This window comes from Schistocerca serialis, chromosome 4 (assembly GCF_023864345.2).
Source record: "Schistocerca serialis cubense isolate TAMUIC-IGC-003099 chromosome 4, iqSchSeri2.2, whole genome shotgun sequence".
NCBI classification, from domain to species: domain Eukaryota; kingdom Metazoa; phylum Arthropoda; class Insecta; order Orthoptera; family Acrididae; genus Schistocerca; species Schistocerca serialis.
This window is the reverse complement of record NC_064641.1, coordinates 658,470,951-658,615,129: the sequence shown is the minus strand read 5'-3', so window position 1 is coordinate 658,615,129 and position 144,179 is coordinate 658,470,951. Positions and strand designations below refer to the sequence as shown.

The window sequence follows — 144,179 nt, the reverse complement described above, 5'->3', positions numbered from 1 at the left end:
GCCATATGTTCTAGATCATTGCATGCAATAAAGGTCATTGATAACATCATATGTGTGTGTGTGTGTGTGTGTGTGTGTGATGGATACTTGTATGACCTTCTTGATCACATGACAAATTGGAAATCTGATTGAGGTCAAATTGGGCCAGGCTTCTAGTAGCATTCCCATTCACTATATGATCAAAAGAATCTGGGAACATATTAGCGGGTATAAATATGGAGCCATCCACCCTTTGCTTTATGCTGGTTTGAAATCTGCTCGGGACATTGTCAATGATGAATCTGAATGTCTGTGGAGGAATGGCAAGCCATCCTTCCTCAAGAGCCATAACCAGAGAAGGTATTAATGGTGTGTGCTTGCGTTCTGAGTGAAGTTGACATTCGAATTTATCACAAAGGTGCTTCACTGATTTCAAGTCAGGTCAGTCCATTTCAGAAATGTTATTGTTCGCAAACCATTGCCTCACAGATGCCGCTTTATGACAGGGTGCATTGCCATGGTGATACGATGAATCATCAGTAGGTATGCTGGGCCTTGTCTGGCATGAAGTGTTTCGATGACGATGTATAAAATGGCGAGAAATACAAATTGGTGGGAAATTCAAAAAATAGCCCAGTTGCGCTATCATGGAAGTAGGGCTTTTGTGCTAAACATAAACTGGCAGGAAGCTCAGAAATGCATGATGGTACATTGTTGTTCTGGTTGACCTGAAATAATGGCTCAGGCTTTACATCAGAATCCAAGACTTGAGATACTGCCACTGGCTCTATGATGTCAGAATTTTTGAGGCAAAGGAAGTTTGTGCAGGTCCAGGCCTCTCTGCTAGACAAAGAATATCTTACTTGACATGTTTACCCATGACATTATTCACTCAAAGGTGAATGGTTATTGATTCTGCTTCTCCTAACTCTAACTTCGGGTCTATCCCCTTTATATCTTTAACGTCATAATGGGAGGGAAAGGCCTTACTGCCCCCACACCACATCCACACCTCAGTCACTGCTACAGCTACTGTCACTGTTATCACCACCATTACCATCAGTGTGCATCATGCCAGCCAGATGCCCTGAGTCCAAGTGCTGCACCGGTTGCCATGGTTGCAATGCCCCAGGCCAGGGAGCAGCTGCCAGCCACCACCACGCTAACCTGCAGCTCATAGGTGAATGAGTAGTTTCCACTGATTTAATGGCACTGCACTAGCTGTCACTCAGCTGCTGTAACAGTTACAGTGTCTTGGGCAACTCCACACAGGGGCAACTCCACACAGAATGCTACAGCCTGGCAGACGCACATAACCACAATGCTCTGGCCTGCATATGCGAACTGTTAGGGCAGCTTGTGATGTTACTGTACACACAGTGGTGGACGACCTTCACTGTTACGAATTGTAGCTGTTGATACCATGCTGCGTTGGTCACAGTGCATGATTAACCTGACAGTTATCCATGTGATACGAAACTCAGACATGACATAGCTTGCCTTCTTGAATTTCACGCTATTTATAGCTAGCCTACCTGAAAATACTCTTTCAAAGATGTTGAGAGAAAGGATTTTTGCCTACACTTGCTAGGTACTGCCACATATTTTTCATACTACAGTCTTCTATTCATCCATATGTGCTACTTAGGCAGTAAGCAGCCTGCTACATTGATAGCTTACATGCTTTTCCATTCTCTATTACTCACACAACAGGAATTTCAGCGTTATTTTTAACAGACCCAGAAAAATTACATTTCTAAGGAATCCAAACAAATATTCCACATAACTGACAAATTCAGGCAGCATCAGAGCAACACAATTCGTCCTGAACATTCAGCTGTGGTAATCTGAGAATACAAAGAATTCACAGAGAATTCAAAGCTGGTAGAACTCGATCAGTGAATATAGAAGCTTAAAGATGATAAAAATACATTAATAGCGTTTCTGTTGGACCATCATCCATCTAAAAAGTAATTTCAGGCATATTATCAGTGTAGCGCAACTGGTTTAGTCGTAGATTCCACATAGACATGTGGCAACATGTTCATTGAACATACAGAATCTTCTATCCTAGCAAAGATCCTAACATTAGGTTCCTCCCTCATCTACATCTGCAATACATAGATGATACACTTTTTTTCACGAAGCTACCAACACTGAATTGCGAAATAAATATATATACAATCGAAACGTAATTATTTCAGTTCTCAGCATGCGATTGATGAGGTAACATCACCACCATAAAACGTCAGTCTTCTCCTAAACAGGCAACATCATGTAAGCATCATCCGTGTTCTTGCGCGTATGTGTGTATGTAGTGTACTGCGGTCTGCGTTTATCTCGTTTTCTTTTGCTATTTCCAAATGATGTTGTGGAGTACCCCATGATGAAAACATCTCAGCAGAGTACATGTCCATTTTCATTGCGTCTCACCACAAATTCAAGTGGATGTAAACCTTTTAGCGTTGGAATGTTCTCTGACGGTGAATTCGAACTATTGGCGATTTTTGAAAACCCACATTATTGTCATATGAAAATAATAGGAGTGGTGCAGACTGCCTGACAACTCAATAGCGATTGCAGACATGTGTACTCGAAAAACTCAAACAACGCTTTCAGTGATACTATGTGATTATCATGAGCAATGAAAATTTTTAAAGAAATAGAACTGACTCACATACAGTAACAGATCTTCAAGAATTTAACATACAGCGGGTTTCCCACACAGCACACACTTGACCGGATATTGAGCTGGTAGCCATACAGTTACAGCTTCTACGAAACATTGTGGACCAGTTAACACGAACTTTTGCGGCAAACTCCAAATCGTATGGAAGAAAATGTGGTACAAATTTCGATGCGTGTCGCACGTCAGTAAACGTAACTATGTATCAGTTTGCAACACTTGATGAAGACACAGAGTTGCCGTCTTATTTGAGTATGTACAGTGGAACCACGCTTAATGAATGTCTCCCATAACGTGCAATTGGCATAACGAGTGAAACAAATTGTAAAAAAAAAAAATAGACTACGATTTAGTGTGCCGTCACCAGCCGCCGTTCGCGCACGGCGGGGGAAACGTTCAACAATATCAACACCTTTCATTGTCGGCAGCGGCATATGAACAATGTCTTTACTGCATAACTGCAGTCTGGGTTTAGCACTGTTTCTGCTACCGTCTATAAAGGCACATTTGCATGCCGAGCGTGAGTTTCCTCGGAAACGTGAGATATTAATTAAATAAATAATCAGTGACAAATAAATAAAGCCTATGGCACACAACTGCAGCACTGTGTCGCTGATAAAACAAAAGCACAATTACGTTACTCGTATGTTTGATTAAGAAAGGAGAGCTCTGGTTGAAGTGGTGCGAGAAGCACGTATTTTAGTTTATTGTCTGGCACACCGCCATATTTCATGTTATAGAAAATTACTGCGAGTTGCAACCATACTAGGCACTCGATTCTGTAAAGAATTTATATTTATAAAAGTAAGTAGGATTATGAACTGTAGGCTTATTCATTGAATATATCTGATTTAACTAACTGTGTGACTTTTTTATGTTTAGTAGACAATCACCTCTGTACGACGTATTGGCATGGCTGGCAAATTATTGTAATATTGAGATTTAGTTTATGAGTCCGCACCTACCGCAGCAGTCTTTGGAAACGATTTAATTACGAAGTCCGATTATTTCAGTTTTATTTCACGGTCAACTACGAGTAACATTGCCTTTACGAAAAAGCCATTGTCAAGCGTCTGATACCGAATAATTAAAACCTGACGACTCATAGGAGAGACAATCATACAGATAAAAAAAATTAATATTTTATTTTATTTAATTTATTTTATTAATTTTATATTGGCGACTGCGTGTCGGACTTGTTATTTTGTGATTTGTTACGTTGTTCTCTTTGTTTCATGTGAAAAATCAACTTTCTGGACCTGGACTTGACTATATGAGAAATAACAAAAATCAGAAGATATTTGCCAATTATAAAATTTTGCGGGAAGACGCAAAGAAGCTTCCAGCAAAATAAGGTAAGACGCAGCATCTTTGCATTAGCAGGCTTGACCAGACGTATAATTCAGTGTATTAGCTTTTCAGTAGATTCTGTAGTGTTTCTTTTCCGCATAACAGTTTCAGTGATAAATTCCATTCTCAGTATTTTTCCTTAAACAATAACGTATACAACAATACCAATACACGAGTGTACAATATGGCCGACTTCTGTACGATATCATGTAACATGGCCAGCAGCCATTACCAATAATCTCAAATTCAGTTTATATTTTTAAATTAACAGATAGCCATTGTTGCTACGACCGATTCATGCTCAACTGCATTTTATTTTAAAATCAGTGTCAAATATTTTCTTGAAACATATATCACGTGTGGCATGGTAATAACTAGAAAACAATACGCAAAAATGGAACAGCAAAGACGTACTATTCAGACGCAATCCGACTCGGACGAGAGACAAATGTTAGAAAATGACTTTACGACAGCAACCGGTAGTGACGATTCATCAAACATTGACGCAAGTGTTGATGAAAATTTTGACAATAGGCCTTCCACCACAAAAATTTCAAAGTCTCAATCAGAGCCCATGTTAATGCATGACGTCACGTCTAATGACGCGGCGGGGGCAGAGACCTTGCAAACGGTAAACATTGCCGACATGTTACAAATGCTAATGAAGCAAAACGCCGAAAACATGGCAACCTTACAGACGCAAAATGAACAGTTAAAGACACAAAATGACGGAATCAAATCTGATCTCATAGCACTCAAGACAGGTAATGACACTTTATGTAAGCGTGTGGAACTTATAGACGCCACACTGACCAAACAGATGACTGAACTCAGTGCTAAATTTTCCCAGGTTAATACGAGACAAGAAAAGACTACAACTGACGTAGCACTTTTACAGACACAAGTAAAAAACCTTAATGTCACGTGTGAAGTTCTTACTGAACAAATTCAAACATATCCTTCAGTACATGACAACCTTGAAAAACGAATTACTGACGTACAGAATAAATTTGACAATGTTGAACAACACCTGACTGACATCTTACAATCTGATGCCACAGCTCATTTTCAAAATATTAATAAAGAATTTCATGATTGGGTAGTCAACAAAGACAAACATTTTGATAGATGCTTACGTGAAAATTTACCAACAATTGTGCACGACTCCGTAGCGCAATACATTACTAATAACAAACAGCTGATCAGTGACGCAGTACAATCCGTCACTGCACCCATGAGACAATTCACCGATCGACCACAGTCTGAATGTAACGAAAATATCAGTCAAAATGCACAGTTCAGGAACCAATATACATTCGAGTATGACACACACATACCGCACACGACAAATACACAAGAACAAAACACACCACGACTACAACACATACCACGATGTGGAAACACAAACACAAGCTATTATAATGGTAAACCACAGCAACATTATCGTAATTACTCGCCAGCTGGACATAGCAGTAATTACAGTGGGACAAATCCATATCATAATGCAAAGGAAGACGAAAGCTTAATGAAACACAGGCAATTTCAGATTTTTATCCCAGAAAAACGAACCATTCATCCGGTGATTTTTCTCAAATCTTTTAGTAACGCATTTCCACGCACTTGGAGTGACCGGAAAAAGATTTCATATATTGTCGGTTACATCCAAGGCGATGCAGCTGTCTGGGCATACAGTCAAGCTGACGTATGTACCACGTACAGTGAGTTTGAGCGTGCTTTTCTGAACAAATTCTGGTCGCAATCCGTTCAGGAGCGACTCAGAAGACAAATTTTAGAACCTGAAACTTTTAACAGTAAAAATGGTAACTTACGCAGATATTTTGAAAAATACTTGAACATGGGACACTTTTTAGACGAACCAGTCGCAACGCGAGATATACTCCGTGCGTTGAAGGCCAAATTGCCTTTCAACATTAAAGAAAAACTCCTACATATCCCGGATGACGATTCAGATTATTTTTTAACAGCTTTAGATTCGGTTGACATGTTACTTGAAGATCAGCGCTTCGCGCGGCAAAACAGCAGCCACAATGTTTACACTAGTGGTATGCAAAACATGCAGGCTTGCCAACACAATTCTGGCGCGCCCACAGTTGGATACGCGGTACAACAAGAACAGCAAACTCACATGCCGTCTCAGTACGGAAATCAAAATCAACACGCGTATTCCAATACAAACAATAGTTACAACAGTAATAACATTTCATGCGGCAATCCATACAAAAGGCACCGCGGTAATAACTACAACGGTAACAACGGATACAAAGGTAACAACAAAAACAGAAATAGAAATAATAATAACTACGAGCCAAGACAGCATCAAGGTTGGACTCGTAACGATCAGTACTTTCATTCAAACTCTGCTTTACCACAGCAGCCACCAGGTCAAAATTGGAGCATACCTTACGACCGACCGGTAAGTTATAATGCGCAACAGCAACAACAACTGCAAAAGTTTGGAGATCATAATAGGCAATATCCGAATGTGAATATAATAGAAATGACACCTGATGCACAACCTCAATCTGTGTCAGTACCTAGTACAAATGCTAATCCAACAAACTAGAAACAGTCACTACTTTGCCCCAGGTCGTGGCTGAAGAATCCTTGGGGGGCGGCTTCAATGTTAATCAGTTATTTGACATCACACTTGAACAACGGAATAATGATATGCCGAGTAATTCTAAACAAAAACTACCTGTTTTATTTATAAGATATAACCACAATAACAATATATCAGATGAACTTTTACAAGACAGTACACAATGTCGTTTAAACACAAATGAAATTGTTTTAGCATCCACTACTGGTGTAGTAGGTGGGATTACAACTACTATTATCCTAGATACAGGTGCAGCTGTGAGCGTTTTATCTTTTAATTTTTATAGAAAGATGTGTGAATTGGAACCTGTGCCTGAGTTTCCTGCCCAAAACTGTAAAATAACTACTGCACTAGGTAATAAGTCATGTAGGGTTACGAAACAAGTTTTTGTAAACGTTAAAATAGGTAATGGAACCGTACAATGGCCATTCCTGGTTGTACAAAACCTTGTGACAAATTGCATATTAGGAATAGATATTATGAGCGAGAAGGACTGCATTATAGACTTCTCCAAAGGTAAATGTATTTTAAATGATAAAAACAGGGTAATTATTATTGATTTGGACAGGAGAACTCTAAAGCATGACAAACACTGTACAGGGTACAAGGTTCAGTTAGTACTTGACAAAGACATTCAAGACATGCAAACACACTCATCTGACGCAGAGCTAATGGACTTGAAAACATTGCTTGATCATAAGATAAGTGAAGCTACAGCTCTCAGTGTACATGAACGTATAAAACTACAGGAAGTGTTATCCAAATATTTACAAGTTTTTACCAAACGATTAGGTGTTATCAACACGTATGTGTACAAGATTGAAGTTAAGCCTCACAAGATCTTCTACCATAAGACATATAACGTACCGTTATCTCAACGACCTGCTGTGTGGCAAGAATTAAAACAAATGTTAGACTGGAAGGTCATTGAACCATCCATCTCACCTTACTGTAGTCCTCTACTTGTTGTCAAAAAATCAAATGGAAGCATTAGGTTAGTGTTAGACGCACGAGCTATTAATGAAATAATTTTACCGGTTCACACAAAACCTGAAAATTTAGAAGAGCAATTACAGAAATTTCTAGATGCAAAATATTTTTCCACAATAGATCTCGCTAATTCGTTTTGGCAGGTGGGTATCACTCCTGATTCTCGGAAATATACTGCATTTATGTTCGGGGGGCGAACCTATCAGTTTTGTGTTCTACCCTTCGGACTGAATGTCAGCTCTGGGGTATTCATTACAGCCCTGGATACCGTGCTTGGCGACGATTTAGTTGAGACAGTCACACACTATGTAGATGATATACTGATAGCTACACAATCCTGGAATGAACACGTTGACACACTTCAAAGAATTTTAGAAAAATTTGCACAAGCTGGAGTCACAGCCAATCTTAGAAAATCAAAGTTTGGTTGCAGTGAGATAAAGTATTTAGGACATATCATTAATTCACAGGGCATACGTCCGGATCCCAGTAAATTAGATGCTATCAGAAACTTTCCTAGCCCTCGAACTAAAAAGCAGTTAAAATCATTCCTTGGGCTATGTTCATTTTTCAGACTTTTTTGCCACAACCACTTTTGAACAGTAAACATCTGCTAAATCTACTCAGAAAGAATCAAGTTTGGATCTGGTTGGAACAGTGCCAGAATGACTTTAATACAATTAAACATGCTTTAGTGAATGCTAACATATTGAGCCATCCAGATTTCAATTTAGATTTTTGTATGACTTGTGACGCTTCACGTACTGGCTTGGGCTGTTGCTTATTTCAAGTTGTAAAGAATAAAGAGGAGGAACAGATAAGAATTATTGGGTTTGCGAGTCGCACTCTAACTGAATGTGAGCGTACATACTCCACTACTGAGTTAGAAACACTTTCCATAGTATGGGCGTTCAAGAAATTCAATTATTATTTATTTGGAAAACATACAGTAATTTACACCGATCACCAGGCCCTGACATTTTTGTTAACTTGTAAACTTGTACATCCTAGACTATCACGATGGGCAGTTACACTTCAGAACTACTCTTTTGAAATTAAGTACATAAGAGGTAAGGACAACACCATTGCGGACACTTTGTCTAGACTTCCACAAGGTATGAAGATACCAACAGTGACTTAGAAAATATAAATGACTACAGGATTCTCTTAATGCAAGACAAGCAGTATCACCAATATTATATTGATATGTGCAGAAACATGGCTGAATTACAAAAATCTGATCCTCACTGGTATAAAATAATAACATTACTGGTAGAAAAACACAATCATTCTTTGACTAAGTATTACAAGTTACACAATGATGTGCTATTTTACCGCCGACATCCAAATGCTACTAACTGGTGTGTATGCATTCCCAAAGAGTCTGAACGTAATTTAATTTGGCACACACACTTAGTATGGGGTCATTATGGGACAAAAAAGTGTCTAGCGAAGCTCAGTACATACTGTTATTTTAGCAATATGAGAAGAAAAATTTACAGGGAACTGAAAACATGTGTCATATGTCAAAAATCAAAACCCCAGAATTTATCCACAAAAACAGATTTACATTCTATTTTACCTAGTAAACCCCTGGAGATTCTGTGTACTGACATCAGTGGACCGCATCCAGCAAGCTCTGGAGGCGTCAAATATATCTTAGCTTTTTACGATATATTTTCTAAACATGTTAAACTTTATGCTTTAAAATCCGCCACTGCAAGTGCTATAATACGAAGAGTCTCAAGTGATTACCTGACGCACGTGGGAAAACCTAAAGCAATTCTATCAGATAATGCAGCATACTACTCTGGGTACAAATGGAGAAATTTCTTGAAGGACAATAACATTAAAAGTATATTTATTTCGAGGTTTAGTCCACAATGTAACGCGACTGAGAGACTTATCCGAGAATTAAATCGTTTCATGAGGACCTATATTTCATCAAAACATACTAATTGGGTGTCCTACCTAAGTCTTTTCGAAGACGTACACAATAACTTAAATATTTACGATACAAATTACACACCTAACGAGATCATGTTCAATTGCAAACAGAACGATCAGTGGATAGAACCATAACCTAAGTTGTCAGACAAGGAAATCACACCTGAACAGAAAATAAAAGAAGTATTGACTACGTTGACACATCACGCACAAATACGAAACAAACATCACAGAAACATAATAAAAAGAAAACAAAAATTCGAGGTAGGAATGCTTGTACTACTTCGTACTCATCATAAATCTGTTGCACTCAAACGACGCAACGCTAAGTGGCGTCTGCTATATGAAGGACCTTATATAATTGTTAACATACCGCACCCTGGTGCGTATCTGTTACAACATCGTAGAACTAACAAAATTATTGGGCTATACGCACACCGAGATCTTAGAGCATTTCATGCTGAATAATGTCAAAGTCATACCCATCAAAATATTGCTAAGGAACTCGAAAAACTCTGTTGCTACAACACAGATAATAAGTAGTATAGAAATTTTCATTTCAGCGTTCCAGAGTCGCAGTTGAAGACAGAAGAACTTTTCTTTCAACGCCGCGGCTCCACCGAGAAGACTGAATATTAAAGTAAAATTTATGATTACGTAGCAGTGAATGATATATTAATTTTTCACGGAACATTTGTTATTGTAGGTACCACTGACTTGGTATGACACCTGACGAACTGACAGACGTCATCTGTGAAGCGATCTTTTACTTTGAGAAATAGATTAGACGCACATCTCTCAACACGAAAAGCATCTATCAGTAGTCAAGGCCACACAGACACTCTACACACACGCACAAAACGCGAGGAATCGAACATTTTCTCTCTCTTACTATTTTGAATATTTATTGAGTAGTGAAAACGCCTGGTCTTGCCTACTGATGTAATGAATGTTGTGTCTAACCTATCTTAATTTCAGATGACATCACAAAAAACATCGATAATATCCCAGCAAAACCGCTAAAGAGGATGTAAATATCTGCAATTCATGTAATCAAATGTGACACAATGTAATAACTTATAGCGATGTAATGATGATGTAAACATGTTTATGTGCAACTGTATTATGTTTATACTAAGAAAATATGTGACATGTGTATGTATAATTACTTTTTTTTTTTTAACTGATGTATCATGTAAAAATTTGAACAAAACGAGTGCCAAAAAGACATTGCATAGTGAACCTCTGTTCACGGACATTAACGAACATTACTAACTCTGCAACTACGCAGAAACCTATGTGAAGGAAACGGTTAATGCCATTCATTATGCATCGTACCTATGTAAACGCGATGAACGATTTCCTCGATTAATAACTACGAACATTTAGGTGAGCTATATTCAGCAAAAAACTGAAAATGTGAAGTCCATAATTTGTGCATCGTCTAGTGACATTACTACAGTACCTAACTTCAAGATGTTAACTGGATTAAATGGACACAAAGTGCCTGACCAGAAAACAACACGACGGGTGGAAGAATTTTGGTTGGAACTTCAGGGAATGAAATGTTCTCGAAATGTGACGGACACTCTTACCTGGACTGTCCAAGGATCGACGCCAGCTATGTGCCGTCCGAGGTTCTGCAACCAAGCTTCCACGGAATGTAAAAAACGAACTGCACGTGGACCAATTACTCGACGGGTCACGTCTGATCTGTAATAAGCAATGCTTTTACTTACAACGAACTGCATCACAACGACTATAATGGAAATGGGAAATGGACACGCTTATGTATTAATCACGTTGTTATACAACGATGTTACTGTGATCAAAAAACTTTACCACAACGATACTAACCTGTAAAAAATAATTGTGCAGCAGATGAATATGAACTGTAATAACGACACGATGTGTATAGGTCAATGCACCTGAAAAATACGGACATTTTTCTTTGAAGTATTTCAAAACAATACTATGTAACTAAGAACATTCAACAATCTAAGTTGCATTGTGTTATAACGAATATTGTAAATTTAAAACTAAGTTACCTGTCATAGAATGTAGTCTTCATATGTAATCTTGGTTGAAAATTTTCTTTGTGCAACGACTGAGAAACGCGCGCACACGAACAATATGAACTGCAATACTGTGCCGCGTGATCTAACTGTACGACATAACGGCAGTCACACAGACGCTTCTGCGCATGCGCGCACTCTATCTGCCAACATAAGAACTTTTACGGCGCACCCGTGTCATTCAAAGTTGTATATAATGTGTATAATGTGTATAATGTAGGTCATGTAAATAGTTGTAGATAACTTAGATTCTCTTGTGCCTTTAGGTGAATTGCTCGCCTGCAGGTGTGTCCTTTCGCCTCGCAATTCAGGGGGCAATATAAAGGCACATTTGCATGCCGAGCGTGAGTTTCCTCGGAAACGCGAGATATTAATTAAATAAATAATCAGTGACAAATAAATAAAGCCTATGGCACACAACTGCAGCGCTGTGTCGCTGATAAAACAAAAGCACAATTACGTTACTCGTATGTTTGATTAAGAGAGGAGAGCTCTGGTTGAAGTGGTGCGAGAAGCACGTATTTTAGTTTATTGTCTGGCACACCGCCATATTTCATGTTATAGAAAATTACTGCGAGTTGCAACCATACTAGGCACTCGATTCTGTAAAGAATTTATATTTATAAAAGTAAGTAGGATTATGAACTGTAGGCTTATTCATTGAATATATCTGATTTAACTAACTGTGTAACTTTTTTATGTTTAGTAGACAATCACCTCTGTACGACGTATTGGCATGGCTGGCAAATTATTGTAATATTGAGATTTAGTTTATGAGTCCGCACCTACCGCAGCAGTCTTTGGAAACGATTTAATTACGAAGTCCGATTATTTCAGTTTTATTTCACGGTCAACTACGAGTAACATTGCCTTTACGAAAAAGCCATTGTCAAGCGTCTGATACCGAATAATTAAAACCTGACGACTCATAGGAGAGACAATCATACAGATAAAATAATTAATATTTTATTTTATTTTATTTATTTTATTAATTTTATATGTCGTAGTGCAGCTTGTGATTTTTCTAAACTTGTGTTCACACAGTGTTTTTTTGTGTGCAAATTTTAATAACCTTCGTAGAAATGTCCCCGAAGATAAAGCCACAAGAAGACGACCATGAAAGAAAGAAAACTGTCTTAGAGATAAAACGTAAAATCATTGAAAAATGGGATCGTGGTGTGAGTGTTGCTGGTTTAGCACGCACATATAATCGATCCACATCAACTATTTGCACTATCCTCAAGAACAAGGACAAGAGTAAGGAGATAGATGCTTCAAAGGGAGTAACAAGGATATCTAAACAGCGGTTTCGTATTCTGCACGATGTCCAAAGTTTGCTCTTTTGAGGGATAAATGAACGGCAATTGCAAGGTTACACTATTAACGAGAACATCATTTGTGAGAAGGCGAGAATGATTTTCGCTGACCTTGTTAAGAAGACGCCAGGATCATCACCAGCTGAACAAGCCTTTAAAGGAAGCCGTGAGCGGTTTGAGAAGTTTAAGAGAAGAACCAGTGTTCACAGCTTTCTGAGGCATGGCGAAGCAGCCAGTTTCGACACAAAGCCAGCAGAGAACTTAACAACTTCAAGATACTCGTAGATTCTAAGGGTTATCTGCCGCAACAGGTTTTTAATTGTGATGAGACTGGTCTATTCTGAAAAAAGATGCCGAAGTGTAGCTCTGTAACAGCAGAGTCACAAGCCAATGAAAGATCATCTTGCAGTGCTATTCTGTGCCAATGCAAGTGGCGATTTGAAAATAACTGCTGCTTGTTTACATTTCAGAAACTCCACAAGCCTTCAAGAAGTATAAAGTTCAGAAGAGCAGGTTAAAAGTGATGTGGAGGTCCAGCAACATGCATGGGTGACAAGTGATCATTGTGACTAGATCAGGGAAGAGTTTTGTCCTGCGGTGAAAAAATATTTGCTTGAGATGAATCTGCCACTCCATGTTTTGTTTGTTATGGACAATGCTCCTACCCATTCTCCATTCCTACAAGACCACCTGCTTGAAGAATTTAAATTCATCAAGATCCAATTCATGCCTCCAAACACAACTCTATTACTCCAGCCCATGGACCATCAAGTTATTTCTAACTTTAAGAAGCTCCACTCTAGAGCACCTTTCAAGCATTAGTTTGAGTTGACTGAAGCTTCCAATCTCACTCTCAGATAGTTTTGGAAATATCACTTCCTCATGGTTGCCTGCGTCAAGATAATTGAAAAAGCCTGGGAAGGGGTTATCAAGTGAACTCTCACTTCTACTTGCAAGACGTTTTGAGTGGGCTGCGTTCTCAAATGTGACTCTGAGGCATTTGAGTCAGTACCTGTGGAGCCTGTAGTCAACAAAATTGTGTCTTTGGTCAAGAGCATGGAACTAGAAGTGGATACCAATGATATCGATGAGCTTATGGAAGATCTTGCACGGAACCTGCAAAGATGGTTTGTCAAGGAGACGTGAGAACTTAGCTATTTGACGTCCCGTTGCCTCCTTATGGGTTGCAGCTGATTCCGCCCATAAGAAGGCAACGGGACGTCAAACAGCCACGTTCTCAAGTTTCCTTGACAAACCATCTCTGCAGGTTCCGTGCAAGACTGTCATCAATTTGAGTGGCATGGTGCTGAGTGATGATGCGGTCTCGGTTTTGCAGAAAGGTCTCAACTTCGCTCCCACCCCCAAGGTCACTCCGGTCGCATAAATTGTTAGTGCTGTTGAACAGGTTGCAGCTCGACTTCCGCTGAATGAGCTGAGGAAATACGTCGTGAAACTTGTCGTACGTTGACGAAATCCAAGCCGATGAAGTCAAATATCACCATTAAAGAGAGGGCGGCCATTTGTGATCTGAGGGAGCACTCTGAAATTGTTGTCTTACTGGCTGACAAAGGCAATGCTACAGTTGTTGTCTCCCAAAAGGACTACACTGATAAGATGCAGAGCCTGCTAAATGACGATTCATACCGGAAGATCAGCGTTGACCCTACAAAGAAGGTGGAGAACAAGACGAGGTCGCTTCTCAAGGACGCAGATTTACCGGAGGGTGACGCTAAGAAATTGTTACCCCAAGGTCCGGTACCGCCTAGACTATATGGACTCCTGAAGGTTCACAAAGAGGGGGTACCATTACGCCCCATTGTCAGCAACATCAGGGCACCTACATATTTGTTGGCCAAATACCTGACGGGAATATTGCGTCCTTATGTGGGTAAATGCCCTCATCACATCCGTAATTCTGTGGATTTTATTAAACGCCTTGATAGCTTCAGGTTGGATGAGTCAGATATCATGGTGAGTTTTGAGGTCGTTTCCTTGTTTACGAGGGTACCCCTGCGAGAGTCACTAGAATTGATTAGTCAGAAGTTTAGTGAGAAGACCACTGAAATTTTTAGGCATGTCTTGACTTCCACGTATTTTCTTTTTAATGGAGAATACTACGAACAAATGGAGGGAGTCGCCATGGGTAGCCCACTGTCACCGGTGGTAGCGAATTTGTACATGGAGAACTTCGAGGAGGAAGCCCTGTCGTCATCCGAACAGAAATATACTTGCTTTTTCCGTTACGTGGACGACACGTTCGTCACCTGGCCACATGGTATGGATAAACTCCTTGACTTCCTTACACATCTAACCTCCATACACCCCAACATCAAATTCACTACGGAGACTGAAACGGAGGGTAAATTACCTTTCCTTGACGTCTTGGTCAAGAGAAGGGCTGATGGCACCCTAGGTCATGGGGTGTATCGGGCGACAACGCACACTGATCTGTATTTGCACGCAGACAGCTGCCACCACCCTTCACAGAGGAATGGGGTACTTAAAACTCTAGTACATAGGGCGCGCACTATCTCTGACGCAGAGAGTCTACCCCAGGAATTGGAACATCTGAGAACTGTATTTCGAAAAAATGGGTACTCAGAGTGGCAGATTCAACGTGCTCTCCGCCCAACCACTACAGCACAACCTGTGGAGATGGATGAAATCACGAGGGAGGAGGTAGGCACTGCGTTTATTCCATATACAGGCGCTCTCTCGAGGAAGATCGTCTGCATTTTGAAGAAACACCGGGTCGGAACTGCGTTTGTCCTCCGAATAAAACTCGTGCACTGGTGGGGAGCGCCAAAGATGACCTCGGTTTGAGGAAGGCCGGCGTGTACCAGATTCCGTGTCAATGTGGCAAGTCGTATATTGGTCAGACGATGCGTACCGTCGAGGATCGATGCCGTGAACACCAGAGGCACTCTCGACTGATGTATCCGAGCAAGTCAGCGGTCGCTGAACATTGTTTGTCGGAAAATCACGCTATGGACTATGAACGCACGAGGATTCTGGTACAGACGTCGAGATACTGGGACAGCGTTGTTAGAGAGGCCATCGAAATTCGCACCAATGACGACCTCATAAACCGTGACTGTGTCTATAATTTTAGCAAGGCTTGGGAACCAGCGATTGGGTTAATCAAGAGTAAGTCGAGCAAACGTATAGTTGTGACGACCACGGCGGACAGAGCCATCACACCGACGTTATCTCAGACGCCGTCGCAATCTGTTCCACCGCGCGACCGTGGCGCGCCGCGGGCGGAGGGTATTTAAATCGTCCGCCGCCGCGACCGAACCCAGTTCCCTCTGAGCAGCCATGGCGTACGGGTCTCCGTGCCGGCACGTTCACAGGAGCTCAGTCCCTCAGTTCACCTGATGATGGCGACATGTATGATCGCCGAAATATTGTGCCCGTTGGACACTGTAGACCGGCAGTACACCCATGGATATTTTGATTATCAAATATGCCGGGAGAAACTCAAGAATCACAGTATAAATGTTGATCATTTGCTAAATACTTTAAGATCCCCTAACTTCTGTTGCATAAATGACAAACCAGCAAGCCAGGAAATATGTCTAGATAATGTAATATGTAATTTTCATCTAAAGAAAACAGAATTTGGCACAGTCAAAATATGCGTTTCTGATTGTGAGTGACTATGGCTCAAATAAACTCTTAACGGTAAAATAATTGGAACTTCCACCAGACATAGAAAAATTATAAGACCAAATAATAAATTAAGCTAAACAAACTGTTAAGTAAATTGACTTTAATACAGTGGGATAAAATAATAATCACTGCAAATGCAAATGAATCTTCCAACAAAGGTTTGGAACTTTTAACTGAACAATTTGAAGCATGTTGTCCTAAATGCTACAAGAAAATATCGAAGCAGAATCGCTGCATCAAATCACAAAATCTATAAAACTGTTTGAAACACGTATGTAACATAGCAGCGATGGCGAGGCATTGTAGCATCTGTGACCAGAGAGTATGCGCTTGACCGCGCGAGTGTTGCGAGCGGTTCTCAGTCTGTCAGTCAGTCGTTGCGAGTCTGTAGCTCTGTCTAGTTGTCGCTATGCAGAGCAGTACTCTGTCTGTAGTCGTGGCAGTCGGTAGCTCGGTTTAGTTGCGAGCGGTCGGTCAGTAGTAGTCGTGCAGTGCAGTACGCTAATAGTCGTCATGCAGAGCGGTCGGTCAGTAGTAGCAGCCCAGTGCGGTTGTGTGATGTAGGCGGTCGGCAACACTGGTCAAGATGCTGAATGAGGTATACTGTTAATTAATATAATCATTAGACAATGTAAAACTTATTTATTGTAATCAATCTCCAACAAGTCCCCCAATAATAATTTTGATTTCAAAGGCATTTTTCAAAAAAATTTTATTTTTTATTGAACTAAAGATTTCGTTGCACTTCCCATTTCATTCCACTTCTTTTGAAGAAAAATTTCAGTAAATTCACAGAAAAAAGGAATATTATTATTTGCAATGCAGTTCCTCCAAGCCGTGCGCAGAAATAAGAGCAGAAATTTGACATCCAGTTATTCTGTGGTAAGACTTTAATTCTGATTGTTTTACACAGGGCCAAAGACCGATATTTCGGTTTAATTGAATTTTCTTATCACTGAATGGACTTTAATTTTTTGGTGAAGAATTTATATTTGAGTCAGATTGCGAATTTCACATTTTTGTTGCCATTGTCAGTACATTTCATTGTGGCAGGTTACGGATAGAGCAATGACCATTTGCATTCTTAAATAATATTTCTGTCATTCTTTTAAAATTTTGTGGGGAGGTTACACTTGGCGACACCCAGTCCAGGATCGTATTTCGTTGAGAGTCTTTTGAGCAACAGTCAGATATCTGCTCTTATTTGCTTAGATATAATTAGGATTTGGCGCAACGCTTTTAATAATATTGTGACTTTCTTTCTACAGGTCAACGGCAATTTGTTGCTCTGTTGTATTTGTGTGTTGTTTTTGCATTGTGCTTATTTATTTTGTGAATAATTTTGACTATTATTAAAATGCCGCGAAAGACTGTGAATAGTGTATCGCGAGGTATTTTGAATAAAATTACCGACTTAAACAGCGTGACCGATAGTAATTATGACACGCAGTGTGATGATGACAATCCTGCGTTCACTAACAATCAGTGCATTACAACCATTAATGATGACTTTTGTCTTAATGATGAACAAACGAACTCGGTTATGTCCTCTGTTGATTTGACGACAATCGATGACGCGGGACGCTCTATTGTAATGAGCGCTGCCCAGCTTAATACACGCGATTTGGAAAATTCAAGTAACGTACAGACAAATTTGTCTAGTGAAAATGAACAATGTACCGAAAGTAGGACGGATTTATTTAATTCCGAAATAATGTCTGACAGTGTACATTCGACTGACAAACTTTTTTCTAAATCTCAGAATAACCAAATGGTTACAGTAAGCGAGAAAGTTCCAGATCCACTATTGAACAGCACAGAGAATAGAAATGCTAATTTTGAATCGGATCCAATTATGGCATTTTTGCGGCAAAATTTCAAACAGTTTAATGAAAAATTTGATAAAAATGACGAAAATCTCAAACAACTTAATAAAAAATTAGACGACAATTCCAGACAGGTAAATGATAAATTAGACGACAATTCCAGACAGCTTAGTGAACAAATTAGAGCCGTTGCCGCGCAGTGCCATGACACTAAGGAACAGTTGCGCGTGGAAATTGAGGCTTGTTCACGAAAAAATAGCGAAGAAATAAAGTCTGTTGCGCAAGAATTAAGGGAAATGCAAACAGCCGCAACAGAAACACTCAGAGACGAAATTAGCGGAGTCGCTAAACAATGCTCTGAAAAAGCTACACAATTACGGGACGAGTTTAAAGCTATGACGGTAGAACTTTCGCGCACTATGGACGCAAAGATAGACGCGAAATTCGAACAACAGAACACTCAGATGAACGAGCGCTTTAATCAGCACATACAGAACAGTGATACGCGTTTCCGCAGATTTATTCAAGATCAAAACAAAGTAAAACGACAAGTCATGGAAACAATCACTGCACAAAGACAAGAGGACAAACGTAAAATATTCGCGAAAGCGAAGACGTATGTAGATAATAATATTACTACAGTGTCCGACAAAATTAATACCATAGAACAGTGGAACGCGGAATTACGGGATGAAATTTCTGATCTTAAATCAAAAACAGATACACACACAGTAAATATTCAAACAGTGACAGACAGATTCGAACAATTAGATCTAACACAGGATTGCGATGTCATCAAAGCTGATGTTAAAAAACTGAGCGAAACTACGCGTAAGTTGCAAAAACAGATTAATGCGTCTGATTCTAAATCCGATGATCAGGTTAAGATACTGACTGAAAAATGTGATGAATTGGCCAGTCGTATTGATGTTATCGAAAATACTAATGACAATAAATCAGACGATACTGCACCGGTTTCATTTATCCAAACACCTGAATTTCAAAATTTACAGCAGACAATTAATGAGATCGATTCATCTAACAACACGTTACGTAGGAAGTTATCAAATTTACAACAAGAAGTAACAGAGATGAAAAACATTTCAGTTAATAACATACCACAACAGACGCCACTTTATGAACATGTGTCAGACTCACGCAGCGCGTATAATTTGGGTAATCTGCAGAGAGTACGGGACTTAGATTCCGAACAACCACAGTTCAATAGATACTCTTACGATCCTGAACCTGTTGCATCACACAGAGATGATAATTTCGATTACAAACATTTTCTGTCAGTAAGAAAGTTCAAAATATTTAAAAACGATAGAACGCAGATTCACCCACTGGATTGGATTCAACAGTTTAGCTTTGCTCTTCCACCGACTTGGCCTGTAACACATAAACTTGAATTTATTTGCAGTTTTTTGGAAGGCGAACCGGCAACTCGTATGAGACCGATCGCGAGACAGTGTTACTCGGTAGAGGAATTTCAGAATGCTTTTCTGTCAGCGTACTGGTCGAAGACGACACAGCGCGGAATTAAAGATCAACTAATTAGTTTGCCAAACTATGAAAACTCAAATTTTCCCAGTGTAACGCAATTTTTTGAGCACATGGTACAACAAAACCAGTACCTAAGTGAACCGTACAGTGAATCCGCACTTATACAACTATGCATCTCTAAATTACCACGGTCATTACGAGTGTCACTTCTAACGGGCCAGCAAAAAGAAAACATTTCAGCATTCAGAGATCTTTTACAGCTCTTGGAAGTACAGCAATCCGATTATTCTTTTGTAAACAAAAACTTTTCGTGTAACAACCAAGGTCAACAACAGTACTACAATTATGATCAGGGACGTAATTTCAATCGGAAAGATAACAGACGCTTTAGGAACGACAACTACCAAAACTTTAATAACAGGCAAAATTCTAATTATCAATACCGTCAAAATTTTCAGCAACAGGAACAACACTTTGGTAACAATAGAGGTGTTTCACAACAACAACATCAAAACTAGCCGGTTAGCATACCTAACCAACAATGGAATACACAAGGTCAACCAGGCTTTAATGTTTCGCCGCGTGGACGTATAGTCCCTGGTTCAACAAATAGTAACGCACGGGAGCAGAGAAACAACTATGTACAAAGAAGACAGTATTTCAATTCCTATCGCAATACACCGTATAGGAATGATTATTACGACAGACGTAAAAACGATGAGCACAATTACCAGCGTACATATAATAACAGTCGGTCTCACCAACAGCAAAATCATACGCAAGAACATATTCTCATGAATGAACCCGACAGTAGGTACCATCCAGAGCGTAACACGTCTGGAAGAAGTAATAGAACAGTTCAAATAGTAGAAATGCCACAGAATCCTCCTAGTAATAATAACACGTCGGATAGAATCTGACTAGATACTGCACAGGACGCATCTTCTAATAACACAAGCACTACCTTTGACACGCAAAATGTTGTTCACGAAAATGTAATTACTTTTGACAATATCAGAGACACTCTCTTGCAGGAAAGACCAGTTGTTCAGAAAACTATTTCACATCCTGTTATTGAAATTAAAATTGGTTCTTCGAAATTCTCAGCAGTAATTGATTCCGGATCACCAATATCAGTAATAAATGAAGAGACTTTTAATGAGTGCAACAAAGAGAATACTTATCCGACGTTACCTTTAGGCAAAACAAAAGTGAAAGGAGCAGTATCGAGTAAAGGTGTAGACGTTAAATTACAGACGCATTTATCATTTTGTATTGGAGGTCATACTTTTCACTCTAATTTTTGGATTGTGCCTTTATTGACAACAGACGTTATTTTAGGTACGAATTTTCTGGTACAACACGACGCAGTCTTTGATTTTCAGAATTCTTATTTAATGTTAAAGGATGAAAATGTACAACTTGCTTTAGAATTTCAGCACTCATTATCTGGGGAAGAACAAACAATTAACCGCACAGAGGTCATTTCCGCAACACGTAACATAGATTGTAATCGCACATTGTTCACAGATACGTACATACACAACTATAATACTCCAGACGAAGCTGACTACGACGTAATACAAATGATTTCCGATAAAGTTAGACAAAGCAGTGCAACTACAGACGACGAACGAACGCAATTACACAAAATTCTTTTACAGCAAGCTCCAGTTTTTGACAACATTCCTGGTACTATGTCCGGCTTTATGTATGAATTTCAAGTCAAACCGCACGACACATTTAAAGCAAAGCATTATCCTATTCCATACATTCACAGAGAACAGGTTAAAAAAGAATTGCAGGATATGCTCGACCAAGGAATTATTGAACCGGCAGTTAGTCCGTACATAAACCCGCTACATATTGTTAAGAAAAAAGATGGCTCACTTCGTCTTGTACTTGATTCACGTCACATTAATGACATTATTATTAATGAAACAGATCGACGACAGACACTAGAGGAACTTTTACAGAAATTTCATGGTACAGCTATTTATTCTACACTAGATTTGAAATCGGGATTTTGGCAAATTCAACTTCATCCGAACTGCAGAAAATATACAGCTTTTCTCTGTTTCGGCGACTGTTATCAATTTTGCAAACTACCGTTCGGCTTAACTATTTCTTCTGCAGCTTTTATTCGCGGTTTGAACACTATACTTCCGACAGAAATTAAAGACAGAATTACGACGTATGTAGACGACATTCTTATCGCAGAAGCTAACTGGTCTGAACACAATGTGATTTTAGAACGTCTGTTACAAACTTTCCATGCACAAGGACTTACAGTTAATCTTAGTAAATCGCACTTTGGCAAAACTTCTATAAAATTTCTTGGACACGTAATTTCAGCAGAAGGCATTGCACCTGATCCGGAAAAACTTCAAGCTCTACGTGACATTACTGTTCCTACGACGAAGAAGCAATTACGCAGTTTTTTGGGCTTAATTAACTTTTTTCGTAAATTTATTCACCATTCTGCTTTAGACACGCCTAGATTATGCCAATTAACAGGTAAAAACACAATTTGGTCTTGGGATAAGCAAGCACACTCTGAATTCATGAACCTGAAACATGCTTTGTTGAATGCTCCACTTTTATCGCACCCAGATCTTACCAGAAATTTTTCCATTGCCACCGACAGTTCCAACACCGCCTTAGGCGTACATATTTTCCAGGAAATTGAAGAAGATGGTTCAATAGTAATCAAAAACATCGCATTTGCAAGCCGCATTCTGTCACCTGCAGAGCGAAATTACTCCGTTACAGAACTTGAAACATTATGTGTTGTATGGGCTTTTACGAGATTTCGGCACTTTCTCTATGGCAGACATACCACCGTCTACACAGACCACAGAGCAATACAATTTTTGCTTTCAGCTAAATTCACTCACGACAGATTAAGCAGATGGAAACTTTATTTGCAAGAATTTAATTTTACAATAGTTCACATTCCTGGTACGCAAAATGTTATAGCAGACGCACTATCGCGTTCTCTCGGCAACAATCAGCAAGACGTAGCAACCAACTTCTGCAAAACAAATTTCAGTGTCATGTACATTCAGCAAGTTGCATTTGAAAACTTTATTTCATCGTCATTACAGGACATAGCAAAGGAGCAAAATAAGGACAATGTGTGGAAAGAAATTAAACACCTTTGGCAAGATAGGAAAAATGTTACGATTAGGAACCATTACACTGTGCGCAATGACATTCTGTTTCGCCGCTCTCATCCTGACAGCAACAATTGGTTATTATGCATTCCTGACGAACTGGTTAACAAATTAATTTGGTACACTCATTTAAGTTACGCACATTACGGAGCACGAAAATGTTTTCTTATACTGAGACAGAACTGTTATTTTACCAACATGGAGAAACGTATACGACGAGTTTTAGCGTCTTGTAAAATTTTGCCAGAAAGCTAAATCAGATACCACTTCACATATTCCTCCTTTATATCCCATTATACCTGTTAAATTAAGACATATGGCCGCAGTAGATATTTTTGGTCCGATTCCGAGAACTAACAGAGGTTTTTGCTACATCTTTGTCGCTGTTGAGCTCACTTCAAAATTTGTTACTTTCACTCCATTACGCAAAGCTACTGCTAAAACTGTTTCAAATGCATTTGTAAAACATTTTCTATCTCATGTAGGGCATGTAATGAAAGTAATTTCTGATAATGGATCACAATTTCGTAGTAGCGTATGGACACGCATGTTACGAGCCAGAAACATTTCTCCGATCTATATATCCAAGTACCACGCTTATTCGAACCCTTGTGAAAGATTAATGAAAGAAATTGGTAAACTGTGCCGAATATACTGCCACAAAAGACATATTGATTGGGACACACACATATTCTCATTCCAAGATGTAATTAATTCCATTCCAAATGAATCCACTATGCTATCTCCGTCTGTTATACTGAAAAATGCTGAACCACCTAACAAAATTAAAGAATTAATAACATTTCCTACATCTCGTCGATTACGACACCACGAAATAATTGACATTGCGCTGAACAACATCAAACGTGCCGCAGAGCGCCGGAGAAGACAGCAAAAACAGGTTTGTACACGCCGCGTCTTTCACGTTGGACAGAAGATACTAGTACGTACACACTATTTATCCAGCAAATTAAAAGGTAAGTGCAGTAAATTTGAACTTCTATACGCAGGTCCGTATCGGATTCGCAGCATCCCTCACCCCAATGTTGTACACGTCGAAACTTTGAGAACTAGAAAATCGAAAGGCAATCACCATATCTCAAACATTAAACCGTTTATTGAGTGAAACCACTGTATGATTCAACACACTATGATGCCATTTACTAATGCAATTATTTCACGTGACTAATTACTGATGATTATCGTATTTTTTCTTGGCAAGTGCCCGGCAAGGTAAGGTTAGCAGGTCGATTTTCTTGTCGTTACACATCAGACCGTGCACATTTTCCACTTTTTTGTGTATATGATTGTACTCCAGTTTTGTTTATATGCACTGTGAAATAGTTAAGATATAACACACACCAGTCGACTTTGACATTTTTTTGCCTTATGACATCTCAACATCGTGACTGTTTTACATTTTTTTTTTTTTTTTGCTGCTGCATTGTATTATTCTGTGTATATTTTTGCATTTGAACACTGTCAATGTTTTTGACATATTACGTTTTCTGTCATGTTATGCTGTATGCTTAAGTATGTTACCATAAACCAGTCCTTATTTAGTGGGTATATGATTTAAATGCAGGACATTAATCTCTGTCATCAATTTCAGAAAGAAATGATGCATGTAAGAAATAAATTCAACAGAAATGGGAATTTCACCTACGGGATAAACGAAAGGAGATGCAATAACTTTATGAGGAAGAGTAAATGGATCAGGATTAACAAGCATTAACAAGACTATACTATACTCATCACAGAATAGCAGTCTTAACTAATTTTTTCTTTCAGAATACAAGGTGATTGATGCAGGCTGTCAGACAGAACTACACATCTTAGTTTTAGTGATGAAATATGCTAGAGATAAGGAATAGTTATGTAATGAGTAATGAAGTGATTTTTTGCAGATGATAATGAATACTGATGAATAATGATGAAGGAAATGGTATTATGAATAATGAAGTTTTTCTTTACAGGTGATGATAATAGTGAAGTTATGATGATATGGATAATGAAGTTTTTTTCTTTACAGATGAGGATAATGTTGAAGTTATGTATTTATGCTACGTAGTTATTTAAGTATTTGTTGCAGTTTGCTTTGACAGCAGGTGTTACATTGCATAGTAGGATGACGGAAAGTTTTGGAAAGGACAGCTATGGAACAAATTTTATACACATTTCACTACTTGTTAATTCGAAGTTCACTACTTTTCAGCATAGTGTGCGTTTCTTCTTTCAGGTTAATAATCCATTTTGTAATTTTTCCAGGAGAAGTTTTTCATGATACTTACTAAACCTGTTACTTATTATACCTGTTCTAGTACTTGCATTTTTTTTGTATTTTACCCATTTGTGTTTATCATTTATAAATGTGATCACACATACTGCCTTGTTACATAATCTTGCTACAGCTGACTCATGACGAATGACGTTACCTATCCTCATTTGCAGCAATAGGTCAAAAGCAAATAGTGTTATGCCTCACCAATTAATTATCGATCCCAACGCAATGCATTGCTAAAAGAGGTATTACCAGTCCCACATAATGTCACTAGTTTATGATAATTCTGAATAATACTGATTAGCTCTGAATAGTATGTCGCTTCAGTAATGACTTCTTAATGAGACAAAAAAAAAGTATATATTTAAGATAATGCTTTGTCACTAGCTAATAACTGCCACTGTTTATTGTAATGAGACTACTTATAATGCCCATGATTATTAATGCTTTGATTGTAACTAGCTGATTTTTAATAATGACTTTGTAATGATCGGAATATTACTGAATGAGGAACACTGTTTATGGTAATGAGACTACTTATAATGCCTGTGATTATTAATGCTATGACTGTAATTAACTGATTTTTAATAATGACTTCATAATAATCTGAATAATACTGAATGATGATTCTATTCAATACTTGCTGGCCACTGAGTGCCAATAATTAATGTCACTTGAAGAATTGTTATTAATTATGCCATTAATTAGCCTTTTTTTCCCATGTTGAGTTTTCATGTTTTGGTTAATGGCCAATGAGTGCCAATAATTTGTATCACTCAATGTATTATGTTAATGCTAGGCCAATAATTGACTCTCCTTTTCAACTAAGACTTCTGATGAACATTATTCTGTCATACTAAATATACTTTGTAACTGGCCAAGGACCGCCACTGTTTATTGTAATACGATTACCCATGATGCCAGCTAGTGATTCTTAATAGATTGGAATGACACATAATTAATTAACTATGGTACTGTTTAATAATGCTTTGTAATTAGGAGAAGACTAATGATTCTTACTATATTAGAATGACAAATGATTAATTAACGACAAATGATTAATTAACTGTAATTAGACAAATGATTAATTAACGACAAATGATTAATTAACTGTAATTAGACAAATGATCAATTAACGACAAATGATTAATTAACTGTAATTAGGAAAAGGCTAATGATTATTATTGGAATGACAAATGATTAATTAACTGTAATTAGGAGAAGGTTAATGATTCTTAATTATACTCTGTAACTGAAAAGAATGCGATTATTTCATAATACTTTGTAACCAGGAAAAGAAGGCTACTGATTCTATGTAAAACAATTAATGAACATTTTTCTGTAATACTACATACTTGGTACAGAAATGTTCAATAACTGGGCTATGAATGCCACAAACTATCAATGAAGACTGTAATTGTCAATATTATGTGACTTAATGTCCTTCTCCTCATAAGCTAACTACCCTGAATTACTGCAATGTCCATTTGTCCTGTTTATCCTAGTGATCACGGAGCACTATCTTTGGTTTTGCACTAATTCTACGTTGGTGTGCCTTGTAAGAGCGTGGTGTTGACACGACATGCTGTCCACCACCGTGAGCGATGAAGACATTATTATGGTCCCACTGTTTGGTGTACCTAATGTACTGCCAAAATGAAAACATGGAACATTACCACGACAGTTCAGTGTCTTGGCTACACTGATAAATTCTGATGGGAAAAGAACTTCAAGTTGTGTCACTTGGTGTTGTACTTCTGTGGAAAGATATGGACTTTCAGAACAGCTGTGTGCAATCTAAAGTGCTACAACCATGATGCAATCCTTCCCTTTCCTATCCTAATTCTTGTCACATAATGAAAATCATTTTTTTGGTAACATCATTTCTGTTCGTAGGTTATACATTTTTTTTTCGATTCGCTGAACTCCAGTGCGAATACACTTATGTCACTTGTCAACATAATATTTTGCCAGTCTGTTTATTTGTTCTGAATATGCTAAAGAATTTTTTTTCAGTGCCTGTGCACTTTGTTATCTGTCAAATACTTTGTATATACATTTTTCTGATTTGCTGCTATGTTTTGTACTCACATTTTTGTCTTTGTCTGATATATTTTGTACTTAGTGCGTGTGCACAACATTTAAATATTCTGTAAGTTGTAGGATTTTGTTAATTAAAGAAAAATTTTGCCGCGCTTGGCAAGTCCAAATGACTCACCATCGCTGCCAAATTTTTGCCCCCCCAGTGGAGGGTTATGAAACACGTATGTAACATAGCAGCGATGGCGAGGCATTGTAGCATCTGTGACCAGAGAGTATGCGCTTGACCGCGCGAGTGTTGCGAGCGGTTCTCAGTCTGTCAGTCAGTCGTTGCGAGTCTGTAGCTCTGTCTAGTTGTCGCTATGCAGAGCAGTACTCTGTCTGTAGTCGTGGCAGTCGGTAGCTCGGTTTAGTTGCGAGCGGTCGGTCAGTAGTAGTCGTGCAGTGCAGTACGCTAATAGTCGTCATGCAGAGCGGTCGGTCAGTAGTAGCAGCCCAGTGCGGTTGTGTGATGTAGGCGGTCGGCAACACTGGTCAAGATGCTGAATGAGGTATACTGTTAATTAATATAATCATTAGACAATGTAAAACTTATTTATTGTAATCAATCTCCAACAAGTCCCCCAATAATAATTTTGATTTCAAAAGCATTTTTCAAAAAAATTTTATTTTTTATTGAACTAAAGATTTCGTTGCACTTCCCATTTCATTCCACTTCTTTTGAAGAAAAATTTCAGTAAATTCACAGAAAAAAGGAATATTATTATTTGCAATGCAGTTCCTCCAAGCCGTGCGCAGAAATAAGAGCAGAAATTTGACATCCAGTTATTCTGAGGTAAGACTTTAATTCTGATTGTTTTACGCAGGGCCAAAGACCGATATTTCGGTTTAATTGAATTTTCTTATCACTGAATGGACTTTAATTTTTTGGTGAAGAATTTATATTTGAGTCAGATTGCGAATTTCACATTTTTGTTGCCATTGTCAGTACATTTCATTGTGGCAGGTTACGGATAGAGCAATGACCATTAGCATTCTTAAATAATATTTCTGTCATTCTTTTAAAATTTTGTGGGGAGGTTACAGATAGGTCTAAGCATTACAATGCTGACAAGGACATGTATATGAAAGCGAAAAATATTTATGGTCTACAATCAAGGTAGAAAATTGTAAAACAAATGATACATATAAACTGAACTCAGTTCATAAAGGCAATGGTCCACGGAAGATTATTAAAACAAGAATCAACTATGATGATAAAGTATACCAGATACCAATCCCACCCAACATTATAAATGCACATTTTGTCAGACCTTAGTCAGATGACAGCATAATGTAGGATATGAGATAAGCAGGGGCGCTGCTCCCAGAAATGAACAGTAAGTAGACAAATAGCTTTTGCTGGACTCATGTAACTGAGAATATGGTTAATTAATCAGTACTTAAGCTCAGTAATTCTAGAGCAGAGGATTATTATAGCCTCTCAAATTATGTTATTAAATGTAGCAGAAATCAAATTGTAATGCCACTGAGTAAAACAATCAATAAAATTTTAAATGAAGGTATTTATTTGGAATGTTTGAAAATGTCTGTAGTTAAACCAGTACATAAGAAAAGAGATATAGTATCTCCAGATAAGTATCAAGCTATATCACTTATACTGATAATATAAAAAATAATAGAACACTTCATACATAAACAGACGAGTCACTATTACCTTCTCGCAGTATGGCTTCAGATCCATCCTTCCTGTCACCATATCAGCTGATGGTACAGCAGCAAAAACATACCATTGTTTTGAAAACAAAAATTTCCTCTGAGCGACACTGTTGGACCACAGGAAAGCTTTTGATACAGTCTCCCATAGTATCCTCATAAAATACCGTAATTCTACCACTACATAGTGAGGGAGCATGCTCTATGCCTAATGTAGTCTTACTTCGACAGTAGAAAACAGTTAGATAATGTAAATAATCAAATGTCAGAATGTCTTACAATTATAAAGGTTGCACCTCAAGAATCTGTTCTTGGACATTTCCTTTTCATTATTTACATAGCTGATTTTATCCACAGTTGTACCATGTGATGCAGTGCTATATGTAGATGACACTACACTCATCCTTGAAAATGTGCAACACAGCAGGGTGTGGTAATAGAGAGATGTACTGCTTGGTTTGAGACAAATGTACTGCAGAAGAATGATAGCCAAACTGAAGCCATTGTATTCAGTCTGAATGCTCCCTGCCATGGTAACAAAAACAATCAAATTATTAGGATCTCACATAGATTAAGAGCTCAACTGGTACACCCACACAGGGAAATTGTGTGGCAGACTAGCACGTCATCTGTCTGCTGAACAAGGTGAGGAACAGCGCCAGCAAAGACCTTCTATTATATACATATTTTGCATTCTTCCATTCCAACATAAGTTATGGGATACCATCATGAGCCAATTCTGTACGCTCAAAATTAGTGTTTAAATGGGAAACGAAAGCTGTGCATTGCAGGACTTAGCCAATATGAATCATGTCAAGATTATTTTAAGAATATAAATATAATGACAGTGCCTACACTGTATATTTACGACTGCCTTGTTAAAGAGAATCTAAGTAAATTTGACCTAAGAGGGACAGTTCTTGAACATAACACAAGAAGTGGACATAGAATTGATGTGCCACATACTAGGTTTGTGAAGACTCATAACAGTTACAAATATCCTGGTCCTGTGTACTGCTACAAATTACCTGAAAATGCCTACAAAGTGCCAGTAAATAAATGTAAAACTACTCTTTCGAGATGGGTGAAAAGTACAATAATTTACTCTTTTGAAGAGTTTCTTGTCTGTCTGTCAAATGACCCACATTTCTTATTAGAATGAACAATAAATTAACTACAAACTTTACAAATGCCCATCTGAGTAACTGATTTATTACTGTTTCATGTACATATTATTAATCATCAGTTTGATTACTTACTACCCATGACAGTCACTTAATTATGTAGTTCATTTATCTTGTAACTACTCTGTTATGAAACTTATTCTTGTTATTGGCATGTATTTAAATATATAGTGTATCTATTTTGAATTATTTTCTCTTAGTTAATGATATTGCCCAATTTTAAATTATTATTGTTGTTGTTACTACTGTACTAACTTTGTCAACACTGATTGCCTGTAAATATGCTCAAAGGTGAAAAAAAGATTTGTGTTTATTTGTATTAAATACTTATTCTCAAATCATTCTGAAGTTAATCAACAAATTAACAGCAAGTGTTGATGTGAATAAAAAGAAGACAAGTGAATTAACTTCACAGTTTGGTATAACTGAATAGAAGGCAAATGCGTTTGTATAAGTTGTATATTGTTCCAAAGTCTGCTTAGTATAGATCAACATGTCGACAAAATATAAAGTTGTGAAAGCACCTAATGCTATACAAGAGAAGCTGCAACTGATGAAGTTAGGGCGTTTAGAAAGACCATTCACTCAGAGACTCATTTAGGCCTGTCACAGAATCTCTTGAATGGCTCTTGAAGGCTGAAGAAGTGGATGAAGAATATGCTGTTTGTAACTTCATTAAACATTACAGCAGTAGTTGGATACATATAACTTGTGATGTAAGCAACCAAATACCATATACGCTGGGCACTCAACCTATAAGTTTAATCAAGAATGCAATACAGACCAGAGACACAGAATTCGAAAAAAAACACAGGTTTACTGAATGTAATATTCTTAAAAACTACAAAATTAGAACGCTCTTCACCAAAATATAGTTTAACAACGAAATTCTAAAAATGTTGGCAAGAACAGCCTGTTGCTTTCTCTGTTTAAAAGAGAATGTGCAAATGACGACAGGTAAAAATTAATAGAAATAAATGCATCTATAAAACGATCGATGTGCTAAGCTTAAAACAACTACCTTCACCATATCTTTACAAGAGATCTTGGCGAGAACTCGAGAAAATTCTGAACCTACGTAAAATCCCTAAGTGTGTCTAGGCTTTTTTCCAGTCACTCATTGACCAGTCTCTGGCACAGAGAGACAACTGATAGATTTTAAAGCAAATAAACATGGAGGTACAAGAAGAAGGGAGGTGGCACTACAGACTTGTGCTATACGTTGTTTTAAGTAGACCAGAACATTATCAGATTACTGTTTACAATTGCATATTGTTCATTACTTCTGTCATGTGCGCACAACAGCTGTTCTAAACACTAAAACTTGTAGAGCTTACATGAATAAATGATGTTTCAGGAAGGCAATTTCGAACGTTTTTCTGTTCTTCAATGTGTATTTGTTCTATTAATACAACACAGTCAGACCGATGTCATAGGGAAGTGTCACTGCAGTGAACTATTGAGCTATGAAGGGGATGAACCTACTGTTTTGGGCTAGTTAAGATGGCGGATATCGGCTCCAAGTTTGTGAAGTAATGACACCTCCCTTCTTTTCTTATCTCCATGAAAACAGATCATCAGGTCCGGATGTAATACCAATTCGGTTTTACACAGAGTACTCTATCTAGCCTGCATTTATCGTGAATATTTCCCCGACAAAATGTCTCAAGTGACTGGAAAAAAGAGCATGTGACTCCAGTATACAAGAAGGGTAAAGGAATGGACCCACAAAATTACTGACTAATTTCTGTAACATCGGTTTGCTGCAGAATCCTTGAACATATAATATAATACATTTTTTGAGGGGGAACAGCTTCTGTCCACAAATAGAATGAATTGCTCATGCGAAACTCAGCTTGCCTTTTCCCACATGACACTCTCTGAACCATGGATGAAGGGCAGATTCCTTATTCATAGATTTCCACAGCGCCACACTGTCGACTGTTAACGAAGGCACAAGCATACAGAATAGGTTCCTCGTTATGTGAGTGGCTCAAAGACTTCTTAACCCTAGTAGTGTACATCTCTGAAATTGTTGTACGAACTGTATACCATTGTCACAGTGACCCTCAATTATTTGCTGGTGAAACTACTTGAATACAGAATATTTTATAATGAAATTGGACTCTCATATACTAAACACATATTATTTTACCTCTGTCATGTACTTTTTCAATCAATATTAGTATTAATACATCAAAAATTCGAAATTAAGTAAAAACTGCCATGGAAGCTTTTTAGTGATGAAACCTGAAAGTGATTTGGGCCTAAAGACTTAATTTGCAGTTTAATTAGATGTTGATACAATTTGTTTAATAAAATGCATGTACTACAAAAATATTTTGGTTCTTAATTATTCACAAATGGATTCAATCATTATTTCCACACTCTTGGAATATTGACTACGGTGTTACACCCAACTGGCAGACCTCTTCGGTTAGGGACAGTTATGTTCCAACAATGACCACGCTTATGGAAGACGACTATATTTCCTTCATTGCTGTCTGAAATTCGTCAGACTGATCAGTTTAACCATTGCACAGAACTGCAGCCGAAGCATCAGCTTCAGAATCACTTTCTTCACGATAGTGACTCATGGCACTTTCACCATTGAATTCTTCTAACAATTCTTCCCATATAACATCTTCCCTCAGTAAAATGTCATTCCTACATGCAATTTCCACATATATGTGCTTCACACAACAGAATAATGACAGCGACGCTTCAAAAAATTTTTGTTTCAAATTATTTAAACAACAGTATCAGACAACATCGAATATCTGACCTCCACTAGATCTCAGTCAATGCTTAATTTACATTGCTGGCAGCGGGCTGTGTATGTGTAGTGGCGCCTGCACAGTAACAAGCAAAAATCACCAGGTTCAGAGTGAGGTTGGTTTATACTTCTAGGGCTAAGTAACAAAACCTAATAGATTGTCCTCGATGGCGAGTATTTATCAGAGGCAAGGGTGTCGTAAGGAGAGCTCCAGAGAAGTATTAGCACAGCTGTAATTTCCTATACACATAAATGATCTTGCGGTCAGGGCAAGTAGCAGCCTGTGGCTGTTTGTTGATGATGCTGTGGTGTGTGGGAAATTGTCGTAGTAGAGTGACTGTAGGAGAATACAGACGATTTAGGTAAAATTTCTAGTTGATTTGATGAATGGCAGCTAGCTCTAAATGTAGAAAACTGTAAGTTAATCCAGATGAGTAGGAAAAACAAATCCATAAAGTTCAATACACTATTAGTAGTGTCCTGCTTGACACATTCATGTTGATTAAATATCTAGGCGTAACACTGCAAAGTATTATGAAATGGAATGAGAATGTAAGGACTGTAATAGTGAAGGCGAATGGTCGACTTCGGTTTATTGGAATAATTTTAGGGAAGTGCGGCTCATCTGTAAAGCAGAGCGCATGTAGGACACTAGTGCGACCTATTCTTAAGTAATGCATGAGTGTTTGAGATCCCACCAGGTCGGATTAAAGGAAGACATCGAAGTAGTTTAGAGGTGTGCTACTACATTTGTTACCAGTAGGTTACATCAAATGCAAGTACTACAGCGATGCTTAATGAACTCAAATGGATATCCATGTAAGGAAGACGTTCTTTTCACGAAACACTATTGTGAAATAAAGAGCCAAAGAGCCCATGGGTGTACTGCTGGCTCATAGCGCCCAGCGAGCACAATATTTCGGCGATCAGATATGTCACCATCGTCAGGTGCTCTGACGAGCTGAGATCCTGAGGATGCGCGGCCGACTAATATAAACTGGCCCCACGAACCAGTACATCCCTGGTCTGCATCAGTGGCCGCACGTCGGTGGTGGTGGAGACTCTAGCGTCGGCGTCTGTGATAGCATTGATGTAAGTTCTCTGTCCATACCGTTTTTTTTGTGGCTCTGTGGCCACTGACTTGTTGGGATGCATCAGTCGGGTATGCCTGTGGTGTTCTTGGCAACGATCTTCGACGGTGTGCACTGTCTGTCCAATATATGTCTTCCCAATTTGTGATGGAATCCGCTATACGACGACCTCCCGCAAGCCGAGATCATCTTTGGCACTTCCCAGTAATGCTAGTCTTTTATTAGGTGGGCAAAAGACACTTTTACTCGGTGCTTCTTCAATATTCGTCCCATTTTTCCCGATAGTGCGCCAGTGTATGGTATAAAGGGAGCAGCTGCCTCTCTCTCCGTAACTTCTTCCGTCTCCACAGTTTGTACTGTTGTGATGGGGAAGACAGCGCGCCTAATCTGCCGCTCTGTGTAGACGTTCTTTCTTTAAAAAAAAAAAAAAAATACAATTCTGAGGCGTTCCAGGTCGAGGCAGACTTTCTGCATCTGAAATGGAGCACACCTTAAGTACTAGTGTTTTTTCGTATCTCATTCTTCCGTGAAGGGTGGAGGCAGCTATCTGCATGCAAATACAGGTCACTGCACGTTTTCTTCCGACACACACCGTGACCCAGGGTACCATCAGCTTTTCTCTTGATCATGACTTCCAGGAATGGTAATCTTCCTTGTACTTCAATGTCCATAGCGATTTTGATGCTAGGACGTATGGAGTTCAGATGTGTAAGCGTGTTAAAGGGTTTGTCCCTTCCATGGGGCCAGATGACGAACGTGTCACCTACATAACGAAAAAAACACTTGGGTTCCCACTTGGTTGATGCCAGGGTACCGTCCTTGGGATACTCTATACAAAAAAAACATGACCACAGGCGAGAGCAGACTGTCCATTCTGACTCCTTCCATTTGGTCATAGTATTCTCCATTAAATAGAAAATACATCGAAATTCTGGCCAATAAGCTCTAGTGACTGTCTTAGAGGTACTCTGACGAATAACGAAATGACGTCAAAACATACCAGGATACCTGTGTCTTTCACACTGGAATTATCGAGGCGTTTGGCAAAATCCACAGAACTGCTGATATGATGATTGCATCTATGCACATAATTGAGTAATATTTCTGACACATATTTTCCCAGCAAATATGTAGGTTCCCTAAAGTTGCTGACAATAGTGCACAACAACACCCCATCCTTGTGAACTTGAGTGAGTCTATAAGTCTTGGCTGTACAGGTCTTTGAGGTAAACGCTTCTTGGCGACGCCCTCTGGTAAAACCACGTCCTTGAGAGGAGCTCAGATCTTATTCTCCACCTTCTTTGTGGGGTCAACCTTGATCTTCATATAGGAGTCATCAACTAACAGGCTCTACACTTCTCAGTGTAATGCTTGTGGGAAAGAACAATAGTAGGGCTGCATTTGTCATTAGGTAAGACAAGTATCTTAGGGCACTTTCTCTGGTCCCGAATAGCAGTCCTCTCTCTGTTGATAATGTTCGACTTCATAGGCTTAGTTCTCGTCAGAGTATGGCAGGTTTCGCAAAGTACTTCTTCAGCTGCTTCAGGCAGTAGTCGCACTGCAACTGGAAAAGCGTCTACAAGCAATTAAATTCCAACTGATTACTGAGTTGTAATATAAACATTCCATAATTGCATGCACCACTCCTGCTCTCTCAGAATGATGACAAAGACTACAATCAGAGAGTTGCACATTCACACAAGCTTAGAACTTTTACCAAGCCAGTAAATCAGACTGCAAAAACCTTGCACTCAAAATGCCTTTAATGATAATCATCATGAACTGTTACTCAGACTGTAAATTTAAATGATAGAAAATATGAAATCAACTTCAGTTACAGTAACTGACTCTGAGAATAGTAAAGATTACATGTTCAAATGGAGTTTAATATACTAAGACAAGAAAATCTCATTTCAAGCAGTAGATAATAAAATATAAAACTGCTAATGTTCAATAAATCCTGTATTATCAACCAGTTTTAATTCCAAAATGATAAAATGTTATGCACAAATGGCGATAATAGTAAGACCAAGAAACCTTCATTTTAAACAGCAATAATTAATCACAACAAATGTTGGGTATTTATTCAAACAAACAGTTTAATCCTTGCCAATCAGCCATTTATACAATAGGGTATTACAATAAATAAGCTACTGAACAACCGACCACTCCTAACATGTGGCCAAACACTCAAAAAGCACAACAAGGCACCATCACTGCCTCCGTGGGTGGAAAGGCCAGACAGAGGGAGAGGTATATCTGCAAAACAATACATTGTTCATGAACAACTGGTGGACAGTGTACCATAGCAGATTACATAGCTACAATGTCACGTAAGAACACATTGTCACAAGAGCTGTTTCAAGATACAGAGCAGAAAACCACAAGCACGGGAGTGACTTATACAAAAGTGTCTGTGATGGCGGCCATGTTACAAGGAAGCAAAACACAGCTGCTGTGGCCCTTAAGACAGACACGTGAAAGCACAAAAAGGGAGAAAAAATCTATCAGAATGCACATGACAGATCAATCTTCGTTAATTGCCAACAGAGCAGTCAACCTAAATAATGAAATGGCCAGCCAACTAACAGTTGTATGCAACTAGTCTTGGTCGAAATAAACTTGGCGCCAAGTTCATGACACCTCATTTGAAGATATTACATAAGTTAATGTTGTGTACCCTTGCATGGTATGATTGAATTAATTACTGGTAAATGCTCCAAACCGACACAGTTCATGTAGATATTTACAACAATTAACTGACACTGGGCCTTTTAAAGGAACTGACTGACGTTTAAACATCGCTCTTGTGGTATCGTGTAATCTTAAGTTCAGTTTAGGTTCTGTGCAAGGCACAGTCAAGTAAACATATAATCAATTTAGGTCCAACAGGGATGGCTAACAAGGCACCAGATACCCATACCAATGGCCCACAATTCCATCACCAAAACACTTTCACCAACAGGCAAAAAAAAAAAAAAAAAAAAAAAAAAAAAAAAAAAAAAAAAAAAAAAGTCACTGCATTGCACTGAACAGAACTCAGTCGGTTGCAACCCTAAACATAGCATTCTCATCCATACTCAGTTGACAAAATCAGTGTCCAGCAATTCCGGTGGATCGAAAACTATCTATTTGCAGCATACCACTCTAACGACGCCGCTGAAAACACAGTGATGTGCTGCCACGCCTGTTCCTCATGTGGCTCAGCCGACTGAAGAAGTACCAAAGAGCTGCTCGCACTATAGCTTTCCTGTTGCAGAACAGCAGGGAAGGTGAACACAAAGCAACACTCAGGTATAGAACTGGTATATAAGTTACCAGTTGCCGTCTAACGAAATGTTATTTACAGCCTTATCGCTGCGGCTTCTCAAACAGACAATCTAAAATCTCACTGTGACTTCCTTCTGAAATTTGGAAACAAAATGTGGCCGTCACTTGTATCTCTCGTATCTCTGTTATTTAAATACTTCCTTGCCTACAGTCGCTTTTGCGTTTTCTGTTTATATCTTCTTTTCTTTGGAATAAATGCAGAAGCAGCTCCCAAGAGGGGATCCATAGCAGACTTATTGCACCATTGAGAAACGTGTGGACATGAGGGTGTCCATGCGTACGTGCTTTCTTCCCATAAATTTTGTGCATGCCCTTTTATTCCCGTGCGTCTCCGATAGCGCACGAGGAAAAAGGCAGCGTGGGGGCTAACTTTCAGACGCACACACACACACACACACACACATATATACACATGCAAACTCATACGTCGAAGTCAGAACTTTTTACTCAAGCGATTTTAACGTCCAATTTCGCTCCGTCGCTCTCAATTCCGTTGACGGTCTCGTTGAATGTTGCCATTTCAAATGCATTGTGGAATCTTTTGGGTTTCCATTCCAGTAATTGTGAATCGAACATTCGTATTTTGTGAGGCCTGTAATTATTGCAAATATATTTTGAAGACACTGATGCACTGTAAACTGTCTGCCGATGAACAAAGCAAACCTCGATCTTCTTGTTGGATTCGATATGGAACATTGTTGTCTCGAATTGCATGGCACCACTGACCAAAGTGTATCTTCGTGTGTGCACTCGGTGAGAGGTTAAATCCTCCGAGAGGAGTGTGATACCCGTAGTGAAATTAAGGATTGTAATAATATTAGTGTTGACACCATGGGAAATGCGTGGGCTTTGTATGTGTCAGATCCTCAGGGTACTCCTCAGCCAATGAAAGAGCCTTCATTTGATCCGTTGCTTGGTTTCCCTAATGGGAGAAAACAGAGAGGTAATAACGTATCGCCCAAGCTCCCATTGAATTGTAGTAATTTTAACAACAGTGGTGACAACTGATGATGGGTTGTTTCAAATAGAATAAAAAATAAATGGAGATTATTTTCGTTTGGCATTGAACGCTAGTTAATTGTGTAGCTGTCTAATCTCATTCTGCGATGGGTATATTAAGTTGCAGTTTAGTCGTATGTAGTGGGAAATCCAGGTACTCCTGTTTGTGGCTGTGCAAAGGGAGGTACGGGCTCTCTAATTTTGGTATAAAATTATATATGGTTTTAAGCCAAATATGTTGACCGTAAAACAATTACTTATTTCAATGTTACTCCAAAACACGAAGGCAAAGGTAGTCAAGGTTTTCACCCTAAAAGTGTAGCAATAAGCGCTATTTTCAGAAGTTCTAATTGTAACAAACAGAGTCCTGTGTGAGATTTCACATTATAAGCATTGTAATACTCTACTTGAGTCATATGAAACTTTTGCTCCTGGTTGAAATTTGTCACTGACCTTTCGCAGTTTTAACTATGACATTAACAAATTTAGTATTAGACAAGTGCACCCATCCGTTAGATTGTGTGGGAGGGGGCCAGGCCTGGGTGTATGTTTTATTTTTAATATTTTGGAAGATGAATGGTGACTTGTTAAGTCATAAAATGTTAAAAACCTATGTAATGTAGACTTTTAGATAGATTTGTTGAAACAAAAACACTTGTTTACACTTTTTTTTTCTTTTCTTTTCCCCATGAGCTGGGTGGCCCCCATACCTCATAGGTGTGAGTGCCCTTGGTGTTAGAAATAATTAGTCTTCAATAACTTCTAATGACTCTCCTTTGCTAAGAAAGAGGCACTGCTCTTATGTAACACAATCAAATTTCTAGAGTGATACTAAGTGCCACTTCTAGTGGTTGTGGGTTTCTCCTTAGTTAACTGTGTAGAAACCGTGTATTACGAGTGCTCAGCAGGCACAAATTAAGTTAAAAGGCAAATGCAAAACATAGTGGTTACCATTACAATGGTATATAGTTTATTTAGTTAATTTACACTGATTTAAGTGGATGTGGTTAAGTTCCCTCTAAAGTGTTTCAAGTACTGAACAGTTAAAATACCAGTTTTTATGTTGGGGTGCAAGACCTTTGGCTAATCAAGACCTGTAGGAAACTTTTAGTCACATATTGTAATTTTCTTTAGAGACCCTATGTGAAGAGACAGCTTAATGAAATACAGTGAGTTATATGGAAGCTACTATTTAACTAAAGCAGGTGTTACGGAAATATTGAATCTACGGGTAGCACTAGTTAGTTTTGGCCCTTGTCATGAAATTGGTAATAATTAACCGCTTTCCAAAGTACAGTACATGTAGAATATGCACTGTAACAAAAATTATGACATAGCCTACCATTCATTGACTTTGCCAACATGCAACAAAACTATCTTGAACTATGCTTCACATTTGGAAAAAAAATTTATAAAAGAATAATGTTGTCAGTGTCTTTTCATATCTCGTTGTGTGCATGTGACATCACACGCATCATTATTGCCACAAGTCAAAGCCAACAACCAGTAGCACTCTGTTTGATAGACCCAACATTGTCATATTTAATGTTGTTCCTCAATATTGTTTTAGTGATGCTCGCCACTGAAGAAGAGATGATATCGGCCAAGATTCCACCAGAAAATCGTGATTACTGTGCTCATCTATTAATCAAGTACCAGGCTTGCAGAGCAGATGTTTGGCCATGGGCTTACAAATGTGCACATGAAAAGCATGCGTACATGACCTGTGAGTTTGAGGAGTAAGTATTTAACAAGTCCAGAACATATTTACCGTTCTTAAGTTTCTTACCTTTGCCGCAAATAATTTATATCAATATTAACGGCAGTGCCTCTAGTCAACATGTTTTCTTTTAACACTTCATGTAAAAAGCAAAAATTTTTGATCTACTTTTCCCATTTGTGAATGCCTAAGTTGTCATATTAGCAATAGGTGATACTTAAAATACTGTTACAGTCATGCCATTGAAACAAATAATGTGCTCCTCACTGTTAAATTTATAAAAGGATTCTCCTGCCATCAAAAAGGCAAGTGTTTGTCATTCACCTTCCAATTAGGATAGTCATTAGAGAATTGTTAAGGTTTCATTCCAGTGTGTTTACAGTAATTTAAAACAAATGAATACTGTTAGTGCTTTGTTACTGTAATAGCCAGCCTCAGTTTCATCGTGTAACCTGTTAAGCACAGAAGAGATCTGTGCAGTCAGGATGTTACTTGTGACTATAACGTATTTGTTTCTTTGGTGGCAGTCGACAGGATTTTACTCGCCCAGTGCCAGATCACTGAACAAGCAGAAACTGTGACAGTTTCACAGCTCAGTAAAAGTTGTGCACTCTTGTGGGCATCTATTTCTGTTTTAGCTGAAATCATTCCTCACAACATCCCATGTCTTTAGTTTCCTTTCAAAGTCTTCTTTAATTTGTTCCTACCATCTCTTTCTTGGGCATCCGACTGGTGTTTGTGTGTGTTCTGGTAAATTCCTCTCAAAGTACTGTTGGGAAATTCAGTTAGGTTGCATTAATTTCACATGACATCGGTTCCATTTCTCCATGGGCAATTCAAGATATAGTTCTCTCCGTATGTGCTTTTATTATTTTGTTGTTGTCATTATACAAATTAGATTCTTTGGCACCTCTGTGGATGAAACAGCATTTTTCACTGCTATGGGAACAGCCAGGTTTTGTTTCTTGTAATGCCAATGATTTTACATTGATAGAGCTGTATTCCAAACAACTGCATGAAGGCAACAGAGAGACTATTGTACAGCTGTTACACTTCAACCAGTGGCGCTACCATCTGCTCTACATATGGAGATGGTGTCACCTTGCCTTCTTCGTCTGTTATTTGAACTAACATTGTCATTTTTCTTTCATGAAGTTGCCACAATGCCTGCTTGTTTTCTACAATGGAACAGTAATAGTTGGCCAGTTAGTTGATTCAGTGATTTCTGTTTAAAATTATTTCAGTCTTTGACCATTTGCGTGGCACAATTTAAGTAACATCTACACTTAGCTGATATAAAATATACTTAACATTTTCCAAAATACTCATCAGTTATGTCACATAAGCACTGCAACTGTTTGGAACTGGCAGTAGCAGTCTTATAACGAAAAATATGGAAAAAAGTAAACATCAGGTAATACTAGAGAGTACACTGTTTCAACAACTCCTTTTGAACTTAGTTGGATGTGTAGGCATAACTGTTACAGTGTTTCGCTTCTCATCATGTTTTAATATTTGGCTGGGTAAGGAGTGCTGAAGTGTGAGATTTTCCCACACTTTGTATTGGCTACTTTTGAAATTTAGTTCCCATATAAATTGGAAAGAAGGTTACCATGCTGCCAGTGAAAACTGATTCCTGGCGTGCTTTCTCATACTCATATATATGCCTGCACTAATTTTTGTCTTGATTCCTGTTCCTCTTTGGGTGCTGTTTCAACAAGGCAATGAATAATAGCCTACTTTAGCCATTATCATAGTACACAGCTAATGTAATAATTAAATTGGATAGATAAAAAGTCTACTCACCAAGCAGTGGCAGAACACACACATAAACGAAGGTTCTAAGTAGGCAAGCTTTTGAAGCCAGGTAGAAGGGTTGAAGTGGAAGGAAAAGGGGTGGAGGAAAAGGACTGGAGACATCTAGGAAAAGGGGTAGATTTCAGGAAAGTCACCCAGAACTGCAAGTCGGGAGACTTACTGCACTGGATTAGAAGGAAATTCATTCTTTCTCATCCAGTGCAGTAAGTCTCCCCTGACCTGCAGTTCCCCAAAATCTACCCCTTTTCCTAGACCTCTTCAGTCAATTTCCTTCACCCTCTTCTTCCCACTTCAACCCTACTGCCTGATGGAGGAGCCATGGCTCCATAAGCTTGCCTAATTTCAACCTTCTTTTATGTGTGTGTTCTGCCGCCACTTGGTGATTAGATTTTGTATCTATCCAATTAAACTGTTGTGTCAAAAATTGACAGCTGATATAATTACATAGATATTTTTAATTCAACTTTATACACAAACTCACACATTCAAAAACTCTGTAGGCTCTTGATTGCTATGCACACATGTGGATTATATAGTGACTGACAAACACATTCCAGTTGCTTTTTTATCTAGGCTTGAGGTCCTTCTAGGGAAGACATCCATATTAGTTTCCATAAATCAAAGAAAATTATAACTACAGAAATATGACAAAACTTTTGAAAAGTGTAGATAATTTAAGGTGGCATAGGTAGAATACGAATACACCATTACAAGCTAAAGTTTAATATAAGTACATGCTATGCTCATGTAATCTTACATGTCACATGCCTTTATGTCAGTGCCCCACATGGCACAACAATTAAACATTGACCAGTATTTCAGTTTGGCTGCCTCAGATAGCACAATAATTGAACTCTGACCAGCATTTTAGTTTGATCATAGTTATTAGGGTCTATTCATGTTGTTGCCGGCCGGTGTGGCCGTGCGGTTAAAGGCGCTTCAGTCTGGAACCGTGTGACCGCTACGGTCGCAGGTTCGAATCTTGCCTCGGGCATGGATGTGTGTGATGTCCTTAGGTTAATTAGGTTTAATTAGTTCTAAGTTCTAGGCGACTGATGACCTCAGAAGTTGAGTCGCATAGTGCTCAGAGCCAATAATATTCATGTTGTCAGCATTAATTCACAGTATAATATGCATGAATCAATGTTTGAGCTAAATAAACCAATGGCCACATAACCCTTTCAGGTACATAAGAAAATCAAAGGGCTAAATACTTAGTCATCCACCCCCATGTTAATTGGAAGGTTTATAAACAAAATGTTATTATTTCAAATATTTTTGTCTGTACTTCCAGAAAAAATCTGGGACATGTTTGTCACTGTGTACCTTAAAGGACAGTTATGGAAAACAAGACATATTATTCCTCAAAAAAGTACAAAGGCTATGTATCTGTTGCCTGTTTGATGTGAAATTCCACAAAACAGTTTCTGCTTTAATTAACGCATATATTAACACCACACTGCCACAGATATTCTAAGCGTGCTTTTTAATAAGCTTTGAAGCACAATGAACACATATTCTCACCTTCGATTTTATCGTTCAGTACTCTAAACTCTTTGAATTACAACACATTTCTAATCTTCTTTAGGTCTTTATGGCTAATGATAAATTCCTTTATTGACTTGAGTAGTTGCTGATTAGACCTCTTGGAATATATCATCTGAACTCTAGAGATGATGATGTTGGTTTGTCCTGCTTCTGCTGTCAATGTTGTATATATTGTATATGTATTGTTCACACCAATGTCAAGAAGGTCAAAGAAAAATCTCAGGTAATACTTAATTTTTGCCTTCCTGTCAATCTCATGAGTCACTTTCTTCTGATCCATGAGGTACACCCCTCCCATCAACTTGTTGTACTTCACCACAAAGGGACACTGAACACTGATCTTCTCAGAACCAAACTCACACCCCTTCACAGTTGTATTTGGTGTGGGGGTAATAAAATTAGTCAGTAGATAAATTGGTTTGGTATCCATCCAGTTGAGGATTGTCAGTGTGTTGCTAATAAGACTGTGTGCATCACTGATTTTTATTTCTTTGTCGGAGGGAAGGACATAAGGATGTTTTTGCAGTTGGTGTGTACTGTTCCTCATTATCTAATATCTTATAAAGGAAGGTAATGCTGCAGAACAGGAGAATTAAAAAATTATCTATGTAAATTCCACATCCTGGTCTGGATATAGATTTTTGCCAGTTGTAGAACTACTGACTCACCGAGACCTACTTCAGGACATGAGTTCTTTCTGCCAGTTTTTAAATCAAATAGATGACCTGTGTCTGGATGACACCTCTGCCACATTTTGAAACCCTGTTTGATATACTATCATATAATATGCCCTTTGAACCAGAACACATGCTAATCAACAGATTGAGCCCTAGTTGCTCTAAGAAATTCCTGAAAGGTTTTTTCAAATGATCAATTACAGCTTTTACTTTGTATGAAGGATCATCCTTTATTGATTGCTCTTCATTGTTGGAAAAATGTAAGTTCTTTTGAATGTCTTCATATCAGTGTTGTCATAATCTGAGTTAGATAAGGAACATCTAAATCAGGCTCAGTTGGCAGTGGGTTCTAACTGTATGTAAAATATAAGGTACCTCATTATTAGGTTCATGCCTAAAAATGCCTTCATTTCATCTTGATTTGTGCTGAAAGCATTGCCAGTTTGTTCTGCTTATTGAATACATTGAGGAATTAGCATATCTTGCAACATGGCTTTTAGGCCCATTATTGAAGAAAAAGGCCAAATTGGTTTGGTATCCCACAGTTCTCACTGATATTAAACAAAAGCACTTTCCCAAATTCATCATTCACATTGTCACTGAAATGTCTTTTTCAGCATAACATGTTCACTTCCATTTTCCATCTTTCTTAGAAAATTTTTATCCCCTTCATCTAGTAATATCTTCGTCATCACCACTGCAAATCTTCAAACTCTGCTCAACACATGGATCACATTATCTAAAAGATGATTTGAAATTGTACAAGTTTTTCACTGAAATACAAAGAAAAATAATACATTTACAACTGAAATTAAGATACCTTTCCACTACACGTAATATTAATGACTTCATATCACAAGTTATATTGTGGTACATTGGGACTATTGCCCATGGAAAGAAAATAAAATTTTTCACTTATTAAGTGCAGTTATTTTCCAAACATATGGTCCAAAGGAAAAGAGCATCTTACCCGCATATTGTTTCAAGCCTTGAAGGCAAGGCAGAGATCATAAAACACACATAATAAGTGAATGAATATGTACAAGGGTTGGAACTTAAATAGTGGCAACTATTTATTCACAACTGATACAACAGGGTTACATGTTTGTACCTGTTACTATCCTTCAAAGTTGTCACCAGCGTTGTGTAGAACCTGTTGCCAGCAATGTGGAAGGCGTTGTATACCATTAGCAGAGCTTGTTCTGATGATGGTGTGAATGGAGCGGTCTACCGCTTGTCGAATCTCTGGAACAGTTCTGAAGCGAATGCCACAAAGTGGTTTCTTCATCTTCGGAATCAAATCAAAGTCACAAGGACTTAACGTCCGGGGAGCATGGTAGATGGTACAGTACTTCCCAGTCCCATCGACTGAACAGAGCAGCCACAGTTTGCGCTATATGCGCACGCGCATTGTCATGCAAAGTGTTGCCACTTCTTTCGCAAAGCTGGTCACAGGTCATGTTCCAAAAACAAACAGTCCTTGTGATTTTGATTTGATTCCGAAGATGAAAGAACCACTTCGTGGCATTCGCTTCAGAACTGTTCCATAGATTCGACAGGCATTAGACCGCTCCATTCACACCATCATCAGAACAGGTTCTGCTAGCAGTATACTATGCCTTCCACATTGCTGGCAACGGGTTCTACACAACGCTGGTGACTACTTTGAAGGACAGTAACAGGTGCAAACATGTAACTCTTTTGTATCAGTTGTGAATAAATAGTTACCGGTATTTAAGTTCCAACCCTCGTATATACATTTGAAGCAGGTATCACCAACAGTATACAACAATTGGTGGCAGTTATAGTAAGTTTTGCCCAGAAAAAACTATGAAATTAAAGAAAACAATTATCTCTTCTTTAAGTAGAGCACCTGCAGCGCATCTACTGTCATTACAATCCAATTATTGAGGAGATTTATAAATAGGCCAAATGTGTCCAAAGTATGTGAAAGGGTTAATTCTGATATCTCGTAATTTTGCAAAAATAGTGATGTCCTACATCTTTCTTGAAACTGTGGTTGTGTTCTTGTATAAAAAATACATTGATTTTGGAATCTTTTAAAAACAAATTTGATAGACAGGACAATTCTGCCTGTAAGAGGAATATGCTTGCTGGGATGGCATTCAGAGAATGAATTGAATGGTGATGTAGTGTAAGATGCCAGATATCTCGTGCTAAAGTAGTTAACACTTTGGCACTTTCATAAAGGAGAGGATCCTCGGAAAGTGGACAACATCAAATCTATGTAATCCATTAAACTGTCAGTGCTAGCAGAGTGTATGTGGTGTCAAAAGGCATGCTTGAGATCTTTGGCCAGTGTTAGTTGTGTGATGATTTTCTTTTATTTATTTATTTTTCCAGCAAGAAATGCATCAGTATATATGACTAAAATTATAGACGAAAGACTGCTGACTTCGTTCCACATTAAATTTATTGAAAATTAAATGCTACTTTAGCAAAGCGTGTATATAGTGTTCATTGTACACGAATAAGAAATTATGTATGTATGCAGAATGAAGCAACAAACAAAATTTGTACTAAGGCTGGATTCAAACCCGGGTCCCCTGCTCACTAGACGGATGTGCTAATCACTACACCACCCTGATGCAGTGGCTTTGCACAAGTGTGCAGATCACCCTTGCATGCCTCTCTCCTCAATCCAAATTTTCCTTCATGCTTCAGTCCACTTGGTATTCCCCTGAATTCAACCAGAATTGCATAGGCTTTCTAACTACATTGGAATAGCATTTCAGCATTGAATGAAATGGGGGGAATCCTGCCTGAAACCCAGGCTTAGGTGCTTAATAAGTTGAAACTATGCGATTAGAGATTTTTCAAGTGAGGCGAGGTGTGAATGGAAATTTGGATTGAGGAGAGAGGCATGCTAGGGTAAGTCCGTGTAGTTGCGTTAAATCACCGTGCCCAGGTGGCATACTGGTTAGCGCATCCGCCTTGTGAACAGGACACATGGGTTCAAATCCTGGCCTGGATACAAATTTCCATTTGTTGCGTCAGTCTGCAGATTGTACATCATAGATGTTTGAGATGAGCAGTGTTCATTTCACAAATGGTAAGTAAATTCATCTCATCCACAATCTCTTACACGAAAGCCTAGCAGGATGAATGGCTTTAGGATGAGCCACCTTGAACCAATTACCATTCAGCCGATTCTTGTCCCCTTCCGTGACCCCCCCCCCCCCCCCCCCCAGCTTTGATTGTCCACTTCTGAGTAAACATAATCTGTGAAGTTTTCCCAAAGTTGGTATTTCCTTGTCTTGTTCATTATACAGCAGCAGCTTTTGTGTGATAACATGTTTATGCATCTGGTCAGCATCATGTTTATTTTGTACCTCATGGTGCTTTTTCTTTGGGAGTTCTACCCACACAATGAAGATACATAACCTGCCCCCGGATTAACTCTCCCTGAGTTCAGTATCTCTATCTTGCCCACAGCACTGGAGCAAGTTGACAATTTTTCATATCTTGGAAGCTTCCTGTCTAAATGGTGTACTTGCGAACAGGGTGTTGCTAAGTGAATTTGGGCTGCCAATGCAGAATTCAGATGGTTAATGCACAGTATTCAGAACAAACAGCTAAAACTGCATACCAAATTCGGATCCCGTATGGCTGTAAAACATGGTCATTATGGCCATGATATCCAAACACTTCAGTGCTTCCACCAGCAAAAAAATTACACACATCTGGAATATTAAGTGGGAAGACCATGTGACCAACACTGTGGTTCTCGAGAAAGTGTATCTAAACAGCATTGGGGAACCATCATTGCTGATGAGATGGTTGGGCGAAATTCATCACATGAATGATACAAGGCTTCCGTGCCAAATCCTTTATTGGGAATCCATCTGTGGCAGTAGACCTCATGGAGCACCTCTTAAGTGCCTGAAAGACCAGCTAAAATACACCATGAAGATGACTTTTATAAAAATACAAATGTGGGAAGAATGTGCTGTCTGTCAACTTGTTTGAAGAAGACTGCCACAGACATCAAGAGGCCAAGTGACAGGCAAGAAAGCTCCATCAATTACAACCCGTCCACCTCCAAACATTCATCAGAAATACATTCATAAGTTGGGTTGAAATGCTCATTCTGTGCAGGAAGAAGTTTAGCATACTCTAAATTGAGTTGCAGCCAATGACAGACTCAGCAGTATGTCCCTCCTGCCATCATTTGCACACCATTGGCTCAGCTTTCACATTTTGTTTGCACACTGTTAAGTTTTCCTTCAGGATTGTACTGCTTCTCATTACCAATGAAATTAATTTGTTAACAGGAAGCAAGACATTAGTTTATTTGCAATGTGACCGTGCCTAGTCATGTGACTAGAGTTGCCACCTATCTCATTTTTTTCTGGTATGTCCCCTATTTTAAGACACAAGTTTATCTCATTTTTGTTTGTTTTGTCCTGTAAAATTAGATGAACTCAAAATTTGTATAAAAGATAACATTTCAGTTTGTGGTACTGTCAGCCAGCAAATCACAGCATTCTCTTTAATACTATAGTAACCACTATAGTCGAATATCTAAATTCATGGAACAAAAGAAAATTGCCTCACTTACAGTGTTTGAGATCAAACAGCTGTTGATATTGTTTAAAATGTGTGATTTTGACGAAAATGTAGTTGGCTTCAGTTTTGCCAAAAATGAAAAAGTGCAAACAAATGACTTGTTATGAGATATCTTAGGAGACGTATTAGGTAAAGTCTGTGCATGGCAGTAAGTTCAAAGCAATATGCTTGGTAAGCAACAGAATTACATCTGCCTCTCATGGAGGTAAATCAGACTTGAAACAGCATGCTAGGAGTGGAGGACACAAACTTAACGTGCCTCCACAAACTAAATCCCCTGAAAGTAATTTTATTTCTTCTGCCCAATTAGTCCTTGTGTTCCACATAGTCCAATATAATCAGAGTTTTTAAAGCACAGATTGTAACAATACGTTAATGGCTGATATATTTGATTATTCAAAAATTGCAAAGTGAAGTTTCATGTGGCAGAACCAACGCAGAAAGCCAGAGTATGAATGTGCTAGCCCCCAGATGTATTGGAGATATCCATAGTGAAAGTACTCAGTTATGAAGACCTGTACTTTTTGATTGCAAGTATTCCATTAACAAAGGTAATTGTAAATGCTTCCATTGTGTTTAAGATGTTTCCCAGTAGAAAATGGGATGGAAAACAAATTGCTAGACTTTTACAACAGTGCAAATGGATCTGCTAATTCTTTTCATGAAGATGTCAATAATATAATTAATCAGAGCAGTTTAAGCATGTACAAGATACCTTTGTATTTTGCTGATAGTAGTAATGTAACTAATGGTTCTCATAAATGTCTTTAAGTTACTTGAATCTACAAATGGAAAAAATTTTCATCCAGTTGTGTGCAGAAATTGAGCACAATACAATGATATATGACAATTACTGCCTGGATGTTGATGTGGAATCTCTTGTCATGAAAGTGTATGACCATTTCTCTGTATGTGCTAAGAGAAAAGTTGGAAGGGCGGGTATTGAATGGAGAGAGATTAAGGCCTGTACCAGCTCACTGACTTTCTTTGGATGTTGCAGCAGATTGACTGCTTCATAAATGGCCTGTTATTAAGTCATTGCGAGTCACTTGGGGAGTATTGCCCTGCAGTGTTGCAGAAGTATTTTGATCCTGAAAACGGTACGAAGTGTGTGTGTGTGTGTGTGTGTGTGTGTGTGTGTGTGTGTGTGTGTGTGTGTGTGTGTGTGTTTTGTTCTTCAGTGTTACAAAAATTTGTGTAGAATGTCAGTATCTTTGAAAGAGATATTGTCTCTATTGTACAAGCCTATAAGCGCATGTCGTTATTAAAGCTAAAATTAGAACACAGAAGAGCAGATAATTTTTTTGGATTTTCAGTTAGAAATAATTTGAAACATTTCTTAGTCTTGCAGAAATAAAATTGAAAAAAGTTTCTTGCCGTTCTATGCTGAAGCTGTTCAGTACCTCTCACATGCTTATGATTTTTCTGAAAATAATGTTGCCAAAGGCCCACAAGTTAAGAACCTGGAGGGAGGGAGGGAGGGAGGGGGGGGGGGGGGCAGCTTCATCTGACAAATGACCTTGGTATGGAATAATATGAAGAGTTTGCATCTGTAAGATGATCTACATGATATTTAGTGGAAAAATGACCATGTTATTATGAAGGAACATGGTGCAGCTAACCTAAAACAATTCAAGAAATTAATGTTCTTCATTTTGAGTGTTACAGGTTGCAATGCATTTGTTAAACATGTATTTTCTCCATGGCGAATAAATGGGCAAATACAAGAAACAGATGTTCAACTTCTCTTATGAAGAACGAGCTTCTAATTAGCATTAATAATAATATGTATTGTAAAGAAATCTATAATGTGGTGAAAAATGACTTTGCACTCTTGAAAGCAGCTAATTCTGACATGTCAGTATTGTTGACAGTTCTTTCGCATTTCCGAGCATGTTCCATATTTTGGTGGAATGTCCCTTGTTTCGTTGTTGTAAAGATGGCAACCCTACATGTAACAAAGTTGTTTCCACTATGACTGGGTCTACCATTTGCCTACCCAAGTAAGAATTTGATACGGGATAAATAACATCAAAATTGAATGTTGTGGAAGTAACAATATAATAACATTAGCATCTGATTTGTAGAGGAAGTCGTGTTCATTTGTAGCTGAACCTGTGGATGCTGGACATGTAGTTAGCATATCATCACCTGACCATCACTGAAAGAGTTTGACTGTTGCTTCCCATATTATCCCAATTCTTTTCTGGTAGGTACAAGTGTGTGTCATAATCCAGGAAAATGAGCACATTGATGGCAGCCAGTAAGGCCTACATGGGATAGAACTGATCAACATGCCATTGTCTTGTGGACTGGAAACTGGCATAGAGGTGGAAGGTCATGTGCACATGGAATATGGAACAGCCGAAAGGGAGATGAAAGAAGTTACAGTTAGTAAAAGGTAATGTTCATGTATGGTGTTCCTCCTTCCAGTAACTGTTCAGGCAGTGCACCACTTTGTAATATTGCCATTGTACATATTATAGAAGGCTGCAATGTTATTGAAAATATTGTATGTTCTGATAATACAACATTTGTAAATTGAAATACAACTGTGCCCTATTAGGTGACAACTAAACAGGGGTCATAAAATAAGCTAGAACTATGGCAAAACTGTTAGGATTGACACTTTAATGTTGAGAATAACTGATTAAACAAAAAATAGGCAATCATCATCCAGACACACAGAAATCTTTTTCATAAATGATCATCTTCCTGTAATGCTTCTAAAAATTTTGTGCCCAGAAAACCAACCATTTATGTCATTATTTGAAATGTTACTGGAATGTCTTGTTTGAGATTTCAATGCTAGAAAATAACTATCCTTGAAAGAAAGTAAATATGAGGTGAACTTTTGAGCAATTTCACAAATAATTGGCTTTTGTATGTAAATGCCTGAAATATTCTGGCAGGCAGAGAAGTGTATCACTATCAGAGCAATACCAGCATGTTTTTTTCCTGCATGCTTTGCCAGTAGATTGTTGCGTCTTCTTTGAAAAAGTTTTGCTGTCCTGTGTTGGATGCTGTTTCATCTCAGTAGTAGAAATTTAACAGGAAGCGGTAGTTCTCTCTGTCTGTTGCCGATAGTCATAGGAACGATTCTTCAGCCAGTGTTGTGCCTTTCTGGAAGAGTCCACTAATTTCTTCAGATTGTTCCTGCTCTGATATTTCTCATTCCAACCCAGTCCTTCATCTAGTTTCCAAAATTTCTTACTAAACAGATGTGACATACTTGCAACAGAAATACAGAAAAGAGGCAAAAGTGGCTTGTGCACCATGAAACATTTCAGCCTGAGCTATACTAGAGTGCAGTCATTTGAAGGCAGTGTTGTGGCCAGAATTACACTTGGGCTTGGTTGCCAAAATGTTGAAGATATGTATTGGAGATTTTTTATGATAAGGGAAGTGTTCAGGGTGCTGATTTTATGTACAGCTTAGTGCTGTTTTAATGACTAATAGTTTCAACCACAATTATCTCATATTTCAATGTTAGGCCTTTGGAGTAATTCCCAGGGACAAGCAGTTTTCAAGAAATGATTTGTGTATTTGTATATAACACTTTATTTACAATTCATCTGGCAATGTGGTTACTGAAAACCATACTGTTCAGTGCTAAATCATAAATATTGTTGTTATAATCAGCGTAAAAGTGCTATATTCTGTAGACAATTTCTTATCATTCAACCACAATGGTGGTTTCATTATTACCTTAGATAGTAGGTTCTTTCTTAAAACATTATCTTTTAAATCTGCGATGAATGAAGAGATTTTATACAGCTAAGTCAGATACAGCACAGTATTTCAATAATGTAAGTGGATAAGAGTGTAAAATTCACATTGCATGGAGCCCGATATATTTGTCGCATTCCTGGCATGATGCTTAATGTGGCTGAAAGAATGAGATGCTCTTTTTTTTCTATAAGTCAGAAGCTTATAAATTTGGGAAGTTATTGTGACAATGACTTGTTTCTAACCTGTATAATTTAGTTTTGACTGCAAATTGCGCAGTTCCATTAATTCTTCCTTTATAAAGATTTATTAGTGTTAATGCAGCTGCTGAAATAACTTTCATAGAAAAAAATTATTTATTGCATGTTATGAGTATTACAGTATTCATTGTTTTGCCTTTTAGCTATGTTCTTCGCATGAAAGAGTATGAACGAGAGAGGAGACTGCTGCAACGACAGAAGCGCATTGCTGCCAAGTCCCACAAAGAGGAATTAGAGGAATGAAGTTATTCATAGTTTGGTGCCTCACATGAGTCGTATTTGTATTTTGTTGCATATATGTGTATATAAAACTTGTTTACTTTAAAAGAAAGTGTGTTTTAAATTTTTATTCTTCATAGATATAATTGAAAACTATAACAAAAGTAATTCTAATAACCTACCATTAGGGTTGCACGTACAATACTATTATTCAAATGTATGAACATTTTTTTTGTATAAAATTTAGATTGTTACACTATGGGCAGACTCCACGTTGCCAATGTGCTACACACAGCCATTTTGGAGACAGTTCAGCTGGTAAAAAAATTCCTGCCTCATTGAGCAGAAATTTAAATATTTAGCGTAACTGTGTCATACAAAGGTCTTCAGTTGTGTGAAACAGCTCTCATTATGTAGATTGTGGTATTTCAAATCAATACTCTCTGCATTCTTTTCAGAGCTTCAGTACTAGAGGCAGAGCCCTTCAGATATGCGCTCCTTCGTACTATGTCTTGAAAGATAGGAGGCATTTTAATGATCAAACACGTAACTTCCAATGAATCAATACTATGGAAAATCACAACAGTTGAATTTTATTTTTTTAATACATTTTCCTTATACACACATTGAAAGAACAGTCTTACAATACAGACTTTTACCAGCCATTACTATTCAATGTGAATGAGATTCATTCTCACCTCCAAAGTTACTGTGTTGGAAACAGATATTAAGGTGGGCCTGCCTGATCTGCTCATAAATTATTGAGCTGGAACTGAAGAGGATGATCTATACGAGGCTCAGTGCAGGAGTGGCTTAACCCCAACCAAGGTGTTATGAGGAAATAATACTAGATAGTTCTTGGCATTGTCAATTATTCTATAGTTCCATTTTCGCTGTGCATTGACGTGACTTATGTATACATAATATTTTGTACATGAAATAACTGTGTCCAGGATGGTCAGAAACAGTCCATAAAGCTTGTAAGGGTGTTGCAAGGTAGGCCATTTCAGAGTTATTAGCAATGATGTTAGGCAATCAAGTTGTTTATGTTGTTGTTGTGTACAGATTCAAGCAGCTCACCAGAAACAATTAGTGTCATTCTTAACAATAATTTCTCAGTGCAGCATACCCTTACAAGCTTTCCAGACATATTCCTGACCATCCTGTATATGTAACAAAGAAGCAAAACTGGGATACCAAACAATTTGTCACTGGTTAGGCCCCACTACAGTTTTGGTGAAACTGTCAATAAGATATAAAACATTTACATTAGGCCACTAGCAGAGTCTAACTTGGGTTTGTAATGCTTGTATTCATTGGAATGCATTGTATCTCCTTCCACAAATGTTAGCATGAAGTCCTGATCAAATGCCAGGTATGAACATACACGGACTCGGCTCTTATGATTGATTTCTTCTCGTAGGAAGTCTGAATGAGCAAGTATACACTCGGAAACATTGAAAACAGTGCACCCGGAGGAATGAAAGTACACAAGCAAAACTTTGCAGATAAGAACAGTGAAATCCAACATGCAAATGATTGAAGTTTGGTGTCAATGCACATGACCACAGACCCTGCAGTGACACTGATATTGGGCAGGGGAACCCTATTAAAATGGCATATAAACATCCCTACTCAAGGGGTATGTTAGCATGCGAGAATACCGGGTGGACATGTTAGACAACATTTGTCACAGTTAAGCCAGTTTGAGAGGGTCTAATCATCAGCATGGAAATCGCAGCCTGGTCGACATGCCGTGTGGATCATCAGGTCGATTGGAGGCTTCTGTCAAATGATGTTGGGAGCAGTGGACGCAATAGATAGGCACTACCAGGAAGACGAAGACATAAGATGATCAAAAGATCGTCTGCAGGTGATCAGGGATCCTAGTGACTCGCTCCAGGATACAAGCAGATGCACATGTGCATGTAGTTATTCCACAAATGATTCCCAGTCACCTTGTGGATCTAAATTTGCAATCTACATGCCCTTGTAGCGTACTGCCGTTAACATCAATACATTGGCAACTCCCGTCTGCTGTGGTGCCAAGCTAGAACGAAGTGGAATCAACAGACTGGCAAAACATGGTGTTTAGTGATGAATCCTGATTTGTTTTGGGGATGGATGGCAACCACTTACAGATGTGGAGGCAGCCTGGTGAACAATACAGTTCCAACCGTGCTGTCACTTGCCACATTATCCACATGGCCCATTGTCGGGGGGAGGGGGGGGGGGGGGTGTTAGCCTAAGTTGTTCTTCAACCTTTCCTACATGGCCTACCAGGGACACTTTTCCACCTAGATAATGCTTTTCCACATGCAGCTCAAGTTGCTCAAGACTTCCTACATCATGTTCTGGCTCTTCCATGGCCAGCCTGTACCCTGGACTTGTGCCCTATAGAGCATGTGCGCAACCAGCTGAAATGCCAGATACCGCCATGTCACTCTGTACATTATTTCAATGTGGTTGTTCAAGATCTGTGTACCAGTCTGCCCCAGGACGACATCAGACGTCTAACCAACTTGATGCTGGATCGTGTTGCGGCATGTATTGCAGCAAAAGGTGTTCTTTACTCATCTTGATTGTGAGATCAAGTGAATCATTTGTATCATTATGTCTAGTAAATTTAATTATGATCCAGTTGTTGTAGCTGAAGTGTTAATTTACAATAACATTCATTTTTACTAGAGCATCAACCAAGCTTAGGGACATAGTTTGGTACAAGATAGCCTTCAGCAATTGACTTATTCCTTTTGGCTAATTTTCTCTTTGTATATTTTGTGTCCACTTTTTCCATTTGGACTTATATTCTTCCACTTTGATGTCCATTTACATTAGGGGGTACCAGGACATGCTTCCAATGTCACCACATCTGATGTCTGTTTAGTATCAGTATTAATATTGGTGAGATTGTCAGCAGATAAGAGTGAGCAGGATCATCCATTATTAAACACCTATCTGTCTGGATGACGTGGTTTTATCTTTTGAACTGAAGTTGTTACCCAGAGGTCCAAGGGGGATGTCTACAACAGAAATGTTACATTATTATGTACCTTCAACAACTTTCACATCAACAAGCCACACAATACAGGCCGTGAGCATGTGGTTATTACCTGTCAGTGCAGTTTCTGTATCACTTCAGCTTCATTTCATTTTACACTGTTTCCTGCTGCAGTATGGTGCCCTCAAACATGGATTTGATGGTCTGAGTCGAAATACGCTAACCATACCAACTGTCATTTTGTTTATAATGTCGCGGCCACATAACGTGTGATGCGCCATGGTATTACCCATGAGCTGCCATGCCCCAGAAAAGATCCATAGATACACAGTGCATTAGTGGTCGGTTGTGTGTAAGCCAGTATTGTGTCGTCCTCTCTCACTAGATCTCAGGAAGGGTGTCATCAAATAATGGGTAGGCTTGTGCAGCAAGATCTTATACGCGATTAAAATTTCTATGGCATTTCACAGTGTCGAGTGGAAGGTCAGCTACTGTCCAAACAAGGCTTTTCTCGATTGCCACATGCCTGCTGTGTTGCCTGTTTTGTAGGCACGTGCAGCTCCTTGTGAAGCAAGGCTGGCTGCATGCCAGCAACACTGTTCACTACTGCTGCAGTCTGTCAATCAAAAAGTGATTTTAATCAGAGTATAATCACCTTGTGAGAAACATATTATTCCATAACATTTTGGTACTGCAGCCATTTTAAGTTGATTTCTTGCCCTATCTGTATCTAAAGGTGGGTGTGGTTGTCATTTGAAATACTACACTATAAAGTTGATGTAATCTGGCTGCAATCCCAAAATCTTACATTATACCCATACCTTCTTATCTTGGTTTTATTTCACAGTAACATTTCTTTTTTAGTACTCTTAGGCTTACACTTTCGTTTCCTGTTCCCTTATGCACGCGCATATGAATGTAAGTGGTGTGAAACCATGTTAATAAAAATCGGTGGCGTTACCTTGTACTCTTCTAGTTGTACTTTGCTCTGTGACAAACATTGTCCCCATCTTGAATGGTTATAGAGATGAATTATTCTCTCATGTTGTCCATCCCCTCATCTTGAAGTGCGGTATTTGCTTTTCATTAGCAAAATTACAGGCACATCAGTATAATTCTGAAGATAGATCTGCACAGAATTTATGTTTTCAGAACAAATGGAATTATCCACGGCTCTATGTAGTTGTGCATTTCATTATATATAATTTTGTAAGTGTGGTTGGTCCATGTATACCACCAAAACTCCGCAACCCACCCCCACAGCCAAGTGGGGGTTATGTTATTCCCCATCTGTGAGAAAGGCCCTCCATTCTCCATCCATGGAGGAGGATTTAGTTTGAAACTGCAGGGGTTGGGTTAGAAGATACGGATTTCTTATGGGAGTTCGTGAAGTACTTGAAATAGTGCCGAAGTCATCAAAACTGGCCAGAATGTTCTTGGCTATTCCATTATCCTGGCGTGGTGGGAATATGTTCCAGCTCAGAAGGGTATATGTAAGTAATGGTGACATGCATGCTTCATTGTACTTTAGGAAATCGATTACAGTGGATCAAGGAAAAGTGAAAGTGATAAAGTGAAGTAAATTTAAGTGAATTGTTTAAGTTAATGAACAGTATATTAAGTGGTATTTTAGCTTATATAACACAATGTAGCAGGATGTTGAAATGTAATAAAGGAACAGATATTGCCAGTGGTGAACGGAGGGGGGGGGGGGGGGGGGGGGGACAAAAAACAGTGAAGAAATCAAACAGATGAGGAGTGAGAAGCATGTTTAGTTTCGCAATGAGAGAAAACTTAACAGTTGAACAAGAAGACGCTAGAGTGACACACTCTGCAATCAGGCATACAGGAAACTGCTGGCGAAACAAGACTGTAAAATGAACTACACAGAGGGATATACACGAACTAAACCTTTCTTTTTATCTTATCTGCCACCCACTTTCATATCTCTGTTATAAAATTTTCTAATCAACCAATACTTTCTCAGTGATACTGATTTATACTGTAGGGAAGTAGCTTTACTGTACAGAGTTTATGGAGCAGAGTTAAGGCAAGTTAAATAATAATAATAATAACAATAATAAGGATGAGATGGTCAGATGAAGTTAACCGACACCTCATGTTCTGTTGTTACCAAGCAACAAGCTTGGGAACCAACACAAGTGGATACAGATCACAAGTATACACAACATTTATTACCAGATACCCAGAATTAAAATTTTTAACAGAACAAAGACTAGCTGATCAGATCCGTGTAATAATAAAAAATAACAGGATACCCCAGTCAGAATTAGAAAACATCAAACAACAAGTACAACAAATACTAGAACAAAATAATGTGCAATCAGAAGAAGAAAATACACTAATGGACTCAAACATCCCAGAGCAAACAAACAAAGAACAACACACATCAATAAAACAATCAGAGGAAAAAGAAATCTTAAGACAGCCACCAGAAGAAGCACAAATAGAAAACGAAGTGACACACATGTTAGATATAGAAGAAAAATTTCAGCTGACATATATAGAATACAAAGACACAAATACAGACATTAGACCATTCTTGCACAGACCACCAAATAAACCACAAGTCGAAACAACAACAACAACTATCAACAAAATCATACACAACAAAATAAATGAAAATACAACTATGGAAGAGTTACAACTACTGGTTTATATAGGAGCACTCACTACACTAAATATACACACTAGGCAGAGATCAAAACAAACCAACACACAGAAGAAACCCACAAAACCAGCATGGCAACACAGGCTACAGATCAGAATAGAAAACTGAGAAAAGACATCGGACAGCTAACACAATTTATAAGAAATGAAATGTCAGAAAAAAAACGAAAAAGGTTAGGTAAAATCTCACAACAAGAAGTGATAGAGCAATTAGATGAAAAGAAGCAGAAATTACAAGCATTTGCCAAATGACTTAGAAGATACAAAAAAATAAATAAATAAATAAATAAATAAATAAATAAATAAAAAGTGAAAATAGAAGGAAACAAAACCAAACATTCAACACAAACCAAAAGAAATTTTACCAGACAATAGATAACACACACATTAAAATAGACAATCCACCAAACATAACAGACATGGAACACTTCTGGAGCAACATATGGTCAAACCTGGTACAACATAACACGCATGCACGGTGGATACAAGCAGAAACAGATACATACAAGATGATACCACAAATGCCTGAAGTGATAATTTTGCAACATGAAGTCACCCAAGCAATTAATTCTACTCACAATTGGAAAGCCCCTGGAAAAGATAAAATAGCAAATTTCTGGCTAAAGAAATTCACCTCAACACATTCACATCTAACTAAATTATTTAACAGTTACATTGCAGACCCATACACATTCCCTGATACACTTACACATGGAATAACTTATCTCAAACCTAAATATCAAGCAGACACAGCAAACCCAGCTAAATATCGCCCCATAACATGCCTACCAACAATATACAAAATATTCACTTCAGTCATTACACAGAAATTAATGACACATACAACATAGAACAAAATTATAAATGAAGAACAATAAGGCTGTTGCAAAGGAGCACAAGGATGTAAAGAGCAACTGATAATAGATGCAGAGGTGACATATCAAGGTAAAACTAAACAAAGGTCGCTACACTACGCATAGACTGATTACCAAAAAGCTTTTGATAGTGTACCCCACTCATGGTTACTACAAATATTGGAAATATACAAAGTAGATCCTAAATTGATACAGTTCCTAAACATAGGAATGAAAAATTGGAAAACCACACTTAATATCCAAACAAATTCAAATAATATCACATCACAGGCCAATACAGATTAAGTGTGGAATATACCAAGGAGACTCATTAAGCCCTTTCTGGTTCTGCCTTGCTCTGAACCCACTATCCAACATACTAAATAATACAAATTATGGATACAATATTACTGGAACATACCAACAAAAAATCACACATTTGCTATACATGGGTGATCTAAAACTACTGGCAGCAACAAATCAACAACTTAACCAATTACTAAAGATAACAGAAGTATTCAGCAATGATATAAATGTGGCTTTTGGAACAGACAAATTAAGAAAAATAGCATAGTCAAGGGAAAACACACTAAACAAGAAGATTACATATTGGATAACCACAGCGACTGCATAGAAGCGATGGAAAAAACAGATGCCTATAAATATCTAGGATACAGACAAAAAATAGGAACAGATAATACAAATATTAAAGAAGAACTAAAAGAAAAATATAGACAAAGACTAACAAAAATACTGAAAACAGAATTGACAGCAAGAAACAAGACAAAAGCTATAAATACGTATGCTATACCAATATTGACCTACTCATTTGGAGTAGTGAAATGGAGTAACACAGACCTAGAAGCACTCAATACACTTACACGAAACAGAAAGATTCACGTTAAGCAGAAAGGAAGGAGGAAGGGGATTTAACGGCATAAAAAACCTACATTATGGACAGGTAGACAATTTAAGAAAATTCTTTCTAGAATGAGCAGAAACTAGCAAAATACACAAAGCAATCACTCATATAAACACATCGGCTACACCACTGCAATTTCATAACTGCTTCTACAACCCTTTAGATCACATAACATCAACAGATACGAAGAAAGTAAATTGGAAAAAGAAAACACTACATGGCAAGCACCCGTATCATGTAACACAGCCACACATCGATCAAGACGCATCCAACACATGGTTAAGAAAAGGCAATATATACAGTGAGACGGAAGGATTCATGATTGCAATACAGGATCAAACAATAAACACCAGATATTACAGCAAACATATTATTAAAGATCCCAATACCACAACAGATAAATGCAGACTTTGCAAACAACAAATAGAAACAGTAGATCACATCACAAGTGGATGTATAATACTAGCAAATACAGAATACCCCAGAAGACATGATAATGTAGCAAAAATAATACATCAACAGCTTGCCATACATCATAAACTAATAAAACAACACGTTCCCACATACAAGTATGCACCACAAAATGTACTGGAGAATGATGAATACACCACATAACAAACCTGACATCATACTCATCAATAGAAAGAAGAAATTAACACAACTAATCGAAATATCCATACCCAATACAACAAATATACAGGAGAAAAAATTGAAAAATACATCCAACTGGCTGAGCAAGTCAAGGACATGTGGCATCAGGATAAAGTTGACATTACAGCAATTATACTATCAACTACAGGAGTCATATCACACAATATCCACCAGTACATCAACGCAATACAGCTACATCCAAACTTACATATACAACTACAGAAATCTGTAATTATTGATACATGTTCAATTACCCGAAAGTTCCTAAATGCAATGTAACATATACCGTCCAGTTAAAAGGAAGTCACGCTTGATCAAGGTCCGCGTCACTTTCTATTTTTAACCAGACATAATGTCTGAGAAAGGAAAGACGGTAGTAATAATATTAATAATGTTACCAAACAATGGAAAGTCCAGAATGGAATAATGACAATATTATGAAAAGGATAGTTGTTACTCACCATCAGGGTGTATATGACCCAGAACATATGGGAAAAACTCTGAAATTTTTCATTGTTTTAGTTTTCAATTAAATTTTTATTTGTAAGAACTGATAATCTAACAAAGAATTTTATTTTAGCCTGCTACTGCAAAACAACATGCAGCAATAAAACATAAACGAGAGAAAAACACCAAAATAAAACTTCGGTTGCAAAGAAAATGCTCCTTTACAGCAACAAAACACAGTGAGCAAACAAACTTCTACCTATAGCAAAATGTGTCAAAGGGTTTAGGAGGAAGATTATGCAATACTTCGTAATGACAAACTGCTTTCGATGACCATGACTTCACAACTGTTTACATTTCTAACATGTCTTGGGAAAATATTGTGAATGGTGGTTTGAGAAACAGTACTTTCAAAGTAAATTAACTTTTACACAAGATGAAGTACATTACGTGTGTGATGAATTTCTTGCATCACAGAGCATTTGACTCTCATTCAGAACTTAATACTTTGAGGAGCAGCCAGTTAGCAAAATTTTGAACCCATGAGACCAGACGCTCATATCATTATTTAAAATTTTACTGGCACATTTATATTTGATATATTTCCAAGGTTAACACATGCAAGAAAAAGATCAATATTATATGTGAAAGCTTAGCTTTTCTTGTAGCTGGACTCTATGTATACTAATGTAAACTGTTAACTGTTACTTAACAGTGATGTTGCTAAGGGCCGACTACATCACACATCCTACACTCTGAATATCAGCTCTCATTGGCTAACAAAAAAGCATTGCTATCTCGATTTCTATGCTTCGGAAACTAATGCGCTGTGTTTGGTGGACTGTGTGTTTATACATTTGTAAAATGCAGTGTGCATGTTGCTGCATGTCAAAGATCTTCCCAAATTATTATTTTTTTTTTTTTTTTTTAATACTGGGTTGTGTTTCCAAAAGTGGTGGGACATTCTGCACCTGTGTATAAAACCTTTCCCATTCAAAGGATTGAGAAGTTTCACTGTCACTTACAATGGAAAAAGTGTATTTTTAATCAGGAAATCTGGGAAAGATCAAGGATTTTTTCCCCTTGTCCACTTATACACCTTGATATAGCAGAGATGCTGAGTTGCAAATGGGCACAACAAAAAGACTGTCAAACATAGCTTTTGCCCAAACAGGCATTAATCAGAATCAAACATCCCCCCCCCCCCCCCCCCCACACACACACACCACTCACATAAACACCCATTTATTCCACTTCTAACAAGAAATAAAAACATAATGATAAATGAATCATCAATTAAATATTTTATTGTCCAAGCAATAGCATCGACAATACTATTATTTTCTACTCTGCTGATTCAGATGAAGTATCCAGTAGGATGAGAAAGAGAATTTATTCCCTCAATTATAATCAGATCCAACTCTCTCTCTCTCACTCTCTCTCTCTCTCTCTCTCTCTCTCTCTCTCTCTCTCTCTCTCTCTCTCTGTGTGTGTGTGTGTGTGTGTGTGTGTGTGTGTGTGTGTGTGTGTGTGTGTGGACGCCCGTGCGTGCGCATGTAATTCTGAAATTCTGATGGCTTCTTTGCTGAAAGCTTTGTTTTAATCTGTTGTGCCTATCTGCGACTCAGCAGCTCTGCTATAAGATGAGTAGCACCTGTCCTTTCTGTCATGTTGTAATTAGTCACAAAATACTTTGTCAAAATTTTATGAAAACCCAGTGGAAATGTTTTTGAAGCCCCTACCATCTATTGTCCACTGTGAAATCTGGAAGCCCACGAGTGGGCCGTAGGGACCATGTTGACTTCCACTGAACTAAACAGTATACAAGAAACAGCCATTAAATATTGCAGAACAACAATTTCCAGTCTTTAATGTATTTAGAGCACCTGTATGAGGTCAACTTTTAAAACAGTGTAAAGTAGTTAATGGTAGATGGATTAGTTACAGTTTCTGGAGATTTTCCAAAATAAACTCCTGCAGATGAAATCAAAACTTCAAATGTTAACCATTTCTTCAGCCTCAAGTGAAGAAGGTATAACTGAGAACAAATATCGATGAAGGAGAAGAGAGACATTTTGTCGAAAATCTCTGATGGTGTAATTGGTGAAATTGAAATGACAAATGATTTACATAACTCTGTCAACAATCTACATGAAATACACTCCTGGAAATGGAAAAAAGAACACATTGACACCAGTGTGTCAGACCCACCATACTTGCTCCGGACACTGCGAGAGGGCTGTACAAGCAATGATCACACGCACGGCACAGCGGACACACCAGGAACCGCGGTGTTGGCCGTCGAATGGCGCTAGCTGCGCAGCATTTGTGCACCGCCGCCGTCAGTGTCAGCCAGTTGGCCGTGGCATACGGAGCTCCATCGCAGTCTTTAACACTGGTAGCATGCCGCGACAGCGTGGACGTGAACCGTATGTGCAGTTGACGGACTTTGAGCGAGGGCGTATAGTGGGCATGCGGGAGGCCGGATGGACGTACCGCCGAATTGCTCAACACGTGGGGCGTGAGGTCTCCACAGTACATCGATGTTGTCGCCAGTGGTCGGCGGAAGGTGCACGTGCCCGTCGACCTGGGACCGGACCGCAGCGACGCACGGATGCACGCCAAGACCGTAGGATCCTACGCAGTGCCGTAGGGGACCGCACCGCCACTTCCCAGCAAATTAGGGACACTGTTGCTCCTGGGGTATCGGCGAGGACCATTCGCAACCGTCTCCATGAAGCTGGGCTACGGTCCCGCACACTGTTAGGCCGTCTTCCGCTCACGCCCCAACATCGTGCAGCCCGCCTCCAGTGGTGTCGCGACAGGCGTGAATGGAGGGACGAATGGAGACGTGTCGTCTTCAGCGATGAGAGTCGCTTCTGCCTTGGTGCCAATGATGGTCGTATGCGTGTTTGGCGCCGTGCAGGTGAGCGCCACAATCAGGACTGCATACGACCGAGGCACACAGGGCCAACACCCGGCATCATGGTGTGGGGAGCGATCTCCTACACTGGCCGTACACCACTGGTGATCGTCGGGGGGACACTGAATAGTGCACGGTACATCCAAACCGTCATCGAACCCATCGTTCTACCATTCCTAGACCGGCAAGGGAACTTGCTGTTCCAACAGGACAATGCACGTCCGCATGTATCCCGTGCCACCCAACGTGCTCTAGAAGGTGTAAGTCAACTACCCTGGCCAGCAAGATCTCCGGATCTGTCCCCCATTGAGCATGTTTGGGACTGGATGAAGCGTCGTCTCACGCGGTCTGCACGTCCAGCACGAACGCTGGTCCAACTGAGGCGCCAGGTGGAAATGGCATGGCAAGCCGTTCCACAGGACTACATGCAGCATCTCTACGATCGTCTCCATGGGAGAATAGCAGCCTGCATTGCTGCGAAAGGTGGATATACACTGTACTAGTGCCGACATTGTGCATGCTCTGTTGCCTGTGTCTATGTGCTTGTGGTTCTGTCAGTGTGATCATGTGATGTATCTGACCCCAGGAATGTGTCAATAAAGTTTCCCCTTCCTGGGACAATGAATTCACGGTGTTCTTATTTCAATTTCCAGGAGTGTAGTAGATAATATTTACCCAAATATTGTTCAAAGTTACATAAATATATGTTGGTTATTTTAAAGAGCCATTTTAGCAGTAAGAAATGTAGTAGAATTTAAAATTCTAAACAACATTCCAGGCAAGGAAAGAATACATTAATCAATACATTTAATGGTTAAATGCACGAGTTAATTTTCCCATCAATTCAATGCAATTGCCAGGGATGACTTCATATGGTTTAGATTAAAAATGGAATCACTAGTTCTTTTGTGGTGAAATTTAAGATTCACAAAGATTATCTGGTGAAACAAGGATGGGTGCGACAGTTATCCAACAAAATAAACGAAGCAAGCAAAAAATAATACAATGTGCAATTGCCAGTAAGATTAGCATTTTGTATCACACTAAATAAGGCACAAGGCCAAACATGAAGGTATTGTGGTATTAATTTAAAAGAAATGTGCTTTTTCTTGTGGTCAGTTGTAAGGAGCTTGCTCGGGTGCAGGAAACAAAACACACATACCAAATAATATAACAAATGTAGTTCATATGCAAGTAATGTAAAAGAGTAAGTGTAAAACAAAGTGAAGACAAAGCAGAGTTTTCTTTCACTAAATCAAACAAATACAATGGTATTGTGAAAAACTTTAAATACCTAGTATTGAGGATAGAAACACTCTACAAGCAACAGGGACGTCAAAACCAGAATAGCAATGGTGTGAGAAGCATTATATACACACTACAACAGAAGTTTGGAATATCATACAGTTTACTACAATGGCTTCTTATGGTACACCCACTGAGGTTTGTAAAATACCTTATTAAAAAAATAAACACATTTACTTCTGTAAACAACAATTTTCATTAGTTAAAAAAAATCATTACAAAAGAAAACAGTCTCTCTCCTATGTGTACATTTTGAAAGCAAGAACACTGAAAATCTCTCTCTCTCTGATGATGATGATGATCTGTTTTTAGTAGTGAGTATGTCCTCCCCACACACAGATGGTATCTTCCACTCGGCAAGGGATGCTCAGGATGAGACAATCAAGTTTGTCCCACACCTCAGTTGGGTCCCAAAGATTGTCAGGCGGGTTCGGATGCTGTGCAATGGCCACCTTCCACAGGTCCTGTGCATACTCAATTGAATTCGTCTGGGGACTGTACTGGTCAGTTCATTTGACTGATGCTGCAACATTGAAGATACCAAGACACTGCTACAGTACAGTGCAGTCTTGCATTGTCATTGACTAGGATGAAATTGTCACCAACTTCATGTCTGTAGGGGCTTACAATCGTTTGTACGACCTCTTTTAGGTATCTATGACCTGTCAAATTGCCATAGATTGGCTCCCAGACCATTACTCTTCCAACTGCAAATGTATGGACTTCCTGATGGATAGAGTTTCTGGTGCCGTCTAGCGCGTCTCCATACCCTAACACATCTAGTGTCTGGTCACAAACCAATCCTGGTCTCATCAGCAAACATAACATTACTCCATTCTGCAATGGTCCAATGCTGATATGTAAGAGACAAGGTCCTTCGATTGTTTCAGTCCTGTTGGTTCAGTGCAAAACTTCTCATTGGTCTTCTGTAATGAAGACTACTCTGGTGCAATCTTTTACTCACTGTTTGGTCTGAAATAAGAATCCCTGTTGCTCAGGAGAAGTCATTTCCAATATTTCTGACAGTTGATGTTTGGTGTCTTGCGAGCTGACAGTTGGAGGAAATGACCCCGCTTTGCTATTGTCATACGAGGACAATCACTGTGTGGTCTGTCATTTATATTTCCTCCCTCCCTGTACTTTCTCCACACCTTAGACACACCACTTGAGCGATGTGTAACCGATCGGCAACATCTTGCTGTGTATAACCTGCTGAAAGTAAAGCCACTATCCTGACTCTATCGAAGTGTTGTATGCCTCTATGTGGCATGTTAGTGTGGTGCTGAACACAAACTGAATGAAGCTGTTCTTGATACTGGACTGCTTGTGGTGTGCCACTGCGGCAGCAGTATGTTTACCTGACTGAGAAACAGTCACAAAGCATGCTAGTAGAAAACACTGTCCTCTTTATGGGTTCTAACTGGATAACGCATGAAGTCCCTAGGTCAATGATACCTCTAGTGTCGTAGATTAAATTCTACAATAATATTCCAAACCTTTGTTCAGCAGAGTGTGTGTGTGTGTGTGTGTGTGTGTGTGTGTGTGTGTACAAAGAATTTGAAGAAGAGACTAATATAATGTTTTGTATGGACTGTCCTCATGTGTGGTGCTGAAATGTGGACATTGAAGAAGAAAGATTGAGCAAGGCTGGAGGCTTTCAAGATGTGGACATGGTGGAGGATGGAGTAGTGAGTTAGATGGATAGAGTGAAAAATGAAGAGGAGCTGAAAAGAGAGAGAGGGTAAAACACTATTACTAATTCTAAAAAGGAAGGAAAAGAAACTGATTGGGTGTATACTAAGATGGGAGGGGCTTATAATAACAGCCATGGAGGGTTATGTGGAAAGGGGAAAGGAGGTAAGTGTGGGAGAGATTTCAGGTCCTGGGTGATGTGATGGATGACAGCAGATACAGCAGCGGTACGAAGGAAGCAGTGGATCACAGGAAATGGAGGTGCAAAGGATCTGCTAACATATTACAAAACTTATATATTAATGTTTGTGCTTGCACAGGATAGAGTAGCTTGGAGAGCTGCATCAAACCTGTCTCTGGACTGAAAACCACAACAGCAACAACAACGATGTTTGTGAGAGAAGTTTACAACAGCTCCAAACCCACTAGCTGCCAATCACTACTATTTGTATCTGATGCTACCTTTGGTTCCCCTGTTGTGCACTATAGCAGTTGTGGAGACACGAGTGTTCCAAGTGGCTGCATCACAGTGTGGTTGTCACCAGAATATCTTGCTTAGAGCTTTTACAAGTACTCTTGAATGTTAAAGGTTGTTTTCGTGGTTTCTAAAATACTCCAATGTATTCTACATGATTTCAGAATGTTGTTTATGAATTTCAATTTATGAATGTTTTGGGAAGTTCTCAGTTTTCAGTAAAGAAATAAGTGAGACCAGAGTACTTTATTTCAAATTAGGGTATTGCTGAATACTAAAGGGGATTTAAGAGCACTCAAGAGTATGAAATACTAATTTTTCTTAAAAGAAATGTTCATTTTTATGACGGTCATGAGTGATTTTGACTGTTTGCAAAAATAGAAATGAAAATAAAGGCCAAGTGAGCCAGGTCATTTTCAGCTATTCAGAAGAATAAAATCAATCACAGGCCAGTGCAACATCCTTTGGTTAGCACAGTCATGTATTAGCAAGAAGCACATCATAACTGCTACAGAGTGAAAATCTCATTCTGGAAACATCCCCCAGGCTGTGGCTAAGCCCTGTGTCCGCCAATATCCTTTCTTCCAGGAGTGCTAGTTCTACAAGGTTTGCAGAACAGCTTCTGTGAAGTTTGGAAAGTAGGAGATGAGGTAATGACAGAATTGAAGCTGTGGGGAAGGGTCGTGAGTTGTGGATAGCTCAGATGGTAGAGAACTTGCCCGCGAAAGACAAAGGTCCAGAGTTCGAGCCTCGGTCCGGCACACAGTTTTAATCTGTCAGGAAGTTTCATATCAGCACACACTCCATTGCAGAGTGAAAATCTCATTCATCACAACTATTAATAACTGTAGGATTTAGCAAATGACCATTTTGTACTTGCAGCATAAACTACTTGACCATTAGAGAATTAATTGTGTTGTTATTAGGAATTGTGCTGGCATCTGCTGGACACATCTGTGGATATAGCTAAAAATTAAACAGGGTTGCTACTACATTATAGGCTCAACAACTTGTTACATCACGTTAACTAAAATGAATAAGACAAGAACTGACTAATATTGGTATGAAGTATCCCCTATTTGCAGAGCACTTGGTAGTTGCTTATTGTAATACTGTAAACCAAGTAAAAGTGGATACACATTTAATGGCCTGGTGGCAAAACTGATGCAGCACAGCATGTTGGATATGGAACAGTCTATGTGGTTTTTGTGAGGTGTAGTTCTTGTTGGACATACTGTACACAGCGTGCTACATTTTTTGCAGTTAGTACCAGTCATCAGCCATTAGACATTTCTGACATCAAACTCTTGGTTTTGAAAGTGCTTTTTAGTTTATCAAAAGTACTCAGGGCCATTTGAACCTTGTTCATTACTTTTACTGATCACTGTTTTCAACAGTTGTAAATACAAAACTGGAAATGGTGCTATGTCTTCACTGTTAATTTGCACTATTTTCTTTTCATTAATAAAGTTGTACATTATCAGTCTTTTGGCACAGATTTTTCAGGTCTGGTTTCAGACTTGTTAAAGTTTGGCTGTATTACAGCAAAACAGTATATTGCCATCTGCTAGTGGTTCCATAGTGTACCATTAATATACAGGGTGTATCAAAAAGAATCATCCTATTTAAAAATATCATAACTATTAAGTTATTTGAGATATGTGTGTGAACAATTTACTGTTGGAATGAGCAAACTCTTGAGTTTTACATGGTTCCTGCTAGGTAGCAGCAGTGTGCACCCAATCCAGTTTTAGTAAAAAAGATGTCGGGACAACAGAAAGCATTTTGTGTACTATGTTTTACGCAGTACATGTCAGTAATAAATGTTCAGTGTGACTTTCATACTAGGTATGGTGGGGATCCTCCTACAGCTCAGAGCATTAGACCATGGCATGAACAAATCCGAGGAACAGGTTGTTTGTGTAAAGGCAAGTCACTGGACCATCCCCGAGTTTCTGACACAGATGTTGAATGCATTCGCCATACTTTCACAAGGAGTTCACATAAATCCATTTGCCATGCAGCTCAACATGCCCCCAAATGTCCATCTGGTGTGTGTTGCATCAATGTTTACTCATGAAACCATACAAAATTCAGCTACTGCAAGCTCTTCGGAGTTGACGAACAACAACAGGTGCAGTTCTGTAATTTCATTCTTCAGTACAACCTATCCTTGGTTCTCGCCACACTCCTGGCCTTTATTTATGTTAATTTCTTCTGTCCCAGCATGTCTTCACTGTAACTACTATTTGCTTCACTCTGTTTTCATTTTCTACATCTTTCAATGTCTTTCCCATCTATTTTTCACTGGTCCCCTCCCACCTCTGTTACATGCAACGCATTCAGTTTTTCACTCTTATTAACTCACGCACAATGTTTTAGCAGTAATCTCTGTCTTGCTCATTACCTGTCTTCCAGCTTTAAGCTATCAGGTTTTTGAATCTTGTCCAATACAGTCCCCAACAATCAGTCTTTCCTTCTCATTGCGTGTGGTAGGTCTCTCCTGACCTGCAGTTCTGGGTGACTTTCCCGAAATCTACCCCTTTTCCTAGACCTCTCCAGTCCCTTTCCTTCATCCTTCTCCCTTCACCTTCAACCCTTCTACATCAAGAAGGATCCACTGGCTCTGAAATTACAACAGTCTTTTGAGTTCTGCCAACACTTGGTGAGTAGATTTTTGTCAATCAAATTAAATAATTTTGTCAATATCCAATCAGAATTACTTCTTTGTACCTTTCATCATTTCTACAGTTGAAGGAGTGGAATCATCACCCATAATAAACTCGATATCTATTTATATTTCTCTGTACATTATTTGAGCCATTTTAAAAACTTCACAGTATTTTATTAATATTGCATGCCTTGTGTTAAGAGAAATGCCAGTACTTTGCAAATTTAGATAATGGGAGTTTTTTGTACCTGGTTTCGCATGATTTTATCAGATCATATTAAAGATCAAGGATGGTATTGTACAATGTTTGCAATAATCAATCAAATGAGAAACAGTATATTTATTATGTGTGTTCACAAGATACACAGATGCCAAAGATTAAGTTATATAGCAGTCAGACATTAAATTACCTACTATCAGACTATGAGAAATAAAAGTTTACATCTAACAATGGAAGATTGTTAACATCCTATGAACTCTGGATCCAGGAAGGAAATCAGATCCATACTAGTGTAGTTCCGAAGAGTTTATTACAACAACAAAAACCCTTGATAAGATAAATGGCTGGTAATCTGAACCACACTCATCCCACTTAAAAGTTCTCTCTCTTAATTACTGCTACAACTCGTGGACAAACAAAGAAAGGGATAAAATCACAATGACTAAAGTGCGATTCAGTATAACATTATAAGGAGCCTACTGGAGGAAAGTATTAACTAAACGAACTAGTTTCTTAGAGCCTGCCAGAAGTTTAAATAAAAACTGAGACAATTTTCATTTTCTTATGATCTGGGAAGCTCAATTCATTCTTGAGTGAATCTAGTCAAATATCCTCAAATTACGCAGCAGTAATACAGAGATGTTGAAACTAGATTTTAAACATTTCCAGGGCGAGATGTGGGCTCTGACCATCATTTGTTGGTTATACACTGCAGAGTAAAACTGAAAAAATTACAAAAAGAAGGAATTCAAGATGGGACCTGGATAAGTTGAAAGAACCAGATGTTGTGGAAAGTTTCAGAGGTAGGGGGGAAAGGAATACAACAGATGATGAATGGGTAGCTTTGAGAAATGAAATACTGAAGGCACAGAGAACCACAGGTAAAAGGACAAGGCGTAGTAGGAATCCTTGGATAATACAGGACATATTGGATTTAACTGATAAAAAGAGAAAATATAAAAATGAAAAATTAACAGAAGATGCAGAGAGGCTAAACAGGGAAGGCTAGAGAACAAAAGTGCACAACTAGTGGAAAGACAGATGCTGCCTATCAAGAAATTAAAGAAATTTTATGAGAGAAAAGAAGCAGCTGTATGAATATCAAGTTCAATGCAAGTCAGTACTAAGCAAATAAGGGGAAGGTGGAAGGAATATACATACTGTCTATATAAGAGAAAAACTTTGAGGACAAGGTCAGAGAAAGAGAAGAGGAACTAGCTGAAGATGAGATCAGAGATGTGATACTGTGAAAAGAATTCGACAGGACACTGAAAGATGGACCCTGGAGTGAGGGCATCCCCTCAGAATTACTGAGATCCATGACAAAATGATTTCATCTGGTGTGCAAGATTCATGAGACAGGGGAAATACCCTCAGTCTTTAGGAAGAATGTATTAATTTCAAAGAAGGCAGGTGCTCACAGCTGTACCATCAGATTAATAAGTCATGGATGCAAAATATTGACAATTATTTACAGAAGAAGGAAAAAGTGGTATTAGTCAACCATAATATTATTGCACCTGGGAGTGGGGGCACTTCGGTCGGCTTGGTGAGAGTTTTTATCGTACTATTTCACGAGGAGATGCTGAACCATATGATGGTATACGAACAACTGTCGGTCATTCAAAATGCGATGTGTTTCCCTTAGTCATCACTGTACTTGTTTACAGTAAATTTGCCGTGTGCTTCTGACAATGGCCACAGGAGGCTAACTACAGTAACATCAAGGCCAGGTAATGGAAGCAGATCTTGAGGAATGTAGGAACATGTGAGGCAGTACTGAGTCTATGTCTCATCTTGGAAGACAGGCAAACCTGCACTTGTAGCTTTAGAGGAAGCTTTTGACAATGTTGACTGACCTACACTCAATTTTTTCAAAGCTGCAGGTGTAAAATAAAGGAAGTGATGGGTTATTTACAACTTGTGTAGGAACCAGATTAGTCATAGGGTATAGAAGGGGAGCAGTAGTTGAGAAAGGTATGAGACAGTGTTGTAGCCTACCCTCAAAGTTTTTCAACTTGTACAGTGAGCAAGCAGTACAGATAATCAAGGAAAATTTTGGAAATGGAATGACAGGTTAGGGAGAAGAGATAAAAAATTCGAGGTTTGCTGATGACACTGTAATTCTGTCAGGGGCAGCACAGGACTTGAAAGAGCAGTGGAACATAATGGATAGTGTCATGAAAAGAGAGCATTAACACAAGTAATGCAATGTAGTCAAATTTAAAAAGGTAATGTTGAGGGAATTACATTAGGAAATGAGATACTAAAACCAGTAGAAGAGTTTAGCTACTTGGGTAGTAAATTAAGTGATGGTCAAAGTACAGAAAATATAGGATGCAAATCGACGACGGCATGAGAAGCATTTCTCAAAAATAGGGATTTGTGTACATCTAATATAAATACAAGTGTTAGGAAATATTTTCTGAAGTGTAGACTTGTAGGGAAGTAAAACATCGACGATAAGCAGTTCACACAAAGAGAATAAATACTTGGTGCTATAGAAGAATGCTGAAGATCAGATGGGTACGTTAAATAAACTAATGAGGAGATACTGAATCAAACTGGAAAGAAAAGAAATATATAGCACAACTTGACTAAAAGAAGGGATTGATTCATAGGACAAATTCTGAAACATCAAAGAATAGCGAGTTTGGTAACATAGGGAAGTGCTGGGGAGGTAAAAATTGCAGATAGAGATATAGGCAGGATCACAGTGGATGTAGATTGCAGAAGTTACTCAGAAATGAAAAGCCTTGCACAGGAAGACTAACATGAAGAGCTGCAGCAAACCAGTCTTTGGACTGAAGATCACAACAACATCCTCATATTCAGTCATTATACAGTTAATGCCGACCAGGGTCTAAAGTAGTTAGTCATACCTACAGAACACTAAGGGAAAACAGGTTATTCAATTGTAGTACTCAGTAACACAATTTTATTCTCCAGCGGTGAATGATGACAGCTCTGTAGGTTTCCTCGGCCATGCAGGAAAACATGTTTTCTGTACAATGTTCCACGCTGCTCTGTAATGTTCTGCCATTCCTTTGATTTGTGCGTAAGTCATGTTGGAAATGTCAACACCATTTATAACATGCGTGCAATGCATAAACTGGCATAACAGTTCTTTCTTACATATCATCAAGCAGCAAGTAGAATGCAGTTTTTCTGATTTCTTTGTTGTACCCTTTTTAATTCCATTTACTGCAACTTCCAGAGGCCTATGTAGATAAAACAAAAAGGGAATTTTAAAAATATTTATACAATAATGAGACATCATATACTACTTTATTACTACACTTGTCTTAATAATATCTTACTACACTAATTTAGACTTATCCCATTTGTTCATACTTCAATTTAACTATTTGCTACTAAAGCGAATGTCCCTATGATTCAATTACAGTTGCCACTGTAAATCTCTATGATTCCACAACTGTAAGTCCAAAGAAGCAACTAGATTTATGTATGTTACAAAATTTGTGGACACTCTTTGGATCCTGCCCTAAAAGCAATCATGTTGAAAATGAAATATATATGATGAAGCCACTTCTGGAAGTCGGGGCAAGATATGGACAGTGGAGACATTGAAACTGATATAACAAATTAATAAATGCCCCCAAAAACTACTTGCACAGAAAAAAGAAAGCACCTGTTTACAATGACACTTAGTAAGTTGTTCTCTGTTTGTTGATACTGTCACAGTAATTCAGGTCCATGCAACCATCGTCTATTTGCCTTCATGCCATAACACTATTTTTTAAAGGTCACACTAGAAGTTGACCACAGTGACCAAAAATAAACACCTAAGTATTTGCACACTTGTTGTGCTTCTACAGTGAATGGCTGCTTAAAGTTTTATTTTAATAATGTCATGTCATATGCAAAGTAAATATTACAGGAGGTACAGTCTGCAATGCACAGTCTTGTTAATATGGTGATTCATATCCTAAAAAATTTCAAAGCTGAAATATGTAATTGTTCAAATATTCTCAGTGTATGTAAAGACAGAGCAGAGGTAGAGAAGGAAGTAACTACATTAGGCTAACGCAAAAAAAAACAAATATTATGCATAGGTACCATACTTATATCTGAAAGGTTCATACCACAGACAATGAGTAACATACTGTCATTCTTCATCATACATACAAAGCAAGGGCTACTTTCCCATCCATAGTCTAAAGGTCTTGTTTTAAATAAATTTTTCAGAAACAGTTTTGCTCATTTCTTTACCACATAGGTAATTTAATTTTGATTTCATTTTCTTGTTTCCTTAAACAGGTATTAAATAATTATCTACTGGAAACTGAATTGAAATAAAAATTACTGTATTCAAATTTCTGTGAGAACAATTAGTTTACATACTACCACTAAGAATAACTCAATGTTTTATACATATCAGGTTATTCTCTCTCGAAGTAAAATTGTTACAATGTAAACCAGTGTGTGAAGTATCATCAAAATATTTGTAAGGTTTGAAAAGAAAACATGCTCTTGAGGTAGTAACTTGGAGGAACACAAAAGTTGTATATTTTACTTTCATTCCTACTGTTGGCTTCCAATTGTTAAAACTACATATACCTCTACAAAAATTATGTTAGACAACTGCCATGGAATGTTTGTTTCTAGTTTAAGCATGCACACACATGCACAAGTGCACTCACCCATGGCTATGAACAAGAGTGTGTACTTACACTAGGAGAAAGTTCTAACTAAAAAAGTCATGCTTTAGATGTGTTACACAATGTACATCAATCTGCTAGAGGTGAGTGGCTGCCTTTCTTCATTTTAAGAGTTTTCATCCTGGAATTTCCTTAATAGTAGTATTAGTAGGACGGAATGCATAACATTCAATAAATTTTCACTGTATAAATGCAGACTTATCTGCGGAAATAGACAACATGACAGCCATGCAGACTAGATTTGCTGTAACTGAACAACTATTTTATATTGTTGTGGGAACAATTAGCTGCAAAAGTTGATGTAGAAAATGAAATTGAGACCAAGTCTTTGTCTGTGAGCTCTTTGGACAGACCTTTTGTGGTATCTAACTTAAATATATGTGTATTGTGGTGTCTTGTATTTATGCAAATGAAGTGGATCAATTTCATTATAGCAGTACGAGAGTATAAATGCACCTACTGACATGCATAGAATTTCCCACTTGGTAATAAACCAAGAGCCATGGTATTTAGGCATTTAGTAGTAAAATTTGCATCTGTTACATTTTTTATGCCAAGGATTGCAATCTGGTTCCCTTCAGACAACTCTCTATTCATTCCAAGACAAAATGTAACATTATGTACATTATTGTAGGTTGATATGTAAAGCTAACTGTGACAAGAAAGCACTGCTTCTTTGTATGGGAAATGTCACTGAGTCTTTAAACAATACGGGTGCAACCATAACATTGACTAAAAACAGGATACCCATGTTTCCAAATAACGGTTTTTCTTTTTTCAATGTTCTCACATTCATAATACATGAAAACAATTTTTTAAGATAAGGAAGACGTCATTAGAATTATTAATAGAAACAGAAGTTAAATACTTTATGGATGTTCTCACCTATCAGGTACTGCACTCCACACTATGCTTTCAGCACAAGGCAATTTTCCTGGTTGACGGGCATCTGAGAAAGGCAATGTAGAATGTAGAAATATAGGTGATGACAGTCCATATGGTGGTTTTAGGCCAACTACGCCAGTTGTTCTTCCCACAACTGCTCGATGAAGTGCATCATATGAGTATGGACTGCTGCCACCTATGTTGAGTGTCTTATAGTAAATAGGTGCATGCAAAAGCAAAGACAATAAAGCACCCTGCAAACCCACTGCTGCCCACCTTGCTAATTTATCACTACAGGATAATGATAGACTGCGCTCTCCGCGACCTGGTTTCCCTCGAAGTACTCCTGTTACATGATAGTTTGCTCCAGGAAGTTTAGGATCTTGTAATTTTTCCCCTGGGAGGCACTTTGAACCTGTTCTGTAAACATCGGAGAAAGCTGGTTTTTTTGACAATGGGCTAAGATTTTCTTCGTGCTCAGATGCACGTTTCAGCCCAGAACACTTATAGTTTTCATCAGTTGAATTTGTATGAGTGTGGGGTGACACAGAATGGAGCTCACTTGGCTCGATCACTGTAAATTTTACTTCATTTCCACAGTGGACTGCCGTTTTACACTCTTCACCTGTAATTTCTTGGAGCCTTACTGTTCTTGGCAGTTGAACTTCTGAATCAGTATTTAACTGCTTAACAAATAGTCCTTCCCTGGTTGGTAAATGGTTATGGGAGCAACTGGCTTGACTCACATCAGACTCAACTCCATCATTAGTCTGGAATACAGTTTCTGCTTCTTTGCTTACTGTATTTTTAGATAAATGTTTATTTGCATTGGCATCCTGCATCTTGGATACTTCCTTTAATGCATGTGAAAATGAAATATTAATTGGTAGGGTGCATGTGCCATCTGAATAATCATCAAATTTTGGAAATATTGAAGCATCACCACAAGGAACATGGCTGGTGAAAAAATGGAATGTAATATCATCTTTCATGATGCAGCGACCTTCATGATCAGTGCCACTAAAGAGGGCTGATTTACCCGTATGCAGCTGTTGAAAGACTTGATAATATAAGTAACGAAGAAATCCTCGTCGCGCCATCACTTCTGCATGGCAGTCATTCAGTCTTGTAGAAGACATTTTTGACTGCCCCACACATTTTGATCCAGTTCCAGCTGAAATCACTTCAAATACTGGATCTATACCCCAACCATTTACTTTGACAATTGCTGCAAGTAGAGTCCACTGTCTATCATTTGGTTTTCCATTCTTCGGAAGAGTGTCATATTTACTATAGCAAAGTTCTGCAATTTTGTTGCAGAAACTTTGATCAAATGTAGCAGCCATAATTAAAGAACATGAAAAACAAATGTTTCCAGTTTGGTGTAGTGCAAAAATATTAAGCAACTATTTCAGGATCCCATGCAAACTTTTTCACAGTTTTTAAACTGTTCAATAACTCCATATCTTTTGGTAGAAGCTCAAAGTTTAGAGCTATATTAGATGCAATGCGATCTGGGTTCACAGATTTTGGAATCACAGCTGGAAAAAAAGAAGGAAAAAAATAATTAAAACTCAGTCTTTGCTGCTGGTGTTATATTTAAAGACAATGTACAAAAATTAGCAATTTTTTTTTTTTATAAACTCTGTGGACTGGTGGACTTTCATGATTACAAAACAAAAGTTAAGGAAAATATCTACATCTGACATCTGTAACAAGTAAATTTCAGCATCACTGTGTGACACAGCAACTTGGAACTATTCCATGTGTGATGACTTTTATGGCTGATTTTGCCTTTGGGCTTGTTATATTATGAACTTTGACACTGCACTTTTGTTGCTCTATTTTTTTCCAAATCAGGGGTCATCCCTCACTAATTATATAATTAATATTTTGAATAATTTATCATTATGTGAAATAATTTTCAATACTGCACCTGTACTCTTAAGTACATAATTACCATTGTAAATTCATAAAGTGATTCCTTGTTTACCAAATGTTTTGTAAACAAACAAAAAACTGTCATTACTTATACCACATCCTAAACAGCACAGTTTTACATAGTCATTTTTAATGATTGTATAATATCCAAAACAACTCTATGTTAATACATCAGTTTTTAAATAGTCAGATGTCACTCAAAGTTAGTCAGTCTGCACCCAGTCGTGAGCAAACTGTCAAGTATGTAATACCTATGATAGTGATATTTGCTCATGTTACATGTTTGCACAGTTCATTCGTGAAGTGCGTGCACCTGTACTAATGAAAAATCAGTAACACTGATGTCTAAAAACTTCCAAGTGATTTCTGTAACACAAATTAATGGATATTTTGACTGAACTGTGTGGTACTGACCTGACAGTAAGCGACAGTAATTTCAAGGATGAGGAAAACTCGTCACAGTTTAAACAGCACAACTTTGAGGCTAATAAAATGTGTGAAAAAGTGCAATCTAAATTGTAGTATCCTGTATATTTTTCCTGAGCAGACATCATCAATTATTAAGAGTTTCAGAGGACAACAAATGGATGTGCTACTGAGGAGGTGACAGAGATTACAGATAATCAAGTTGGTGCTTCATAATTAAGCACAAACCAGGGTATGTGAACAATCTGTAAGAGGAATCATGAAAATCTATCAGAAAAAAATACTGTGCATTCAAAGGAGTTTCCCCAATATAACTAAATGGTAATCAAGATAAAAGTTTTTTTAATTTTTTTTTCAAAATATACCGTATTTACTCGAATCTAAGCCGCACTTTTTTCCGGTTTTTGTAATCCAAAAATCCGCCTGCAGCTTAGAATCGAGTGCAAAATAAGTGGAAGTTCTGAAAAATGTTGGTAGGTGCCGCCACAACTAACTTCTGCTGTCGAATATATGTAGCGCTAAACAGGCATGCTTTGCAGGCACAAAGATAAATACTGGCGCCAAAACCTCTGCGTCAATAAATAAATTAAAAGGAAAGGTGGAAGACGAGCTTTTTTCTCCGCCCCGAGTTTCAACCACTGCATTTTCATACTTCATCCAATGAAGTAAATACAAATTCCGTATTGTTCGTCTTCGAATGTAGCAGCATTTCAGTGTACTACGAACTACTGGCAAGACGGTTTGGGATGTTTGTCAATATGGCCAACACTACATTCAGAATTTTTTCCTACCTGTGAGAAGAGATGGTTGCTAATAGGAACTTTTATGAATTGTGAATCACATGCAGTATTCTCTTCACCATAAGAATAATACAAATATAAACATATATAAACATTTTGCCATGTATTCTTTTGTGTTTGCTGCTGTCTCATTTAAATCCTGTCTGCCTAATAAACTACGAAACTAGAATGACACAACAGCGAACGTAGAAGAATATACATATCATGTCATGTTTATATTCGTATTATTCTTATGCCTAATAGTGATACAGTCAGAAATGAAGCACGGCAATTGACTAGATTTTTGAATCTAAGATGACTCTAATTTCTGTGCAGAATGTAATGTACTAAAGAGGCGTCTGCAAAGATTTTCAAACGGAGAAAAATTTTCGCTAAACTCTCGTTCAGAACATCATCTATCATACGCAGTCTATTATTTGGTTCTTGTTGATCATGATCAAAGAAAGCAGCAGTGTAAGTAACAACAAATAGCAGTCTCTTGCCATTGTTTTGCTAATGAGACGATTCCTCTCTCTTTTTTTTTAATTGTAAGCAGCGGTAGCATGCACAAAAGCACGCCATGCCGCGAGCGGCGACTGGCTGTAAACACCCATTATCAGAATGTGACAAACAGTGCATGACACATTACAGTAATGCATTTTCAGCTTAGAGTGACTTCAACACGTATAACAAAGAGAATGGCACTTATCAGATCAAAGAAAAATAAACAATCAATTCAAACCAGATGAAGCATGTGAAAAAGGAAGGGTACCCGCACAAATACAGATGGAGCGCCTGACGCATAGCAATGGCTACCTGGTAAAGCTTAACTGCTAAACTTATGACTCGAACCAAACTACTGTAATTGTATCGTCTCATATTACAATGGACCAACTTTGTTTCGATTTGGAGGTGGGGCCTAAAACTTTTCTCTCCCCTTGAATTTCGAGTCTCAAATTTCAGGTGTGGCTTAGATTCAGGAAATTTTTTTTTCCTTGATTTCGAGTCTCATTTTGCAGGTGCGGCTTAGATTCGAGTGCGGCTTAGATTCGAGTAAATACGGTATGAAACAATTCAAAACTTCCTCATCTGTCAACACGGTGATTTTCTCCAACATTTGCATATAACATTAAAATTATTTTTGTGAAAAAAAAAAAAAAAAAAAAAACATTATCTTTGAAAGGCTGTATAGTTATCCTTTATTGTTGCGCAATTGACCAATTTTTACTCTTAAGTCATTTTCCAGCACTTTCATAAGCAGTACGCTACATGCCCTAAGTGTTGTGGCGGCATACAATTGAAAAAACCATTACATACGTACATCCATATGTGGAACACGTGAAATAAAACATCTCCATTGCAAAACATTGCGCTCGAAGCAAATGCCATTTGTACACTACAAGACCCCAATTCTAAGAGGTTATTCTTTCTTCATAACCCTAAGAGGGGTGTAAACTAGCTCGCGTCCGTGGTGAAATACTACATGTGCACCCCGGGAAGTGCTAAATAAGCTAAAACGAAATGGCAGTCAGACCAAATATTGGATTTCCTGGCTAAAAACGTGCAAATCAAAATCAAAAGCCCCTAAGAAATGGAACATTTCAGGACTCTGTGTGTTCAAGTATGCCATTTAAACAGAGAAAGCATTAGCCGAGCTAAAAGCAAGTACCTATCTAAATGCCATGTAGATAATAATATTGATGTATCTCTAGTCCAGGAAACACACACTCCAACCAAGGAAGACTCACATAAAAGAGGTAGGAATTTCCGCAGGGCTGACTGATGGAGTTTTCCTGATGATCTATATCAATATATCTGTTCTATTCCACCAGAACCTAAAAACTAGCCCTCTGTTTCTCAGGGCTGTTCCAACTGCTGCTAAGAAGTTTATCCCTTGTGAACGGGGAGAGGAATATACAGGATGTTACAAAAAGGTACGGCCAAACTTTCAGGAAACATTCCTCACACACAAAGAAAGAAAATATGTTATGTGGACATGTGGCCGGAAACACTTACTTTCCATGTTAGAGCTCATTTTATTACTTCTTTTCAAATCACATTAATCATGGAATGGAAACACACAGCAACAGAACGTACCAGCGTGACTTCAAACACTTTGTAACAGGAAATGCTCAAAATGTCCTCCATTAGCGAGGATACATGCATCCACCCTCCGTCACATGGAATCCCTGATGCGCTGATGCAGCCCTGGAGAATGGCGTATTGTATCACGGCCATCCCCAATACGAGCACGAAGAGTCTCTACATTTGGTACCGGGGTCACGTAGACAAGAGCTTTCAAATGCCCCCATAAATGAAAGTCAAGAGGGTTGAGGTCAGGAGAGTGTGGAGGCCATAGAATTGGTCCATCTCTGCCAATCCTTCGCGGTCACCGAATATGTTGTTGAGAAGCGTACGAACACTTCGACTGAAATGTGCAGGAGCTCCATCGTGCATGAACCACATGTTATGTCGTACTTGTAATGGCACATGTTCTAGCAGCACAGGTAGAGAATTCCATATGAAATCATGATAACGTGCTCCATTGAGCGTAGGTGGAAGAACATGGGGGCCAATCAAGACATCACCAACAATGCCTGCCCAAACGTTCACAGAAAATCTGTGTTGATGACGTGATTGCACAATTGTGTGCGGATTCTCGTCAGCCCACGCAGGCTGATTGTGAAAATTTACAATTTGATCACGTTGGAATGAAGCCTTATCCGTAAAGAGAACATTTGCACTGAAATGAGGATTGACACATTGTTGGATGAACCATTCGCAGAAGTGTACCTGTGGAGGTCAATTAGCTGCTGATAGTGCCTGCACTTGCTGTACATGGTACGGAAACAACTGGTTCTCCCGTAGCACTCTCCATACAGTGACGTGGTCAACGTTACCATGTACAGCAGCAACTTCTCTGACGCTGACATTAGGGTTATCGTCAACTGCACGAAGAATTGCCTCGTCCATTGTAGGTGTCCTCGTCATTCTAGGTCTTCCCCAGTCGCGAGTCATAGGCTGGATTGTTCCGTGCTCCCTAAGACGCCGATCAATTGCTTCGAACGTCTTCCTGTGGGGACACCTTCGTTCTGGAAATCTGTCTCGATACAAACGTACCGCGCCATGGCTATTGCCCTGTGCTAATCCATACATCAAATGGGCATCTGCCAACTCCGCATTTGTAAACATTGCACTGACTGCAAAACCACGTTCGTGATGAACACTAACCTGTTGATACTACGTACTGATGTGCTTGATGCTAGTACTGTAGAGCAGTGAGTCGCATGTCAACACAAGCACCGAGGTCAACATTACCTTCCTTCAATTGGGCCAACTGGCAGTGAATCGAGGAAGTACAGTACATACTGACGAAACTAAAATGAGCTCTAACATGGAAATTAAGATTTTCCGTACACATGTCCACATAACATCTTTTCTTTATTTGTGTGTGAGAAATGTTTCCTGAAATTTTGACCGTACCTTTTGGAACACCCTGTATACCAGGGTGGAATGAACATGCGAACAATTTTACAAACAATATAGTGAAACTGGCGACAGCAATACTGCAAACAGCCTCCTCCAAAGGCTTGACGCTGCTAGAAGAGTAGAATGGTGTGAGATGGTAGAAAACGTAAGCTTTAAACATTCAAGTACAAAGGCAAGGAGCCTTCTGCATAAGCTTGGTGTAGCCTGCAATAAACTGGTCAGAAGTTGAATTTCAGATAACCAAATCAGTAGCCATATATAGTTGAAGCACCTACATCATCCAGTGAAACAACATACTTCCAAAATAAAATGAGAACTCACCTCCCTAAAAGCTCAGTGCCCAAACAAATCTGATTTCTCTTCACCATTTACACTGACTGAATTGGATGAGGTCTTGAAACAAACTAAACATGGTAAAGCACCTGGTCCTGATTAATATACACATGGAATTTCTGATAAGCATGGGTAATGGTGGTAAAAAAAGGCTAGTCTGCTTCTTCTCCAACAGCCTAGATAATGGATCACTGCCTAATGAGATAAAGAGAACAAAAACAGCGGCAATTTTGAAACCAGGTAAACCTGCTGACCGCCCTCAAAGTTTCAGACCAATTTCCCTTTTGAGCTGTACTTATAAACTCTTGGAGAGGGTCATTTATAATAGAATTAAAGGCTTCAGTCTGGAACATATCCCAGCTGAGCAAGTAGGTTTCAGGCCACAGAGAAGTTGCTGCAACCAGGTACTGGCCCTAACAGCTTCCACAGAGGCTGGTTTCCAAGAAAATGTGAAGATGTGTTGCATTCATAGACCTAACCATGGCATATGACACAGCCTGGAGAGAAGGGATGATATACAAGTCATTAAACATGACTGGCTGCCAAAAAACTGTAACTCTCATCACCACCATGATAAACAATAGATATTTCCGCATTTACGTGGGAGAAAAAAATGAGCAAGTAGAGGAAATTAAGCAGTGGTCTACCACAGCCCCCCTATTACTCAACCTATATATCTCCAAGCTTCTCTATACCAGGTTAACAAAATTCTGCTACACTGATGATATCACTTTTGTTTGTAAAACAAACTCTGTACAAGTAAAACTGAAGTACTTACATTCCATCTGAACAACGAACAAGCCACTGTATAGCTCAGAGTGAAACTTCATAGAAACACTCTTTGCCATAACAAGTACTCTAAGTACCTTGTTGTCACCCTTGACCACAACCTTTCACACAGAAAATATCTTGAAAATACCACTGCCAAGATAAAAACTCATATCAATATTATTCAACAATTGTGTGGAATGACATGGGGAGCTTCAGCAGATACCTTGCGCACATCATCAACTGTGCCTGGTCTTCTCAAGAGCCAAGTACTGTGCCCCAGTACAGCTAAACAGCTACCATGCCAACTTGATTGATATCCAGTTGAACCATACTATGGGGTTAATAACACCCATTTATTGGCTTCCTCTGCTAATCAACATCTATCCACCCACAATCCATAGAAGTGAGGCCTTGCTTACAGAATACTGCAAGCTGCAGGAGCACCTGGAGTCACCCATACAGGAAGACATACCAAGTCTACTACAAAATAGACTGTTCAAGAAATCCACTATTGCTGCAACCAGAACATCTAGATGTCAGTAATATCGAGGCGAGAGACCTGTGAGATCAGAACCATCAACTTACTGAAAATCATGAAGACTGTGAGTGATTCTAAAAGAATAACTGTTATACTGCTGGCACAGACTTGGCAGGAAACTATGGGTCAAACTGAACAAAGCTCACATTGGGCATGACAATGTGCAGATTCTCTTTACAATGGGGTGTTACAGAGTCTCCAGTTTGTGACTGGGGTTCTAAACCAGACAGCGCATTAGAGATGAATGCCCCTTGAGTTCCTATCAGGGGAGTTGGAACAACCTCATAAAAGCTGATGATACAACTCAGATTAGGAACTTAGATACTGACAGTTAGTTAGTTTTATATATAGTTTTGTATTTTGTATTCTTGTTATATACATACACTAATGTTATATACCTGTATTTTTAAACTGAATGTGAGTCATACAAATAAATAAATATCCCTAAGTCATTCCATGAATTGATGATTGCAGTATGAACAACAGTATGATACTATATGCAGGTGTGTGGGGTACCTAATGTGTTCTGTATTGTATGGTATGCTTATCACACCATGAAGACCTGCTGCCTGGTGACAATGCCAAAGTTCTCTTTCTGCTATGGTTATTATTCTTCTTTTTAAGATGTAGCCACTTACCACAATGGCTTCAGATACTTAAAAATGCCTCTCCTGGAGCCACACCATAAGGGTTTTCCCTGTTTTAAAAGTTTCAGGCTCTCCAAAAATATTCATGACCTACTAGTGTTCCATTATTGCATGCTTTTCCAGTTCCAATGTGGATCCAAAGGCACAGGTGGGTAAGGGTGGGCAAACAGCTACTTCTGGATGGGCAGTCTGGAGACACTAGCTCAAGCATGAAAGAAAAGTGTGGGGCTTGGTCGGACAGAGGTGGTCAGTTCGCTAGCAACCGGAACACACACTGGTTGCGCTGGGCAGTGGAGGGTGTTGATTTGGAAGGACAGTAGATTTTCTGCTTTAGGAGTAGCTACGTGAAGGTCTTTATGAGGAGAAGGACTTTTCTGATGACAAGATAGAAGAAGAAACAGGAGTCGAAAGGGCAGGAATCCAATATTAAAATCAGAATTTAAAAGAGCTTTGGGCAACCAAAGATCAAGTAAGGCAGAAGGGAAAGACAACATTCCATCAGAATCTCTAATATCATTGGGGAAAGTGGCAACAAAACAGCTGTCCATGTTGCTTAGCAGAATGTATGAGACTCGCAATATAGCATCAGACTTTCGGAAAAACACCATCCACACAATTCTGTAGATAGCAAGAGCTGACAAGCGTGAGAATTATCGCACATTCAGCTTAACAACTCGTGCTTCCAAGTTGTGGACAACGATAATGCACAAAAAGGAAGGTAAAGACACCAGATAGGCAGTTCTCACATTGTGGCTGATAACGGAAGCAAGACTGCAGAAAAATCAAGAAATGTTCATATGATTTGTTGACCTGGAAAAAGAATTCAACAGTGTAAAATGGTGCAAGATGTTTGAAAGTCTGAGAAAAATAGGGGTAAGTTATAGAGAAAGACAGGTAATATACAATGTGTACAAGAATCAATAGGGAACAGTAGGAGTGGAAGACCAAGAACAAAGTACTCAGATTGAAAAGAATGTAAGACAAGGATGTAGTCTTTCACTCCTACAGTTCAATCCACACACTAAGGAAGCAATGAAAGAGAAATGGAATGGTTCAAGAGTGGGATTAAAACTCATGGTGAATGGATATCAATGATAAAATTTTCTGACGACATTATAATAACTGAATTGTGTCAACAGCAAGTGAATTTAGTAGCCCTCATTGGTGTTCCTGTGACCCATCATCGATATGTAATTCCATTTAAAATTCTAAGGCAGTGTCAGCAGTAACTTGTGTGTGCTTTGGGTGATTTAAATGTATCAAACTATTGCACCATCCAAGCAGCATTTTGTCATAAAAAGCATATGCTTTAAACTGCCTGAGTTGGTACACACTTGAAGATATGCTATTTGGCAAAAGGGGCCATATAACAACTGATTAATCATTGCTAAATTTATTCATGCAATAAAGCAATGTGAAAGTTGTAAGCCCAGTTCTTTATCTTAAATGATTTGTAATTGTTTTTAAGGTACTTGTATAAGTTGTAACATTATTGTTTTCCTGTATTAGAGCTCTAAAACTTAACTGTTTTTATTCCATCTGTTTCAAAATTACCAGGACGACCTGTTGGGAGCGTTGTTGAATGTTAAAATCAACTTATGTGGCAAAGCCTTGGTGTTCATCAACTACTGTCTGAGGATTTTGATATAAACCAAGCATTGCCACTTAACCTGTCAGTGTGACCTTATATATATGTAGTATGAGTGTTTGACTTAAAACATCAAATATGTTCAGGTTTCCAGTGTGTGCCTTGTGTTTTATCATCAAATACATTTATCAGGTCTTCTGGTGAGTCTGCGCTCACTTTTTAACCACATCCAGATCCCTGAATCCTACACCTGTAAGGGAGGACAGAGACTGAAGTTTATACAACAAATAATTGCAGGTTATGAGTGTAATTAGCACAAAAGAGGAAAGTGTGGAGGGCCATTTCAAATCGTTACAAGACAGCTTTCCACTCCTGCTCCTCTTTAAAAAAAAAATCTAGATTTAAGTGTTTTCAGTACTTGTCATTATCTGATGGCCAACAGCAGTCTTCAATATATGCTGGCATTGCCTGGTTGCTAACACTGATGTTCGGTACAGGCAGCTTCACTGCAGGAGTGAATAACTCCACACAAGTATGTGGCCGAGTGACCTTAAATGCCTGATTTGCCTCAGAGTATGAGTAGTTGGATAATATTGATTTACAGAGTCTTTTTCTCTTCAGTGAAGGCTTAGCAGTCTCAGTTTCAAAAGGATGCTTGTCAAAGCATTTGGCAGAAGTAGGTGGAGCAGCACATCGAATGGTCATTGGAACTGCACAGGTCAGCAGGCCTCTGCACACTCCATGGTGGTGTACCTGAAGAACTGACACTTAGATTTGATAGGTAAGGCCTAATTTTGTAGTGGAAGAAATCTGCTGCTATGTTCTCAAGTAGCTTTGGAACATTGACTTTAAGAGCAAATATGGCACTCTCTTTGAGTTAGCCTATTTGTCTCTTCATAACTTCCTAACTACATGCACACCACTTTGATAGTTAATGTTGAGCTCTTTGGTGGCCAGGCACATTAATGCCTGCATGGGATAATTATTTACTTTAATTATGAACAGTGTGCAGCTCAGTATCACAAGGATTGGAAAGTCATATAATGGTGCCCGTTTCAGTTTTCAAAATTTATATCTGTTGAGTTATGAGTCCAAGTTTTTCTATGAAATCCAACACTTCACGTGAAATTAATATATAATACTATGGAGTGTTTATGATGCTTGCCCACCTGCATTGAGCTGCAGTGCCCAGCGCAATAATACTTGTGCTGGTGTTCTACCAAGACGCTGTGCTACTTCAACCACAGTGGAGTCATTCAGCAAATGGTTTGCTCCTGCTGATCCACCTAAAGAGCAGTATGCCTGGACAAGAATGCCAGCTTTTTCACATGCAGTTCTCAGTTGTTCTTGTCGAAAATATGGATGAAGCTCAACCTAAAAAGTATCATACATCATCAGATATGTTGGGGAAAAAATGACTCTCTGTAACTTTATACAGTCAAGATCATATTCTACACATCCCCTGAAATGATAAAATGTTCCTCACAGCAATTGCAAGAAAATATATTGAAATTAATTGTTAGTGACAATACAAGCAATTATGAACCTACAACAGTTTCTTTTGTTTGACAATGTAATGTCATATGCTGTTTACAAAATTAGACAAATTGGTGTTACCTTCTAAACCAGTACAGATGTGAGCCTATGAAACTGTCACCCAGACTGAAGCAATCACTCTCTGGGGATATATGTATACCTGCACAGTTCTAGTCAATATGAAGAAGATACAGGGCATAATTAGAGCATCTAAAGTGACACACAAAGTATTTTATGTGACAGACACCTTATGGATGACTAAATAAACAGCTGAAGTGATGGTAATGAATCCTTACTTGACACAAGCTAAGAGAGACTATGAGGCTTGTGAAGAATGTAATTCATATATGAAACATACTGCTTGTTGCCATATAAAACTCCAGCAAAAACTTTAACAACATCAAAGAGAGCTCACTCTCCATTTTCACCACCAAATGTAAAAGTACATTCATCTATATATATTTTATGACAATATTTCATTTTGATATGATGTAAGTTCACTGCGGTGAACCGATCAGAGATGGTTACAAAATGGTGATTATAATGTTTACAGATAAAAAAATAAATGTACGAACTCCCCTCTAACGTTTTTGTATTTCTGATTGGCATTACAAACTAATACCCAAACACAAAAATACAATTACATTAAAATGAAGTGAACTATTGGCACTAAGTAAAGAAATTTTTTGAATGTTCGCCATTCTGTAGCATTAATTTACTGCTGCTTCAATGAGGAAACAGCCTTTTCATTACAAACTGACTGATCATCTGACCTGATTAACAGCAGGCTTCACAATGTTGTCCTTGTCAAGCAGCTCTGCAAGATGCCGCACAGTGTAATTAGACACTCCAATGGCACGGAGGCAACCGGTGTTGTACAAGTTTGTCAGTGTTTCCCAGGTTTCAAAACGTTCCTTACGATGGACACTGCTGTCCACTGGAACACTTGACACACCAGGCCAGTGAATCAAGTACAGATCAATGTAATCTACACCCAAGTTCTTAAGAGACTTCTCAACAGCTTTCACAGCTCTTTCACGGCCAAAATCAGATGGAGCTAAATTTGGTTTAAAATGCAAATTTGCTATTATTACAAACTGTTATTCAAGTACAAAACAGAAAATTAAAGGTACATCTTAATCACCAGCAAGAAATCTATTACTTTAAAACGGCAGAATATGGCTTACATGAAGAGTATATACATTTATAAAGTCAGAGGTTTACTAAGCTACCCAAGATGCATTTACATGATACTTCCAAAATTAAGGGAGTTGTATGGTAAATATTTTTTGCCAATAAAACATTGGAAGCAATCAGAAATGGAATATCTATAATAATGTGGATGGGCCTTCATCATCACAAATGCAAAAAAGTTTTCTTATCTCTTGCAAGAAAAAACAGTCTCGGATACTAATCTATTATGCTGCCTAATCCATTGGATCTCATCCACCCTCCTCCTCCAAATGACCTAGTCATCAAAATATCCTTTTTCAGCAGCATCCCAACCACAATCTAGTCAGCTTCCATCAGTCCTTAACCCTTACCAACCTAATCGTCCTAAGCAACATATCATCTAACCTTGTACAGTAGGTAAGTGAGAACATGCCTATGAGGCGCGAGGTGTGGAGCAGAGACAGAGTTCTTTCCCTTTATCTCTTCTGTCCCATGCCTCCCTGAGAACCGCATTATTGGCCTTCCAAAAAACATTGCTGTATCAGTGGACTTGACTGTCAGCCTTGTCGTGTGTCACTGTTCACTAGTTGTGGTCTCATAGTTTCTTTCTTTTTTATTATTTATTGCTCCACAACAAAGGAGATAATTCAAGTGAAACATGAATGCAGAATTCAAATCCACATTAAAAGGAAGAAGCAGATGAAAATATGCAGCCATCAGAGATGTTTTAAATGGGAAATGCCGTGTGGCTAGGGCCTCCCGTTGGGTAGACTGTTCGCTTGGTGCAAGTCTTCCGAGCTGACGCCACTTCGGTGACTTGCATGTCAATGGGGATGATATGATGACGATGACAACAACAACACAACACCCAGTCCCTGAGCGGAGAAAATCTCCCAGCCAGGAATCGAACCCGGGCCATTAGGTATGACATTCGGTCGCACTGGCCACTCAGCTACCAGGATGTTTTAAATGAATAAAATGAAATAAGTATCATAATGAAGGAAAAAAGTCAGCACCTACATGTACAGTACTAGTATTATTGATGCAGTAGTTATTGATTCCATTTATGCGAGTAGAGGATTTCACCAACATTATTAAGGAAGACACAGTGCAGAGACAGTTTAAATATTTATATTACTCGAATCTCTTCATGTTGGTCAAAGTTACAATTTTCATATAGGCCAAGTAATCGAAATGTTTCAATTGTCCACTATCACCACAACAGCCTCTATCAAATCTTCTCATCCACCTCTCATGGCCACTGTAGAGAATCCCTTCCATCACACAACCTAAAAATAGAGACCTCACACTAGATTTAATTTTACTGAATTTATCATGGATCTACTTTTTTATCTAATTTATACTACAGAAACATTTGTATGTCACCACCCACCCCACGCGTAAGAACTATTAAAATGTTCATCACTCAGTTAGCTTATCCAACCAGGCTCTTCCCACAATCCCACATGATCATATCCTGACAACATTTCAAGAATACTTTACCTCCAGCCAAGACTCACTTTCTTTCCCCACATCTCTTACTAATGATACAGTTATTAAATGACAGAGGGCTGTCAGAAAAAAGCAACATTAGGATTTAATGTATTGTGGAAGATGAGATCATTAGAGAAAGAGAAAGAGCAAAAGCTCAGATTGAACAAGGATGGGAGAGAAAATAAGCTATGTCTTTTTCGAAGAAAAAGTCTTGACACTTTCTTTAGTCATGGAAAACCCAAATCTAAATGAACTGATTGGGCTTTAAAACTGGGAATGTGAGTCCAGTGTCTCCATCATTGAGCATCTTTGCTTGGTGCCGGCTGTCACACACACTGACATACAAGCCCTGTTGCAGTGACTATATCTCGCAAGTTCATCACAGCCTCCAGTCCCTTCTCAGATCCCTACACTATTTTCAAAACCTCTGTCCCCACATCACTCCTATAAACACACTTTCAGTAAGCCTTCAAAGACCAATAAGTCTAACACATGATATGCCTCAGTGTGGCTATTGCTGCACACCAGTGAAAGAATCTCTGCTGTTGTAAGCCAACACCTTAGACCTATTACTTGCAGATTACTCTTCACTAGGGACTAACCAATTCCTCACCCATGCTACTGAAAGATATTTTAATCCTTGGTTCTCTGCTTGGACAAATGGATGTGATTTGGGTTGCTAAACACCAAGGTCATTGGCATCCATCTTTTGATATAACAATATGAGAGTAACTAAAATACTTGCAGAGGCAAAACAGCTATTTATAAAATCACTCGTCAACATGTTGCATACACATTCATTAGTATCTCAAAATAAATTATGGTTTTGAGACCCACACTTACAAAATTCACTTCTAATAATTGTTGTAGGAAAGTTCCTGTAGAATGTACATAATTTTGCATTGAAGGAGACCACTCACTGAAAATCAGATGCCTTGAGTTGTTGTTGAGCTAGTGTAAAAAACACACACACACACACACACACACACACACACACACACACACCCTATGCCTCTACATGGTACCAGCTTAATTAACGGTGCCAATGCTATTTGTCAGCAGGTGGACTGGTTTGGTAGGGGTAGTGCCAGGAGGGGTGGGTAGAGGGAGGCAGGGAGAGGGACAAGGGGTGGGGATGCAGCCAGTTTCCCAGCTAAGAATGCAGGAGGGAGGTGTGGTAGGTATATGGGATGGCACAATTGTAGCAGCTGGTGGAAACTGGCACTTGCTGAAAGTGATGTGGGGACATGAACTGGGAGAGGGCGACAGGATAGAAGAGGGGGAAACTCCTGGTTGGAGGGTGCAAGGACAGTGGGTTACCTGAGACTAAGGCCAGGATGATTAGAGAAGAAGAGGATGTGTTGTGAGGATAACCCCATTTGTGTAGTTCAGAGAAACTGGTGGTGGAGAGAAAGATCCAGATTGCTTGGGTTGTGAAGAAGCCACTAAAATTGAGCATGTTGTGCCACCAGGTTGTCAACTCTTTTCTTGCCATCAATTTGGTGGTGGCCATTCATCCTGGTGGACAGCCAGTTGGTAGTCATACTAACATAAAAAGCTGTGCAGTGTTTGCAGTGGAGCTGGTTTGTGACATGGCTGCTCTCACAGTTTGCCCAGTCTCTGATGAAGTAGGGTAGGCATGCGACAAGACTGGAGTAGGAGAAGCTGGGTGGGTGAATTGGGCAGGTCTTGCACCTTGGTCTGCCAAAGGGGTTGAGAGTGGGTGTGGCACAGGAATGGACTAAGTTGTTGTGTAGGTTGGGTGGGCAATGGAACACTACTTTAGGAGGGGTGGGTAGGATCTTGGGGAGGATGTTCCTCATTTCATGGCAGGATAAGAAATAATCAAGGCACTGGCTAAGGATATGGTTCAGTTGTTCCAGTCCAGGGTGATAGTGGGACACAAGGGAGGGGGGGGGGGGGCAGTCCTTTATTGCTGATTCTTGGGAGAAGTGGGAGGATTGGACGTGTGTGGGGTATTGGCACAGAAAATCTGTTTGTGAACTAGGCTTGGAGATAGGGGGTGTAATGCCTGTCTGTGAAGGCCTTTGTAAGGCCTTCAACATACTAGGCAAATGAGTTCTCATCACTCCAGATACACCATCCACAGGTGGCTAGGTTGTATGGGAGAGAATTTTTGGTGTGGAATGGATGATAGCTGTTGAAATACAGGTACTGTTGGGTGATTAGTGGGTTTACTGTGGACAGAGGTGTGGATGGAGCCATCAGAGAGGTCAACATCCAGGAAGGTGGTGCACTGGGTAGAGGAAGATCTAGTGAGGTGGATGGGAGAAAAGGTGTTGAGGTTGTGAAGGAATGTGAATAGGGTTGTCTTGGCCCTGAGTCCAGATGAACCTGAACCAGACTAGAAGCTGGAAATTTTGGGAGGCCAGGAGGGTTTCCTCTAGATGGCCCATAAGCAGATTCACACATGCAGGTGCCCAAAGGTGTGCCATCAATTTGTTTTTAAGCCTTTCCAGGAAAAGTAGCTGTGGGTCAGGATACAGATGGCAAGATGAATAAGGAATGAAGTAGTGGGTTCAGAGTATGATGGACACTGAGAGATGTAGTATTAGATAGCAGCAAGACCATGGGCATGAAGGTTGGTATGTAGGGAGGTGGCATCAACATTGACAAGTAGAAATCCAGGAGGTAAAGTGGTGGGGACGGTGGAAAGTTGGTGCAGGAAGTGGATAGATACCCTTGAAGTGGGTGGCTAGGTTTCACACAATTGGTTGGAGATGTTGCTCAGCAAGAGTGGAAATATGACTGATCAATCACCCACTGAGTTTTAAAAGTGAACAAAAAATGCTGTCTTATTATCTAAGGTACAGGAGTTTGTTTCAATGGGTAGAAGTCTCCTCATTTTAAATCACAGTGTAGTATTGGACGTTATCATTCTCATATGTAAAATTCAGACAAATCACTCAGTACTTTGGAATTAGGGATTCAATAAATAATGATTATATCAAAGAAAATAATCACTTTTTGAAAATATAATATAGCTAACTAGATAAGGAAACAACTCACCAAGCAGCAACAAGATTAAAAAAGCATATAAAAGCTAAGGAAATGTGCAAACTTTTGTAGCCAGTGGCTCATTCTTCTGGTATATGGGTTGGAGGGATAGGAAGAGGGGTGAAGGAAAAGGACTGGTAAGGTTTCGGAAAGGGGGAAAGTTATGGAAAAGTCGCCCAGTACCCTAGGTCAGGGGATTACTGGACGGAATGAGAGCTCTTTGCAGTTTTGGAGGTGACGTTTTTCTGGCCTTGACTCATGATCCATGGGACAAACTTAGCAGCAACATGATGCCTTACAAGATGCTGTGTCACGATTTCATTACATGATCCAACTGAAATGTTACACTCTTCTGCAATCTCTCGGACAGTCAGTCTTTGATTGGTACGCATGATTCCATTGATGTTCCAGACACGAGTGCCAGCAGTAGATGTCGAAAGGTGTCCTGAGTGACAGCCATCTTCAACTTCTGCCTGGCCATTTTTAAATCGTGTGAACCATTCAAAACACTGAGTATGGCTTAATAACTCATCACTGTAGGCTTTCTGTGTCATCTGGTGTGACTGTGTAAAGGCTTTCTTTAGTTTCACATAAAATTTAATGCAGACGCATTGCTCCTCTAATTTTGCCATCTCAAAATTCGCAAACTATGTGACACAGCATTCTACTCAATACAGAACTGAACAATAGCTAAAGGACATACAAAAATGAAACTTCCGGCAGATACACATTAAACAGAGGCATTGCAAGGGTGCCAGCTGCGTTTCACTCCAACACACCACTGACGTGAAATTACAAATGATCAAGAATTTTTTGAACAGATCTCGTATGTCATTGTCTTTGAAGCTGCAAAATAAGTCGAAAAGCTAGTTGCCTTCTTTTACATCCTAACTCAACCCAGGACATATTTGCCTTTTTTTTGTATTATGATATGAGCATTTTTCATTCTAATTCCCAACTTTTACTCACCATAATTGTGACATTAGATTGCCATAGCTTGGCAACTGATTTAAATTTTTGTTGACTTGGGTGACTTCTGATCTGGTGTAGGTTTTTTTATTGTCTTTCACACCACGGTGCTTATATCATGGCAATGGATAAAACTTTCACAAAACAACAGGACAACCATTAATTACACGTATTTATCTACATTCTTGCAAAATTTGAACCGATTCGTACAAGGCTTAAACACAGAAGTGGCATGTACTGCATTTAGCTCGACTCTAAACCATCATATCTCAACAATGGATAAAGGTTATATGGGAAAAAATTAGTTTTGACTTTATCCTTTTTTGTTTATCTTCATGCAAAGTTTGAACTGATTGGTACAAGTTTGAAGTATAGAAGCGGCATGCTTCATAAACATTCCAGAAAAACATAGTTTTTGCCCGTAAAATCCAGCATGTATAAAAAAACTCACAAAAAGTGTTTTTTACATGTAAAATCCAAATGAAGTTCAATTTTTGAAAGCTAGCTTTCAATTTTTGAAAGCTAGCTTTCAATTTTATCATAAGAATGCATTTTTTATTTATCTGATCTACTTCAAACCATTTCTGCACATTCAATTCACATAAGAACACATTTTACATGCTACATTTTACTCGATTTTAAACCATCATATCTCGATAACAGGTAAGGATTACTGGACGAAAAAAAAAAAAAAAAAAAGTTTCCACTTTATCCATTATTTACCTTCGTGCAAAGTTTGAACTGAGTCATGCAAATTTAAGGTATAGGAAGTGCTCATTTCAAAATCCACTGATAAAAAATGTGTTTTTTGCATGTTTTGGACATAAAATCCAAATGGTTCACATACAAATAATGCCATTGGCTGAGCATTAATTTCAGCCCAATTAAAATATTTTGCAAAAGGAATTAATCAATCCATACAATGTGCCTGGGCATGCAACTTTAGTTTGTCAAACCTTGCTTAATACTGTATAATGTAACATAGCTACAATAAAACATGTGTTTGAATGGCTGTACAAAAGGCTGCTGATCTGGGTCTAACTAAAAACATTTTACCCTTTGTTCCTTGCCCAAATGGGAACTAAGTGTCAGGACAACCCTAATCCCAAACCATGATTCTGCAACATATTTGTTTTTTCAAATATATTAATTAAAGCACTTCTGTTGTTGCTGTTGCATCCAAAAACCAGCTATTAGTAAATTTCTTAGTTGCTTTTTCTAATTACAACACAGAAGAATGTTTCACAATAATTATTTCATTTTACAAAATTAATTTTCATAATTTCAAACTATTGTAACAAGTGCCTAAGTGGTGTATTATTTTATGTTAACTCAAATAAGTCTTTGTAAAATATTTTCTTTGTATGTAAAATATACTTTTATTTCATTTTGTGTTAGGAGTCTTGGCAAGTTAGGTGTTTGTTACACACTTCACTTAAAATTTCTGGGCTGAAGGCCATGGTTGATATGTAAAACTTTCCCTTAATGTTTCAACTCTGGCTGCGGGAGACACCCACAGAGGTGAAGTGACAAATAACAATCAGAACTCAAGGGAGCGCTGAATATATAGGCATTATAGAGGGCACCACAGTCCACCAAGTAATGTTGGCTATGAGACTATCTCTGATAGTGCCAACATTCTCCATTGAAAGTAATCGATTATCATTCTGCCAGTGCAAAGACGACATCCATATTTTATCTAATTTTTCTGTTAGAATTATTACGATGTTTATAAATCTCAATAGCCTCCGTATATATGCACGCATGACAGTGTGATATTTTCAATATGACACTCATCTCACTGAATTTTATTTCATGACTACCCTCTTGGCACCCACGTTCTGCCATTGCCATTTTAAATGTATGTGCCAGACAGCAATTCCTCTTATGTTCAACTAGACAGTTGAAGTCATTAAACTGGAAATAGCAACTGTTAGTGCATGCTGTTGCTTGAGAAGAGATTTAAGGACTGCCTTCACGGAAATTAAACTCAAAGGACTGGTGGTTGAGGCGGAATGCATGGAGTTGAATACCATATTTATCATCAAAAAGTGTTTGAACCCAAGAACACAGAAAATTATTGTTTGAACAGTACACACACATGGAAATCAAGGTATAATACAATTAGCAGTACACAAATGGCTGGTGGAGCCATGCGCTCCGGTTTATGTATTAATTTGCTCCACAGGGGGTGCAGCTGACAGGATGCGCAAGCAACTACTGTCGTATTAGCAGGCCGGGTGGCTGAATCAAACTTCATCCGCAAACTATGAAGCAGCACACACACGAAGTTTCATTGCAAAGAAGTAAGCATGGTGATTAAGTCCATTTCTTCTGCAGTTGATGCAGGTTGTTCAGTCATGCAACATACTGCCACCAGTGTGTAGGCCAGGAAGTGGCTCGAGTGTGGACAGGTGTAATGCCCACCCCCTGTGAGCAGCCCATGTGGTAGGACAGCTGACACTGGTGCAGTGTCCCTTTTCATATCCAATTCCAACCCCAGACAAGGAAGTTTGAGTGAAGGTGGCAGAACAGGCAGTAGCAACGGAGACCTCAGCTGTGACAGCATGAGAGCCGGGGTCCCACTGGGGCCCCCCAACAGATGGAGGGGGCTCCCCACAGCAGAGGAGACAGTGGTAAAAACATCAGCAGTAGCAGTGAAGAAGGAATGGGCACTGGCTGTGATGTAGGAGACAGCTGGGCAGATGAAGGATGAGGTGGCAGTGGAGGTGTATCTAGTAAGCAGCCGCCTATGTGAGGTCATAGATGATCAACGTGTTATGACGCCCTCCTCTCAGCCATGCAGGTAACACACAGGCATCAGCCACTGGTACTCTTGATTACCACCAGCACCCATTTCGGCTGGCAGCCAAACCTGCGAGCCAAAATAGCTGTGCCAGGCTGGAAGCATTTCACGCCAATGCCAGTGGACAGTATTGCATTGGCCTGCGCAAGCAGATGTAGCAGAGTCGGGGGCTGACAACTGTGCAACAACTCTGCCATACTTTTATTGCCAACATGGGTGAACCCATAATAACTGAGAAACTGGTCAACAGCTACCTCTGATGACACATCCAAAACGTATATTTTCATCTGAGTCTTAAATGTTCATACTACTTATTCTGCTTCTCCATTTTATTGGGGGTGGAAAGGAGGAGCTGTGGCATGGCAAACACTACCTTTTTCACAAAAATCTTCAAATTCCCAAGATATGAACTGGAGGCCGTTGTTGGTAACTTTTGTATACAGAAGACCTTCCAGTGCAAAAATTTTTGACACAGAGGAAATTGTTGCTGCTGCATAAATAGAAAGACAATGCACCACATACGGAAACTTAAGAGTAAGCATCAATTACAACAAGCAAGTAGAACTTCCAAAAAGATCCCGCAAAATCAATATGAATTCGTTTCCAAGGCTGCTGTGTATCAGGCCACAGTGACAAAGAAGCACAAGGAGCTACCTGATAGATGGCACACTGTGGGCAGGCTGCAACAGCTCACGTTATTTGCCCATCAATGCCTGGCCAAAAAACATGTCTGCGTGCAGTGCTTTTGTAAGTGACAGACCCCAGTGGCCCACTTGTAATAAAACCATAACCTCAGGCGGAAAGGCAGATGGGACTAAAGCCCAAGGAGCAGTGTTTTCTGTAGCTTACAGTAACACTCTGCCCCAAAACAGGAAGACTATTTTGTAATGCATAGTAATTTCTCAAAAGATCAGAGGCATGGCCCAGAGGTTTGTCTGGCCAGCCATGTTGCACAAAAAAAACACAACTTAAAACAGGATCTGTGGCTGCAATTTTAATGCTAGTAGTAGGAAACCCATCAAAAACATTCGGAGCTTCGATGTCTAAATGAAAACAAAGTAATTCCTCTTCATCAAACTATGTCTCTGAACCAATCGGCAAACGCATGTGCATGTTGCACTGTAGGTCAATAATGTATCTCATAATTGTACTGAGACAGGAAAAGAGCCCACAACAGTACACATTGTGCAGCATTATCTGGAAGGAACGCCGAAGAGTTAAAAAGAGACAGCAATGGTTTGTGATGTGTGACTGGTGAAACTTAGACCCAGATAGAAAAACGTGACTTTTTTTTTAGAGCACAGACGACCGCCAAATCCTGTTTCTCTATCTGAGAATAATACTGTTGTGCCGAATTTAAGGATTTAGAGGCATAAGCAATAAGGTGCTCAGAACCGTCTGTATACTTATCAGCAAGGACAGCACCAACACCAAACTGAGATGCACTATTGCTAACACAAGGTGCTGGCTCAGCTGAAAAGTGACCAAACAAGGGGCTGACTGTAGCTTAGTTTTCAACAACCAGAATGCCTGTCACAAGCCAGGGACCAGTGGGAAGGAATACATTCCACAATAACGCGTGGAGTCGTCATGCCACGATAGCAGCATCTGGTATGAATTTGTGGTAGTATGCAATTTTGCCTAAAATACCTGTAATTTCTTGATGGACATGAGGTGTGGCAACACAGCAATAGCATCAATATGCTAGTGCAATGGTTTAATGCCAACATGTGACACTTCAAAACCCAAGCAAATGATGGGTGGTTAAAAAAACTGTGTCTTGTCCAAATTTCACTGTAACTCTGCAGACTGTAAAATAGAAAATGGAGCATGAAGGTACTGCAAATGTTCTGTAGAGGTACCAGATGCTACTATTACATCTAAATAGTTGATGCAGCCTGGAATTGATCTAATAAGTTGCTTTAAAAAGTGCTGAAAAAATAGCTGATGCACTTGCAACACCAAAAGGCAAATGCTGGTATTGATAAAGCCCAAACAGGGTATTAATAACAACAAGGCATTTAGATTCCTGGTTGAGCAGCAGTTGTAAATATGCCCCTGACAAGGCAATTTTTGAAAAATAATGGTGACCCAATAATTATAATTTTGTTAACAGCTTGTCATTGTGCGGCAAAGGAGGTATAATTTACTGGCAGGTTTTTTGACTATAACCAGTGTTGCTGATAATTCACTGGAAGAAACGGGTCAAATAACATCAGGGGATTGAAGAGAATCTAATTCTGCTTTGACTTGATCCTGTAAGGTTACAGTATCAGGCGGGTCCTGAAAAATCGGGGGTGGGCAGACTGTTTCATCATAATATAAGTCTGAAAATCTGTTACACAATCCAGTCTCGGGAAAAACAGAGAGCAAAATTTAGCAAAGAGAGCATCTATCTGCTAATATGGAACTTGATCAGAAACCAAATGCACTTCATGATTGAGCAGGAAAACTAAACAGATTTTCATTTTAAGCACTGCCGCCAACTAGGAATGTTAATGAACATGCCACAGCCTTGTAAGTCACAGGTGCAGATGCATTTCACATCTAGTATTGATACTAGCTCATTTTATTCTGCCATCTTGAATTGCAGCCAGCCAGTGACAGCATCTGGAAGTTAGTTGTAAGTGTCAGTTATCTGAACACAGGCCATTTTTCCAAGAGAACAAGCATAACAACTTTTTTCACTAAGTTTTTAATAAAGTTAGTAAGTTCATAATGACTATCTAGGGCCTGATGGCTTCCCACAAAATTTTGCCTGTGGTGACATTGTTTTTCGATTTTTACACTGTGAAACCACTGATTGACGATACCTCACCACCACCTCTGGCCACAAACTGCATAAAATTCACAATGAATGATATTTACTATGTGATTTTTTTACCTGGTAATAATCATAATGCCCCACTTATTTCACTCATAAAACAAAGTTCAGTTGCAGCACTCATTTCGAATTATTATTACAGGCAAATGAGTGAATGCATAGAATTCGCACAAGCAAATTTGGATGTGTAATAAGCAACTGAGTACCTTGGTAAAGGAATGCTGTCACTTAACATATCTTTTCTCAATAAGAGTTAAATGATAGTGGCACCTATGCCATTTTTTGTCACTAATGTTCATAACATGCATCAAAATACCCAGAGATTTGTCTATTATCTGTTATGACATCTTTGAATTTATGTTGCAGTTTTAATTATTCATAAAGAAATACTGGTACACTTAAAATAAGTCACAAACATTGGTTATGACTCATTCAGACTGAAGTTAGAAATGGCATTACCAATCAGGCAGCAGGAGTCGTACATAATTATCATCTGACGTGTATTAAAAACAGAGCAAATGACATCAATAACAAATGTAAATCACTCTGACACCACAACCAAGACTTTTCGGGGAGCCACTATGCCAATCTAACCTAACTTTTCATTCTACATAAAAATTGAGTTTGCTCTCTGGTTAGCTTTCTTGTAATAGGAATTAGACATCTAAAAATTGGACTTATGAATAGATTTATTGTTTATATCTAAAAACAAAGATGATGTGACTTACCGAACGAAAGTGCTGGCAGGTCGATAGACACACAAACAAACACAAACCTACACACAAAATTCTAGCTTTCGCAACAAACGGTTGCTTCGTCAGGAAAGAGGAAAGGAGAGGGAAAGACGAAAGGAAGTCGGTTTTAAGGGAGAGGGTAAGGAGTCATTCCAATCCCGGGAGCGGAAAGACTTACCTTAGGGGGAAAAAAGGAAGGGTATACACTCGCGCACACACACACACATATCCATCCACACATATACAGACACAAGCATGTCTGCTTGTGTCTGTATATGTGTGGATGGATATGTGTGTGTGTGCGCGAGTGTATACCTGTCCTTTTTTCCCCCTAAGGTAAGTCTTTCCGTTCCCAGGATTGGAATGACTCCTTACCCTCTCCCTTAAAACCCACTTCCTTTCGTCTTTCCCTCTTTCCTGATGAAGCAACCGTTTGTTGTGAAAGCTAGAATTTTGTGTGTATGTTTGTGTTTGTTTGTGTGTCTATCGACCTGCCAGCGCTTTCGTTCGGTAAGTCACATCATCTTTGTTTTTAGATATATTTTTCCCACGTGGAATGTTTCCCTCTATTATATAGATTTATTGTTTGTTACTTATAAACAAAATGCATTTATCTACCTAACTTGGTTGTGATAAATATATCTTCTCTTTTCAGGTTGTATTTTGGCAGTAAGTCTTTAAGTGCTAAGCCAATGTCCTCCTCATTGCCATACACTGCAGCAGTGTCTGAAATAAAGATAACACATTTTAAAATATCGGTGGAATCAGACCATACCATGCTTCTGATCGAGACATTTGGAGAGGATCCCAATGTTACACTTAAATTAATTACATACATTTATTTTTGTTAACAACAATACAAGATAAACATTAAGCACTTCCTAACCGCCACAGAATACACATGCAAAAATATTAAATATGTAGAAGGTAGTATACAAATACCCTTTCTTTAAGCATGTCACAAAAATGTGTTTGTTTTATATTGAAAACGCTAAAGACAAACTGAATTTAAAAAACTGAACTTGGATGGCAATGTGAAACTTAGCACAATTTACATACTCATAATGGAAGCAACACTTTTAAATACACCACACTTATAGCTGTTTAATAATCTGATGGTTGTGATCAGTATTCCTTTGGTGGGGGCATAAATATTTACAATGAATAGTTTTGTGTCAAACTAAACACTAAATACATAAATTAGTGACAGCACACCACTTTAGGTAGATGGTCTGAAAGTAATTTTGAGCAATAAGTAACTACAAAAAACAAACACACTGTCTTTGAAATACATAAACAAAAGTATAGTACCTAGTATTTTCATTGCTAGTTCAGGAAGAAAACTTGCTGTTTGTTTTGCAATAATGTTCAAAATATCATTTTCGTCAAAATTAAATGTTTGCTGACCTCATATTTCATGGCACATGTCCTTTATTTGTTTATCTTGGCCTCTTCTTCATGATAATTTTCTGTCGAATGCCCAACTTACATTCTGCCAAAGCTATGTTCAAATGGCTCTGAGCACTATGGGACTTAACATCTGAGGTCATCAGTCCCCTAGAACTTAGAACTGCTTAAACCTAACTAACCTAAGGACATCACACACATCCATGCCTGAGGCAGCATTAGAACCTGCGACCTTAGCGGTCGCGCGGTTCCAGGCTGAAGTGCTTAGAACCACTCGGCCACACTGGCCGGCCCAAAGCTATGTACCTCAGTTAAGATCATTTCATTAACAGATGGATAGGATTGAACAGCCAACAGATGGGAGATTTGCTTACATGTCAACACGATGTTTTGTTTCAGCTATTCCTCCCCCCACAAAAAATTATGCTTTTACAGTAAAAGGAAAGTGCACAATCCTGAAACTCCATAACTGGTGCAAACAGGACTGTTATTCATTTAACATATTTCATGCAGATGTATAAATGTCTTTTACACAGGTTACAGTCTAAAGTCTGGACTTGACTATTAGTCATACGTTTCACTGTATCACATCCCCAAATCCCACTACAGCCCCATGAGATGTAGCACGGAAGTTACATTCAACTTTTAGATTAAAATCATTCTCTAAAAAACATAGTAATTACAGTTTAGATAAATTCTTGAACTCTTTCCAACACATTAGTATGGAACAAGAAAATAGTTTCCCTAAGTCTGGAAATTTTTCCTTTAGCTCAATTGATGATGATGATGATGATAAGAATGCTGTAACTAAGTATTGTCACATTATAGACTGTCACTTACAACAATATGAGTTTTCAAGCTCATTAAATGAAACACAAATTTTAAAAGTGGTATTTTTTTCATGGTTTCAGTGAGCAATATTGTTTTCATTTTGATACAGTGCAGTGAAATCTACTTTCAGTAAAAGTCCCTTTTCCCAACTTGCTTAGCAAGAGCATCTAGAAACAGATAAATTACCTGAGCGATCAACAAGAAATTTTAGTCTCCAGCACTGACAATGTTGAGCACCAAAGGACAAAGTTCAAGACTAGTACTGTGCAATAAGTATAAACACATATGGTGTCAAGCAACGTTTCATAAAATTGGGAAAGACCAACCATGGTTTGACAGTCATGTTAGAAAGCTGCTATGAAAGCAAAAAGAGCTTCACTGTAAATTTAAACACAGCCAATTCTTCACACACAAACAAAAACTGAAAAAAGCCAAAATCAGCACAAGGACAGCTACGCATGAAGCATTCAGCATTTTTCAAAGTAAAATTCTATCTACCAACTTGACTGAAAATACTCTGAATTTTTGTTCTGATGTTAAATCAGTAAATGGTTGACCATAATGCATTGAAACAGCTGTTCACACAGATAAGAGCAAAACATTAAACATCTTTTTCACCAAACTGTTTCACTGAGGAGGATTCACTGTAGTTCCTTCTCTAAATCGTCATACAGATGTCAAAATTACACATCATAATACGTGACCGTGAAAGAGACAAGCAACTGAAATCACTCAACAGAGGGAAGGCCACTGCAACTGATGAGATATCAATAACTTTCTACATAGAGTATGTGAAAGACCTTGTTCCTCTTGTGGCAGCAGTGTACCCTAGGTCACTGGAGGAGCAAAGCGTTCCTAATGATTAGTAAACAGCACAGGTCATTCCCATTTCCAAGAAGAGTCATCAAAAATATGCACAAAACTTTAGGCCTTTATCTCTGACATCTGTCTGTTGTACAGTTTTGGAACAAGTTTTATGCTCACATATTACGACATTTCTGAAAACAGAAGAACACTGAATGAATCAACATGGGTTCTGAAGAAATGATCAACCTAACTCAGCCGCTTCATCCTCAAGGCCCAGAAAGCAGTAGACACCAGTGTCCAGGTGATGCCACACTCCTTGTCTTCTGGAAAGCATTTGGTGCAGTTCTGCACGTCACCAAATGAACAAAATACGGGTGTATGGACCATCAGACAAACTGTGTAAGTGGATTGAATAGTTTCTATCAGACAGAACACAACATATAATTCTCAACACAAAGGAATCTTCAGATGTAAATGTACAAGGGTGGTTCAAAAAGTTCTTGGAATCACCACGAGAGGTCAGCGCTAGTGCAACGAGTTGTTCACGTGATATTCATTGGACTGTTAACTGTAAACACATGCCACATCAGTGCTCTTGCAAGAGAGATGTGGCAGTGATGTGGCTCTGTTGTTCCCATGTAGTGATTTGTGAAGATGGAAAAAATAGAGATTCGAGCAGTGATTAAGTACTTCATAAAGAAAGGTATGAAAGCAAAGGACATTCATGCTGATTTCCAGAATACACTGGGGGACTCTGCTCCTTCATATTCAACTGTTGCCAAGTGGACAACTGAATTTTAATTTGTTCAGGAGAGCTCAGATGATGATCCACACAGTTGTTGGCCATGATGTGTCACTACTCCAGAAATCATTGCAAAAGTGCACAAAATGGTCATGGAGGATCATCAATTGAAAGTGCGTAAAATTGCTCATGCTTGCCAGACGTCATCTGAAAAGGTATATCACATTTTAACTGAAGAATTAGAAATGAAAAAAATTATCTGCAAGATGGGTGCCACGACCCTTGACGCTGGATCAAAAACACAAGAGAATGGACATATCGGAACAATGTTTGGCCTATTTTAGGAGAAACGAACATGATTTTTTGTGTCACTTTGTGACCACAGGTGGAACTTCGGTGCACTACTATACCCCAGAGACAGAACAACAGTCAAAGCAGTGGAAACATGCTGATTCTCCGACACCAAAGGAAGCAAAGACAATTCCTTCGGCACGAAAGTTCATGGCATCAGTGTTCTGGGATGTGAAGGGGATTCTGTTAGTAGATTACCTCCCCACTGTGCAAACAATTAGTGGAGAATATTATGCTAACCTCCTGGAGAAACTGCAACAAAAGAAACATGAAAAAAGGGCAGGTTTTGCAAGAAAGAAAGTTATCTTCCATCAAGACAATGTGCACCTGCACATGTGCCGTCGCCATGGCAAAATTATACGAACTACAGTATGAATTGTTGCCACACCCAGCTTATTCGCCTGATATGGCTTCATCAGACTTCCATCTCTTCCCAAAACAGAAAATTTTTCTTGGTGGATGATTCACTTCAAACGAAGAACTGATAGACAGAGTTGACAACTATTTTGCAGGCCTGGAGGAAACTCATTTTTGAGATGAGATCAACGCACTGGAACATCATTGGACCAAGTGCATTAATCTACAAGGAAACTACATTGAAAAATTAAAAAAGTTTCAGTGATGTAAGTACTTTTTTTCTACTCCATTCCGAGAACTTTTCAAACCACCCTTGTAACTTCAGGGAGTGTTATTTGACTGGTACTTTTCAAAATATATGTAAATGACCCATTGGATAATGTCAGAAGTTTGAAAAGGCTTTTCACACAGGGATGATTCACTTCAAACGAAGAACTGATAGACAGAGTTGACAACTATTTTGCAGGCCTGGAGGAAACTCATTTTTGAGATGAGATCAACGCACTGGAACACCGTTGGACCAAGTGCATTAATCTACAAGGAAACTACATTGAAAAATTAAAAAAGTTTCAGTGATGTAAGTACTTTTTTTCTATTTCATTCCGAGAACTTTTCAAACCACCCTTGTAACTTCAGGGAGTGTTATTTGACTGGTACTTTTCAAAATATATGTAAATGACCCATTGGATAACGTCAGAAGTTTGAAAAGGTTTTTCACACAGGACGCTGTTGTATACAGAAAAGTCACATTGCTAGAAAACTGTATCAAAATGCAGAAAGATCTGCAGAGGATCAATGCTTGGTGCAGGAAATGGCAACTGATCCTCAAAATAAGCAAATGTAACATATCGTACATAAATAAGCAGAAATAGCCATTACTGTACCATTACAAAAATGCAGATCACTGGAGACAGTCATACCCATAAAATATCTAGAAGTATGTGTACAAAGCAATTTATACTGGAACGACTACATAAAACTAATTGCAGGCAGGGCAGATGTCAGATTGAGATTTATTGAAAGAATCTTCAGGAGCATTAGTCTAATCACAAAGGAGGTAGCTTACAAAACCTTCATTTGACCAATGGGATCTGTACCAGATAGAATTGAGACGAGGAAATAGAGAAGAGCAGTGTGCTTCATTACAGGCTCATTTAGTAAGTATGAAAGTGTCATGGAGGTGCTCAGCCAACTTCAGTAGCAGGTGCTGCTAGAGAGGTGTTCTACATCACAGTGTAGTTTACTGTAAAGTTCTGAGAGCACACATTCCTAGACTAGTCAACCAGTACATTGCTTCCAACTATGTGTGTCTTGCAACAAGACCTTAAAGATAAAAATTAGAGAGATTGAGCACACAAAGAGGCTTACCAGCAATCATTCTTCCCAGGACTCATTCACACTGGAACAGAAAACAGGAGAAGTGACAGTGGTACACAAATCACCGTCCACCACACACTGTTAAGTGGCTTGCAGAGTATAGATGAGATAACTTTCTATTCCTAACACAAAACAAATGAGAAAGTAATGGTAAAATTTTGTGAATCTGATGCAGCAGATACTCAATGATATCATTGCCTATGGTGTCCATCAATTTCCGTCCACTGCTTTCAACATTGTTCCTTCTCTGCACGCAATAGATTTGATTAACAGTTCTCCTGGTTCTGTGGCAAAATTCATAATGTTACAGTTAATATTATATATTAAGAAGTTGAAACTGGCAGTGTCATGATATTTTACCATTTTTACCCTCATGAAGATGAATGAAGGCCTATCATGTAGTGGCAGTAGTTTTACAGATATTCCTACAATGAGAATCTGCTGATCTCAGGAGCTGAAGTTATATCTTTGAACTTGTGTACTTAAAAAAATATTAATTATGTATGCAGAAGAAAAGCAATAGCAGTAACTGCAGCATACTGGCTCTACTATACACTTATGGTTGTTGGGCAGAGCCATACGTGAGCCAGTAGCTAACAGCTAGGGCATACAAACTTTGGCAGTGACGCAAGCAGTGCTTGGAATGTCAATTTAACTGCCCATTTATAAACAAAAGCAAAGGCTGATAACATTAAACCCCTGCCAATTAATATTATAGAGGAGCAAGATTGCTTTTAGAGTGTGGGAAATTCATGATAGGTTCCCAATGATCCACAGAGAGACAAATTACAACTAGAAATAACCTGGTTGTCTTGCTTAGGACAGGTTGCCACTGGATTTAAAGTACAATGATTATTTCTGTTTAAGTGGGATATAGTTCAGACTCAGCCAACACGAGAAGTGGGCTCCCCTTTTCTTTCTCCTCTTTTTTTCTTTCCAAATGTGATGAAAATCACTCAACAAAGGATTTATTTATTATGCTGTCTGCACTGCAATTAGCTAGGGTTTAGAGTGGTTTTGCCAGTGCAAAAAGTGCAGAGACAGAAGGCCAATTCTGTTCTTGTATTATAAAGGGAATTAACAAGGTTTTCAATTAAATATGAACACAATTTCCTACTTCGTAGTGCGCCCTTTTTACCTCCATGAACTACAAAATGGTAGAGTTTGAGTGAACAGCCAATCAAGTTTTTCAGACACTTAATCATTTTAAGATGTAGAGGAGGCTGTAAAGAAAATTCTTGTTTAATGCTGTTCAGGAAAGTATGTTGGATAGTGGTTTTTAGTCCATAAAAAAGAAAAGGTTAAATTACCTCCTGTAAAGAACGAAGTTCAGCTAATCTTCTCCTGATTTACGACAGCATTAACTGCTGCATGGTAGAAAATAATTAAAAAGATTCAAATAACACTTGCTTTTGGTTCCAGTAACTGTGCACTATGTCAGAAATTATTTTGCTGCCTGAGAACGGCAGTTAAATAACAGCTCTGGTATTAACTGTTATGGAAAGCTTTCCTCTGATTTCAAAACAATTATGTTTAGTAGATGCAGATCAGATATTTAGTTATGGCTATTTTCTTTTGATGCCACGGCATCCATATCATTTATTCAAGGGTAAAAAATGCCTTTCACTGCCAGTAATTTATAAATTCATATTATACAGCTAGTTTTACAAGGATTAACTCAACTGTATACATTTATGTGCAAATAACACACTTGCACTGTATGTAAGAGTGTCCTCATTATGGCTGTCATTATTCTGTTGTTAAGAAAATAAAACACATAGGCAGTGGTCACATCAAATGTTGGTTTGATTTAGAATATTTGTCTGAATTGATTTAAGAAAACTGCAGAAAACACAGATCTGAATGGTCGGTTATTGTCATGATAAGAGTATCTGGACCTACTCAGAGTAGCAGCTCTGCTGTACTGCTTTTCCAATTTAACATCCAAGTACTGTGGTTTTCTACGGTGTTTATTACTGGATTGGTGCACAAGTTTGTAGTGTTTCTTCAGTTGAAACTTCCGGGCTGAGAGGCTGTGGTCGATGTATAAAATTTCCACCAAACGTTTTGTCACCATCTGCGGGAGACATCTTCTGAGGTCATCCGACTACTCAGCCCAGAAGTTTCAGCTGAAGACAACACCGGCTGTGAAAGCCTACATTGGATGATTTGTAGTGATTATCTACAAGCTTAATAAACATGACTGATACACATGCCACACTTTAGTCATCAATAATACATTCTCCTTTACTATTTATAATAGTCTGGCAAAACTGGGGTAGCTTTTTGATTCCGTGACTGAAGAAATCATATGGTTTTGAGGAGAAGAACTCATGTTCAGAGTGCATTTTTATCAGGAAAGGAAGTTCCTTGAAGGTTGTTCGATAGAGAGCAGAAAAGGTGAAAATCTGAGGATCCAAGATCAGGTCAATAAGGTGGGTGTGGAATGACCTCCCAGTTTAACTCCAGTAGTGTTTTTTGTCAATGTAGCAGAATGCAGGTCAGCGTTATCATGGAGTAGCATCATCACATACAATTTTCCTGGTTGTGGTTCTTGGATTCTCTCTGCAAGGTGTCTTAATTGTTGGCAATAAATGTCAGCAGTGATGGTTACTACTTGGGAAAGCGATTCGTAGTACACCACATCGTCACTGATCCGGATATGCAGAACATTATCCTTTGTGTATGCGCACAGTTCTTTGTATAGGGCAGTTGTTGGTTTTGTTTGGGTTCAAACATGCCTTTCTTAGCATAAAGACATCATTTATCACTACCAGAAATGATACAGGACAGGAATGGTCAGTGTTGTTCATGAGCCAATTGATGACAAGTAAACAGAGATGCACATACGGGACGCCACAGATTCTTGTGAGTTTATGTTAGAGCATGAGGTACCCACACACCTGATTTTTCTAACTTTCCCCATTGCAAGCAAATGCTGCACGATGGTGAAATGATCACAGTTGTTCACATTTACCAGTTCTCAAGTACACTGAGATGAATCACTGTGGATTAATGCATTTAAACAATCCTTATCAAATCCTGAATGTCTTCCTGAACATGGAGATTCACTAACGCTGAACCAATCCTCCTTAAAACAACAGAACCATTTTCTTACTGTGCTCCGTCCAATGGCTTTATCCCCATGCATGGTATAAGTGTTTCTGGCTGTGTCCACTGATGTCACCTCTCCGTGGAACTCAATCAGAAGGATATGCCAGCAATGTTCTGATTTCCTCATTTGGCACTCCATTTTCTAGCATCCACAACTCCACTCACTATTTCCAAATGACAATATGCAAACTCAGATAGCAACTGTGAACTAAAAGTAAAAAATGACAACTGACAAATAAAATCATAGCAACCAGCATATCAATAAGCAAAACAAAACTGCTACAAGCTTATGTACCAGCCTAATATTTCTTGTTGATGCCCTTCTTTTATCAAAGGCGATGTAATTTCAACACTACAAAACCGGAAGAGCAGTGTTTTCCTTCATGTTTGATATCTGTCTGGACAGACAAAACAAACACCTATCCTTCTGAACTTGAGACCAGTGTCTTAACAAACACACTACCTCATTTGGTTCTTCGTTTATTTCATTACATAGATTCTTGGAGGTCTTTTGTTGCTAATGAATATGTTACATCAGTGCAGGCAATAAATCTTTATGATCACACAAAGATCTGTCCTAAACAATAAGCAATTTACATCACCAAAGCTGCACAAGGCTATTTTTTAAAAAAATTACATTACTGGTTCCAGGCGTTACTTTTCTTCAATAGATGTGAGACCTATGTTATACAAACAAAAGTACACATTCACTATACACTTCAGACAACAACATAAAAAGTAAATTTAACAATTACTAGAATAAACAAGAGATTCTTATATAATGTGTTTATATATAGGGTTTGTATAAATGTAAGGAATCTGTATTCTGGATAAAATGTATTGAAAATATCACTACAAACAATTAAAACTCTTCAAAATTGGACCCTTAGTTGTCAACACACTTCTACCAACATGTTTCCCACTCTTGGAAAGCACAATGGAAGTCAGGTTTCTTAAGATCTTGGAAGTCATTTTCCAGAATGTACTTCAAGCAGCATATCAAAGTCAGTTTGACCTGAGCTAAAACCTCATTATGTTATTCTTTGAGGGTTATATTCACTCAAGCGAACAGATAAAACTCTACCAGGGTCCCTCATGACTGGAGGGGGTTGGGCAAGCACTGTGATGCTGTTTCAAGTAGATAGTCATTGACCACAAAGCAGTGCAGTTGGTCATGATGCAACATCCAACTGCAAGCAAAGCCTGGTCTCACTCAGTTGACCCTACTCTTCAGTCTTCTCTGCATGTCTATGAAGTCACAGTCTATCCCTCACATCCATCACTCACTCAAATGCACAATGTCCTCATGGTTGAGCTTTCTGCCCAGGGTTCATTTTCTACACTCTATCATCTTCAAAGCACATATGGCATCTCAAAACAGCAGCTTTTCAGAAGTTTTCACTTGCAAACACTTTCTGCATCATGGTCAATGTCTCCATAAATAATCTGCTAAGTCTCACACAGAATTTTATGGTGTAACACTGTACAGTAGAATGTTGTGTTCTGAGATTCACCTGAGCCTACATACTGGGGTACACTAAAATTATGATACCAACCATATGGAAGCTCATGGGCAAAATGATACCAGGTGAAATTTGAAGGCGGCGAATCCCTCCATTGAAGCTATCTGGAGTGAGTACACTGGGACATACAGTAGCATCCAAAAACTTTAGGACTCATTACTTTTACACAAACCTTGTATGTATATGGATTAAAGTGTATTTTTTTATTTTGAGCTGCTCATCATTCTGTTTCCTACAGTGTACAGGGATCGTGTGTTCCTGTTTTTGTACAGCTTAGATCTTGCGTTACTAGATAAACAGCAATGCCTGAAACTGGTCATGAAATAAAGCAAATTTTATTCATCCGTGGTGATTTAACAAAGCACAGTAATTTACTTGCCAAAGGATCATTTGATAATGAATAGCATTTTTCAGTTTAATCTGAGAAAAGCCATAAGCAATATACACAGACACATAAAGGTATAAACATATGTTTAAGACAGATGGACGGCCTTGGGCTTGTTAAAGTAACTATTACTACATATTCATTAAGTGATTTAGAATGAAATACAACAGGATGGCCACATAATAGAGAGTGAGCCTCCACCTTCCAAAATACAAGGCCAGTGTCTTAACAAATGCACTACCTCATTGAGTTCATACATACCATACAATTTTGTTATATTTTTATGTACTTGGAACAATTTAGTTTGATACGATTGGAAACTATTAGATGCTTTTCATTGCCTATTGACACTCACTGCACACACATGAAGGGGCTGCCACAAATCTTCCTTCAGCACTTCTGAAAATGCTGAGTCAGAATCCCCTCATGATGAGTGAGATGCTGAGCTCAGAAAGATATAATTTTGGTTCCCTAATACAGCTACAAAGGAGACCTGAATGAAATCCTTAGAGGTATTAGAGCCTTTCAGAATGAAAAAATGGCACCTACAAAACAGCTCGAATGAGAAATGATCAGGTAGTTTGATTTTATATAATACTACATCACAGTAAGAAAAATTAAGAAGTAAACACACTAGTACACATGTCTGAAATAAATAGCTAAAACAATAAATTTAAATCAATATGGAATTGTTAAAGCAGAGAAATGGAAAGAAGTCAAATGAGAGAATATTATTTCCATTAAAAAAAAAAAAAAAAAAATACCAGCGTAATAAGACATGGTCCAAGTGAAACAGATCATTTTTAATAAATACTTTTTAACGACAGGTTAAAATACTGATGCAAATAAAGCAAGATGTAAAACAAGCTGAAGAATCAACGCAGATAAAACTTAATGGCATTAAAATTTTTCTCTCATCCTACTGGAAATTATGAAGAACATCAAGGCCCTCAAGCAAATGTTCACATGTGGCTGCAGTACTATAATACATAACATTTTTGGCCTTATTAATTCATGTTATACTCCCAGGCAGACAAAAAAAGATTCATATCTTGTACTTAATCACACTCTTAAGACACCCTGTATATTTTTAATAAATGTGAACAATTTTTGCGCAATTGACAAATTGCTCATCATAGTATTTACTATGAATATGATCTACAGAACAAAACAAACTCAACTAATTCAGAATAAGTAAATGAAACGGAGAATTTTTTTACAAGTTCAATGAATTAGCTAATTTTCAAGTAAGAAGACAAAATCAATTTAAACTTTTTTTCCAGCTACAGTGAATTATTGTGCAATGACCACCTTCTATGAAATGTGATAGACTCATGCCCTTAACTGTTATATTCTCCACATCACTGCCTTGCTTTGATAGCTCTAAGCATTACAGACACCAATAAGAATATTCTGACATATGGTTTTCCATTTTTCCGAGGGAGTGCCTTAGTCTCTCAAGTAGGCTACATCCCATTTATAATGCATATACCTAAATTTCAATAATTAGGTCATTAGCTTTATTGACATCAGGCTGTTTATATAACAACGTTAGGGAAAAGTAATTTATTTATTCTAGAAAAATGTTTGATGCAGCCTAGACATTTTCTTCAATCAGCTGCAGCATCTCTTGCATTTGTCACATATTTCTGTAACACAGGTGTGAAACTCATTTCTGAAACTCAGTCTGCAGGTAGGCACACACAATTCAGACGGATTGTTGTTGACTGGTAAAAATCATATGATAAACTCACTTGCAGTCGCCAGTATCCTCATAGACAAAACGCATTAATAATATTTTCTCAACTGAGATAGTTGATAGGGTTGTCGCTAAACATATCACGTAAACCACAAACTTAGCAAATGTAAATTAAGCTGCAACATTGGCAAACCTACTCTCTTTTCCCGAATTTCTGTGATTTACGTTTTGGTCCATTTAACAAAATAAATAAAATCCTGTTATGCTAAGAATAGTGTTGGGCCACCACTTTTTTTGGTCTCGATGCTTGCGTACTTCCTGTTAGCAACTTTATCGTATAATACAATCAGTAAATTATTCAATAGTTTTTAACACCTTACCGATAGATTTGTATCCAGCTTTGAGTGCAGCATCAATTACGCTGTATATTAGATTTTTTCCCTTTATTTTATATGTGCCAACTGAAATAGAACAAAGAACTGATAGCAGGTATTACAAATCAACGCCACTCCTTACAGTCAGTCAAGTTTTATTCTTACATCCAACCATGGGAAACTCTCGTCCTGTATTTAACTTGTATACATAATCTTGGACATCCATGACACGGAGGTGTACTAAAAATTTTTTGTTATTTACGGCTTAAATCTTCTTGAAATTGTACTCAGTTCTACTTCTATCATTCACAAACGCGCCATATCACGAGTATATTTATTTAGATTTTCGAATTTGACCACGCTGATAACAGCTGACGCACAGCTACTCTCTCTCTCTCTTCAATCACAACAAAGCAATGAACTCGTGACGTAGAGATTATTGTGACAAAATGTCAGTAGGATCTTTGAACTATCGAATCGCAATACAGAGATCTGGAGCCGGATTCACACACTCGTTTTGACTTCATAGCCAGTGACATATTGCTGAGGCACACAAAAAAATGTATTTCGCGCTGTTGTTCGTCGCACTGTGTTCTCGCCTGCTTGTGTAAAAATCGTGACCTGTTGCGTATCCCGGCAAGAAGCAATATTTCCTTTTTTTTTTTTTTTTTGTAATCTTCTCAATTGTTCGCATTACTTTCAGAGTGAAATAAGCAAAAACGCATCGTACTCTGCGTTTGCTAAGTGCATTAACTTTGAGCCTAGAACCGAGGGCATTCATTACCACTGGTTTACAAAAGATTTTGAATTGCAACTTGAATGGTTGTCTTGTTGTAAACGAGAGGACAAGATCAATATTAAGAACACAATGATACATTTCGAACATTTTCGTCCGCAGGATTACAAACGGGACATGCAAAATGAATTGTTGGATTTATCTACAAGGAAGTTGCTGAAGTCAGATGTAACTCCATCCCAAAAAATACCTAGCAGTAGACTGATGACCTTAGAAGTTAAGTCCCATAAGATTTCACACACACCTAGCAGTACGGAAGAGGGCTCTCAAAACATTCTAAGTCTTCTTTTCCAAGAAAACAAAACTGGACAGGTCAATTAAAACAGAAATTCCTTCTGATTCGGTCATTATAAGCAATCAGAAAGTAATTAAGGACTTTGAGGAAGAATTGGCTATTGTGAAGAGAGCAAAAATTTTACTGGAGCAAAAATTCGCAGCTTCTTCATAGAAGAGTAAGTAATGAGGTTATTCAATTGAACTGATTTACTTGCCTGTAAAAAAAAAGTTTTGTGTTCTATTAATTATTGTCAGTCCACACACAATTATACAAATGGTGAATATATGTAAATATTATTACATACACATATTATATTGTACTCATCATATGATTTCTATTACACAGATTACACAAATCACAAATTATGTTGTATGCTGTAAGGTACAACGTACTTTGTTAAATCACATTTGTAATGAAAGATCATCTTGTTTCAATAGATATAAATTCATTCAAGTTATAAAATGCTGTCTCTTTCAACTATGTATCTACTACTATTTCAAATTCATTTTCATGTAATGCCCCTTTTTCAAGTGATAAATTGTTGAAAAATACTTTGTCAACACGTAGAAAATTATTTTGGTTGACTGCCTGGTTGGTTTTGGGGAATGGACCAAACAGCGAGGTTATCAGTCCCATCGGATTAGGGAAGCATGAGGAACGAAGTCAATTTTGACCTTCCAAAGGAACCATCCCAGCATTTGCCTGAAGTAATTTAGGAAAATCACAGAAGACCTCAGGATGGCCAGACCTGGGTTTGAACTGTCGTCCTCCCGAATGCGAGTCCAGTGTGCTAGCCACCGCGCCACCTAACTCGGTATTATTTTGGACCTTACTTAAAAGAGTCCAAGGAATGTTGAGTAAGTTCCTATTTCTGGTTTCGTTTGAGTGCACATCTGATCTAAGTCTATAATGTCTCAGTGTTTCACTCAAGGATTAATTCGTTGGCAGATGTAGTAAAAAAATGTAAAGTAGAGTCCAGAGGACATTGCAGATGCTCTTACTTTGAGAGCTTTATCTTCAAAAGCATAAGCTCACATAAAGAGGAAAAAAACTATACTTCACGATGTCACCCAACATTCCAAAATGGACAAACCAGTTTAAGTGTCAACCAAGGATTTTAAAGAAAGTACTAAGTTTAATTAAGGCTAAATCATCAATGTTTACGCCGTTTGAGGCCATAGCTACCCTAAACTTTGATTAAATGAAGCTTTAGAATCGTGTGAGCTACAACTAATCTGACGATGTCATACCTGGCTACACAAGTACGTTCAAGGAACCATGACAATAAATTTGTTTTCAAAGTCGAAGCAGCCAGTATATTAATATTCTGATGTGACAATGACCAGCAGTTTGTTGCAGACAGTCATTATAATACTTTGAACTGGGGTTTGTGTTGTAGCAGTTACATGCACTATGGGAGAGAAAAAACGCAAAATGGTGGTAACAAGTTGGTGTATTTACAACTAAGACGTATTTTTCGAACGCTGTGGACAATACAAGGAGAATATTGGCATTTTATGATGTACTGCATATTCTAAAATATTAAGAAATCACGTTATTGACGATAGAATCACCTTGTCTGACAGAGCCATGTGTACAAAGACTTTAACATACGATCTTCTACAGCACAAGTCAAATGATCTTTTCATCACCTACCACATGTTGGAAGTTCACATGAACGTGACCAGATGTGCATGTAAGGACGTTCTAATGGTTGCACAGCTGTTTTCACATCACCCTGCCCAAACTGTGTGATACATCCTTCATAAAGACTGCAAAAGGAGCTTCATGGAATTGATAAACAACGTTTATGATGTGTTGAACTCGAGATCAGAAAGCATCTCTTAGAAGTGGTTATTGTTTCCACCTCAGAAGACAAGAAAAATTCCTGAAGAGATTTTTGGAAATTTAATCGAATTTTCATACAGGAAAAAGAAACAGTCCCCTCCAATTTCAAAAAAGATTTGTTACATCAATGAATTCACTATTCACAGATGTGAAAAATGCTGGGGCCACCTACACCCTAACTGCCAGACTGAATCAAGATCGTCCTGAAAATTCTTTTCTACAATACCTGGTCTTGGTGCATGTTCAAGGTGAAAAATGGAATTCACCTATTATTACTGACTGGCAGTGTCACATATATGCCTTTGTCCCTTTGTACTTCCACTGCAGAGAAGAGATATCAAAATTTTGTAGGAGAAACTGTGGGAGAATTCGAGAATTTTATTTCTAGTTGGTTGTGCAACAGAGTAGCCAGCACATCATGTCACAGTATTCTGAATGAAGAAGACTTGTTTTAGAATGTGATCTCGGTGATGTACTCATAATACTTTAAAACACTTGGCAGGATACATCGCATTTTTAAGTGCAGAAGCATCGGCAGTTCATGAGGAATCACAACAACAAAACGCCATGTCTATGCAAAATTAACAGCAAAACAAGACTGGATAAGCGTACTTTCGAAAGATGAGTTTACTTCTTCATCTCCTAAGTAGTTTGATGCAATATTCAAGTTAAAAATTATGTTTATATTTGTTAATGGAGCAATATTTCAAATGTATGGTGAAATTATTAGCAATAATATTACAATCTAGATTTCCCATATTGATAAGAAAATAATTAATTTATATACAACAAAGATAATTTTATATGCTTTATATTTTTGAAGAAAGGAGCGAAATGGGATATGCTGAAGTGAGCTTTGATGAAAAGAAATCTTCATTGGGGCGCACTGTCTCCAGTAATTTTGAGTTAAAGTCTCCTCATTGGCACCGCAAATTTCGTCATTTCTCTCAGATAATTAGGTAGCATGCAAAATTGCAAAATGTTCACGTTAATCATGTACTTCAGTCTTAAGGATGAGTGGCGATCATGCACAATTTACTATCTATCTGAACAACTAAAAATTCGAACTGTTCAGTTTCACTAATCATATGCACATTCTATGAAATTTAAATGTAAGGTTTTGATGAATTCTGTGTTAGAAACTGTAGAAACTGAGTCTTACTGTGATTTAGCGTTAGTTTAATTTCTACAAGCCATGAACCTCCGTCATGAGCTGCACTATTTGAAACTGAGGCAATGTTACACACAAGATCCTTTAATTCCAAGCTAGAGTCATCAGCAAACAGAAAGATGTCAGTGTTACTCGTAATACTAAAGGTCATATCATTTATATAAGTAAGGAACACGAGTGACCCCAACACTGATCCCTGGGGCATCCCCCCCTTCCCCCCCCCCCCCCCAAAGCCCCCCACTTGACTATACTCCATTCAGACCCCACTTCACAACCATTCTCAAGATTGTGAATAACGACCTTTTGCTGTCTGTTGTAAAGTAAGAGGTGAACCAATTGTGAGCTACTCCCCGTATTCCATAATGGTCCAACTTCTGGAGCAATATTTCATGATCAACGCAACTGAACGCCTTAGTTAAGTCAAAAAACCTGCCTGGCGTTGGAAAACTTTTACTTAACCCATCCAGTACCTCACAGAGTAAAGAGATTATAGCATTTTCAGTTGTTAAATGACTTTTAATGCCAAACTGTACACTTGATAGCATATCGTGTGATATAAAATGATCAATTATCCTTAGATACACAGCCTTTACAATAACTTTAGCAAACACTGATGGCTTTACTACTGAGTACTTTAATCGTTCAGGAAACTGACCATTCCTAAAGGAAAAATTACAAATATGGCTAAATACAGGGCTAACATGTGCAGCACAGTACTTAAATATTCTACTAGACAATCAATCATAACCATGAAAGACATTAGTTTCCAGTGATTTAATTATTGACTCATTCTCCCCCTTGTCTGTATCACAGAGGAGTATTTCAGACATCAATATCAGAAAGACATTTGCAAAGAAAGTTATATGATTCCGTGTAGAAAGTAAATTTTCATTTAATTCACCAGCAATGCTCAGAAAATGATTGTTAAATACTGTACATATATCTGATTTTTCATTAACAGAAATATGTTTACTACAAACTGACTTTATATCGTCGACCTTGTGCTGCTGACCAGTGACTTCCTTCACAACTGACCATATAGTTTTGATTTTATCCTGTGAATTAGCTATTCTATTTGCATACCACAAAATCTTTGCTTTAACATTTTTAAGCACCTTATAAAACTGTTTGTAATGGGCTACTGTAGCTTGATTGTGACTACGTCTAACATTCTTATACAATTCCTTCTTTGTTCTGCATGATATCCTTACCCCACTAGTCAGCCACCTGGGCTGCCTACCCCATTCGGAACATTCTAATGGAAAGCAACTCTCAAAGAGCATGAGATATGTGTTAAGGAAAACATTATATTTATCATCTATGTTATCGGCACTAAAAACATCCTGCCAATCTTGTTCCTTGACTAGGTTCAAAAAACTCTCTATTGCTGTTGGATTAACTTCCCTACATAGTTTGTAATTATATGAGACACTTGTTTGAGTGAAAAAGTCTTTTCATGTTAAAATTTGTGCATCATGGTCTGAAAGGCCATTCACCCTTTTACTAACAGAATGTCCATCTAATAATAAAGAATGAATAAAAATATTGTCTATGGCTGTGATACTGTTCTCCTGCACCCTAGTTGGATAAAACACAATGTGCATGAGATCATATGAATTTAGGAGATCTACCAACATTCTTTTTCTTGCTTGCTCAATCACACACAAAATTTATGTTGAAGTCACCACATATAACTAATTTTTGGTACTTCCTACAAAGTGAATCCAGCACCCTGTCTAGCTTTAGCAGAAATGCATTATATCTCCTGAATTCACCTTTATTTCATGATAACAATATGCGACTTTCAGTTCTCTACTTCATTCAGCAAAAACTGAGAAAGCATCATTTCTGCTATATTTTTTTGAAAATTCGTCATGATTCCAAGTTAGCTTCACTTCCCAGATTACATTCAAGGTAAGATTTTCTTTTTGTGTCATAACATCACTTCAAACTCGTGTACCAGAATCTTCGACTTTTTTGGCTATTGTATGTCTGCTGTTTGTTGTAAGCATCCCCTGGTAATGGACACCAAAATAAGTGAATTATTTGTTTTTAAATCTTGGGTAATACATCGCTGCAGTAATTAAAGTTAGTGCAGAGAGACGAAAACTAACATCCAATCGTCTGTTGACATTTTCTCAATAAAAAAGTTGCCAGTGTGCTGCAATATTATGGCCTCTCTTATCTACTCATACCCAGCATCTCTTCTGAAATATTTGAATCTCAGTACTTCATGTAAGTGCTTAGATGTGTTTTGGATAGAAAAACTATTCCATATTATAATGGAAATCTTATTCAAAGGTAATTCTAAAACACATTCTGCGGACGTCCAGCATCCCTACAAAAACGTTTGCTTACTCATTTGGTACCACTACAAACACAAAACTATTGTTTGATTATATCAATAAGACACCCACATCTGATAGTGTTAGCAATCCTGGCATGACACAGGAAGCTGCTGGAGATTAATAGTTTCTGTTGGCTGTATTGTCATCTTAGCTACTAATATAGAACACTTCCACACATGGAGGAAGAGAGGGGGGCTACTACTAGTGCAGAATCAGCTGAATTTGCCTGCATCAGCGATGTAACCGCTAAGGTTTTCCGCCTATAAAGTTTTTCTGTGTAGCATTTGTTACACTGTAAAGTGAGTAAAGCTGTGCTCAACCTGAAGAATGGTTTGAACTCTAAAGTGTATCACTAGGCATGGTGGCGTCTTTGCTTTCTCCCACCTCTGAACTGATTTATAAAGCCAGCTGAAAGAAAACCTAATGTTAAAAATGCACTCCATAACATGGTCCAGCTTGAGTTGGCAATTTTCTCGGTTTAGAAGTGAAAGAACCGGTAAGTAACAGAAGAAGTCATAGAACCAGTGGGAGATTGAATACGACACCTTCCGCTTTTTTATGCACTGAGCCACCAAGGGACATTTATGTTCAATCCATCAATAAGTTATTTATCAAATAGGAACTGCAGTGAGACAAGGGATCAAACACTATTCATAGGAATACAGGAATTAAACAAAGAAAATTCAGCGGCATTCGACCTTATTCATTATTTAAGATAAAAATGATTTACTCACAAATAAATCTGCTTGCATGATGTGCTTATTCGAATAATTATACAGACAGAAATTTATCTGAATAATCTTTGCTGAGCTACCTTCATCTTTCTGTTCGCTGCAGTTAATATCATCAACAGTAATGAAACCCATTAGTTCATTAGTATTGGAACAGAGGTAGAGATGGCGCACTTTGATTGAGACGTCTCCCATACTAATCCCAAGACCAATATCACCCCCTCCAAAAATAAAGGTCAAGATCAAGACAGTCACTGTTATAGCAGATTGTATACGGAAAAAAAGAATGATAAAGGCTTTAACAACAGAGTTTAACAACCAGTCACATGATCATCGAAAATTGTCTGAAGTGATAAAATATGAGAAAATGAAAGATCAAAAAGTTCCACATCAGAAAAATTTGAACTACAAATGTGATAGAGAATGATACAGACAATTACGATGTGAACACTACACACGAAAGATAAAGTTTTAACGATATGAATTTCACCACTGAAAACTGATCAGACAAAGTTTTTTTACGAAAAAATGGTAACCCCGAAAAACGATACGAATTTCACCACTGAAAGAAATTTTTTTACGAAAATCCAATCATCATTGACATTACGAAAGCTATGAGAAAGTTAAAAACAAAGAAATAACAGGAGTACCTGCAGGGTAGGAGGAAACATCTTCATTCATGGGTGTGTAGCATTGCACAGCCTGTCCACCTGTAGTGGTCCCTGGCACAGTGGAGCACAGAGCAACCCACATCTGCCAGTGAAGTAAGTCTACAACATTGTGCATGCGGCCATCCCAGCAGCCCCAGTCCACCACCAGCAGAGGGTGCATACAACCCTACATTCCTCACACTAGCGACCTTCCCCACCTGCTGCCACAACAGATGGACTGATACTGTGGCATGCAGCTGTGTGGGCTCCCATGGCAGCTCGTCTTTGTAAAGTCATGATGCTGTAATGACACTCAGATATCTGCTGGAGATAGGTTTACACCTGCAGTCGATAGCGCTCTCCAAAGAGCCCACAACAGACTGGCCTTGTGTGTCCCACAGCAAGCTGGTGTGAGTGTAGTGGGAAGCCCTATACGAGTCGCCATTGCGCTTTATCGACTGAGCGATAAACCAGGACAACAGCTTCACTGGCTCATTTAACTTGGCCAGCACAAGCCACCCAGTTGGGCAAACTAACCTGCAGTGATGTGAGCAATTGCAGTTACGATGTAAAAAGAGACAAGAAGAGAAACAATATAGTTTCGAATCTCAGTTAATTTTTAAACAGAATTAAACCATATTTAGCATTACCGTTCGCTACTTATTGGAACGGACAGAAAGCATTACATGCTCCCATTTTTAGGTAGCATAGTATTGCAATTAGAAACAAGAGTAATGACACTTCTGAACTTAAGCGAAGGGTACTTTTTTCTGTATGAGCTAGGTGTGACTCTAAAGCGTATTCCAAAGATTTCACTGTATAGTTGAATATTGAAGCCACTGGTTGATTATGAGTTGATCAACAATAGGATCCATGAAACCACCCAAGCGCCATATTTCCTCGTCTTGTTTTATGATATGCTGTTCAGTAGTGTCATGGAAGAAGCTTTGTGCATTGCTACAAAAATGCCTTAAATTTAGTAAATAAAGTCTTTGGAAAACTTCGACGGCGATTTTTTTTCTGTAAACTTGCCAAAAGCTTAGAGAACAATCTATTTCTTGCCACTTTGTGTATGTTTCACTACAGAGCAGGAAGCAGTGTCAGGCATACCTATCAACAACACACCAATCTAAGAACGTCAATACAGGTACAGGAACTGTACACGATTTTTGAAATAGATCTACATAGCCAAAGAATGATCCAGAAATAAACTCTGATTGCTGTTAATACATTAGAATATCTTAAAGTTTAATTTACCGTAATTTAGTAACAAGATATCTAACACAAAATTAGTGTATGGTTACTGACCAATCATCGTGTGTGTGTGTACATCTGGTTTGTTCTTATGACGAAAAAAATATAGCATTGTAATCTGTGGCATACTTAAGAAAAAAAGGACCGCTGAAGATTGGTATTATTAATTTTGTGACTCAGACTGCCAGATCCAAACCTAACCTAGACCTGAGGCTTAAATACAGATCACTCTGTAAATAAGTAGGAAACGAGGCAAGCAACGCCTTAATCTACTTTTCAAAGCCACCCAACTAATCAAATACAATTGATTATGAAGATAACCGTAAAAGACACATGTAGATTACGACAAATACGAGACTTTAAGTGTTCAAACAATTACTGTGTGTTGTGGGACATGACAGGAACAAATACCACACTTTGAGGTCCCCCTTCCACGCCAGTCCTACCATGTAGCTGCCCCCATAGTCTGCATGGTTTCAGACGAATTCCTAAAACTACACGATTTTGAATTTAAACACCCCCCAGTTTCAGAAATGTACAGTTTCTGGTCTCTTAGTCATGTGGACTGCTCCCATATTCCACTGTAGGTAATCCATCTCCAGCACATAACATTCATTCACCTAGTTGTATTGCTTATGTAGGTCTCTACACAATAGGGCATCAAATTTTAATATGATGAAACCCCTGTACAGAGACAGCAACAACCACAAACTATATGTATGGGTGTATTATTCAGTAAGTACCCTCGATTTTGTTGTTGTTCTTGTATACATGCCTTGGTGTGACAAAATTTTTTAACAGTAACCCTTTATGAGGAGTAATTGTCAGCATCAACGAAATTTTCCAAGAGCTAGGCAACTGAGATGTTATTTTATTTTGACAACAATCAGTTTCGGCATTCCACTAAGCTAACTATAAATGTGAGCTGTGTGAAACGCCAGTAATAGAAAGTCTTACATATGGGGGGGGGGGGGGGCGCAATGGACTGTCGTTATGACGTGGTAAATTACACTCAGATTATTGTCAGGGGATGGATGTACCTGGCTCACACACACGACTGCAATTGACAACATTCTCCCTTAACTTTCATTTTTGAATCATCAGACTTTTGGCTGGTTTGATGCAGCCTGCTACGAATTCCTCTCCTGTGCCTACCTTTTCATCTCAGAGTGGCACTTGCAATTATTTGCTGGATGTACCCCAATTTCTGCCTTCCTCCACGGTTTCTACCTCCATCAGCTCCCTCTAGTAGTATAGAAGTTGTTCCATGGTGTCTTAACAGATGTCTTACCATCCTATCCCTTCTCTTTCCTGTCCGATTATCTGGAGAACCTCATCGTTCCTTGCATTATCAGCCACCTAGTATCAAGATCTTCTGTTGCACCACATTTAAAATGCTTCAATTCTCTTCTTTTCCGGTTTTCCCACAGACCATGTTTCACTACCACACAATACTGTGATCCAAGCGTATATTCTCAGAAATTTCTTCTTTAAATTAAGGCCTATGTGTAATACTAGTAAACTTATCTTGGTCAGGAATGCCCTTTTTGCCGGTGCTAGTCTGCTTTTTTATGTCCTCCCTGCTCCATCTGTTACGGGTTATTTTGCTGGCTAGGTAGCAGAATTCCTTAATTTCATCTACTTCGTGATCAGCAACCCCAATGTTTAGTTTCTCATTGTTCTCATTCCCACTACTTCTCATTACTTTCGTCTTTCTTCAATCTACTCACAATCAATATTCTGTACTCATTAGATTGTTCATTCCATTTAGCATATCTTGTAATTCTTCTTCCCTTTCACTCCTGGATAGCAATGTCATCAGCAAATTATATCATTGATATCCTTCTGCCTCGAATTTTAATTACAGTCTTGAACCTTTCTTTTATTTCTGTCATTGCTTCTTTGAAGTATAGATTGAACAGTAGTGGTGAAACACTACATCCATTCCATACACCTTTTTTTAATCAGAGCACCTCATACTTGGTCTTCCGATCTTATTGTCCCCATGGGCTCGGTACATATTGTATAGCACCCATCTTTCCCTACATCTTACCCCTATTTTTCTCAGAATTCCTAACATCTTACACCATTTGACGTCGTCGAACGCTTTTTCCTGGTCAACAAATCCTCTGAACATATCTGAATTTTTCTTCAGTCTTGCTTGCATTACCAACTGCAGTGTCAGAATTGCATCTCTGGTGCTCTTATCTTTCCTAAAGCCAAATCGATACTCATCTAACACATCCCCAACTTTCTTTTCCATTCTTCTGTATAATAGTTTTGTCAGCAACTTGGATGCATGAGCTGTTAAGCTAATTTTTCGGTAATTCCCACACTTGTCGGATCTTTCAGTTTTCGGAATTGTATGGACGATCTTTTTCTGAAAATCAAATGGTATATCGCCAGTCTCATATACTCTACACACCAATGTTAATAGTCGTTTTGTTGCCACTTCCACCAATGATTGAATGTTATCTACCCCTACTGCCTTATGCATACTTAAGTCTTCCAAAGCCCTTTCAAATTCTAATTCTAATACTGGATTCCTTATCTCTACTATATCGACTCCTGCTTCTTCTTCTACCACGTCATCAGACAAGTCTTACCCCTCATAGAGGCTGCTTCACATCTATCCACTCTCTCCTCTGCATTTAACAGTGGAATTCCCATTGCCTTCTTAATGTTACCACCCTTGCTTTTAATTTTGCCAGAGATTGTTTTGACTTTTCTGTTTGCTGAGATATTCCTTTCAACAATCCTTTTGAGAGGGAATAGTTTGCTCCATATCTTTATAATTGGCTTATTCCTTCATATTATTTTGAATGATATGGACAATTGAGAAAATTTCATCATTTTTTCCAAATTTAAGAAGTGTTACACCTCGAGTGAAGAAATCGACTACCTACTTATTTAATTCATAATTACATAAATGCACTTCTTTTCCTTAATCCCTCTACGTTGCCTTGGGTTAATTAACTTTGAGTTTGTATTAAGAGTTTATCTGCAAGTAGTGGCAAGGCAGAAGAGATGTGGTCACTCTGTCGGTTGGTTAGTGCCAACATAAACTTGGGGTAAAGGCAGCGATGATGCACCTGTTTGCCAGAGGTAGTTCGTGGTTGGTAACAGGTTCCCATCCCCTCCAGGGGGGAAGAGAACGGCCTGAGAGGGCCGCCATGACTGAGTCACTCTGGAGGAAGCTGTTGAACTGAGCGGACAGAATCGAAGGCGATCTTCGCTTTTGCCGCCAAAGTCTCTGTGGGATGAGGTATAATTTATTATATTGTTATTAATTCGCTCTTTTTCAGGATGGAAGTAGTTAGCATGTCGTTCTGGCCATTCATGGGAGGCCCACGTTATCCATTTGTACTAATGCAATTAGTTAGGGCCTTCAGCAGGCTAGAGCAGCAATAGTATAAAAAAAATCATAAAGTTCCACTTTTAGCAGTAGCGTTTTGCAATTTTAAATTTCTTACTGGTCTTGTTAGAGCAACATGGATCCTCAGTCTGCCTAGTTAGCTTTACATGGTTCCATATGAAACCCTGCTAGGATTTGCATGTGTTTTATGTGAATTATTTAAGGTTCTAGGCGTGTGACGTAATTTTTTTAGCAAATTCATACATTTTGTGCACAGATCTCATGATTCATGACTAACCCCCACTTGCAAACAGCAACCCAGACGATGCTCCATGTCCTAACTAACTGGTAAGTAATAGGTTGTGTGTGTGTAAATAATTGCACAGATTGAAAACAAGAACGAATAGTGGGGTGAGTACAAAAAAATTTGCCATTGGTGTCGATCACCCACGTGGTGTCAAATCGCACTGCCAGCGAGCTACCAGTTTGATCTTGAAAATAGTTAACGTGAGGATGCTTGAGTGTGAAGTAAACCGTGAATTTGCATGTGCCAAATTTTATGGGATGTTTTATTCTTAAAAAAGTGTTTTTGTGTATACGGGAGATGTTTGTGTCTGCTTTGTTCTCCTGTTTTCCCGCCAAGAATCTTTGCTATGATTTTGACTAAGGGAATAGTGCTGGGAAGTAATGAGGAGAGTGACCATTGAGGAACCGAAGCATGGTTATTAATGCATAACCATTTGGTCCAGTTTCAATCACTGTCCATGCAGATGGACTACATGTGCAGCAACTTAGATCCATCCCCTTTCCTGCGCACAATATGAAAAAGAGACCAGATAGTATAAGCACATTCAGTGTGAGAGAGGGTTGAATAGATTTCTGATAATATGGGCACCTTCAGTGCCAGCCGGCCGGGGTGGCCGAGAATTTCTAGGGGCTACAGTCTGGAACCGCGCAACCGCTATGGTCGCAGGTTCGAATCCTGCCTCAGGCATGGATGTGTGCGAAGTCCTTGGGTTAGTTACGTTTAAGTATTTCTAAGTTCTAGGGAACTGATGACCTCAGATGTTAAGTCCCATAGTGCTCAGAGCCATTTTTTATTCATGTTTGCTTTGTTAATTGCAATTATGAGATCGCTTAAGTAGCGAGTAAAAGGAATGGTTAAAACATTTCTAAAGTTTCTGGGTAAATAAAAAAATGTCACATGTATTTAATCTCATGGATTCTGTGACTGATCATAACATCCCCGTCGTGTGTAGAGAACAATGTTGGTACTAAATTGAAGTCATGATAACCTGGTGGGAATGAAAATTAACCGGGATAAATAATATAGATCATGTTGAGAGCGTGGAAATTAATTATTTGCCCACTTGGCTGCTTGAGCCCTCGCCTGCGTTATCCGATGCGAAATATTAATATAATAATCAGCTAATCAATCAGATTCTAACTTCGAGCCGGTCCCCTTTCAATTAATCCTTCCGAGCATTGAACCAAGTGGGTAAACAGCGTGTATATGAGGTGCCTTGGCACACACTCCACTGGCAAGCTCTAACACAGATTGAGAGTGTGAGAAAAAAAGATAATAACGGAGAAGGTAACTGTTCAATTTCTTTTTAGATTTCTTCGTATTTTCCATGCAGATATTTCGCAAAGGCGCTTCCTATTTATTGTATTCCTATGTGACTTTTATTTTTGTATTCCTGAATTTCTCTGAACATTTTTGTACTTCGTTCATTCGCCAATAAACTGACGTATTTTTTTTCTGTTACCAACGTTTCTTCACAGTGACAGTCTTTGTATCTATCTTTTTCTTTCCAACTTCTGCGATTGCGCTTTTTAGGGACGTCCATTCCCATTCAGGAGAACTGCCTGCTGAGCTATTCATTGCCACAGTATCTATAGCCTTAGGGAAATTTAAGAAACTTAGTGCTGCTGTATCTGACTTCTTTGCAGACTGATTCTTCCTAACTAGTCTCTTAAAAAAATAAGTTCTTTACACTCAGCACTTCTTAACATTTGCATAATCTTTTTCACAGCATATTCTGATATATAATGAATAACATTCTCCTGGTATTCAATGAATAGTGTTGAAACAAGAGCCTCAAAATAACTGGTATCTCATCGTCATAAGTGGACTTATCACTTTATTTCTAATTCTGCATGAATTCATGAACACTGAAAGAACTTACTTTCTCAATGTCATTTACACTACTCTTGTCACTTGCAGTAACATTGTTCTTGAGCAATATTAGTTTTAGAGCAAACTGGAACTGTAATGTGATGGGATTACTGTTCTAACCAAACCTAGATCTGATGTAAGAGAAAGGAATTGAACTCACAGGTTGGAGTTCAACATCCAGATAGTATAGAGATCACTGGAGGAAATACTACTATAACCTATATACACTACTTTTCTTGCATAGTTAATTTAGAGAGAGAACAAAATGACTCGCGGAAATGTCTATGGACAGTAGTAAATCCTTGCATAATACAACAAAATACTTGTGTAAGGAAATCAGTTTCACTACCTGAATGGTTCACAGGTAAATAATAATTCCTGGCAAGATATTATAAAGACTTGGAATTTTCGACTTCAGTGTCCATGCAAGTTTTAAGCGAAGTAATACCTGATACTTGCAGAGCTATATACTCTACACTGAGAAAATGTTTCATGAATTAAAATAAGCCAATAATACAACGGACTTATATCATTTGTGACAGGTTAAGATCTTTTTGTTAGGATGTTAGTGTGTTTGGAGCTCCATATATATATATATATATATATATATATATATATAACAGATGGCCGTACCGTAGGTGCAACGACAACGGAGGGGTATCTGTTGAGAGGCCAGACAAACACGTGGTTCCTGAAGAGGGGCAGCAGCCTTTTCAGTAGTTGCAGGGGCAACAGTCTGGATGATTGACTGATCTGGCCTTGTAACATTAACCAAAACGGCCTAGCTGTGCTGGTACTGCGAATGGCTGAAAGCAAGGGGAAACTACAGCCGTAAATTTTCCCGAGGACATGCAGCTTTACTGTATGATTAAATGATGATGGCGTCCTCTTGGGTAAAATATTCCGGAGGTAAAATAGTCCCCCATTTGGATATCCGGGCGGGGACTACTCAAGAGGACGTCGTTATCAGGAGAAAGAAAACTGGCGTTCTACGGATCGGAGCGTGGAATGTCAGATCCCTTAATCGGGCAGGTAGGTTAGAAAATTTCAAAAGGGAAATGGATAGGTTACAGTTAGATATAGTGGGAATTAGTGAAGTTCGGTGGCAGGAGGAACAAAACTTCTGGTCAGGTGATTACAGGGTTATAAATACAAAATCAAATAGAGGTAATGCAGGAGTAGGTTTAATAATGAATAAAAAAATAGGTTAGCTACTACAAACAGCATAGTGAACGCATTATTGTGGACAAGATAGACACAAAGCCCATGCCTACTACAGTAGTACAAGTTTATATGCCAACTAGCTCTGCAGATGATGAAGAAATTGATGAAATGTATGACGAGATAAAAGAAATTATTCAGGTAGTGAAGGGAGACGAAAATTTAATAGTCATGGGTGACTGGAATTCGTCAGTAGGAAACGGGAGAGAAGGAAACATAGTAGGTGAATATGGATTGGGGGGAAGAAATGAAAGAGGGAGCCGCCTTGTAGAATTTTGCACAGAGCATAACTTAATCATAGCTAACACTTGGTTCTAGAATCATAAAAGAAGGTTGTATACCTGGAAGAATCCTGGAGATACTAAAAGGTATCAGATAGATTATATAATGGTAAGACAGAGATTTAGGAACCAGGTTTTAAATTGCAAGACATTTCCAGGGGCAGATGTGGATTCTCACCACAACCTATTGGTTATGAACTGCAGATTGAAACTGAAGAAACTGCAAAAAGGTGGGAATTTAAGGAGATGGGACCTGGATAAACTGAAAGAACCAGAGGTTGTACAGCGTTTCAGGGTGAGCATAAGGGAACAATTGACAGGAATGGGGGAAAGAAATACATTAGAAGAAGAATGGGTAGCTTTGAGGGATGAAGTAGTGAAGGCAGCAGAGGATCAAGTAGGTAAAAAGACGAGGGCTAATAGAAATCCTTGGGTAACAGAAGAAATATTCAATTTAATTGATGAAAGGAGAAAATACAAAAATGTAGTAAATGAAGCAGGCAAAAAGGAATACAAACGTCTCAGAAATGAGATCGACAGGAAGTGCAAAATGGCTAAGCAGGGATGGCTAGAGGACAAATGTAAGGATGTAGAGGCTTGTCTCACTAGGGGTAAGATAGATACTGCCTACAGGAAAATTAAAGAGACCTTTGGAGAGAAGAGAACCACTTGTATGAATATCAAGAGCTCAGATGGAAACCCAGTTCTAAGCAAAGAAGGGAAGGCAGAAAGGTGGACAGAGTATATAGAGGGTTTATACAAGGGCGATGTACTTGAGGACAATATTATGGAAATGGAAGAGGATGTAGATGAAGATGAAATGGGAGATAAGATACTGCGTGAAGAGTTTGACAGAGCACTGAAAGACCTGAGTCGAAACAAGGCCCCGGGAGTAGACAACATTCCATTAGAACTACTGATGGCCTTGGGAGAGCCAGTCATGATAAAACTCTACCATCTGCTGAGCAAGATGTATGAGACAGGCGAAATACCCACAGACTTCAAGAAGAATATAATAATTCCAAAAGTAGGTGTTGACAGATGTGAAAATTACCGAACTATCAGTTTAATAAGTCACAGCTGCAAAATACTAACGCGAATTCTTTACAGACGAATGGAAAAACTGGTAGAAGCGGACCTCGGGGAAGATCAGTTTGGATTCCGTAGAAATGTTGGAACACGTGAGGCAATACTAACCTTACGACTTATCTTAGAAGAAAGATTAAGAAAAGGCAAACCTTCGTTTCTAGCATTTGTAGACTTAGAGAAAGCATTTGACAACGTTAACTGGAATACTCTCTTTCAAATTCTGAAGGTGGCAGGGGTAAAATACAGGGAGCGAAAGGCTATTTACAATTTGTACAGAAACCAGATGGCAGTTATAAGAGTCGAGGGGCTTGAAAGGGAAGCAGTGGTTGGGAAAGGAGTGAGACAGGGTTGTATCCTCTCCCCGATGTTATTCAATCTGTATATTCAGCAAGCAGTAAAGGAAACAAAAGAAAAATTCGGAGTAGGTATTAAAATTCATGGAGAAGAAGTAAAAACTTTGAGGTTCGTCGATGACATTGTAATTGTCGGAGACAGCAAAGGACTTGGAAGAGCAGTTGAACGGAATGGACAGTGTCTTGAAAGGAGGATATAAGATGAACATCAACAAAAGCAAAACGAGGATAATGGAATGTAGTCAAATTAAATCGGGTGATGCTGAGGGGATTGGATTAGGAAATGAGACACTTAAAGCAGTAAAGGAGTTTTGCTATTTAGGGAGTAAAATAACTGATGATGGTCGAAGTAGAGAGGATATAAAATGTAGACTGGCAATGGCAAGGAAATCGTTTCTGAAGAAGAGAAATTTGTTAACATCGAGTATAGATTTAAGTGTCAGGAAGTCGTTTCTGAAAGTATTTGTATGGAGTGTAGCCATGTATGGAAGTGAAACATGGACGATAACCAGTTTGGACAAGAAGAGAATAGAAGCTTTCGAAATGTGGTGCTACAGAAGAATGCTGAAGATAAGGTGGGTAGATCACGTAACTAATGAGGAGGTATTGAATAGGATTGGGGAGAAGAGAAGTTTGTGGCACAACTTGACTAGAAGAAGGGATCGGTTGGTAGGACATGTTTTGAGGCATCAAGGGATCACAAATTTAGCATTGGAGGGCAGCGTGGAGGGTAAAAATCGTAGAGGGAGACCAAGAGATGAATACAATAAGCAGATTCAGAAGGATGTAGGTTGCAGTAGGTACTGGGAGATGAAGAAGCTTGCACAGGATAGAGTAGCGTGGAGAGCTGCATCAAACCAGTCTCAGGACTGAAGACCACAACAACAACAACATATGGAGCTCCATATATATATATATAGGGTGAGTCGCCTAACGTTACCGCTGGATATATTTCGTAAACCACATCAAATACTGACGAAAGGACTCCACAGACCGAACGTGAGGAGAGGGGCTAGTGTAATTGTTTAATACAAACCATACAAAAATGCACGGAAGTATGTTTTTTAACACAAACCTATGTTTTTTTAAATGGAACCACGTTAGTTTTGTTAGCACATCTGAACATATAAACAAATACGTAATCAGTGCCGTTTGTTGCATTGTAAAATGTTAATTACATCCGGAGATATTGTAACCTAAAGTTGACGCTTGAGTACCACTCCTCTGCTGTACGATCGTGTGTATCGGAGAGCACTGCAACATACATCGCGTTTCTACAGAATGATCTGCCAACGTTGCTCGAAAATGTCCCACTGGAAACGCGTCGACGTATGTGGTATCAGCATGATGGTGCACCTGCACATTCCGCAATTAACACTAGGCTGACCCTTGACAGGATGTTCGACGGGCGCTTCATAGGACGTGGAGGACGCATAAATTGGCCAGCCCGTTCTCCTGATCTTACACTTCTGGACTTTTTCCCGTGGGGTACGTTAAACGAGAATGTGTACCGTGATGTGCCTACAACCCCAGAGGATATGAAACAACGTATTGTGGCAGCCTGCGGCGACATTACACCAGATGTACTGCGGCGTGTACGACATTCATTACGCCAGAGATTGCAATTGTGTGCGGCAAATGATGGCCACCACATTGAATATCTATTGGCCTGACATGTCGGGACACACTCTATTCCACTCCGTAATTAAAAACGGAAACCACGTGTGTACTTGTAGCTCACCCCTCATGGTAATGTACATGTGCGTCAGTGAAAAAGACGAATAAAAAGGTGTTAGCATGTGGACGTAATGTGCTGTTCCAGCGTCAACTTTAGGTTACAATATCTCCGGCTGAAATTAACATTTTACAATGCAACAAACGGCACTGATTACGTATTTGTTTATATGTTCAGATGTGCCAACAAAACTAACGTGGTTCCATTAAAAAAAAGGTAGGTTTGTGTTAAAAAACATACTCCCGTGCATTTTTTTTTATGGTTTGTATTAAACAATTACACCAGCCCCTCTCCTCACGTTCGGTCTGTGGAATCGGTTCGTCAGTATTTGATGTGGTTTATGAAATATATCCAGCGGTAACGTTAGGTGACTCACCCTGTATATACAAGGTGCCTCTGCTACGGGTCGTCAGGCAAATTTTCTCTGGTGTTTCGGCAGATATTTGCGATTTCGTTTCTGCTGTAAGTAGCTGAAGTCAGCCCAAAAATATCCTGTTCTTCACATCTTTAATATGATGTCTGGCGTCGATGGAAAGCGTCGGTATGATTCCAATTACAAACAAAATAACTTTTTAAATCAGAATTTTTCGTGCACCTTAGAATGAGTGGTCCGAAATTAGTCTAGTAGGTTATTTGTATTGTCGATATGTATTAACAAGAACAATAAAACACGAAGAATGATCAATACGCCAGCAGTGAATAAGCAGAGCTTCTGCATAGCGCTAGAAGTCAGCACAGACCAGGGCAGTGCTCACTGTTTAAGACTTAGTTATTCCTCATCTTTTACTGTCCCTGTTAATACATATCAATAAAATGAATATAGCAGCAGACTAATTTAGGACTGCTATTTCGAGTGGTGACATAAAATTCCACTTTATCAGTCATTTAGTTCGTAACTGGAGATAAACCAAACCTTACCATTGACACTGGGCGTCGCTTGAAAGGCGTGATGAGCAGGATTTGTTTGGACTGACTTAAACCACGTATTACAAAAACGAAATTGCAAATATCTGCCAAATCACCAGAAAAATTGTCCTGACGACTCTTAGAAGATGCCACTTATGTTAATATGTTTGGATAATAACATGGAATTTGGACTGAAATGCTGATGTTGCATTTTTCTGAAGCCTAACTGCTTGAGCCTAAGCCTCATTGTCGACTTAAATTATTTGGGTTACCTGTGTGGATGGTCGCCAAACTCCAAATGTTGTTGGAAGCAGATGAGTTTAGTGACAGCAGACCATGCTTGTATGAAATATATTGCAAAAAAATTATTTGCATCACATTAATCAGATGTAAATCAGACTTTGTTGAACTAACCTGGACTGCAAGTTACGACTTTTTCTATATCATGCAAATCTGCACATAATAGTGTGTAAATTATGTGCATATCAACGTGTCAACAAACTGTCTCGTTAAAACTTAATTGATATTGAAATATAACAAACTGTATGTGTCATTAGTGAAAGGTAGTAACCTCATGTCAACAAATAAAACACTGACTAAATCAAAATTTCTAATTTTTATTTCGAAAGTTCTTATGAACAAAAGCAAGAGATGCTTACAGTCTGAGATGCAGTAAGAGACAGACCAATGACAGGAAGGGATTCATACCTCTCTTATTTTGAAACAGGAACATCGAAAATAGCAGCAACAATGGTGTATATATATATATATATATATATATACAGAGAGAGAGAGAGAGAGAGAGAGAGAGAGAGAGAGACCGAGCGAGGTGGCGCAGTTGCTAGCACACTGGACTCGCATTCGGGAGGATGACGATTCAATCCCATGTCCGGCCATCCTGATTTAGGTTTTCCGTGATTTCCCTAAATCGCTCCAGGCAAATGCCGGGATGGATCCTTCGAAAGGGCACGGCCGACTTCCTTTCCCAACCCAATGAGACTGATGACCTCGCTGTCTGGTCTCCTCCCCCAAAACAACCCAAAGAGAGAGAGAGAGAGAATAATAAACCACAGAAGTGACCAATTAGATATATTTTACTTTGTTTCTGAGTATCCAAGAAATTTTAGTTCTCAGGCACAAGTCTTCTGACAAAGTTTTACAGACTTTCAGAATTCATTGTGGACAAAAAGACAATAAGTAGTAAATATACAACTGATTTACAAAATTTTCGCATGCCACATTTCTAGGGGTTTCCAGTCAGTTTGCTACTATTTGTCTGTGCAGAAGTGATTTGCGCCCACAGATTTGAGCAATTTTGTTCAAACCTACAACACCAGATTTGCGCTGCACCTAGGTCCATGGAGAGAACACATTTCTGAAGCTAATTCTAATGGTATGTCTAGGATGGTTTAGCAAGGACTAGGATTCTCTGCTCAGGATGTGTTGAGCAGCTGAAGAGAGACCAAGTATAGTTACAATGGCTTATTTCTTGAGTTTTGAACACTAGATGGCACACAGAGAATATCCCAGCATTTCCACATGCAGTGGCCTCTGGCTGCTGATTGAACATTCTGCCGCTTTTGCTGTTGCTGGCACCGTATCAGCAGGTTTCCATTTTTCTGGGTTGTAGTAACTGGAACTGGTAGTGGCAACTAAGAGGACATGCAGCATTCGACATGTAGGGTGTAACAAAAGTAAACTGCACAGGACACATTCCTCACAACAGACAAAGATAATATGTTATATGAACATGGATCTGGAAACGCGTTGTTTCCATGTTTCCATTTTCTCCTACTCATTAATCATTGGTAACACACAAGAACAGAATGCACCAGCATACTACATGCTACTCTTTATCACAGGAGATGTTCAATATGCCCTCCATGGACGTTGAGACATGCATGAATCAGCTTTCATAGTGAATCTTCGATGCACTGATGTATCCCTTGAGTATTGTCCATGGTTTTGCAGAATTCCATTCTACAGGCACAGCGACTCTGAACATCTTTTACTGGGGTTCCATACACTAGAGCTTTCAAATGCCCTCACAAATAAAAGTCAGGTGGGTTTAGGTCAGGAGGTGTGAAGGCCAGTCACCTAGTCTATCTCTACCTATCCATCTGTCACCGAATTTGTTATTTGGAAGCCGACAGAAATTAACACTAAAATGAGAAGGTGCTCCATCGTGCATGAAGTATGTGTTTTGTCACACAACAAATGTGCAGCTGCTAGCAGGTAATGTAGAACATTTTCTACAAAATTATGATAACTTTGTCATTTGACTGTGGGTGGATGAAAATGAGACCCTACCAAACAGTCACCAACAATCCGGCCCAAGTATTAACAGAAAATCTTTTCTGATGACTGGCTTCAACAGCTGCTTGAGGAGTGACATCTCCCCATATATGCCAATTGTGAAAATTGACAATCTAATCTCATTGAAACGATGCCTCATCTGTAAACAGCACTGTTGCACTAAAATTAGGGTTGACACTTTGCTGAACAAACCGTTCACAGAAGAATACCCATGCAGGAAAATCAGATGCTGACAGTGCTTGTACACGCTATAAATGGTATGTATACAGCTGGTCCTCGTGTAACACTCGCCAGACAGTCCCGTGGTCAACATTCAGTGTTGCAGCTACATGTCTTGTACTGACACTAGAGTCGTCATCAACTGCATGAAGAATTGCCGCCTCCTGTTGCATTGTCCTCGTCCTTGTAGGCCACTCCCGGTCGAGAGTATCAGGCTTTAGTGCATCACGTACCATAAGACGACGATTAACAGCTTCAAACGTTTTTCTGTTGGGACTCCTTTGTCCTGAAGATCTCCCCCAGTACTAACGATGAGCGTGAGCGCCTTTGCCATCAGCTAATCGATACATCAACTTGGCATCTGCCATCTCTGCATTTGTGTACATGGCCATTGCATGAGCCAAGTTTGGGATTAACTCTACATAGTTCAAAATGTTGAAATGGCTCTGAGACTATGGGACTTAACATCTGAGGTCATCAGTCCCCTAGAACTTAGAACTACTTAAACCTAACTAACCTAAGGACATCACATATATCCATGCCCAAGGTAGGATTCAAACCCGACCGTAGCGGTCGCGCCGTTCCAGACTGAAGCGCCTAGAACTGCTCGGCCACAGCGGTGGGCCTAACTATATGTACTAACACATGCGCTTGAACTGATCGCTGGAACAGTTGATGTTAAATGTAAACAAGTAATGACGTATGTCGCATAACAACAAGGATGTATAAAACAAAATACTGGCGGCACACTGTGTAACATGACGTCACCAAGAGTGCATGTTCCTCATGATTCTAAAGTTTCGTTTGTCTATGTTTCCTGTGATTTATAAGTCGGAGAAAATGAGTTGTAACATACACACAAAGCCTTTCCAGACCCATGTTCATGTCACAAAATTTCTCCGTCTACATCTGAGGAATGTGTCCAACAATTTATGCCACATATGTGCACTGAAGGGCCAAAGAAACTGGTACACCTGCCTAATATCGCGTAGCGTCCCTGCGAGCATGCAGAAGTGCCACAACATGACATGGCATGGACTCGACTAACGTCTGAAGTGGTGTTGGAGGGAATTGACACCAGGAATCCTGCAGCGCTGTCCAAAAATCCGTAAGAGTATGATGGGGCAGAGATCTCTTCTGAGCAACACGTTGCAAGACATCCCAGATATGCTCAATAATGTTCATATCTCAGGAGCCTGGTGGCCAGTTGAAGTGTTTAAATTCAGAAAAATGTTTCTGAAGACACTTCGTAGTAATTCTGGACTTGTGGGGTGCCGCATTGTCCTGCTGGAATTGCCCAAGTCCGTCAGAATGCACAATGGACTTGAATGGATGCAGGTGTTCAGGCAGGGTGCTTACGTACATGACACCTGTCTAGATGTATCAGGTGTCCCATATCACTCCAACTCAACACGCCTCACAACCATCACAGAGTGTGCACCAGCTTGAACAGTCCACTGCTGACATGCAAGTTCCATGGATTCATGAGGCTGTCTCCATGCCTATGCATGTCCATCCACTGAATACAATTTCAAATGAGACTCGCCTGACCAGGCAACGTGTTTCCAGTCATCAACAGTCTAATGTCGATGTTGATGGACCCAAGAGAGGCATAAAGCTATGTGTAGTGTAGTCTTCAAGGGTACATGAGTGGACCTCCGGCTCCGAAAGCCCATATTGATGATTTTTTGTTGAATGGTTCGCACGCTGCCACTTGTTGATGGCTCAACATTGAAATCTGCAGCAATTTGTGGAAGGGTTGCACTTTGTCGCATTGAACGTTTCTCTTCAGTTGTTCTTGATCCTGTTCTTGCAGGATATTTTTCCGGCCGCAGCGATGACGGAGATTTGATGTTTTACTGGATTTCTGATATTCACGCTACACTCATGAAATGGTGATACGGGAAAATCCCTACATCATCGCTACCTTGGAGATGCTGTGTTCCATCGCTCGTACGCCGACTATAACACCACGTTCAAACTCTCTTAAATCTTGATAACCTGCCATTGTACCAGCAGTAACCAATCTGAAAACTGTGCCAGAGACTTGTATTGTATAGTCGCTGCTGACTCCGGGGCCGTATTTTAGCTGTTTACTTATTTCTATATTTGAAAACCCATACCTATACCAGTTTCTTTGGCGCTTCAGTGTATATGGAGAAGAACTGATAGGTAAGAAAGAATATAGAGGCTCCAAGAGACATTGAAGGAAGGAAGATTGGGTCTGACGTCCTATCGACACCAAGGTCATCAGTGACAGAGCACGAACTCGGATTGTGTCAAGGGTGGGGAAGGAAATCGTCCTTGCTCTTTCAAAGGAACCATCCCATCATTTGCCTGGAACATTTTGGGAAAATCATGGAAAACTTAAATGTGGATGTCCAAACGCGTGTTTCCAACATTATACTACCAAATGTGAGTCCAGTGTGCTAATGACTGCCCCATCTCACTCGGTGTACAAGTCATTGTAACTGGGGGAGGAAGGATAAAGACTATAAAATGCACAGATGAACAAGCAGTGCTGGCGGAATCAGAACTGGAGATACAGAAGATATTGCCAAGTATTGCAAGGAGAGGCAAGGAGTACAGACTGGAGATAAATATAATAAAGAGAAAAGTGACTAGAATAAGTAAGAAGGGAACTCCAATTAACATATTCTTATATAGAAATAAGACAGAAATAACCAAAATTCAGTGACACGGAATGGAAGCTGTACAGAAGAAATAAGGTCGAGGAGATCTATGAGAAAAAGAGCATTTGTAAAGTTGAAGCAGTTACTAATATCTTACAGAATTCATATGGAGCTGAGGAAAACACCCATTAATTGTTATGTCTAGAGTATAGTGTTACATAGTAGTGAATCATGGACAGCTAATAAGAAAGAAGGAAAATATTTAGGAAGTTTTGAAATAGGCTATCGAGAAGAATGCTTAAGGTGAAGTTGACTGGGAGACTTAAGAATGAAGAAGTAATAGGGGAAGCAGGAGGAATTGACATCTGCAACGAAGTATTATATATGCAAAAGTGGAAGGAAGGGATAGGAAGAGAATTGGAATGATGGATTGCAGCGTTGGAGGGCGAACAAACAATGCCTCTGTGATGACAGCCACATCTGCCAATGCAGGCCAACCTGCATCGAGTATCACAGCCTGAATACGACGACTAGGTCGTCGCTCCATTGTAGACTATTCGAAGTGACACACTAACACCACCATTATCATGAAATCACTTGGAAGCAGCAGTATTTAAGAATGCAAAAAACAGCTCTTCATCGTCAAACAATTGGGCAGTTATGTAACGTCGAGCCTGAGATGTTCCACGCTATGCCGACGATGCAGACGTCTCTGCCTCTAACGGGACACAAACTACTGTCTGCTGCTTAAGCATCTGGGTGGCAGGGGCAGCCCACACTTTATCACCGCCCTGAAAGTGGAACATGATATCCATCCATCATCTCTGCCCTCACCGAAGTATCACCAGAAGATCACTATGCTCTGGGTCTTCGAGCATGATGCAGCTTGACATCCTCATAGCCGATGCTGCCAACAACACTTACTTTCGATAGCAGAAACTGGAATCAAATTTGTCTTTGCAGATGTGCAAAAACAGTTGCAGAGACAGAGCCGACGTTGAGTGAATACTGAAAGGATAGGCATGTGGCAAATGAAGGTGGTCTATTTGTCATAGTAGACAAGAAATTCAAATCCACCATGAGAGAAACTGAAGCTGCATGCGAGACTGTTTGGACAAGACTTAATATCAAGAGTGGACAAGAACTTACAATTGGATCATTTCGCCAACCACCAGACTAACCACGACATGTAACCAAAACTTTTGGAGAAAACCTCAGCTTGTTAGTTCACATGTTCCCCAATCATACTGTCATAATTGCAGGAGGGTTTTAATCATCCAGCAATTGACGCATATAATTACAATTTTTGACTGGTGGGTGCGACAAGACAGCCTGCTAAGCATTACTGACCCCTCCTCTACAAACCATCTAGTTGAGACTGTTCAGCAATGTCTCAACGAAAATATGTTAGACCTAGTGGAGAGAAGCAGACCTGATATGTTTGAGGATGATGCTGTTGGAAGTGTTATCAGTGACCATGAGGCAGCTGAAGCAACAATAATTGCAAAAGTACAAGGATTAGCTAAAATAAGTAGTGGGATTTACGTATTTGGTAAGCTAGATAAAGGGAAATTCATGTCAGTCCTCAAAGAAGAGCTCAAAACATTTCCCACTGGGCGGGAATATCTAGGATATTTGTGGTTCAAGTTTAAAAGAATATACTGGATAGATATGTACAGTCTTAGACATAAAATAAGGCCGCTGGCTGGCCACCAGAGAGTTGTCCACTTAAGTTGCCAATAAAACTGGAGGTCCATCAGAAATCTAAGTCCACCCACTTGGACTATCCAATGCTGTATGGAGGTGTCTGCAGGAAGTGTTGCCTTCCGCCTGAGCTGCATAGTGCTGTATCTGTTAGTGGTCTAGTGGTAAACTTTGTGCAATGAAGATACAGTGTAGTGAATTTGAGTCCATTCATTCCTTTCAGCTGTCTGATTAGTGTATCAGATTGGTGAAACCTCAAAGATAACTTGCTTCGCTTTTTAACCACCACTAATAATAAAACTTTCCACAAAACAGCTCGTGTCATAATCAAGATCAAAACAGAATTTTCACCAATTTTTAATAAATTTCCACCAACCTCCTGCCACCCAGCCCCTTAACCTTTTGAGTCCCAACCTTTATGACCACAGAAAGAAAGAAATACAAGAAGAAATATGCAAAAGAAAACAATTAATTGGTGTACAGAGTTGAGTGCACATTGGAATATAAATTTCAAATTTTTCACATGAAACTGACAAACAGTCAGTTGTATTAAGGAGATGGTTTCACTTTGGAACCACTGGGACATACAGTTTTCAACTGAACATCCTTTCTTGTGATATTTATTTGAATGCAAATTCACCCTTTTCCTACACAAAATCCCACATCTCAAAACTTCTATGAACTCATAAAGTCTAAGACAAATTACAGTCTTAAATAACAAGCAAAAATGGACCTAAAATTTAATAAAGTTTTTACCACAACAACACACTGTCCCAATGGTTTCATTTTGATAACATATAATCTGTAATACAAACTTAAATTTACATTACAATAACTTAGATATACTTTCACTGTCAATGATCTCGTCATTATGGCCACAATAAAAAAATTAAAAAAAGCATGTCAGAATCTTCTCCAGTCACATAGCTCAATCGCTGCACTGACTATTGTTTTGAACGCTTTGACTTCTACAACACATGATATTCAAGAAGTATCTCAGTGTACCACTAAAAGTATCTGTCTTGCAACAACATGGGTGGTTTCATGCGAAAGGCAATGGTACTTAAAAAAATGGTGGTTTCAGGCAGAAATCACTGAGGCTCAGAGGGTTAAAGTCACATGCTGTCTGCCTAGGTGACAATGGCACAGTGCACTTTGACTTGTTTGTGCTCTCGCATTGTTAGCATACAATTTAATGAAGGGGTGCAGTCAGTGATAGCAGGTAGAAACATTTCTGTCATGTGTGGGGCTGCATATTATCAGACTAATCACATCAGTAAATGATTTTCTTGTTTCAAGCAAGATCGTTCTGTCATGAATGATTTTCCACACTCATGAAATCTAGATAACTGACATATGTGATACATTGCAACATTTTCATCCACTAGGCTAGATGCACAGGTTGGGTGTAGGAGTAGTGTATGCTCTAATTCAAACCAATAAAAATGTGCTTTAACAATCAGTTTACTATCTGAGCATTCCAGTGCTTTACTGTTGCGAGTAACAGGCTATGATGCCTTTATTTTAAGTTCTTAAGAAGGGATTAACGACTGAGCTCTAACAAAATTTTTAAGCTTGTTATCTTTGAGGTTTCAACACCTCGAGTAAAGGGCAGTGTAATCTAAGATTATTTTGCTTCTAGTGGCACAATATAGGTATTGTGCACTACAAACCCCCCTCCCCTCTGCAGGGGTGTTTCCAACACAGTTGGCATATTGCCAACAACAGAGACACCTTTGAGTCACAGTATATGAAAAATGATCAATAAAACTGCATCAGTTGTCACTACTACACGATAATGCACTCTATATATTTCACAAACAAAAATACCCAGAAGTTTGACTTGGGAGTGATCCCTCATGCAATTATTCAGCTGAACTTGTTCCTCCAAATATTTACCTTTCCTGTTTCTTATCGAACAACTCCAAGAAAACACCTTTCCAGGGGGAAATGAACATTAAACCTGACGGGATGAAATCCTTAATGCTGAACAAAAAGATTTCCGCAGGCTTGGAATCGATGAACTACCTGAGAATTGTCAAACTGTTCTAGATAATGTTAGACAATACATTGTTGATGATTAATTCCTCTCTCATTTGTCATGTTAGATGAATTAATGGAAAATCGATATTAAAGTATGCACTGTACTAACACATGTGAATTACAACTTACCATGATAACCTTATGACAGAAGTCTGTGTTAATAATGGATTAATACCTGTAACATGAGAATATCTAAAATGGAAAAGAAACGTAGTAAAATATTACGCACTTTGGACTTCAAAAGAGTGTGTATTCACTTGATAACCAGTGTGGTATGGTAATACGGCAGTTTGCGTAGATGCAGAAAGGAGCCAAGTTGAGAAATCACACATTGCCACAATTTCACAAACAAATTTATGTATTCACAAAATTAAAACATTATGTTGTCAGAAGCAGGGAACAGCATTGTCAAGCGTGCAGTATCTTAGGTTTCCTGCCCTTACAATGAAGAGTACTGAAAGTAGTGAGCGATGGAAAAGTTTTCTTAACATTCCCTT

At 38.7% G+C, this 144,179-nt stretch overlaps 3 protein-coding genes across 4 annotated transcripts; 1 reads left to right on the top strand and 2 right to left on the bottom strand.

Moving 5' to 3' along the window:
* Positions 1-38,286: 38,286 nt before the first annotated feature.
* Positions 38,287-53,233, top strand: LOC126475520 (NADH dehydrogenase [ubiquinone] 1 beta subcomplex subunit 7). The gene is made up of 3 exons (XM_050103450.1): positions 38,287-38,504; positions 40,131-40,299; positions 53,046-53,233. Exons 1-3 carry the CDS (start codon positions 38,393-38,395, stop codon positions 53,143-53,145), a joined length of 381 nt encoding a protein of 126 aa, XP_049959407.1. The 5' UTR covers positions 38,287-38,392; the 3' UTR covers positions 53,146-53,233.
* A 17,845-nt stretch (positions 53,234-71,078) lies between these two features.
* On the bottom strand, positions 71,079-77,886 carry LOC126475518 (tRNA-specific adenosine deaminase 1). Its single transcript, XM_050103446.1, has 2 exons — positions 76,541-77,886; positions 71,079-74,194 (listed from the first exon to the last, which is right to left on the bottom strand). Exons 1-2 carry the CDS (start codon positions 77,884-77,886, stop codon positions 73,912-73,914), a joined length of 1,629 nt encoding a protein of 542 aa, XP_049959403.1. The 3' UTR covers positions 71,079-73,911.
* Positions 77,887-77,938: 52 nt separating this feature from the next.
* LOC126475519 (uncharacterized oxidoreductase MSMEG_2408/MSMEI_2347-like) lies at positions 77,939-114,956 on the bottom strand. 2 transcript variants are annotated; one of them, XM_050103448.1, is made up of 6 exons: positions 114,739-114,956; positions 114,580-114,660; positions 102,225-102,332; positions 89,362-89,645; positions 88,222-88,426; positions 77,939-78,081 (listed from the first exon to the last, which is right to left on the bottom strand). In XM_050103448.1, exons 1-6 carry the CDS (start codon positions 114,797-114,799, stop codon positions 77,939-77,941), a joined length of 882 nt encoding a protein of 293 aa, XP_049959405.1. In that variant the 5' UTR covers positions 114,800-114,956. The 2 variants fall into 2 exon arrangements, with proteins under 2 accessions (XP_049959405.1, XP_049959406.1); XM_050103449.1 differs by having other exon boundaries at positions 89,362-89,647; positions 102,251-102,332.
* Between the last annotated feature and the right edge of the window lie 29,223 nt (positions 114,957-144,179).

Bases quoted from the DNA above. Each gene is read 5' to 3' on its own strand.
- LOC126475520 (XM_050103450.1), top strand. From the start codon at position 38,393: ATGGGAAATGCGTGGGCTTTGTATGTGTCAGATCCTCAGGGTACTCCT. The intron at 38,505-40,130 runs GTAATAACGTAT...ATATTGTTTTAG, and splicing joins TAATGGGAGAAAACAGAGAG to TGATGCTCGCCACTGAAGAA. The intron at 40,300-53,045 runs GTAAGTATTTAA...TTTGCCTTTTAG, and splicing joins ATGACCTGTGAGTTTGAGGA to CTATGTTCTTCGCATGAAAG.
- LOC126475519 (XM_050103448.1), bottom strand. From the start codon at position 114,799: ATGGATGTCCAAGATTATGTATACAAGTTAAATACAGGACGAGAGTTT. The intron at 114,661-114,738 runs GTAAGAATAAAA...GTTCTATTTCAG, and splicing joins AGAGTTTCCCATGGTTGGAT to TTGGCACATATAAAATAAAG. The intron at 89,646-102,224 runs GTAGATAAATGC...AACCAAATTTAG, and splicing joins ATTTATCACAACCAAGTTAG to CTCCATCTGATTTTGGCCGT.
- LOC126475518 (XM_050103446.1), bottom strand. From the start codon at position 77,886: ATGGCTGCTACATTTGATCAAAGTTTCTGCAACAAAATTGCAGAACTT. The intron at 74,195-76,540 runs GTGAGAACATCC...TTATCTACATAG, and splicing joins TGGAGTGCAGTACCTGATAG to GCCTCTGGAAGTTGCAGTAA.